The sequence below is a fragment of the Caretta caretta genome, chromosome 28 (assembly GCF_965140235.1).
Source record: "Caretta caretta isolate rCarCar2 chromosome 28, rCarCar1.hap1, whole genome shotgun sequence".
NCBI classification, from domain to species: domain Eukaryota; kingdom Metazoa; phylum Chordata; order Testudines; family Cheloniidae; genus Caretta; species Caretta caretta.
Window position 1 is genome coordinate 8597194 of NC_134233.1, and position 143791 is coordinate 8740984.

Genomic DNA, 143791 nt, shown 5'->3' on the forward strand with positions numbered 1-143791 from the left:
CCATTGTTTCCATAGCAGAAGAGAAAGGTTCCTTGGAATTTGACACTCTGCTTTCCACAAGGGACAGAGAAAGATCTTGATGTTCCTGCGTCTGCACAAAGAAAATTGTCCTTCTGTGTGAAAGAGAGGCAGGAAATGGCTGTTTCTACCCAAATGATCAACGAGACCGAAAGTGACGCTGTGCAATTAACGATCTGGTACTACACTAACTCTGCGGTTACTTAGATGCAGCCACAACCGGCTCTGTGGTTGGTAACCTTACAGAGACGCTGCGGGTGATCATGAACTCGAAGCACAATCCCTTTAAACAGCTGCCATTGGAATGTAACACAGACTAGTCCATTCCTCCCAAGGGGATGGGGTTCTTGTTCTTCTGCACATTGTAGCCCATGGAGACCAAGGATCTGCAAATGTGCCTTCATGTGTCTTTGTTTCATTGATGAAAACATAAACTAGACACTCAGAGGATTGGAACTGATTTCAGATGAGGGACCTGTTTGCTAGGTTTCTATGGATTTGCACAGGAAAACACTGAGTGTTTCCATTCATCCCTATTCAGTGGAGCTCCCGAACATAATGGAAATGTGCTTATTTTTGTTAAGGGAACAGGCTTGTAAGGGGGCACTTGGATTTGAACCAAGGACTACTTAAGCTGCAATCAAACACTCAACCACTGAGCTACACCCCCCATGGCATTGGCATAGGCAAGTCAGTGATCTTAAGGATTTTGAAGGACAGGCCCTGCTCAGAGAGCTCCTTTTCCATTCCCAGACCACGGGTGGTTTTAAAAATGGGGTTTGATTAAACTTTATCTATACATGTAGACACCACAGCTTGCCCACCGACCGACACAGCTTCTCCCACTGACACAGCTCCCATCTCTTGGGGAGGTGGATTAACTACACGGACGGGACAGCTCTCTCCCATCCCCTTAGAGCATCTTCATTAGTTATGAATAAGTAGGAAATAACCGACTGAATGGACAGCAACCAATTTATCAAATATTGCTGAGCCTGCATTCAATATGGGTAACTGGTCATATTGGGCTGCATTAGGAGGAGCATTGCCAGCAGATTGAGGGAAGTGATTATTCCCCTCTATTCGGCACTGATGAGGCCACATCTGGAGCATTGCGCCCAGTTTTCAGAGCCCCCTCCCACTACAGAAACAAATTGGAGAGAGTCCAGGGAAGGGCAACAAAAATGATTAGGGGACTGGAACACATGACTTACGAGGAGAGGCTGAGGGAACTGGGATTATTTCGTCTGCAGAAGAGAAGAGTGAGAAGGATTTGATAGCTGCTTTCAACTACCTGAAAGGAGGTTCCAAAGAGGATGGATCTAGCCTGTTCTCAGGGGTACCAGATGACAGAAAAAGGAGTAATGGTCTCAAGATGCAGTGGGAGAGGTCTAGGTTGGATATTAGGAAACACTATTTCCCTAGGAGGGTGGTGAAGACTGGAAAGGGTTACCTAGGGAGGTGAGGAATCTCTATCCTTAGAGATTTATATGGCCTGGCTTGACAAAGCCCTGGCTGGGATGATTTAGTTGGGGTTGGTCCTGCTTTGAGCAGGGGGTTGGACTGTATACCTCCTGAGGTCCCTTTCAACCCTGATCGAGGGTTAGAATACTATTTCCCAACCAACCATCAGTTGAGCTAAGCGCAAATCAAGAAGGGTTTCTTCAGGTATGCTGGCAATAAGAAGAAAGCCAAGGAAAGTGTGGGCCCCTTACTAAATGAGGGAGGCAACCTGGTGACAGAGGATGTGGAAAAAGCTAATGTACTCAATGCTTTTTTTGCCTCTGTCTTCACAAACAAGGTCAGCTCCCAGACTGCTGCACTGGGCAGCACAGCATGGGGAGGAGGTGACCACCCCTCTGTGGAGAAAGAAGTGGTTCGGGACTATTTAGAAAAGCTGGACATGCACAAGTCCATGAGGCCAGATGCGTTGCATCCGAGAGTGCTAAAGGAGTTGGCGGATGTGATTGCGGAGCCATTGGCCATTATCTTGGAAAACTCATGGTGATCGGGCGAAGTCCCGGAAGATTGGAAAAAGGCTAATGTAGTACCCATCTTTAAAAAAGGGAAGAAGGAGGATCCTGGGAACTACAGGCCAGTCAGCCTCACCTCAGTCCCCGGAAAAATCATGGAGCATGTCCTCAAGAAATCAATTCTGAAGCACTTAGAGGAGAGGAAAGTGATCAGGAACAGTCAGCATGGATTCACCAAGGGAAAGTCATGCCTGACTAATTGCCTTCTATGATGAGATAACTGGTTCTGTGGACGAAGGGAAAGCAGTGGACGTGTTATTCCTTGACTTTAGCAAAGCTTTTGACACGGTCTCCCACAGTATTCTTGTCAGCAAGTTAAAGAAGTATGGGCTGGATGGATGCACTACAAGGTGGGTAGAAAGTTGGCTAGATTGTCGGGCTCAATGGGTAGTGATCAATGGCTCCATGTCTAGTTGGCAGCCGGTATCAAGTGGAGTGCCCCAAGGGTCGGTCCTGGGGCTGGTTTTGTTCAATATCTTCATTAATGATCTGGAGGATGGTGTGGATTGCACCTTCAGCAAGTTTGCGGATAACACTAAACTGGGAGGAGTGGTAGATACGCTGGAGGGTAGGGATCGGAAAGAGAGGGACCTAGACAAATGAGAGGATTGGGCCAAAAGAAATCTGATGAGGTTCAACAAGGACAAGTGCAGAGTCCTGCACTTAGGACAGAAAAATCCAATGCACCGCTACAGACTACGGACTGAATGGGTTGGCAGCAGTTCTGCAGAAAAGGACCTAGGGGTCACAGTGGATGAGAAGCTGGATATGAGTCAACAGTGTGCCCTTGTTGCCAAGAAAGCCAATGGCATTTTGGGCTGTATAAGTAGGGGCATTGCCAGCAGATCAAGGGACGTGATCATTCCCCTCTATTCGACATTGGTGAGGCCTCTTCTGGAGTACTGTGTCCAGTTTTGGGCCCCACGCTACAAGAAAGATGTGGAAAAATTGGAGAGAGTCCAGCGAAGGGCAACAAAAATGATTAGGGGACTGGAACACATGAGTTATGAGGAGAGGCTGCGGGAACTGGGATTGTTTAGTCTACGGAAGAGAAGAATGAGGGGGGATTTGATAGCTGCTTTTAATTACCTGAAAGGTGGACCCAAAGAGGATGGATCTAGACTGTTCTCAGTGGTAGCAGATGACAGGACAAGGAGGAATGGTCTCAAGTTGCAGTGGGGGAGGTTTAGGTTGGATATTAGGAAAAACTTTTTTACTAAGAGGGTGGTGAAACACTGGAATGCGTTACTTAGGGAGGTGGTGGAATCCCCTTCCTTAGAAGTTTTTAAGGTCAGGCTTGACAAAGCCCTGGCTGGGATGATATAGTGGGGATTGGTCCTGCTCTGGGCAGGGGGTTGGACTAGATGGCATCCAGAGGTCCCTTCCAACTCTGTTATGCTATGATTCTATGAGTCTATGATTCAAATCCCTGACGTAATCCCACTCCGTCCAGTAGCCCCAGGCACATTCCAAGCGTTGGATTTGAGACACTGAGTCAGCTTCCTGCAGTGAGTTTCAGCCTTCCCAGAGGTAATTTGTGGGGGCTCGCCATTTTCGGATGTTCTTGTTTATTTCCCCTCCATCCAATTCAAATGAGTTTGAAATTACTCACAGCAACATTCTTTCACCTACTTTGGTAAACAGAACAGTTATCAAATGTTGTACTGAGAGACCAGTCAGTGGGGAACAGAGCGATAGTCATTTGTAAACCAGTTGCATTAAGAACCACAGGTCTCTGGATGGGGGTAGGCCACCGTGGGGATGGGGGTGTCACAGAGAATTTGGAGGGAGGTGGCGGAGTAGAGGGTGGAAGAGGTTGAATTAGGGTACATTTTCCCTTGGCCCCGAAAGGGGCAGCACGACATGCCCAATTAAAAGGGGGTGTCACGCCTGAAGAATTTACAATATCCACCAAAATAACAGGAACAACAAGACAAACACAGAACACAATGTTTTGTTGCGACAGGGGACCCACGGCGTTCTGGGTTTTCTTCCACTGGCACCAGCTTGCCCAGAAAGTGTCTGAAAAAGAAAATAAGCATTCCCCAGCCCCTCTGGGGACAGATGATTGCTTAAAAATGCCCCTTTCTTTTCACATTTTTTTTGGCTGACTGCAGGAAAACCAAAAAATTACCTTTATATTTTGTTTGTTTGTTATTTTATTCAAAGAATACTTGCTGCATACCTAGGCAGAGGAGGCCTGTCTATGTAAACACGGTCTGTTCCTGAAGTCTTTCCCCCAGCTCATCACTAGATGTGAGGGGGGAGGTCATTCAGGCCTTCCTTACACTTCGTATTTAAAAACTCCTTATTGTTCCTACCTCTGCTGGCCTTAGATTTCTCCTCCTGTCCCTTCTTTGGCAGCTCACATGAGGTGGCCAAGTGGTGAAAGTGGTGGGCTGCTAATCATTGTGCTTTGCATGCATGGGTTTGAATCCCATCCTCATTGTGTGCATTTTGTCTTCTCCCCTCCTTCACAAACAACCATCTCCCCTTTGGTACAAGCCACATTACTTCCTGTAAACAAAAACCTTCTCAGGAACTCAGACCTCCCTTGCTGTCAATAAAACATGTCTAAATCCCAGATTTCTCAAAGAGTTCTTTGTTTCTTAGTATTTATCTCAAAAGGTAACAGCCTCATAATGTCCCCCAAACACCCTGGGACCAGCCCAAATAATTAAAATGCCCCCACCTCAGCCACGACAGTGACCCACAGCTAGCGTGTCTAGGTCAAGGTGCTCTGGAGGAAGCAACTCAAACATTTTCTCTCTGCTTCCCTTGGCGAGGTCTGACTGGGAAAACAAAATTGAAAATTTTCTGCTGGGAAACCAATTCTAGTCTGTTTGGGGACTTTCATTTGAATGGATTATTATTATTCTCTTCTGATCTCTGAATTATTTCAGTTCAGTCTTTGTCCTCCAGATGTGTTGCCAGGTGTTGAGCAGAGTGGGAGTGAGGCCAAGTCATGACGTCTCTTCCCCTCTTCCAACTTGCTAGGAAGTTCCGCTGCCTTGATGTGAGTCAAGCAGTGTCCATTGTCTCTGGGCTGTCTCGAAGGAGTCTGCATTGTACACGGTTCCTGGGAGAGTCCTTGGGAGCGTGGATACCTTTACTGGGCCATCTGTCTCCACTGTCATTTTATAGCCCTGCAGCCCCAGCCCCAGAAGCCTGAGTCAACTGCCCCGGGCTCTGGGACAGGTGCCCTGGGTGTTTTAATGGCAGTATAGACATAACATTAGGATACGTCTACAGTTCAATGAATCACCCACGGCTGGCCCGTGTCACATTAATCCAGGACAGCGGCTTGGGCTGTAAAGTTGCAGGGTACGTGTCTCGGCTCAGGCTCAGGACCCTGCTCTAGGATCCCAGAAGGTTGGGCGGGAGTTTGGAAGTGAAAAAGGTAAAACCGCAGTGAAGTATTCCCCTGGACTCAATGGCATTTCTCCATTTCTCTGTCTGTTTCGGGGCAGTGACAAAACAGGTCCTGCTGTATTCGTTATTTCAAAGGGAGGTTTAGGATTTTCATTCTCAGACACGGTGCACAAAGCAGGACTCAACCCTCGCCATAAACTGAATGAGCTGCCCACAGATTCTGGCAGCCCCAATGAGCCACTTGGTGTGAGAGCTCGGACCTGCCCCTGTCCCAGAGGGAGGGGGTCATCTGCGAGGGGACTGGAACACTGACCTATCAGCCCTTCACACCCAAACTTTCAGTCACTCTATAATCAGTGCCTATGAGTGTAATTTAAACAACAAGAACGGCTACACTGGGCTAGACCAAAGGTTCATCTAACTCTGTTATTTGTCTTCTGATAGGAGCCAGTATCAGGTGCCTTAAAAGCCACTACTGGGAGTTGAAGCCAGGATCTCCTGTTTAAAAGACAGGTGCCTTAAACCAGCTAATCCATGGTGCCTTCCTCTGGCTAACGTATGGTGTCTGCCCACACCTGACTCCCTGCCAACCCGCACTGGGCCCTGACAAGCGTTTCTTGTGTTTCGATTCTGTAAAGCAGAGAAGTGGGTGAAGTTTTACTCCCAAGGTGTGTGTGTGATTCTTTGGACAGGTCTATCCTACAAAATTAAGTCAGTAACAACATTACCTTGGGGTGTTAAAAATTTTACCTTCCCTGAGCAATGCAGTTATATCAGCCTAATCCCGGTGTAGATAGCACTGGGTTAACAGGAGGACTTCTTCCCACCCCACTCTGCCTCTTCGGCTGAGGCCTGCTGGTCCACCTTTCACTCGCTCCTCTCTCCCCGAGGCCTCCTTGCCGGCTGCTCATTCCTCTCCGCCCCCTACCCCAAGGTCTGCCCGCCACCCACACCTCTCTGACCCCTCCCCTGAGACCCACCCTGGCCGCCGCTCCCACCTCTCAGCCCCACCCATGAGACCCACCCAGCCTGCCACCCATGCCTCTCCGTCCTGCCCTGCCCACCACTTGCACCTCTGTGCCCCTCCCCTGAGGCCCACCCTGCCCACCTCTTTCTTCATGCTGCTGTTGTTATTCCATGACACATTAAAGATGGAACGAAAAGCTGAGTTTCCTCCAGGGTGAGGAAAGGAAGGAGACACCAACCCCCTGGCAAAGCTCTGTGCCCCACAGAAAACCTGCCCCCTGCTATTACAGTCACTGATGTACTGGGGATATGACGGGAAAGGGACTGTCTGAATTATCGAGGCAGGAATTTTACAACAATCTACAGCAACATCACTGGCCACAAACACACTCTCCTCATGCTCCAGCCAGAAGGGAAACGAGCAGGAATTCTTGTTCAGCCCTGGGCACACTTACACAACAGCACAGCAGTGAGTGTGTTGTGGACGCTGGTCTGAGGAAACAATTGGAAACGATCACTCAGTGAGAACAGAACTAGAGTGTCGTGAGAGCGCTCTATAAAGCAAGTAGTTGTGACTGAGTGGTTAAGGTGGTGGACTCGAAACCCCTTGGGGGGGTCTCCCTGTGCAGGTTTGAATCCTGCCAACTACGGAGGAAGTTGTGGCTCTTCAGTTTCAGTGCCTGAGCATCCTTGGCCCCAGTGGGAGCCAGGCTACGTCTACACGACAGAGTTATGCTGCTTTAGTTAAAGCGTTTTAATTAAGCCGCTGTTGCATGTCCACACTAGGCTGCTTGTGTCACCGGAGCGCATCCAGGCTAGCAGCTCTTGGATCACCACAGAGAGCAGTGCATTGTGGGACGCTATCCCACTGTGCAACTGGCCGCAGGGTGCTTTGGGAAGGGTTTGCAATGCCTCGTGGGCAGCCACACGAGGCAGGTTTCTCTATCCCATTGTTCCATGGGCATCCGACTCGATTGCCAGCTGCTTTTCAGCTGCCGTGGGCGTGGTGGGCAGAGAGTGTGTGTGTGTTGGGGACAGACAGTGTGTGTGTTCGGGGAGCGTGTGTGTTGTGGAAGAGTGAGTGTGTTGGCACGCTGTCCCTAAGTTCAGACAGCTGCTGGAAGCAACCAGTCCTGAGTCGGGGGAGCGGGATACCCCAGTCCTGAGTCAGGGGGACTGGGACACCCCAGTCCTGAGTCAGGGGGAGGGGGACAGCCCCGACATCAGCCCCCACTTCCCGCACTGGCTCAGCACAGCCCAGCAGTCTCTGTCACATACACACACTCACACACACTGCTGCCTGCCTGGCTGTGTGTCAGGGTGCAGGACGAGGGGGGTTTAGAGGGCCATGGGCCCAGCACTTTTTAGCAGCTCTAAGAACGGACGACGGAGGGGGGAACAAGGTGGAGCCTTGGGGGAAGGGGCGTTCTGTGGGTGTGGCCTCGGAGGGAGGGGTGGCATCAGGGAGAAGGGGCGGTGTGAGATTGGGGCCTCAGGGAGAAGGGGCGGAGTGAGTGAGGGCTGGGGGGAAAGGGGTGTCATGGGGGCGTCACAGTTCGGACGCCGGTGGCCCCCCCACTGTAAGGAAGATTCCACCACCGCTGCTCTGGGTCCTAGGTGTGGTGAATTTGTCAGGTCTGAGACAGCAGTTGCTTGTGAATGACAGTGACCCCTTTGCCAATTGGCACAAATAAGCTTTTGTCACACATTGCAACGGGGCAAGGCAAGACGGCTATAGTAAAGTAGTGAGGAACAGGTATGTTAGCCCCAGGCTAAACAAATCCTTGGTACCATGGTAACCAAACGGCAGTTGTTTCAGGTTAATCAAGACACCTTGGGCCAATTAAGATCCTTCTAGAAAGCAGTGGAGATAGCTAGGTTGATTGGAACACGTGAAGCCCATCAAGGCCTGGCTGGAACTAGTGGAAAGCCTCCCAGTTCATCAGTGAGGCGCATGTGTCAGGATCTGTAGGAGGAAGCCGTGCTGTTGGAGGAACCAAGCAGTACAAATCCACATCAGGTGCAAGGAAGGAGGCCCTGAGGTAACAGCGAAGGAGATACTGAGTGGGGGCTGCTGTGGGGAAGCGGCCCAGGGAATTGTACACGTCCTATTTCCCAAAAGTCAGCTACCATAGCTGCTACTTTTAGGGTCCCTGGGCTGGAGCCCAGAGTAGAGGGCGGGCCCGGGCTCCCCCCTCCCCTCCCCTTCCTGATTTATCATGGATACTGGGAAACAGAGATTGTGCGAGGGAGGGTTGCTTCTCCTCACCTCCCTTGCTAGCTTATGATGGCTCAGTAAGCTGTGGCCCTTGCCTCTAGAGAGAGAGAAGGGCTACGTGGAGGGTCACAGTGAGCCTCTGAGGCTAGCAAAATCCACCAGGAAACGTGCGACCCATAGAGACAAGGACAGAGCTTTGTCACAACATGAACAGAGCTCTACCATTACACCCTGATATAATAGAAAGGCCAGCACAAAAAACAGAGAAAGGAACAATAAGATACTAAAATAACAACAGTTGGAACTCTCCGTTTCTCTCAGTCTTTGGGTGGATGGGTACTAAGAGCTGTAGCTACAGTTGAGGAACCAGGCGATCGGACAGCTGGCTTAGCCCTCCATACTAGTACCTCTCTCACATATAGGGAAATGGGTCAAAATTGGAATTCATGTCATGACTCACTTCCCATAGGGGATCAGTCTGTCTCAGGCTCTGTCTACACTTCAAACACTGGAAGTATTCTTCTGACAACCTAACACTGTCTACGCTGGGGCTCAGGTCACATTAACTACTTCTCTCAGTGGAGTGGACTTTTCACACCCCTGAGAGAGGTGGCTACGTCAACATCGCCTTTCAGCATAGACCAGACTTTAGATGGCTTATTGACCTAAAAGGTAATGGACTTCAGCCCTTTCCTTGGTGGTTGAGGACTGCAACTTTCCTACCTGCTGAACACATCCTATGACAGATGACTTTCCTTTGCAAATTAGAGAAGTGGGGAAGTCAGCGACCCTTACAGTCTAAGTGTAAGAACTTGTAAAAACTTCTACAAATTGTCTCTTTGAATAATTTTGCTTTCACTAGAAATAGACTTTGAAACTAAGCAAAGTAAGTTCTATTTGAAACACAAAAATTTAAAATCTATACTGGGCCAATATTCACTTATACACTCTCACACACATTCTTCCACCCCAACCATTGGAGTGAGGTTTTCTACCAGAACTCCTTACACTACAGGGGGTAAATTAAAGCAAATTAACTTTTCAAGATCAGCTGTCACTTCCTGTATGACTAACAAAACAAAAAACAAGACACTTTGTTTTACAAAGTGATTCAGATTATCACACAATTAGTCTCCTACTCTTTAACCAATCAATTCATTTTCATTGGAAACAATAACATATTCAAAGAGCTCAAATTCTTGTCATATGAGTTCATTTTCTTTTAATCCCCGTAGCCAACAACTGAACCTTTCCTCTAGTTCTGGTTTGTCCCAACGTAGGTCCCAACCAATTCTCTGAGTTCATATATCGCTGGTTCTTCTGCCATGTGTGTTGGTGGAAGGGGTCTCCGATGTGGGAATGTTTGCACCACGAGGAAAAAAAAATCTCTCTTTTCACACTTTTTAATCTTTCAAAGTAGGAGGAGGTAGAGGAGAAGGGATGTAAATGCATAAAACACAAGAGAAAGCTGTCCTACACTAAAGGCATTTATCGGTATAACTATATTGCTCAGGGGTGTGAAAAATCCAGAGTTGAGCAATGTAGTTACACAGCCCTAACGCCCTGTGTAGATAGCGCTACGTCAGCAGGACATATAGCTTGAGGGGGCTGGACTAATGAAGTCCGACGGGAGCTGATCTCTCCCATTGGCTTAGAGCATCTGTAATAGCATGCTACACCAGTGCAGCTACATTGGGGCAGCTGTGCCAACATCAGCTTTATTGTGAAGCCGGAGCATCAGACACAAAACCAGAGAATCAGGACTCAACATGCGAGTATCTGGAAGTCTGAAATTGGAACCGGACACGTTCCTTGCCTCATTGGTTACCATCATTTCCACAGCCTGAAAGTCCTGGTTTCTGTGAAAATAGAATGAATTATATTGAAATTAGAATTCATTAAAGAAATGCTACTTGAAGGGTTTGTTGAAATATAGTTGTCAAGAAGAGAAACATTAAGGAGTGTGAGACAATGGGTCCTCAAACTAATTAACTTAGAGCTCCTACTGAGCTGGGAGATTGGTAAACATTCGTATGCAAGTAAGATATGTATGTATATTTGTCAGTTTCTGCTTCCTTTTGTCTCTTATGTTAAATTGGCTTATCTGTATAAATAAGTTAGCTTGAGCCTTTGCAGGGGGCTCACATATCTGGGTGCATTGGCAAAGTGCTTTGCTAATAAACAGAATGGTCTGACAAATTATGTGAGTCCTGAATCTGACTTTGACATTACCCAATCAGGCTCCCAGTTTGGAATCCACGAGGAGGGAATGTCCTATGAAGCACTCTCTCTCTTTGGATCCAAATGGTGAAGGATGATTGTTCTCAATCTAACCCTGGCATGCTTTGGATCTGTAATCAGTGAGTTGTACAAACAAACAGTTTTCCTTGGGTCTTTGGTCACCAGAGCTTCTTTTACTGGGATGGAAACCAAGAACGGAGCGTGTACTCATTCAACCCCAGTTCTTTCCAAATCCTTGGCCTTGGTTAGGGTAAATGTACACTTCTCTGAAATAGAATCCTTTACAAAAGCACTCAAAATCTCAGCAGTGTTAGTGAGGAATGGCTTCCTGAAACATACCCAGCTTTTCTTTAATTTGGTGGCACAATTCCAGGCAAGGGACTGGATACAGCCCTGTTAGTTATCAGAGCTGGAGTTTCTATTCAAAACTAGCTATTTTTCTGCAGCTATTAGATTTCCAACACTGATTTCATTTCATACACTTTTTTTTAGCACCTACAAAGGATAAATTCAATAAAAAACCCACTTCTATTTCCTCAACATCTGCATCATGAAGGGGACCATTCCCCATGCCATAGAATTAGTTAGGTTATTTAAAAAATTTTTAAATGTCCCATAATGGGGGACAAAACAGCCCCCTTGCCAGAAGTGGCTTGACCAATTGATGGAACCTGGGATTTAAACTCCAAATGATCACACGGTGCTTGGGATCCATCTGAATTCCCCTTCCAGGTTTCTGACACTTTCATCTCCAGGCATAGCGACTCTGATATAGGATTAAAGAAGTCAAAGCATCGTCTCCAAGCACAGACAGCTGAGAACACTTGTCATAAATATAAAGGGAAGGGTAAACCCCTTTGAAATCCCTCCTGGCCAGGGGAAAGCTCCTCTCACCTGTAAAGGGTTAAGAAGCTAAAGGTAACCTCGCTGGCACCTGACCAAAATGACCAATGAGGAGACAAGATACTTTCAAAAGCTGGGAGGAGGGAGAGAAACAAAGGGTCTGTGTCTGTCTGTATGCTGCTTTTGCCAGGGACAGAACAGGAATGGAGTCTTAGAACGTTTAGTAAGTAATCTAGCTAGGTATGTGTTAGATTATGATTTCTTTAAATGGCTGAGAAAAGAATTGTGCTGAATAGAATAACTATTTCTGTCTATCTATCTTTTTTGTAACTTAAGGTTTTGCCTAGAGGAGTTCTTTATGTTTTTGAATCTAATTACCCTGTAAGATATCTACCATCCTGATTTTACAGGGGGGATTTTTTTATTTCTATTTACTTCTATTTTTTATTAAAAGTCTTCTTGTAAAAAACTGAATGCTTTTTCATTGTTCTCAGATCCAAGGGTTTGGGTCTGTGGTAACCTATGCAAATTGGTGAAGCTTTTTATCCAACATTTCCCAGGAAAGGTGGGGTGCAAGTGTTGGGAGGATTGTTCATTGTTCTTAAGATCCAAGGGTCTGGGTCTGTAGTCACCTAAGCAAATTGGTGAGGCTTTTTACCAAACCTTGTCCAGGAAGTGGGGTGCAAGGTTTTGGGAAGTATTTTGGGGGGAAGGACGCGTCCAAACAGCTCTTCCCCAGTAACCAGTATTAGTTTGGTGGTGGTAGCGGCCAGTCCAAGGACAACGGGTGGAATATTTTGTACCTTGGGGAAGTTTTGACCTAAGCTGGTAAAGATAAGCTTAGGAGGTTTTCATGCAGGTCCCCACATCTGTACCCTAGAGTTCAGAGTGGGGGAGGAACCTTGACAACGCTTCATCACGTGACACTTTGAGAAGTGGAGGGATAGAATGTGATGAAGATCCCTCCTGTCTGAGCCATGCAGAGTTAACAGGTCTGGAGTGATGGGGAAGGAGGGAATCTCTGAGTCACCCCATCTCCTTCCAGTGTCACAGAGGCTGAAATGACACGTCTTTTCCTGCCCCTGCTCCTCTTCCTTTAAATATAATTGGGAAAGTTCCCAATATAACTGCTCTTCAGCACAACCCAGAGCAACGTGAGAACAACTGGCAATGATATAATCTGAATCATTGGTGATTCCGAACAATAATTTTGCAATAGGAGGAATGGTATAGATGTGATGCTCCCTGGTTCCTGATAGGAAGAGCACACTCAAATTATTCATGAGACAATGGAGTAGATAGGAAGGACAAATGGGTCCACCTCAAAACAGGGTGAACTGCAAAAGGCAAAAATGGGCCACTCATTTGGACACACTGAGGGATAACGGTGCTGCAAACAGTTCAAACAACTTTAAAAGTTACTATGTGGGAATCAGGAAAAGTATTAAAGAAAAAAAAGTACGGATAGCCCTAGAGGTTTTTATGGTGTTGATCTCCTGTGCAGATTCTTGGATGGATAACATGGGCTGAGTGCCAAGAGAAGGTTTTCCCACACTCACAGCATTCATAGGGCCTCTCCCCTGTGTGGTTCTCTGATGAGTAACAAGGTTTGAGCTGCGATTGAAGGTTCTCACACTCACGGCATTCATAGGCCCTCTCATGACTCCTGGACACGTTCCTTTTCGATCTCTGTGATAATGCTCTGTGTTTATCCACTTGCCCAGCATCTTCCTGCTGAGAATTCTGCTCCTCTTTCTCACATGCCATCGCATCACCTGCTGCGGTAGAGACAGAAACCTCAAACAGGGATGGAAAGGGGAAGGCCAACGAAAAAAAGTGCTGGAGAGAGGTCAAATAAAAACAGGAACTGAACTCCTCCAAACACTTCCGCTAAATGGGAGAGAGGAGGGGATCAATTCAGCCTTCACATCCCATCCAAATTCATGGGGGGAAGGGAGGAAGCTACTGCCTGATGTCTGCTAGGATCTACAGGAAGCCATGAGCTATAGTTACCCTGAGGTTATGACCCCTGCTAGAGACAATAATGAACTGAGTGACCTCCCAAGGGCTTTGTAGGGCATCCCATATGTTTCCTTCAGGCACTTACAGATTCTGAGTTGGTTTCATGTTTCCTCACCTTTGCAGGGAGCTCTCAGGGTCTGTCTTTCCTCTGAACCCTGGAGCTCTGAGACCCATGGCTCTTCCCCTTGTTCCAGCTGGGAAAACACATCAGGTTTGGAAATGGGAAAGCCTGCTCAGATGAAAGAAAACAAAGGAGTTCAGGTGATTGCATAAGACTCTGTCATAAAAAAAACAAAACATTCAGTGCTTAGTGTGACCTGGTGTGCCTTGGGGAGTCCTGACTGAAAACGCTAAGGTCAGGGCAGGCTAAAAAAGGGAGAGAAGATGCTCCCAGAACTGATGGCTAACACTGAAGTTAAAATCACCGACCACTCACAAACTATGCTTCTGATCCCCCACACTGGTTATTGAGAAGCTGAAAAAGATCACACAGCCCCCTTTATTGCATTCCAGTTCTCTGACTCCCAATCAGCACCTATGTTCGGTACAGTGAGAGCTTATTTAAAAATTCTGGTCACAGAAACACAATGTTCTGACCCCAAAGGGTCAGCCATATTACCAGGTCAGCACAGGTTTGAATCATAGAATCTCAGGGTTGGAAAGGACCTCAGGAGGTCATCTAGTCCAACCCCCTGCTCAAAGCAGGACCAATCCCCAATTAAATCATCCCAGCCAGGGCTTTGTCAAGCCTGACCTTAAAAAAAAGGTTTGGATCTTACCCAAAATACCAGGCTGCCAGCCAATCCTTTAGCCTCTAAACTAAAGGAAAGAAGGAAAGGTCAGATACATTCAGAAATCTATATATCGGGTTCTTCACAGTATTGGTGAGTTCCTGGCTTGAAAGTCCGTCTGGAACACATCCACAGTCCTTTGTTCAAGGCTTCAGTTTGCAGAGAAGTTGCTCCAGAGGTAGGAAGAGGGATTGAAGAGAAAATGAAGATGATGCAGCTGCCCTTTCTATTCCCTTTGCATTGTGGCTTGTACTTCCTGTGTCCCAAACACAAGCTTCACAGCACATGGCATGGAAAAGCCCTGGAGGTCTCAGTACACAGGCATACCCCTGCATGTCTTGCTGACTCAATAGGCGTATCCCCTTGGTTCTTTTCATGGGCTCATTGTACAGCTGATGACCCTTGACAGGCCAGTGAAGAGGCTCGGCAGTGCTGATGCCAGTCTGTCCGGGGGTGTCACCCAGAAACACTGCACAAGTCTGGAAATACAGATATACCCTACATGTCTATAACTCAACACAAAGGGGGTACAAAACATAGAAACAAAATGATCATACTTGGAAAATCATAGCATTTTCACTGACACCTTACATGGCATATCTAGCATGATTCACTGCAATTTCATCATATTGGTATTTTATTATTAATTATTATGATTAAAGTCTCTCACAATTCCCTACAGCGTCACACCTAGTAAACCAGTGAATTCCCAGGACCAGCTCCCTGGGTCCCTGAAGATGCTGAGCACTCTGCTTATGAGGGATTGAAATACCCACATATCCGCTGGGAACACACACAGACAGGCACAGTCTGTACCCTGTGACAAAGTTCCTGCCCTACCTTGGTGGGTCTTGCGCTTATGGGCGGATTTGCTCGCCTTGGAGCTTCACGGCAGCCCTCAGCTTGGCCGTTTTTCTGAACCCACAGTGCAGGTTGACGACTCCTGGGTCTGACCAGGAGTTGGGAGGATTTGGGGGGAACCCGGGCCCGCCCTCTACTCCGGGCTCCAGCCCAGGGCCCTGTGGAATGCACCTGTCTAGAGTGCATCCTGGAACAGCTGTGCGACAGCGACAACTCCCTGGGCTACTTCCCCATGGCCTCCACCCAACCCCTTCTTTATCCTCACCATAGGACCTTCCTCCCGGTGTCTGACAATGCTTGTACTCCTCAGTCCTCCAACAGTCCATGGTCTCACTCTCAGCTCCTCGCGCCCCTTGCTCCCAGCTCCTCACACGCACCTCACTAACTGAGGTGAGCTCCTTTTTAAAACCCAGGTGCCCTGATTAGCCTGCCTCAATTGATTCAAGTAGCTTCTTGATTGGTTGCAGGTGTTCTAATCAGCCTGTCTTACTGGTCTCCAGAAGGTTCCTGATTGTTCTGTTACTTTACCCAAGGAAAAGGGACCTACTTAGCCATCTGGCCTGACCCTGTCACAACCCCTACGTTCACTCTTCTAGAAAACTATGATCAATTATTTACCTAGTATGATTGTTTGAGGTATCATTTGAAAATGCATAATCTATAGAATATTATCCTCCTGTTAAAATATGTGTAGCAACACTATGTAAAATTATGAGATTTTACTGTATCATATTGGTGAAAAAGTTACAATTCTGGGGAACACCCTCAGACCAGTTCCTCAGAGACAGCAAGGCAAGCAGCTGGTCAAATTGCCATTCTCCAGGAGGGGGAAGGTGTGAAGAAGACATTTACATTCCTTCACAGGGACCACTTGAAGCTCATATCTACAACAGACAGCCGGTCACCATGACTCAGCTGAGAACTGAAGTTGTTTGTCCTACAAAGGACTGAATTATAAAAAGAGGGGAGGAAAATGCTTGAGACTCTCTCTCTCCCCCTTTTCCTCTGCTCATGACAGCTCCTGAAGAAACTGAACTTGGCAGCAGGGGCGAATTAGGGGGACTTCTGGCTGAAAGGACAGCCAGCCTGCCTCAGGATATGGTGAGAGAAACATTTGCTTTGTATCCGTTTTAGCTTGTTAACTTAGATGTTAGTTTGGGTTTTATCTTGCATTTCTTTGTAAACAATTCTGGCTTTTATACCTCATTACCTGTAGTCAATGAATATGTTTTTTTTGCCGGTAGTTAGCCATCTCATTTTATTGTTTCATCTAACCAGTGTGTTGGGATTAAAGTGTGTTGGAAAATCCATTTGGGATAACAAGGCTGGCACGTGTCATTTTCCACTGATGAAATGACAGACTTCATATGACCTTGCGTCGTTCAGTAGTGTGCTGGACAGTGAAAGATGCACAAAAGTCCGGGACCAGAGAATTTTCTGGGGTTCTCCTGTGGTGCACTGTAATTCGTGAGTCGCTGACTAACAGCGCTCAATACTGTGTAGCTGGCAGCGAGTTACATGCTGGAGACTGGGTGTTAACTGCCCAGGAGTGGCTGTTCTCACAGTAAAGCAGTGTAAAACCACCCCAGCTTGGGCAACTGAGGGGAAACAGCTGTTCAAGCAGTCAAGATTGCACTGTGGTTAATGTCACAGACACTCAATTTCAAAGCATCTCCTAAAACACAGAGAAAGTAAATCCAAGTCCCAGAAGTTGAAGACTCCAGACAGAGGACAAGTCTCCCTGGAACTGCTTCTTGCAGAGAGAGAGAGAGAGAGAGAGAGGTCCCGACACAATGAGAGAGTCCTGGGGAAGCTGGGAACACTAAGAATGGGCTGGTGGGGTTCAGTGGAGAAAGGGAACAGGAAGGGCAGGGATATCACTGAATGCAGGATCTCAGCAGTCCTAGATGTCAGGATAGCACCTAGTGCAGCCCATTGGAAAGCATAATCCCAACTATACATATAAAATGATGGGGTCTACATTAGCTGTTTCCACTCAAGAGAGGGATCTTGGAGTCATTGTTGATAGTTCTCTGAAAACATCCACTCAGGGTGCAGAGCCAGTCAAAAAGCGAACAGGGTGTTGGGAATCATTAAGAAAGGGATAGATAATAAGACAGTACATAACTTGCCTCTATATAAATCCATGGTACGCCCACATCTTGAATATTGTGTGCAGATGTGGTCGGCCCATCTCAAGAAAGATACATTGCAATTGGAAAAGGTTCAGGAAAGGGCAAAAAAACCCGGACTAGGAGTATGAAACAGCTTCTGTATGAGGAGAGATATGTAAGACTGGGACTTTTCAGCTTAGAAAAGAGACAAGAGGGCATATGAGAGAGGTCTATAAAAGCATGTCTGCTGTGGAGAAAGTAAAGAAGGAAGTGTTATTTACTCCTTCTCAGAACACAAGGACTAGGAATCACCTAATCAAATTAATAGGCAGCAGGTTTATAAGAAACAAAAGGAAGTATTTCTTCACACAACGCACAGTCAACCTGGGGAACTCCTTGCCAGAGGACGTTGTGAAGGCCAAGATTATAATAGGGTTACAAAAAAAAAAACACACACCATGAGAAATCTATTGAGGACAGGTCCATGACTGGTTATTAGCCAGGATGGGCAGGGATGGTGTCCCTAACTCCTGTTTGTCATAAGCTGTGAATGGGTGACAGGAGATGAATCACTTCATGATTCCCTGGTCTGTTCATTCCCTCTGGGACACCCGGTGCTGGTCACTGTCGGAAGACAGGACACTGGGCTAGATGGACCTTTGGTCTGTCCCAGTGTGGCCGTTCTTAAATACCAGGGAACCTAGTGAGTCCAGTGCAATGGGAGGGAGTAGGAAAATCCCTGGGTGTGGAGAACACTGGGAAATTAGAAACTATCATTCAGAAGCAACAGACTCTAAATAGTCTAGAAAAGCAGAATGTGAAAAATAAGAATAAGAATCGGGGTCATGTGACTTCAGAAATGAGGGACTCAAAAAACCAAGTCTGCAGAGAAGAGAGATTGTGGCTAGTGCACATGGGGATGGGGGGAGCAACTCTCCAGGTCTCAAGGATTTTCACCAGCAACCGAGGCCATTGTCCCATGCACGGGGCAATCCGGAGCAGTGAGGAGTTGTGTCATCTGTAATCCTGGCTGAGTTTCAATGTTCTGCTGCTGGAGCTCCCTTGTCTGGATTCCCCCAGCCACCATTCAAGGTCTGTGTGATCAGTAACCCTGGACCAGCCGCTCTGACCCCAGCAGCCTGCTTCTTACACCCCAAGCACATTCTGGTCTGGGTGGAGAAGGCTCAGGGTTTGAGAGAAGGCCAGGGGTAGGAAGCTTCTGTTCGTTATGCTGGATCTTACCCCCCGTTTTACTTGTGCAAACAGGAGATATTTGACACTGTGCGATTCTGCTCCTGTGCTCTCTTCCCACAGCGTTCAGCAGCAGGGGAGGGTCTCTGGACCGCAGCCAACAGAGTCCCACCCCCACCCCGCTCAGAGCACCCAGGAAACACCAGGGTGAGGGGGCGAAGAGACACCCCTCCTCTCTCCCAGCAGATCCATCACACACCTACTAGCCACAGACTGATACCGGAGATGCTGCCCCGAGCAAGGTCTAGGGAGAGATCTCTTGTAGGAAGCCCAACACCCTCCTCCTTGTGAGGAGCTGGATATGAGGCAGGAGAATCTCCCCTAAGCCTGACTGGTGGCTTCCCCCTTCATATTTAAAGGCACCTACTGGTTAGTTGGGTCAGGCTCCAGCACTAGGAGTCTGGTCCTTTTTCCCAGCCCCATCTACGTGGGTTATTTTCTGTTCACCAAATTGGAGCATTTCCACCTCCGAACCTCATGGGTCTGTTCCAAGAATCTAGGCCACTTATTAAACAACTCCCAGCAGGTCTGCCACCCCCTGGCCTCCTCCCTTTCTCCACCCTGTGCATTTCCTGCCCCGCTCCAACCTCCAAACCAGATGGTGCAAACCTTCCCCTCTCCCGTGTATTTGCTGTCCCTCTCCCTCCTGCAGGAACAGATCAGAACCCCCCACAATAATCCCTACCTGAGCTGGCTCCTCTGCAGCCATGTCGCTCCCCTGTCCCATGGGAGGACGGGATGAACCGGAACGAAACGTGAGCGTCGTTCTGCAGCCTGGCCGGGCGAGAAGGGCTGTTGTGGAAGTTTAGGAACGGGCATTAGTTCATTTCACATCACGCTTCCCCCAGGCTCTTTCCCTGCAGAGCGAGATCTGAGTTTCTGCCGTGCTGAGAAAATGCTCAGTCTCTGGATTACAGCAGAGACCTGGCCCCTCCCGCCAGGCTAAGCCCACAGACACACTTTTAACCTCCTTTCTCCCTCCCGCATCCCAAAACAAAGTCTCTGAATGCAATCCTAGAAAAAAGCAGAACCAAAGGAGTCCCTTTCGAGGATTCCCTCGGACACTGACCCCACGGCAGCCACACCCCAGCAGGAGGGACATGGAGTCAGGAACTGGGTTTTCCTCTCTCTCATCCTCATCTTGTCCACAGGAAAGTGATTCTCCCCACAGTGCAGTAATACATCTGTCTGGGCAGATTAAAGAGCTGGAAATCTCTTTCAAAACTCTTTTATCCCACGGACCCTGTCAGTCTCTCTATCTCCTTTTCCCTGTGCCCTCTCCATGCCTGTTTGCTAGGAAACTCTCATTCCTGGGTTGTTTGCTCCCCCATGGCTGGATTTGCTCCTGCAAATGGCAGGAGAAATGGGGTGGGGGGCTGTTTGTGTAGAGTCATTTTATAGTCCTTCACTGCCTGCCTGGGATTTCCCCATTGCCTGCCTAGGACCCCCACCTGCCCTCCACCAGGATCTGCCAGCCCATTTGCCTGGGACCCCCTCCTCCTCCCAGCACGACCCCCTGACGCTTTACAGGAGGACCCCTCACTCTGCGCCAGGGACCGCCCCACCACAGCTCTGTGCACTGGGCATGGCAATGGTCCCAGGAGCCAGCTGGGCAATCCCAGACAGAGCCCCTGGCACAGCACCAGGCAGCGTCTAATCCCCTGCCCCACCTGCCCAAGAGACACCCACCCCCACTGGTCTGCAGCCAACAGGCCCCCAGCGGTACCCACCTCCAGGACCCATCGCCTTAGGGCTGGGCACATCAGAACTACCCCCCGAAACCCCAAACCCTCCAAAACCCACCAACCTGACTAGGGTCCCCCCTGCCCAGCCACCCAGAGGCCTCCCCCTACCATAGTGCCCCTTCAGCTCCCGCTGCAATCTCCCCACACAGACATGCATCCCCCCAGCAACAGTGTTCCCTCACAGTGTCTGACAAGTGGACAGAAAGTTATCACCACCCCCTGCTGGCCAGTCACACAGGCAGAGGGAGCCCGGGGGGACGCCTCTTTAACAGGAGAAAGGAAGCCATGGAGGGCCAAAATAACTAAGAAATTTCCATACTCTGTCACTAGCAAATAATGGCCACCGTGGATCCACCCCAGAGTTGGCTACATCTTTGCACTGCGGGAAGCCCCCCCTCACGGAGACCCTTTGTCATGGGGTTTGGGATACTTCTGGACCACGCTGCACTCAGAGGGACCTCCTCATCCCGTGCCAGCTGGAGAAAAGAAAAGGGTCCAGCCAACTCTCCTGTTACCAACTGGGAACCACCCATCCCCCAAACAGGGGGAGGCCCCTGGCTTTGATGGGTATTGAATATATGGCTTGTCTCTTATCAGCAAACATTTTTAACAGAGAGAAAGGAGGGAACAAATGATTCTCAAAGGAGAGGGAGTTAATTTCCCAACCAGGATGGAGAAGGACTCAGGGCGACGTTCTGGTTAAACTTGGATTTATGCTGGAAATGGCCCACCTTGATTATCATGCACATTGTAAGGAGAGTGGTCGCTTTGGATGAGCTATTGCCAGCAGGAGAGTGAGTTTCTGTGGGAGGGCGGAGGGTGAGAAAACCTGGATTTGTGCTGGAAGTGGCCCAACTTGATGATCACTTTGGATAAGCTATTACCAGCAGGAGAGTGGGGTGGAGGGGGTATTGTTTCATGGTCTCTGTGTATATAATGTCTGCTGCAGTTTCCACAGTTTGCATCCGATGAAGTGGGCTGTAGCTCACGAAAGCTCATGCTCAAATAAATTGGTTCGTCTCTAAGGTGCCACAAGTCCCCTGAAACTTTTTTATCAATCTTTGAGACGTACAGAGAAAACGTGTCACAAACTAGGCAACTGAGAACATGGGATAAACGCCAAGACCGGGGGGGATTTTATGTGGCTATTAAAGAACTAGCTGGAAAAGGGGGACCCTTTGTGATATAAAATCCAGCCTGTCGAATACATAAACAGAAAGTGATGGTCCCCCCCCACTGCCCCCGTTCCCCTGGGCAGCAGGGAGCCCTCTGAGGGGCTGACTGGAGGGGGCGGGGGAGGGAGCTGGAGGGCTCCCTGGGGGAGGGGAGAGGGCAGTAGTGTGGGATGGGCAGGTGGGGGGCAGGTGGGGGCTGGGGGCAACGGTGCTGCAGTTGGGGGGCAGCAAGTGGGGATTGGGGGCAGCCCCATGGGGGACACGGCCCCTCCCTTCCCCGCCCCAGCAGAGACCTGGCGTCTCCTCCCACCCCCACGCCGGGGCAGCCAGGTTGGGGGATGGCTCCGGGCTCCAACTTCCCACCGACACCGGGACAAATCGCTGCGGATAAAACGGGGGGGGGGGAGGAAATCCCGCCCCCCCACGGGATGGGAGTTTTAATGGACATGTGAGGAGGAGGGAGAGACGGGGGGGGGGATCAGGGGAGACGAGAGAGCGGATCAATGGGGGGGGTGAGGGGGAATTTACAACCACGTGGGAGCTACCCAGAGGGAAAAGGGGAAAACTGGGGGGCATTTGTGCCCGTGGGGGGGGAAGGGGATCCAATGAACTCCCCCGCCGCCCCCCACTTCCCCCCCGGGAATTTCCTGGCTGCACAGAGACAGTTCAACCCCCACCCCCCGCAACTCCGGCTTCTCCCCCCAACACCCCCCAAGGGACCCCGCCCGCCGGGCCCCAGTCTCTGCCCCCCCCCAATCCCCTGGTGGGGGGGCAGAGAGTCACTTTCCTGCCCCCCCACCAGCGCTCCCCCCCCCGCGGGGTCTCCCACTCACCGGGTCGGGGGCCGGCAGAGCCAGGGGCTGGTCCCAGCTGGAGAAAGCCCCCCCCGGCCGGGCACGGGGGGGTTAATGACGGGCCCCCCCAGCACAGACCCCGGAGGAGCCGCAGCTGCTCCTCCGAGAGACCCGAGACGAGGCAGCGCCGGGGGGCGGAGCCTGGAGCAGAACGGAGGCGGGGCAGGGCCAGGGGGCGGGGCCTGGAGCAGAGCAGCGTCTGGGGGCGGGGCCTGGAGCAGACCGGGGGCGGGGCAGCGCTGGGGGCGGAGCCCGGAGCAGACCAGGCGCTGCCTCGTGTCGCATCTGTCGCAGGAGCAGCTGCGGATCCCCTCCGGGGTCTGTGCGGGGTGGGGCCCGTCATTAACCCTCCCGTGCCCGGCCGGGGGGGGGGCTTTGTCCAGCTGGGACCCGCCCCGGTGAGTGGGAGACCCCGGGGGGGGGAGCGCTGGCGGGGGGGGCAAGAAAGTGACTCTCTGCCCCCCACCTGCCCATCCCCCACTGCCGCCCCCTCCCCGCCCCCAGGGAGCCCTCCAGCTCCCCCCCCCGCCCCCTCCAGTCAGCCCCTCAGAGGGCTCCCTGCTGCCCAGGTGAACGTGGGGGGGGCATCACTTTCTGTTTATGTATTGGACAGGCTGGATTTTATATGACAAACGGTCCCCCTTTTCCAGCTCGTTCTTTAATAGCCACATAAAATCCCCCCCGGTCTTGGCGTTTATCCCATGTTCTCAGTTGCGTAGTTTGTGACACGTTTTCTCTGTACCTGTCAAAGATTCCTAAAAAATACCCTCAACGTTTGCCCCACTTTTACTCGAGTTGTCTACTTCTAATTGAATATGCCCCTGAGAGCTTTCCCTGTCTCTGTAATTATAAATTACGACGAAAATCTCAGATTTACACCTTTTCTCAGGTTCCTGAATATGGATCTAAAACGTTTGCCAATGTTGCCCATTTCCGCTCTATTCATTGACCAAATAGTGGTGGGAAATACACTCAGCTTTTACCTCCTATCAACAACTGCTATAAAATCCCAGTCATTTTCCACTTTCCTCTCTATAATTTGCATAAATGGATCCAAAATCCCTCAGATTTCCACCCTTTCTCTTTCATTTCTGAACACTGATCTCAAATCTCAGGTTTCCCTCTTACGATGTCATCATCAAATGTCAATTAAAAATCCTCCTGGGTTTGGGGCTGTTCCCCATGTCTCTAAATCCTAGCAACTTGTCCTTCCTTGGGGGGAACCTATCGCCCTCCATGGGTCTCCGTGAGGGGGGGCTTCCCGCAGTGCAAAGATGTAGCCAACTCTGGGGTGGATCCACGGTGGCCATTATTTGCTAGTAACAGAGTATGGAAATGTCTTACTTATTTTGGCCCTCCATGGCTTCCTTTCTCTTGTTAAAGAGGCGTCCCCCCGGGCTCCCTCTGCCTGTGTGACTGGCCAGCAGGGGGTGGTGATAACTTTCTATCCACTTACCAGACACTGTGAGGGAACATTGTTGCTGGGGGGGGGGCAGGTGTCTGTGTGGGGAGATTGCAGCGGGAGCTGAAGGGGCACTATGGTAGGGAGAGGCCTCAGGGTGGCTGGGCAGGGGGGAGCCCTAGTCAGGTTGGTGGGTTCTGGAGGGTTTGGGGTTTCGGGAGTTAGTTCTGAAGTGCCCAGCCCTAAGGCTATGGGTCCTGGAGGTGGGTATCGCTGGGGGCCTGTTGGCTGCAGACCAGTGGGGTGGGGGTCTCTTGGGCAGGTGGGGCAGGGGATTAGACGCTGCCTGGTGCTGTGCCAGGGGCTCTGTCTGGGATTGCCCAGCTGGCTCCTGGGACCATTGCCATGCCCAGTGCACAGCACTGTGGTGGGGCGGTCCCTGGCGCAGAGTGAGGGGTCCTCCTGTAAAGTGTCAGGGGGTCCTGCTGGGAGGAGGAGGGGGTCCCAGGCAAATGGGCTGGCAGATCCTGGTGGAGGGCAGGTGGGGGTCCTAGGCAGGCAATGGGGAAATCCCAGGCAGGCAGTGAAGGACTATAAAATGACTCTCCACAAACAGCCCCCCCCCCATTTCTCCTGCCATTTGCAGGAGCAAATCCAGCCATGGGGGAGCAAACAACCCAGGAATGAGAGTTTGCTAGCAGACAGGCGTTGAGAGGGCACAGGGAAAAGGAGATAGAGAGACTGACAGGGTCCGTGGGATAAAAGAGTTTTGAAAGAGATTTCCAGCTCTCTCATCTGCCCAGACAGATGTCTTACTGCACTGTGGGGAGAATCACTTTCCTGTGGACAAGAGGAGGATGAGAGAGAGGAAAACCCAGTTCCTGACTCCATGTCCCTCCTGCTGGGGTGTGGCTGCCGTGGGGTCAGTGTCCGAGGGAATCCTCGAAAGGGACTCCTTTGGTTCTGCTTTTTTCTAGGATTGCGTTCAGAGACTTTGTTTTGGGATGCGGGAGGGAGAAAGGAGGTTAAAAGTGTGTCTGTGGGCCTAGCCTGGCAGGAGGGGCCAGGTCTTTGCTGTAATCCAGAGATTGAGCATTTTCTCAGCATGGCAGAATCTCGGATCTCGCTCTGCAAGGAAAGAGCCTGGGGGAAGCGTGATGTGAAATGAACTAATGCCTGTTCCTAAACTTCCACAACAGCCCTTCTTGCCTGGCCAGGTTGCAGAACGACGCTCATGTTTCTTTCCGGTTCATCCCGTCCTCCCATGGGACAAGGGAGCGACATGGCTGCAGAGGAGCCAGCTCAGGTAGGGGTTATTGTGGGGGGTTCTGATTTGTTCCTGCAGGAGAGAGAGGGACAGCAAATACACGGGAGAGGGGAAGGTTTGCACCGTCTGGTTTGGAGGTTGGAGCGGGGCAGGAAATGCACAGGGTGGAGAAAGGGAGGAGGCCAGGGGGTGGCAGACCTGCTGGGAGTTGTTTAATAAGTGGCCTAGATTCTAGGAAGAGACCCATGAGGTTCGGAGGTGGAAATGCTCCAATCTGGTGAACAGAAAATAACCTACCTAGATGGGGCTGGGAAAAAGGACCAGACTCGTAGTGCTGGAGCCTGACCCAACTAACCAGCAGGTGCCTTGAAATACGAAGGGGGAAGCCACCAGTCAGGCTTAGGGGAGATTCCCCTGCTTCATATCCAGCTCTAGGAGTGGCTAAGTCATTATGCAAGGTAACCTATTTCCCCTTGTTTTTTCCTGCCCCCCCCCACCCCCCGACGTTCTTGTTAAACCCTGGATTTGTGCTGGAAATGGGCCACCTTCATTGTCATACACATTGTAAGGAGAGTGATCACTTTAGATAAGCTATTACCAGCAGGAGAGTGGGGTGGGAGGAGGTATTTTTTTCATGATTTGTGTGTATATAAAAAGCTCTTCTACACTTTCCTCAGTTTGCATCCGATGAAGTGAGCTGTAGCTCACGAAAGCTTATCCTCAAATAAATTGGATAGTCTCTAAGGTGCCACAAGTCCTCCTTTTCTTTTCACAAGGAGGAGGGTGTTGGGCTTCCTACAAGAGATCTCTCCCTAGACCCTGCTCGGGGCAGCATCTCCAGTATCAGTCTGTGGCTAGTAGGTGTGTGATGGATCTGCTGGGAGAGAGGAGGGGTGTCTCTTCGCCCCCTCACCCTGGTGTTTCCTGGATGCTCTGAGCGGGGTGGGGGTGGGACTCTGTTGGCTGCGGTCCACCCAGAGTTTCCGTTTGATTGGCTCCTCTCCCCCACAAATAGTGGGGCTGTGAGTGGGGCAGCAGGTCCTGAGTGTGGGGCTCTTGCTCTTTCAGGGGCCGGTGACCTTCGAGGAGGTGGCTGTGTATTTCACCAGGGAAGAGGGGGCTCTGCTGGACCCCACTCAGAGAGCCCTCTCCAGAGACATCATGCAGGAGACCTGTGAGAGTGTGACCTCGCTGGGTAAGGGTTCCTGTCCCCTCGGTTCTTGGAAGGGGAACGGAAGAGATGAGGTTCATGCCACCCCCACAATGTCACCTCTCCTCTGTCCTGTTCCAGCATCACCCCAGCATGCCCGTGACACACACACGACCAGAGACCCTCCCCTGCTGCTGAACGCTGTGGGAAGAGAGCACAGGAGCAGAATCGCACAGTGTCAAATATCTCCTGTTTGCACAAGTAAAACGGGGGGTTAGGTCCAGCATAACGAACAGAAGCTTCCTACCCCTGGCCTTCTCTCAAACCCTGAGCCTTCTCCACCCAGACCAGAATGTGCTTGGGGTGTAAGAAGCAGGCTGCTGGGGTCAGAGCGGCTGGTCCAGGGTTACTGATCACACAGACTTTGAATGCTGGCTGGGGGAATCCAGACAAGGTAGCTCCAGCAGCAGAGCATTGAAACTCAGCCAGGATTACAGATGACACAACTCCTCACTGCTCCGGATTGCCCCGTGCATGGGACAATGGCCTCGGTTGCTGGTGAAAATCCTTGAGACCTGGAGAGTTGCTCCCCCCATCCCCATGTGCACTAGCCACAATCTCTCTTCTCTGCAGACTTGGTTTTTTGAGTCCCTCATTCCTGAAGTCACATGACCCTGATTCTTATTTTTCACATTCTGCTTTTCTAGACTATTTAGAGTCTGTTGCTTCTGAATGATAGTTTCTAATTTCCCAGTGTTCTCCACACCCAGGGATTTTCCTACTCCCTCCCATTGCACTGGACTCATTAGATTTCCTAGTATTTCAGAATGGCCACACTGGGACAGACCAAAGGTCCATCTAGCCCAGTGTCCTGTCTTCCGACAGTGACCAGCGCCAGGTGTCCCAGAGGGAATGAACAGAACAGGGAATCATGAAGTGATTCATCTCCTGTCACCCATTCACAGCTTATGACAAACAGAAGTTAGGGACACCATCCCTGCCCATCCTGGCTAATAACCATTCACGGACCTGTCCTCAATAGATTTCTCATGGTGTTTTTTGTTTTTTTTTGTAACCCTATTATAATCTTGGCCTTCACAACGTCCTCTGGCAAGGAGTTCCCCAGGTTGACTGTGCATTGTGTGAAGAAATACTTCCTTTTGTTTCTTATAAACCTGCTGCCTATTAATTTGATTGGGTGATTCCTAGTCCTTGTGTTATGAGAAGGAGTAAATGACACGTCCTTATTTACTTTCTCCTCGGCAGTTTTGATTTTATAGACCTCTCTCATATCCCCCCTTTGTCTCTTTTCCAAGCTGAATAGTCCCGGTCTTTTTCATCTTTCCCCGTACAGAAGAGTTTCATACCTGTAATCATTTGGGTTGCCCTTTTCTGAACCTTTTCCAATTCCAATATATCTTTTTTTGAGATGGGGCAACCACATTTGCAGGCAGTATTCGAGATGTGGGTGTACCATGGTTTTATATAGAGGCGATAAGATATTTTCTGTCTTCTTATCTATCCATTTCAGAATGATTCCCAACATTCTCTTTGCTTTTTGACTGCCGTGGCACACTGAGTTGATGTTTTCAGAGAACTGTGCCCAGTGACTCCAAGATCCCTCTGTTGAGTGGAAACAGCTCATTTAGAGCCCATCATTTTATATGTGTAGTTGGGATTATGTTTTCCAATGGGCTGCAATATGGTGCTATCCTGACACCTTGTACTGCTGAGATCCTGCATTCATTGATATCCCTGCCCTTCCTGTTCCCGTTCTCATAAAACAAGAAGAGCATCCAAATGCGTGTTTACCTTCATTCCCTCAGCGGTCCTCATGGGAATCCCTGATTGGTTCCAAAGTGTATTAAAACCTTTCTTAAAGGGTTACCTCTTGCTGGTTATCAGGTCCTGTGAGTTTGTAGCCCAGAAAGACCCCCCTCAGTCAGCTCAAACTCAGCTGTTTATCCCCCAAAAGTCTGTCGTCTTCAGTCTCCTGAATGAGGGGAAATCCGTCACTACCCCTTTCTGCGTTGGGTAAAGCTTCAAAAGGTGGAGCTCTGCATAACCAGCCTTGAGATCTGGCATTCATCACCCTGTAGTGATACCAGCTTGCACAGGAAACCCATCCCGCAGCCCTTCCTGGTATCATGTGGCGCATCTTGGCATCATAGTCTGTGAAGAATTCATGCTTTCAAGGGCTGGCTTAGATATACAGATAACAGTCATAATTAGGGCAAGAGTTTGCAGGCAATGAAAAGAGAGTAATTGACAAACGTGAGCAATATCTAATCCTTTAAAGCCTGAAAGTGCCTTGGGGGGAGGGGACAGGAGCCGGCTGTGTGGGAGCGGTGGGGCTCAGATACTGGGCATTGAGAGCCTAGAGCCAGCTGTGCGCAGGAGAGACGGGGCATGAACCAGCTGTGTGCAGGGGAGATGAGCAGGGGAGAGGTGCTGTGGACACGGCCGCGAGCAGCTGTGAGTGCCGTCCTCTCTGCAGCATGATGAGAGAGCCTGGCGTCCCACTGCCGATCCCAGACTTGTATGAGGAGGGAAGAAATTGGCATCAAGTCTCAGCCGCAGCCAGCCTGTGCCCTGGGGAGGAGACGGGTGTCTCCAGGGAGAAATCTGGGGGATTGTGACCCTGCGTGTCCCACCCTCCCTCTGATCAGCAGTTCCGGATATTAACGGTGATTCCAGAAACAAAGAGTAATTTTGGGAAAAAATGCAGTCCTAGCGACAATTTCCAGAAAACACTGGCCCTGGTTGTAACATTAAATCCGATAGTCTCAAGACCTAGGCCTGTGTTGATCAGATCTGTCACTCTGCCTTCACGGAGTTCACTCTGCTGGTGGGTTGTACCCCTTCCCCCATTCTGTGTCTGCCTTGTCTATTTAGATTGTAACTTCTTCAGGGCACGGGCCATCAATGCTTCTCGGTTTGTACTGTGCCTAGCAAAATGAGGACCCACTGTTAGTTGGCCCTTAGGCACTAAGGTAATGAATATGATTTATAATAATCATCTCCTGGCACTTTGAGCCAAGGAAGCCGGCCTTCGGATGTTACTACTTAAAAGTGAGCTGGGCTTAAAAGCATGGAATATTCTTTGTGACAAGTATCCCACAAATTCCACTGACCTCCCTTGTTTTCTTTGCCTTGAGCAGGGTTTCCAGTTTCCAGAACTGATGTGATCTCGCAGCTGGAACGAGGGGAGGAGTCGTGGGTCCCAGACCTTCATGGCTCTAAGAAAAGAGTGCTCCCGAGAGCTGCCTTCATAGGTGAGGCATTGGTTAAACCAACCCCAAAACTGTCGGTGAATACAGGAAACATTTGGGATGCCCTACAAAGACCTTGTGAGCTCTCCAAGTTCAGGATTGTTCCCTGCAGATGTGGAATCGTTAGGCAGAGGTCACTCATGGCTTCCCACCTATCCTGACTGACAACTGGCAGCAGGTCCCTCCCCAATCTTGCTGTCCCCTGAGATTTCTTCTGAGATACGGACCCAGAACTGATCCCTTCCTTTCTCTCCTCTGGGGAAGGTTTAAGGGAAAATCAGCTCCTGATAGGTTTGATCTGTCCTGTACACGTTTTCGTTCCTTCATCCCTTTTTCCATTCTTCTCTCTGAGATTTCCTTTCTCTCTGGCGCAGGCAGAGACTTACGTCTGGATTCTCTCGGTCTCCCGTCAGGTGTTGGGATGGTGAGTGAAAATGAGGAGGAACCCCAGCAGGAAGATGCTGAGCGAGTAGAAGCCCATGGGATGTTGTCAGGAAGGTCCAAAGGGAATGATTCTGGGAGCTGTGCACGCCCAGAAAAAACAAAAGCCTGTGAGAGTCAGCAGAGGCCAGAGGAAAACTTCGGTAGCCAGTCAGACCTTATTACACGTGAGAGAATGAACTTGGAAGGAACACGCTACACATGCCTCGAGTGTGGGAAAAGCTTCAAAGGGAGCTCGGACCTTCTCACACATCAGAGAATCCACACGGGTGAGAAACCTTATGGATGCCCTGAGTGTGGCAAACACTTCAATCAAAGCTCAGCCCTTATCACACATCAGCGAATCCACACAGGTGAGAAACCTTATGGCTGCCCTGAGTGTGGGAAACACTTCAAGCGGAGCTCACACCTTATTACACATCAGAAAATCCACACGGGTGAGAAACCTTATGGCTGCCCTGAGTGTGGGAAACACTTCAAGCGGAGCTCACACCTTATTACACATCAGAAAATCCACACGGGTGAGAAACCTTATGGCTGCCCTGAGTGTGGGAAACACTTCAAGCGGAGCTCACACCTTATTACACATCGGCGAATCCATACGGGTGAGAAACCTTATGGATGTCGTGAGTGTGGCAAACACTTCAATCAAAGCTCAGCCCTTATCACACATCAGCGAATCCACACAGGAGAGAGGCCCTACACGTGCTCTGAGTGTGGGAGAAGCTTCAATCAGCGCTCAACCCTTATTAGACATCAGAAAATCCACATAGGAGTCATCTGTAACAAATGCCTTAACTAGGGCTGGCCAAAGGTATTTTTTTCTTTTAAATCACATTTGCTAATTCCCACTTAGTGATCTGTGCCCCATCTTCACCGTGGTTACTCAGCTCCCCCAGATGAGTTGCCTGCTCCTGCCTTTTGCAGCTCACCCTTCTTTGGGGTCAGTCCTGTGATGTTTTCTATCAACTCCTTTCCTTTTGGGTCAAAGGAGCGTGTGTCCCTCCAGCCAGGAATGTTCATCAGCTCCAGGTGGGGGAGAGAGGTTTGTTCCCAACAAGCTACACTGAGGCAAAAACTACCCGTGCCTTACATCCACTAGGACTGTACATGGCGTTGGCTGCTCAAGTTAGTGATCTTGGTGTTAAAAGACAATTACAGTTGTCGTGCAGATGCAGCCGAGGTGCAGTGGTTGGCATTAGCTTTCCCCCCCTTGACCTGACCTAAACTCCATCACATGTCCTAGTCTAAACAAAGCCTGAGCATCACAGTTATACTGTTCCCCCATTTAAAAACCATTGTTAGTCATCAAGTTCCCCCACCAGGATCATATTGTTTCATTCCCAGTTGTCACAGTTCATCAGAGCGCTGTTGCTTCAGGTTTTCCTGAAGGCAGATATTTTTACTCCCGTTTTCCTCCCTTAAAATATATTGAAGTATAACAAAGAGCAGGAATAGGGAAGGGATAGGGAAAAATGTCTTTTCCCCTCTGTAACAACAGAAGAACATAGGGTAAATCAGAGGGATTCTCCATCACCATCTCTATCCCCCTGTTCTTCAATTGGTAAGGTCAATATTTCCCGAAGGGGCTGGGAAGAGGATTCTCTAGTAAATGATTTGGAACTAAGCAAAAGACCCATTCATTTGCCTCCCAAAGCAGTTGTGGCCCATGCCCTGCAGGAGGTTGCTCCTGAAGATCTTCCCTTCCTAATCAGGTGCATGTTGCCTCTTATTTGGGAAATGCAATCCCTTCCTAGGTAGAGATGGGAAAAATGGAAGTGACATTTCTGTTCAGCTCACTCCTGGGAGATGCTGTAAATGTGTAGGAAATGACATCCATGAGTAATGTGATAGAGCTGCAGAAAGACACCCATTTTGAGTAGATACCTGACATTTGGTGTCTTAGAGGGATTCTAAGCCGCACCTGAATTTAGTCCCTTATTTAAATCTGTGCCACCAGATTAAAGAAACAAAAGGGCATATTTGGGGGAGTTCTACCTCAGTATCGCTACTGGTATGTTGTGTGGTTGGTGAAGAATTCTACGCCAGAGCCGTGTAAAATTGCTACAACTAAGGTCAAAGATTTGACAAGAACTCAGGTAGAAATGAGAGGTTTGAGTGGTTGATTTTCACCCCAGAGATGGACGCTATGGTGACCTGTGGCCAAGGTAAACTGTTTTTAGAATTGCTCACACTTCTAAAGGATGCCATGATGAAACTGGGAACAACTGTCTTTTACCATTTGGATCCCAAGTTTCCTGAAGCACAGAGAGAAACAGCTGATTCCTTCAGAGCCATGCCATGCCTATGAGTCCCAAACTGGCTGCCTTGCTGGACAAGAAGCACTTCCGTGTTGGTTAAATGATGGTAGCCAATGAGGGAATGTAACAGATTCCAAGTTCAGACTGCAGGATACATGAATGCTGAGTCCAGAGTCTGTGGTTTGGTCTCTTAGTTTTGCTCTTGAGTCTAATGCATGTGTCTCACTTTTCCGCCGCCTGCTACTCTGAAAGATTAGAAAGTGTGAAAGTAGAGCACAGGTGGTTTTTCTCGTGATGCAGCCTTCCCACGTAGTGTGAGACCCCTTCCACCCACACAGGTGAGCCAGAGAGTTCCCCAGGGCTCTTGTTCGCAAAGCAAAGATGTCACATTAGGCAGGAGATGTCAAGATCTACAATGGTGATGGGCGAGTGATGGGAGCTTTTCTGGGTGGTTGTTGTTTAGTTGTTTTTTTTCCATGTAATTTTTGTTTTGTTTTTGCAACTAGTTCTTTTTATAGCTGCTGAGACCCTTGTCCTTTTGAGCACAGCTCCTTAACCCTCAGGCCTGGCTCTGGAAACCTCAGAACCGGCTTTGCGTTTTTTTTTTCATGTTTGCTATCTTTGGAGTTCGCAGGAGTTCCCCAGGGCTCTTGTTCGCAAAGCAAAGATGTCACATTAGGCAGGAGATGTCAAGATCTACAATGGTGATTGGCGAGTGATAGGAGTTTTTCTGGGTGGTTGTTGTTTGGTTGTTTTTTTTCCATGTAATTTTTGTTTTGTTTTTGCAACTAGTTCTTTTTATAGCTGCTGAGACCCTTGTCCTTTTGAGCACAGCTCTTTAACCCTCAGGCCTGGCTCTGGAAACCTCAGAACCGGGTTTGCATTTTTTTTTTCATGTTTGCTATCTTTGGAGTTCGCACATCCAGACGACATGCGGTTCACAGCAGCGGATACTTTGAGAAACCTGCTGGGTGAAGCAGGCCTTTTCCAAACTGACATTGGCCCAAATTCTGCCTCAGTTCAGCTGGATTGGGACACGCGTGTGTCAAAGGAGTGGTTCACACCTGATTTGCCCAGAGACCTCAGAGGAGGGGTAGTTAGATATAGGATAAGTAGGTATTGACAACAATGAAGTTAAATATAAAGGTGAAAGACCCTCACCTTGCAGGTCAACAAGCCTGTTCTGTTCTTTCCCTCCAATGCATCTGGCACTGGTCGCTCTCAGGTAGCACACTGGGCTTGACGGACCATTGGTCTGACCCAGTCTATGACCTGTCGTGCGTTCTTATGTAAGCCCTCTGCAGCCTTGTCTACACGGGCAAGTTTCTGCACAGGAAAGCAGCTTTCTGCGGTGTAACTCCCGAGGTGCGCACGCAGATTTCGTGATGCATGATAGAAAGGGGCCATGAAAGGGACACACTGCCGTGCGGGGTGAAAGTGAAGGAGCTGTGACACGCCTACCACAAGGTGCAGGAGGCAAACTGCTGCTCCATATTGGGGGCTAACTAACCCCAGCATCACGGCAAGAATCTACCTAGCAGCTGGAGAAAAAATATATATGAGAGTGAAAGACACCCCCACGTGGCCTGTCTCTTCCCCAATCTCAACACCTGGAAGATTGTCTGGAAGACTCAGAATTTGAACTGCGGAGATTGGTCCCAGGCTGAGAGGGAATTCAGTCTGTGTATTAAGATCTCAACATTGCCTGGAGCAACCAGTGAGTGAGAAAAGCTGTTTGATCCAATTCTTGCTTAGTATATTCAAATTAGAGTTTAGACTGGGAGTCTATTTTCATTTGTGATGTAACCACTTTTGACCCCTGTGACCAACAGTTAGACTCAGTTAAAATCTAACTTTCTGTAGTTAATAAACTTATTTTACTATTTTATACTTACTCCTGAGTTTGTCCAAAGTGCTTGGGAAAGTTGCTCACATGACAAAGGCTGGTGCATGTCCCCTTTATTTTTGATGAAGTGGCGAACTAATTAATGAGCTTACACTTTTCAAGAGAAGGCCGTGAGCCGTGTAAGATGGTACATTTCTGAGGTGCAAGGCTGAGAGCTGGGGAGATATGCTGGTGTCTCTGTATAATTGAGGAGTGGTTTATAGAGCATTCATGCAACTGAGTTGGGTGCTTTGATGTAAGTTGTTGGCCAAATGATCATAGAATCCTAGGATATCAGGGTTGGAAGGGACCTCAGGAGGTATCTAGTCCAACCCCCTGCCCAGAGGAGGACCAATCCCCAACTAAATCATCCCAGCCAGGGCTTTCTCAAGCCTGATCTTAAAAACTTCTAAGGAAGCAGATTCCACCACCTCCCAAGGTAACCCATTCCAGTATTTCACCACCCTCCTAGTGAAAAAGTTTTTCCTAATATCCAACCTAAATCTCCCCCACTGCAACTTGACCATTACTCCTTGTCCTGTCATCTGCTGTCACTGAGAATAGTCTAGATCCGTCCTCTTTGGATCCACCTTCATTTAGTTCAAAGCAGCTATGACATCCCCCCTCATTCTTCTCTTCTGTAGAGTAAACAATCCCAGTTCCTCTGGCCAGGAGGGATTTAAAGGTGGTTAGCCTTCCCTTTCTATTTATGACTCTATCCTACCGCAGGAAGTCGTCCTAAGTTACGCTGCTCCCGCTGCGTGAATAACAGAGCTGGATTTGACGTCGCTTCGGTCGACTTACTGCTCTGTCTACACTGGGCTGGGTCGATGGGAGACGCTCTTTGGTCAATTTACCTTTTTCCTGCCGTTCCTGGCGCAGTCCCAACGGCGACTGGAGAGCGCTCTGCTGTCAATTTAGTGGGTTTTCACTCAACCCCCATGACATCAACCCCCAGTGGATCCACCGCAGCAAACAGAGCCTACCAACCATGGATGTGTGTGTTAGTAGAGATCAAAGCGACTGTTAAATGTTCAAATGTATTGGGTGTTTAAACCTCCTGAAAACTCGTGGAATGTTGTTTGCACTGTTTTCACTTCTCTGTGTCCTGTTACGCTGTAATAGCAAAGAGTTGCCTTGTGTAGACCCCGTCACTAAATAAGCCCTCAAAGGAGAATGAAGGTGTGTGGGATGCAAGTGAAGAAAAGGTTCATTTCCAAAGAAGGGGTGGTAAGAAGCAGGATCCCTGGGCGGGGGGCAGGAGGGTGTGGTTTGCACTGTTGTTGCCCAGGGTGGGAATGGGGAAGTGGGCTCTGGCTTAAAGCGGTGTCAGGCTTCGGGGGGCTGGGTTCAGAGCTGGAGGTTCGGGTTGGGGTGAGGGTTGGGCTACAGTTTTGGTTCAGGGGTTTCGAGTTGGGGGGCAGGTTATGGGGTCAGGGTTCCAGTTGGGTTCCGGGTAGGGGGTGGGGTTTAGATTTTGGGGGAGGGTTTGGCCAGCAGCAGCATAGAAGTGCGGGTGGCAATGGGGTGCAGCCAATAGTGATAAGTCGGGGGTCTTTTAGGTCGTTTCAGTGTCAGTAGCACCCTGGGGTGGGGGTAGGGTCATGTTTACGACAGGGGGCTAAAGTGTTGGGGAAGGGGGTGGCAAGTTGACCCATCCCACTTCGCACTTCCCACACGGACACGCACAATACGTCGAAGGCGTGGACGCACACACGTCACACACACACGATGACACAAAACGGCACACAACAAGACAAACAAAAATACACACGATGCAAACACACACACAAGACGACACAGAAAGCATCACACACAAAACATCACACACACGACCCACAACATGTCACACACACACACTCAACACAACACGACCCACAACGTCACACTCAACACAACACGACCCACAACATGTCACAAAAACACACTCAACACAACACAACCCACAACACATCACACACACTCACACACTCAACACGACCCATAACATGTCTCACAGTCAACATGACCCACAACACATCTCACAACACGTCTCACACACACTCAAAGACACACAGCATGTTGCACGTACGTCGCATACACACAACTTCGCACACACAGTTTGTCGCATGTCGCACATATCACGTCACGCACTTGTCCGACCATGCACATGCACAACACGTCGCACGCACACACACGACATGTCACAGACACGACGCACACAACATGACATGTGACACAAAATGGCACATGACACAAAATGGCACACGATATTGAGACACACATATGACACTGACACGTTGCACGTGGAACACACAGCATGTTGCACGTCACACTTTACATGTCACATGCACAACACATCACACACAGCCTGTTGCACGTTGTAGACAGCACGTCACATGTTGCACACACAACACAGTGCACATCGCAGGCACGTTGCGCGTTGCACGTATACAGCATGTCACGGCTACACTGCACGTCGCACGCGCACATGCACAACATGACACACAACCTGTCACACACACAAAAATCACAGCAACACGGACACACAACACATCACACACTCAACAAAACACTCAAGAAAACACAGAACCATGTCTCACACACACACGACACCACATGACAAACAACGTCTCACACACACAATCACGTCTCTCACACACGCCGACACACGCACACACGCACAGCACACGGCGGCTCTCACACACGGCACTGACACACACGACGTCTCACACACCCACGACACGACATACAACACGTCACACGACACACAAGACGGCAGAGGACACGACACCGAAATCCCACCCCGGAGACGACCCCCCGGGCGAGAGCGGAGCGGGGACGGTCAGGGGAACTCGGTCTCTGGGCGGCGCGTGGGGCTGGTGTGGGCGGGAGGGAAGAGGGCGGCAGGGCCGAGGGCGAGATTCCCAGCCCCCGGCGAGCGCTGGGGAGCGAGGGCTCCGGCTCGGCTCTTGCAGCGGCTCTGGCGAGGAATGGTGCCGGAGCTCTCGCCGGAGGGGAACGCGGCCGGAGGGGCCTGAGCCGCTTGGGCCTCTTTCCAAGGAGGCGGAACCAGGCCTCCGCTCTCCCCGCTGCAGACCCGGCTGCCAGGTCGGCGCTTCCAGTTCCTCGTCCGCACTCGCCGTCTTCTCGTGTGTTCGCCAACTCGCTCTCTCTCCTCTGCTCTCCTGGTGCCGTCTCCCTTTGTAGGACCCGGGTAGGTGTGCATTCCCACAGGTGAGGTCTCGGGAGCCATGGAGAAGTCGGAGCGGACGAAAATCATGCAGGCAGTAGAAAGGCTGCTGAAAGTACCTGAAGAGACAAAGGGAATGAGAAGGGGGGAGTCCAGACTAAGACAGGAGTCTAGTCTGTAAAGAGAAACAACGGGAAGTCTAAGCTACAGAAACTCTTCAAGTTGCCAAAAGACATTTAGGATGGGAAATGACTTCTTGAATCCAGTCTCTTTAAGATCTTAGGCTTAGTATGTGTGTGTATTTGTATTTGCTTCGTAATCTGCCTTCTTCTGTTTGCTATCCCTTATAATCACTGAAAATCTACCTTTTCTGGTGAAACTATTTTTTCTTTATTATTATTATTATTATTAAACTCAGTTTGTGCAACGGGTGCTCCGTGAGGAAATGATTTGTGTGTTACTCCAAGGGGCCGCCCGGTGTCACTCTTGCTCCATGAGGGAAATGAGCATGACCTGAATTGGCCACGCAGTGTCACCATTGCTCCGTGAGGAAATGCTTTCTGCATGACTCCAAGTGGCCACCCGGTGTCACTGTTGGTCCAGGAGGGAAATGATTTGTGCATTACACTGACTGGCCACCCGGTGTCACTGTTGCTCCGTTAAGGAAATTATTTGTGCACTACCGTGAGTGGCCACCGAGTGTCACTGTTGCTCCATGAGGGAAATGCTTTGTGCAATACCTGGATTAGCCACCCGGTGTCACTGTTGCTCTGTGAGGGAAATGGTTTGTGCATTATCTGGATTGGCCACCTGGTGTCACTCTTTCTCCATGATGGAAATGGTTTGGGCATGACCTGAATTGGCCACACACATCACTGTTGCTCCGGGGAGGGAGGGATTGTTTGTGTGTTACTCCTGAGTGGCCACGTTGTGTCACTCTTCCTCCATGAGGGGAATGCTTTGTGCATTACCCTGTGTGGACACCCAAGACAACATACACATCACACACAAAACATCACACACACAAAACACGACACCGACACACACAGAGAGAACACGTCACACATACAGAAACACGTCTCTCACACACACACAACACAGGACACCGACACACAAACAACATGACACACAAATAAAATGACACACAAAACAGCACACAACACGACACACAAAAATCACACACAATACACGACACCGACACATACACACACACACACGAGACGCACAAAACGGCAGACAACGTGACACAGAAATCACACACGACACCGACACCCACACACAATACGACACACAACCCCTCACATGATACACAAAACGGCACACGTGACACACACACACAACACGATGCACAAAACATCGCACACAAAATATCACTCACACACACACATCACGACACACACACAGTCAACATGACACACGACACACAACACGAGACACAAATATCTCACACAACACATGACACCGACACACACAACATGCACACAAAACGGCACACAACACAGCACACACCGTCACATGCACACAACACGGCACACACCGTCACATGCACACAACACGGCATACAACATGGCACACACACACTCAACATGGACCACAACACGCACACATAAACACGTCACACACACACAAAACGACACACAAGTCACACACACAACACGTCACACGACACATGCAACACGACACGCACAACACGTCTTCAGCCTCCTTCAGCCTTCAGCCTCCTCTGCCCCTCCCTGCGCTTCCCACAGCCAGTCCGCCCAGGCGGGGTCCTGGGGAAGCCAGAGGGTCCTGCCCCCCAACTCCGCAGTCAGACGGGACTCTCAGCCAGCCAGGAAAACAGAGGTTTATTAGACGACAGGGACATGGTCTAACACAGAGCCTGTAGGTGCAGAGAACCAGACCCCTCAGCCGGGTCCATTTTGGGGGGCAGTGAGCCAGACAACCCCGTCTGCCCTTCACTCCATGTCTCCAGCCAGCCCCCAACTGAAACTCCCCCCAGCCCCTCCTCCTCTGGGCTTTGTCCCTGTCCCCGGCCAGGAGGGCACCCGATTCCTTTGTTCTCCAACCCTTTAGCTCTCACCTTGCAGGGGGGAAGGGCCCAGGGCATCAGGTGCCAGGAAAGAGGGTGTCGGCCATTCTCTGTGTCCAGACCCCTGCACACACCTGCCCTCCAGAGCTCTGCAATGATCATACACCCTTACCCCACCCCCTAGATCCTTAAGAACTGCATAGGGGAAACTGAGGCACCCCCACACAATTCAGAGGAAACATGAAGTCCCGCTTCATGACAGATGACTCCAGGAGGTGAGTTGCTTGCTATCCTACCATGTTTTTCTCTGTCTCTCCTCTAGTATGTTGGCCATCACACACACTCTGTCTCTGTCTCTGTCTCCTCTCCTCTCCTGGTGCCAACGATGACCAGGCCCCGGGTGCCTGGGCCCCATTTCCCCCCTGTGCTCCATCTCTTCCTGTATCTGCCTCGCGCCTTCTTCCAGCCCACACTGCCCACCGCTGCCTGGATGATTTCCCCCTCTCCTCCACTGCACCCCCCTCTGTAGGGTCCCTGTCACTCACCGTCTGCCTCCTCTCCTCCACCCCCTCCCCCGCTTCCCCACGGGTCACTCTGGGGGCCGGTTTTCTTCACCATCTTTGTGCGTGATCTGGAGGATGGGATGGATTGCACCCTCAGCAAGTTCGCAGATGACACTAAGCTGGGCGGAGAGGGAGATACGCTGGAGGGTCGGGATAGGGTTCAGAGTGACCCAGACCAATTAGAGGATTGGGCCAAAAGAAATCTGATGAGGTTCAGCAAGGACAAGTGCTGAGCCCTGCACTTAGGAGAGAAGAATCCCATGCACTGCCCCAAGTATGCCATGTCCCCGCCCCGAACCGACCCTCCCGGAGCATCCTCAATTCCACGAAACAGCTGTTCTGTGGTGGGCAGGAAGTGCTGGGAAGGAGAGTGGGGAGTTGCTCAGTGGGGGTGTGTCTCTCTGGGTGGGGTCTGTGTGTGTTTATGCACAAGCTGATTGTGATGTCACGGAGGCCAACAGCAAAGAGTGTTCGGCGTCAGCATTCTTGCCCTGCCGTCAGTCTGCCAACTGGCTTGGTTGACAACGGCTGGTGACCCAAGGAGCTGCTGAGAGACGTGGACCATCCCTCTGTCAGCAACTTCTTGAATCAGCTATTTCCACAGGTGTTTGAGGAACAAAAGGATGAGTTTTTACAGAAGGTAATTCCCAGATTCTTTCCCTGCTCATTAGATCGCACACGACAGGTCGGCGCCTCCTTCTCCTCGGGACGGGTGGGGGCGGGTGTGGCAAGAGGCAGGTCTCAGCGTTCCCTTTTGATTTGAAAGTGGCCATCTCTCAGGTCTCCTCCTGCTTCAGCCGGTCAGGTTCTTTGGAGGCAGATTTAGATGATTTTATCTTTCAGCAGACTAGTCGGGGGCAATTTCCAGGGATAGAACCAAAAGGGAAGATAACAAAACCAAAAAAGATAATAAAAACCAACAACCTTCAGTCTGACCCTGGGCAATTCGCTTCAGGGCTCTGGGCCCAACTTCCATCCTCTGTAAACAAAATGTTAAGAATGTTTCTTTCTGCTGCAGGGACGAAGAAGGAGCCGTCTGACACGAAGGGGAAGTGGGAAAAAGGAAGCCCAGAAGAGCAGGAAGAAGAGCGCACTCCCAGCCCCTCATTAACAAGCAGCTCCCATATGACGATGGTAATGATGCTGGTTGGCCGTGCTCATGGAAAGCATCCCTTGCTGTGTGTAGGAATATCTCCCAGGGGCTGAAAAGAAACACTCGTCAAGGGTGATCAACTCCAGCCAGCCTTTATCTGGGTCGCTTGAATGAGGCCCGCTTTGACAAAGGGGTTTAGGCACCTAAAGAATTCCAGAGGTGCTTTGTGGGACTGGCAGAAGTGCCTGACTCAGGTGCCCGATTCTGATGCACTTTCCATGGCACACAGGCACGGCTGAAAACCAGACCAGGCCCATCCCTGCCCTGGTCGGGGGAACCCACATATGTCCTGGCTGTGGGGTTCTGGCCCATCTCGTGGCACCAGGACCACTTGGAGACACAGAGAAAAGGAGTCTGCTCGAGAGCCTTAGCTAACAGCCTCTTGGCTTTTCGCTCCTGTGGTCGAGGCTCCTGCACTAAGCTCCAGAGGTCCCAGGTTCCCTCTCACCTGCCAACATCTGGGCTCTGTCCGAGTTACAAAAGCCTCTAGACACCTTTGTAACTCTTCCTCTTCGGGACAGAGCACCCTGCAGCGCATACAAAAGGCTGCAATTCTGGGAGCTTCTGACCCGCCGGGGGTCTGGAGTATGGAGGCGAGTGTGCCACTCCGCCGTGCTCCACTGCATCCTAGGATATCAGGGTTGGAAGGGACCTCAAGAGGTCATCCAGTCCACCCCCTTGCTCAAAGCAGGACCAAACCCCAATTTTTACCCGAGATCTCGAAATGGTCCCCTCAAGGATTGAACTCACAACCCTGGGTTTAGCGAATGCTCAAACCACTGAGCTACCCCTCAGCTGTTGGCAACCAGGACAGACGGTGCTAATCCAGCGCCATGCAGGCCAGCTGCAATAATCCCCAGGGGTTGCCCTGAGACACCAGGGCAAAGGCCTCCAGCACCCCAAGCCCTGGGTTTAGGTGATCCTGGAACCAGGCCCCCTGGAGTAACATTGTGCCCAGTGAGTTCTCACCCCCAGGGCTCTGGCCCCAGAGGCCCACGCTTTGGACTTCTCCTCAGCCAGGCAAACTTGCTTCTTCAGTCTCAGTTAGTTTCTGTCCTGACGGCGATTCCTGCCTGTTTTCTGGCAGCCCCACAAGCTGTGAGGTGGGGAAGGAAGAGGGCGTTTCCGTTTGAGCCCTATTCTCAGTCCCTTCCTCGCAGACACTGTGGGCTGCCAGAGTTGCTGAGCCAATCTCCTCAGGCGCTCGGGGTGGGATGGGACATGGGGCAGGTTCTCCAGTGACCCCTCGGCGACACTCAAGGAGCAACTCGAATGGGCTTTGCAGGACATTGAGGCTTTCTCAGCAAAAGCGGGGTTTCCTGCAAGGAGGGGCTAGCGAGGGAGGAAACGGGGTGGCCCTTGGGGCCCCAGCACTGCCCGAGAGGCTCCCGTCTCTTCTCAGGAGAGGGGGCCAGAGAGGGGACAAAGGCTGAGGAAACCTTAGCACCTGGGGAGGCTTTTGAAGAAAAGGGCTCAGCCGGAGTCTCCACGCTCCCTCGGCACTGCCAGCCTCCCCCGGGGACAGACTGTTCCAGGGCAGCTGCCTGAGGGAAATACTCAATCCCAACAGGCTTTGTCCCTGTTCTTTGCAGACCCCCAGGGAGCACCCTTCCTCAGCCCCGCTCCATGCCCTGCTGATGGCAGCCGTAAAGGGTCTGACAACACCCACCCTGCAGAGATTTAGGGCCGCAGAGGAAGAGCTGAGGGCCATCGTAGCTCTCCACGGAGACAAGATGGAGAGAGTAAGAGACGCCCGCAATGGGGCAGGGGGATGCTGCGCAGAGAGGGGGATGGGAGAAGTTCCTCTCCTCGGAAACCATTCCTGGGACACTGGCATGGGAGTGGAAGATTGGCTCAGCCCGTTGCCATTCATCGCTTGGCCACGGGGATAGGTGACATTCAAGCCCTTCTCCAAAGACCGCCTGCATGTGGCGCGGAAGTGCAGACTTATTCCCTTCCTGGGCTTTGGCTTTCCTGAAACTCTGAGACTAATCAATGAACAGAATCCTCAGCCTGAACTTCCTCCCCAACCTGCCTGTTCCTAGGGTTTCCTGCAGGTCATCCCTGTCTCTGCCCGAGTTCCTTCTTTCCAACAGCTCCCAGCGGGAAGTTAACAAATGGCCCCTCAATCAGCAGATTGATTTGTGCAGGGCTCTAACTCCTGCTAGCAGAACAGGTCAACAGAATCCAGCCACCCGCCTTGGAGCTCCTGCTCCTTGTTCGAGAGGGGAAAGAGCAATGAGCAATTCCTCACGGAAGAGTCCTAGGAGGTGGCTTGTCCCTTTAGGGTCTGTCTCCCTGTGTTGCAAACTCTGCAGCAGGAGCCTGAAAGCCTGGCTCTATGGACTTGGGCTCCCAGGGCTGGCACTGAGGGGCCAAAACAGCAATGCAGACTCTTCTGGGCTGGGGCTGGAACTTGATCTCTGAAGCCTGGGGAGGACGGTGGCTTCAGAGCCTGGGCTCCAGCCCAAGTCACCTTGTCTGCACTGCTCTTCTAAGTGCTATAGCATGAACCCGAGGTTAGAGACTGGGGACTTAGGAGACTGGGGCCGGGAGCTGGCTAGCCCCACCCAACTAGCCCTGCCTCCTGTCTCTGCCATGGGCTCTGGGATACATCGGTAGAACCAGCTGGGTCTGGAGCAGTGCTTCTCAACCTGTGGCCCGGTCAGCACAGAGCTGCGCCCCTTTGGGACATCCTCAGGGACAAACAGGTCGGATTGGATGTGCCCCACAATGGAACCTAGGTTGAGAACCACTGGTCTGGAGGAACGGATTGTGCAAGAAAGAGCTAAAAGGAAGTTGCAGAGATGGAGGAAAGGCTCCTGGAGGGAAGCCCTTGAGAGCGGGACTGAGAGCCGTTTGCTATGGCAGGGAAGGCCCTGGGACATCAGGGGAGTTAGGACTGTGCCCACTCTAAGGTTTTGTGCGTGTTTTTGAGCTTGAAGGTGCTAACCCAGACCTCAGGAAGACTGGGGTTCCTGGACTTGTCAAAGCCTCTTAGGGAGCAGCCAAGATGGGCAACCGAGGTCAGAGGAGGCTTTCAGGGCTGCCAGGAGGGCTTCCCTGGGAGGAGGCCACTCATTGATAAATCCATCCCTCAACTTTCTGGCATTCTTCCAGGTTGGAGACATCGTGGGAGGGATCTTAATCTGGCTCGACAACAGCTGTGATCCCAGAGCCAGAAGAGCAGTGCTCAGGGCCATGGCCTTGCTGGCTCGCTCCCACCCCCAGGACGTGGTTCTAACCTGTGTGGCTCACACGCTCTCATCGCACAGGTAGGGAGCTGCTTTGTTATCTCCTCAGTCCAGTAGTTCTCCTCCTGCTCCTACTGACAGGCCACAGGCCGGGAGGGGTCCGTGGGGCTCACACAGTTGGAGGGAGTTTCCTGCTGTGCAGAGAGCTGTCCACGCTTCCTAAGAGGAGATGGCCAGGCCCAGCCACTGAGGAGCCAACCCCTCCTCCTACACTCCCCGGGATGGAGACATGCCACATTTCTGGAGAATTCCAGCATTCTCCTGATTTCTATGGGTCACCCCACTTCCTCTCAGATCCAGTACAGGGCCAATCAATGATTTGGGGGCTCACTCAACATCCCTGGCTCATGAGGTCTGGCTGCTTCTTACTGCAGGAGAGAAGGCAGAGACGGAAAAGGGACATGAGGCCCATCTGTCTATCCCCTGGAGACCAGTGCAGGATTCTTACCTGTCCTAAGACCCCCCAGTTATTCCATGGCTGAGGAATTGGTGACAAAATGCACTCATCCTTATGGAACGGTGGGGCAGAGGTCAATCTCTTAAAACAGACATTTCCAGCCCTTTTTGATGCAAAAGAAAAGAAAATAAAATCAACAGAAAAATCATCCCCACATGACCAGAGCCTAAATGCAGTGCAGCGAGCAGACAGCTAGCATTAATAGCTCTGAGAGGGGGGAGTGCCTCTTTCCACCTCAACTCTTTGCTATCACAGCGTAACAGGACACAGAGACGTGAAAACAGTGCAAACAACATTCCACGAGTTTTCAGGAGGTTTAAACACCCAATACATTTGAACATTTAACAGTCGCTTTGATCTCTACTAACACACACATCCATGGTTGGTAGGCTCTGTTTGCTGCGGTGGATCCACTGGGGGTTGATGTCATGGCGGTTGAGTGAAAACCAAATCATGCAGGTCCCCACATCTGTGTGAGGCCTGAGTTTCCCCTGCAGTCTGGATGCTCAAACACCGGCTTGGCAACACAAGTCAGCAAGCCCAGGCCACATAGAGTCAGGCTCAGTGTGCAGTGTGGACAGACCCTCAGACAGCCCCAGTATTGTCAAATGAGGAAATCCTTCCTGTCTTTTGACTTGCTGGTTGAAGAGCCGAGTGACATTGGAGCTCACCGAGCGTCACTGACCAACGCAGCGCTCCAGCACCTGAGCTCTCGGGCTCCCTGCTGAAAGAAAAGCTGAATGAGCGACCAAGGTCAAAGAGAGGTGCTCGTCTTTGGCCAAGGGCAGGGAGTCCCACCCTCAAAGCGAGAACATTTCTCTCTTTGTCCGTCTGAGTTGGGGCAGGAGTGATAACACGTCCTCCTGCATTGGCTATTTCAGAGAGTAGTTTCTGACTGTCTTCTCAAAGACAGGGTGCGAAACAGGCCTCAAACCTGACTGAGTGGAAACAAGAACGATGCAGCTCGACTGAGCCAGCTGAGAATTGAGATGTGCCCCTTTGCTCAAGTGAGGGAATGACCTGTGAGGGGACTGGAAACCTGACCGGCCAATTCTTAACTTGCACTCTCTCGGCATCTTTCCTCTGAGTGCAGTCACGGTAGCTTCAATACTCCAGCACCGGGCGCCCTGCCAGCTCTGGGCCCGACAAGCTTTCCTTGGGATTGGATTCTGGAGAGCAGGGGGGCAGGGAAGCAACAGGTGCATGTGGCTCCATGGTGAGGTTTTCCTTGCAAGATGTGTGTGTGAGTCTGTGTGTGTCGGAAGCACTGAGGGTGGCTCTCTCCCTGAACCCACAGAGGGCGAGGGTGGCGGGAGCGAGACAGTAGAAGTATAAAGGGGCAAGGACGGGCGTAACGATGATGACTGTGTTGTGTTTCATTCCTCAGATGTGGGGCCACCACCTTTCTCTTGAGCCTTGTCGTATCCCAGGGGTGAAACTCGCCATCTGTCCAGCTACAAGGGCGTGTTTGTGTTCATTCCTGCGAGCCACACAGGGGTCTGATGTTGCTGCTTCCAATCCTCTGGCTCTGCCGGGAGAAGGGGCAATTCAGGCCATCCCTGAGCTGAGGGAGAGAGATGATTCTCTGACAGGGAGGGACGCCTCCTCCTAAAGGTGCTTGGCAGGCAGCCCTCCTTCCCAGGTGCGTCCCGACAACACCCAGTTGAAAAGGGGCCCTCCCCATCCCTCCTCAGCGCGGTGACGATGAGCGAGTGAGGGAGCATGGGGGAGAGGGAGCGACGGAGGGGAGGGAGATGGCGTGAGCGGGCCGGGACCTCGGCGAAGGGGGGCACAAGGGTGTTCAGTTTTGTTGGGTGTGAAAGTTGGCAACCCGAGATCCAGGAGCAACAACTCCAACCTCCAAAAAGGCTGGGCAGGGGCAAGTCATCAGCTTGGAGGGGAGGGGTGGGTGGGGCAGTGACATCACCAAGGCCTTTTGGAGGAACTCAGCCCATTGGGCAAAGGTGGTGGGGAGGGGGTGACCTCGCAGAGAGACCCCGACATCAGCCGGGCAGGGCCGAGGTGCAGGGCCAGGGCAGTCACTGAGACCCCCCCCCCCCGGCTTTGCAGCCGCACGTCTCCTTCTCCAGGTCTCCCCTCGAGGACGGGGAGAGAATTAGGATTCCCGTCTATGAGCGTGAGGAGGATCCTCTGTGGAGTTTTCTCCTTTCCTACCCCTGGTTGTGCCAGTAAACGAACGTCCCTTGGACAAGGTCAGAGGCTCCGAGAGGTTTGGAACCTGTTGGGTCTGATGCACCTGCTGCAGGCAGAATTCTCGGCACAGAAAACACTGGCTTAAGGGGGCAGAATTTGATTTCCTACCTCGGACTGTGACCCTTGGAATCACTGGGGACCTTGGGGTTTATCCTTTTTGGTTTCCCTTTTCCTCTTTCCTCCCTCCTTTCTCCTCTTCTCTTGCTTCTTTTTTCCCTTTTCCCTGCTTCCCTCCCTCTACCAAGGAGGGGTGTGTGTGGAGTGTGGGTGGGGGGGGGCGTTGCTCACAATGCGGGAGGTCCTCCCAAAGCGGTGGGTGTGGATCTGAGAGTGATCCCCTCTGATGGTGACCAGGGCCATCCTTTGAGACATCTGGTGAGACCTGTCAGCCTCCCACCCCTCAGCATCTCAATGCTGACTGGCCGAGCAGGGGGCTATCGACAGCGAGGAGACTCAGGTCCTCTTGGTCTCTTTCAAATCAGGGAAATAAGACACAACCAATCCAAAGTATGGGATTCCTCTTGCTGCTTCTCTCCATTAATTGTCTCTTAGCAGTTGATGATTTCCTCCAATGTTCCAGGTCATCTAAAATACTTGCTGAATAATTCCGATGAACAACTGTTGGTCTGTAGGTCACCTGAGAGCCGTTTATTCTCATCGGTCAATGTATGAAATTCAAGATGTGACAGACAGGTTGAAAGTCAGGAGCAGTGTTTCCTCTAATTTGTTATGTCCGTGTGCTGTAAGGCGATTTTGGTACATGGTCATATTCTGTTTTGAATGTTGCTGAAATTGAAAATGGAGTTTAGAAATTCAAGATGGTGCACACGATTGGAAGGGTTTGAACTCCATCTTGGTACCCTTTCTTCCTGGCATTTTCCCGCCAAAACTCTGTGTCCCTGACGGAACCGGAGGGGCAGAGAACTGGCTGGGCCCGGTGGGGCAGGGCCCGTCGGCGTGCGCCTCAGGAATGTGCGCCACGGCGAGCGTACGAGGGAGGGTCGGGGGTGACCCAGGCGCTGTCCACCATGGAGGCAGCCACGGCCAGGTTCTTTGCGCGGCATCGGATCAAGACTCCGGCTACTCACATCTGTCAAGGACTCGGATACTTACCTGACTCCCATCATCCACCAAACGCCCCAGTGGAGGCTTTGCTGTCGGCCCAGATCTGTTGATCTCCTGCTTCGGCAGTAGAGAGCCAGATCCTCCGATGCTCCAGAGATCCTGAGATGGACCATCCATTGTCGGTGTACTTCTTCTGCAGCTTGGAGAGAGAGAGTCATTATTTTTGGGGCATTTATTAGTTTAACCAAAGGACAGTTTAAGGGTCTGGGCTTTATGCCCCTTGCTGGAATCTATGGGGAGGTATTTGTAGTGTTCCCCATAGTGAATCTTCCCCCAGTTGTATCTATCCCTTAATAAATCTTCTTTCTGTTTAAGGTTATATTCTTTCTATCCTTTATTTCAGTGCAACATGGGTGGGAGGCACAGAGATTTCTAATGCTCCCAGTTGATAGATGCTGGTAGGAGTCGGACCTGTTGAAAATGTCACCTCCTTATTATTCCTGACAGAGATTTGGGGGTAACAGTGCAGAATGAATGTTGTTCTGTGCACCAATATGGAGATGAGGGGTGACCCCTCCCCTGTACATTGCTGCTCAATCCAAAATTCATTCTGCACATGGACGGTGTGTGGTAGGCTGAAGGGTTCGGCGTGTGGGAGGGGGCTCAGGTGGGGCAGAGGGTTGGGGTGTGGGCTGTTGGGTGGGGCCAGGGATGAGGGGCTCAGGGCTAGGGCAGAGGGTTGGGGTGCAAGAGTGTGAGGGGTCCGGCTGGGGGTGCGGGCTCTGGGGTGGGGTTGAGGATGAGGGGTTTGGGGTGCAGGTTCCTCTGTCTAATCTCCAAGATGCTCTGGAAATAAGACGCCGTGTCCTGTGGTGAGCTCACACCCAAGAGCAGAGGGTGTGAGAACTCCAGCAACTGAGAGGGCAAGGGATTTACCATCACACAGGGCGTGTGCTCAGAACAACCCCTCCTCAGCCAAACACACACAAACCCAGCACAAAGCAAGGGAGGGGCTTGCTTGGATTGTTTTACTTTTTACTTTTACAAAAGGTTTTTTCAAAAGCATTTCCTGTTCCCCATGGGAAGGAAGTGGATGGTCGTGGGGAAGGGAACCTCAGCGTGGTGGGGCTGGGAATTTGGGGCGAGGCAGAGGGAGGGGAGTGGGTGAGGGGGTGAAGGGGCAGTTGCGGGGGAGGGAAGCTAAAGGGGGAATGTGGGGCAGCTAGATGAGGGGTTTGGGGGTAAGGCTGAAGGAGGGCAGTTGGTTGTAGGGGGGGGAGACTGAAAGGGCAGCTGGGGAGGAGCCTGGGAGGGGGGGAAGGCTGAGGGGGGCGATGAGGGGAAGGGGACCAGGGCAGTTGGGGGAGGCTGAAGGGGGGCTGAAGAGGTGATAGGGGGAAGGGAACATTTGGAGGGAGGCTGAAGGGGTGATGAGGTATAGGGGCCGGGGCAGAGAGACAGCTGGGGGGCCTGCTCATCCCCCCGGGAGGGGAGGAGGAAGAGGAGCTCCCCGGTGTCAGAAGCTGCTTCTTTATTAGAACTTTCTACGTTCCTGAGCAGGGTCCTGGGATCAGAAGGTTCGACAGGGAACTAGAGAGATTCCTGGTGGCTCGGTCCATCGATGGCGATTAGCCAGGATGGGCAGGATGGTGTCCCTAACCTCTGTTTGTCAGAAGCTGGGGAAGGGGCGACAAGGGATGGATCCCGGCATGATTCCTGTCTGTTCATTCCCTCTGGGCCACTGTCGGCAGACGGACACTGGGCTAGATGGACCTTTGGTCTGACCCCGTCTGGCCGTTCTTTGCTCTTCTGTTCTTATCACCTGCTCAGTGACATCTGCAAGTTGCTGCCCTCACTCACCACCAGCATCTGCTCCCTGCAACCAAAGGCAGGGAAAATCTCCCTGAAGGGGGGAAATTGGAGGGGAGGGATGGGCAGAGGGACAAAACTGGGAGCGGATCAGGGGTTCAGACAGGGGGGCTGCCCTGCCAGATAGGTGCAGAAGAGAAAACCCCCAGATAGAGGGTGGCAGAGGGGATAACAGTTCCCACAGATGGGGTGAGCCATCAGCAGCCGTTCCAAAAGAGGGTGTGGTGGACGGTAGAAGGACTTGTGTTCCTCACTGGATGGTCCCTCTCAGCACCACCTCCCCAGGGCTGTGGTGTTAAAGGCCCCGGGGGGCCCAATGCCCAGGGACCATAGCTCTTCTCTTGCTGACATGGTGGACTGAGCTGCCAGTGGAAACTTGATTCAGGGAAATAGTTTACACCCACCCCCATACCCCCTCATCATAAAGCAAATGGATACTTTTATAAGTGTTTACACAGTTTCCAAGAATTCCTGGCCAGTTTCCTTCTCTATAACATGTCTGCCTGGAGCCTCAAAGGAGCTCAAAATGTGTCCTATCTGCTGTTCTGATTGCCTGAATTGGTCTCCCTGTCCTGAAACCCCTGAATTTCTGTTGTTCCGCATCTTTTCAGGACGGATTTCTAACAATGTTATTTGGATGACACTGTCCAGGGGAGCAGGAACCCACCGGAGAGGTGGGAATTAGGAAACCCCGGTGATCCAATCCCCCGGCCCGAGCTCTTTCATTATTTAGCCGCGGGGAACCAACTTCCACAGGAGCGCGGGAGAGAGCCGCACCACAGCACCGTGCTTCACACACTGACCTGAAACATGGGGACCCTGGTTCAATCCTTCCTCCCTTGCAGACAGTGCGGGGTGATGCTGGCAGCACCAGCTCCTGCTCAGGCCTCCCTGAGCCACAGATCGAGCCCAAAGGCAGGCTTGCCTCGGTGGCAGGACAGAGCAGAGGGCCCAAGGGGAGTGTCTGGGACTCCCTCTTCATGCTCTTGCCGTGCCTGGGGAGTTGGCTCCTGGTGGGTGAAAGCAAACTATCGAGCTCCCAGTCCCCATGGGGTGTGTGCCCTGGTGTGTAACACTCTGCCCTGAGGTTGGTACTCACGCCCCGAGCTACGCGAGGCAGCTGGACACAGCCCAGGTGAGTGCTGTGAGAGAAGGGTGGGGCTAGGACACCTCCCCCTCCTCAGTCTCTCCCATTCAAGGGCTTGGCTGCCTCCCTGCCCAGTGAGCTGGTTTCGTGTGTTGTATTGTACGGTGCCTGTGTGGCCCATGCACTGTACGGGGAGTTTTGGCACCTAACTCCGCTTGGTGGATCCGTGTTGTTCCTGTGATTTTCTAGCTGTCTAAACCCATGGCCTGTGACGCTCAGCATTGCCACACCTCCGTCCCATCCCGGGCTGCGCCCTGTGTCACCAGTCAGCTCTCTGCAGAGCACAGCTGAGCGATTCCTGATTGACAGGGGTGTGTCCAGGAGAAGAGACAGAGCACAGACTGGAAAGGGACACCTCTCAGCAAAGCCCAAACGCTGCTCCTAGAGGCTCGCTATTCCCTGTGGGTGCTGGAGGGGGACAATGTGATGGGATCCCCCTGAGGTGCAGCCTGGGACCAAGGGACCGCTGTGCCCCCTGAACCCTCGCCAGCCTGGGCTGTCTCTCCCAATGCCCTGCTAGTGACCAGCAGCACCCCCGCCAGGTGCTGTTATCACCCAGCTTGATCGCATGAATGCTCCCCGAGCCACTCCTGAGTCACACAGGGAGGCACCAGCCGGATCCCCCCAGCTCCCAGCCCTGTATCTCAGGAGTAGGCTCTCTATCGTATGAATTGTTTCCCCACTTCGTCAGTGAAAAGTGGCTCGACACCAGCCTTTGATAACTGAGGAATTTACCATCCACTTCAGGGAAACTCACTGGTCAAATTGAACAGGTCAACACGTTTATTGGCGACAAAATAGAGATTTTAAGTGGTATGAAGTGAACGGCAAAAAATCCAAGTAAGTTACCAAAGGAAATAAACACCTAAGCGCACAGTCTGAACTCTCAACCCTCCTAGACTGGGCAACAACGAGACGAAGCCGTTTTTCTCCCCCTCCTGGATTTTGCAGTCCCTAGCACCCAGATTTCTCCCTTGAAATCTGGGCCAGTCCCCTCAGTTGGAGTCTCAAGTCTTCAGTGTCTTTCTTGCTTGCAGTGTAGGTGGGGGAAGGAGAAAGGACAAGCATGTGCCCCTGGGTTTGAGTTTGGTTTTTGTACCCTCCATCCCTGTGCTTGGGAAGCCCCAGGCCAGGCATGTCTGGGGTGGGGGTGGGGCATTGCTCAATCTCCCAGCAAGGTGGAGCAATTCCCTTGCTGTGGCCTCATGCAGGTGAATCATTGAATGGGAGCTTCCTTGCTGGGCAATGGCTCCTGATGGGTTGTATCACACCCCCCCGGGGGGTGCTGACCTTCCTTGCTGGTACCTCTGGGGAAGCTCATTTTGGGCTGATTCCACAACTTACAGCATGTTTCAGTGAAAACCGTCCAATTCTTCTCATTTCATAGCCATTGAGGAGACACAGATCTAGACAGAGAGAAGAGTGACTTTTGGCAGCTCCTCACCTTTCCCCTGATCCCTTGCATGGCATGGTTTACGTGTAACATCACAATTAAATCCAAGGTGAGGAATATGGGGATTACAGGGCACTTAGAGGAGTAGGATTCGATGTTTGCATTTTGCATAATGAAAGACAAGGGATAATCATGTATTAAATGGATTGATGTATGATAGGATTTGACCATATTCTGCCCGCCACCCTTTCTGAGAGCAGGAAGGAACGGCCTCGTGTGCCATTGGTAAAGAGGCATCAGCCAGATTGTGATGTCTGAAGCTGATTTCAGGCAGGAATAGACCAGAACAGTCCTGGTCACCTTTTGTTTCAGGATAAGGTTTCATTACGGTATTTGCTCCAAGGTGTTGTTTCTTCTCTGCATTACAAATTAAGTTGTGTTTCTTCTCTGCATTGCAAACTAAGTTGCCTAAGGTTCTTTTGTAATCCCTTTAGAAACCATATCATCCTTTCTAAAATATTATCCTGTTTGAAAGTCTCCATCAAATTGTTTGGTATGAGTGAGAAATGTGTGCATAGTTCAAAATAAAGGTGAAAAGCCATCACAAATGTCCAGATGGTCAAGAAGAAGTGAGAGACTTGGAAACAGCAGGAGACAATCAGAAAACATCCATTGTATCCGACGCTAAACATGTTAGCAGCATTGATGACCTCAAAGGTGAGGCAGGCACCCTGAATGCAAGACAACAAAGAAGAGCTAAGGATGGGACGCCAACAAAACCATCAAATGATCATAGCGGAAAACCCGGAGATTAACCCCACTTAAGGACTAACGATTACAGAATGACATTGCAAAATCCATCGACGAAAGTGGGAATTTACAAGTCTAAAACTGGGGTGTTTTGCCATCAGACTCTGGGTTCAGTCCTGCAAAGCCTCGGAGCATGGGATCGCGACCGACAGAGCCCAGCTCCTCGCTTGTGTTCAATCTAACCGGCCATTATATTGACAAGAGCTACAGCAAACTGGTAACTGTAAGACCATCTGCAGGACACGTGTGTGTGTGTGTGTGTGTGTGATTAAATGCGTATGCTAAGAGTTGTATTTTCAAGAAATGCGGCGTATTGCCTTTTCCCCTGAAAAGATCCCGTGTGCTTCTTCTAAGCATAAGACGCTCCCCCAAGGTGTAGAGTGTCACAAACACATCTCATGACTCTGCCCACAACAACTGGAACTAAGACAAGAATGTGGAAGAAACAAGAAGAATTGTGTTCATGGTTTATTTACAGTAACTGGAAAGCAGGAAAGTAAAAGGAGCTGAGAAGGAGCTTTCATAACCACAGCGTAGGGCAAGGGGACCCAGAGATTTTGAGAACAGTTTTCATAATGGCACTAAAGTCACAGAAGTGGCCAGGAAGTAACCCAGGGAATTAAGGAATTACCATCTCACTTGAAGAAAAGGAGTACTTGTGGCACCTTAGAGACTAGCAAATTTCTTTGAGCATAAGCTTTCGAGAGCTACAGCTCACTTCATTGGATGCATTCAGTGGAAAATACAGTGGGGAGATTTCTATACATAGAGAACATGAAACAATGGGTGTTACCATACACACGGTAACAAGAGTGATCACTTAAGGTGAGCTATTACCAGCCGGAGAATGGGGGGCGAGGGGGGGAACCTTTTGTAGTGATAATCAAGGTGGGCCATTTCCAGCAGTTGACAAGAAAGTCTGAGGAACAGTGGGGGGTGGGGGTGGGGATAAACATGGGGAAATAGTTTTACTTTGTGTAACGACCCTTCCACTCCCAGTCTTTATTCAAACCTCATTTAATTGTACCCAGTTTGCAAATTAATTCCAATTCAGCAGTCTCTGGTTGGAGTCTGTTTTTGAAGTTTTTTAGTTAAAGATTTGCAACTTTTAGGTCTGTAATCGAGTGACCAAAGAGATTGAAGTGTTCTCCGACTGGTTTTTGAATGTTATAATTCTTGACATCTGATTTGTGTCCATTGATTCTTTTACGTAGAGACTGTCCAGTTTGACCAATGTACATGGCAGAGGGGCATTGCTGGCACATGATGGCATATATCACATTGGTGGATGTGCAGGTGAACGAGCCTCTGATAGTGTGGCTGATGTTATTAGAACCTGTGATGGTGTCCCCTGAATAGATATGTGGGCACAGTTGGCAACGGGCTTTGTTGCAAGGATAGGTTCCTGGGTTAGTGGTTCTGTTGTGTGGTGTGTGGTTGCTGGTGAGTATTTGCTTCAGGTTGGGGGGCTGTCTGTAAGCAAGGGCTGGCCTGTCTCTCAAGATCTGTGCGAGTGATGGGTCGTCCTTCAGGATAGGTTGTAGATCCTTGATGATGCATGGGAGAGGTTTTAGTTGGGTGCTGAAGGTGACGGCTAGTGGCGTTCTGTTATTTTCTTTGTTGGGCCTGTCCTGTAGTAGGTGACTTCTGGGTACTCTTCTGGCTCTGTCAATCTGTTTCTTCACTTCAGCAGGTGGGTATTGTAGTTGTAAGAATGCTTGATAGAGATCCTGTAGGTGTTTGTCTGTGTCTGAGGGGTTGGAGCAAATGCGGTTGTATCGTAGAGTATGGCTGAAGACAAGGGATCGTGTGGTGAGCCTCCAGCTTTCATCCAGACACACCACACGATCCCTTGTCTACAGCCGAGCTCTACGGTACAACCACATTTGCTCCAACCCCTCGGACAGAGACAAACACCTACAGGATCTCTATCAAGCGATCTTAAAACTACCTGCTGAAGGGAAGAATACCCAGAAGTCACCTACTCCAGGACAGGCCCAACAAAGAAAGGAACAGAACGCCACCAGCCGTCACCTTCAGCCCCCAACTGAAACCTCTCCAGCGCAGCATCAAGGATCTGCAACCTATTCTGAAGGATGATCCCTCACTCTCACAGATCTTGGGAGACAGGCTAGTCCTCGCTTACCGACAGCCCCCCAACCTGAAGCAAATACTCACCAGCAACCACACAACAAAAACACTAACCCACGAACCGATCCTTCCAACAAACCCATTGCCAACTCTGTCCACATATCTATTCTGGAGATCTGGAGTACTGTGTCCAGTTTGGGGCCCCACACTACAAGAAGGAGGTGGAAAAATTGGAAAGAGTCCAGCAGAGGGCAACAAAAATGATTAGGGGACTGGAACACATGACTTATGAGGAGAGGCTGAGGGAACTGGGATTGTTTAGTCTGCAGAAGAGAAGACTGAGGGGGATTTGATAGCTGCTTTCAACTACCTGAAAGGGGGTTCCAAAGAGGATGGATCTAGACTGTTCTCAGTGGTAGCTGATGACAGAACAAGGAGTAATGGTCTCATATTGCAGTGGGGGAGGTTTAGGTTGGATATTAGGAAAAACTTTTTCACTAGGAGGGTGGTGAAACACTGGAATGCGTTCCCTAGGGAGGTGGTGGAATCTCCTTCCTTAGAAGTTTTTAAGGTCAGGCTTGACAAAGCCCTGGCTGGGATGATTTAGTTGGGGATTGGTCCTGCTTTGAGCAGGGGAGTTGTTGGGGACACTGGGGCATGGTCACTAGGTAACTCGAGGGGATGGAAGACCACGAGTGTCAATGAAGCCCCCTCGCACTAGGCCCAGGTGTCCTTGCCCGCCCCCCCCCGCCTGGAGGCACTCGCAGCAGCTCTGCATACTAGGTCCAAGTGTCCTTGCCCCCCCCCCCCCCCCGGCCTGGAGGCACTCGCAGCAGTTATGCTGAGGATCTGCAACAATATGTTGCAGAGTCAGACTGCCTGAAACTAAACAAGGACGAACAGGGCAGATATGGAAGAACAATGCTGAATAAAGCAGCTTTATGTATAGGTTAACAAATGATACAGAGAACAAGGGAACTAGCTGGGAACTGGATTGGCTGGCTACATGGATACTTAGGGCAGCTTGCTATTGGATAGGTATGCTGGGGAAAAGGATGTATAAAAGCCTGTGTAACTTCCTGCTCTGTGTGCAGGATCTGAGATCTTATTCTCCCTGTACCTTTTTGCAGCTGCAAATAAACTTTTCTGCTTCTCCACCCCGTTGTGATTATTGGGTGTAGCACACCGGGTAGCGAACCAACCTCAGCTGTTGTTTAGCCTCTTGGCACTGGGTGCCAGTAACAGGTTGGACTAGATGACCTCCTGAGGTCCCTTCCAACCCTGATATTCTATGAATCTATGATTCTATGATTCTAGACACACCATCCTAGGACCTAATCACATCAGCCACACCATCATGGGCTCATTCTCCTGCACGTCTACCAATGTGATGTTTGCCATCATTTGCCAGCAATGCCCCTCTGCCATGTACATTGGCCAAACCGGATAATCTCTATGCAAAAGAATAAATGGACACAAATCAGACGTCAAGAATTATAACATTCATAAACCAGTCGGAGAACGCTTCAACCTCCCTGGTCACTCAATTTCAGATCTAAAATTCGCAATTCTCCAATAAAAATACTTCAAAAACAGACTCCAGCCAGAAACTGCAGAATTGGAATTAATTTGCAAACTGGACACTGTTAAATTAGGCTTGAATAAAGATTGGGAGTGGGTGGGTTATTACACAAAGTAAAAACTATTTCCCCATGCTAAGTTCCCCACTACTGTTACTCACATCTTCCTCTCAACTCTTTGAAATGGGCCATCCTGATTTTCACTACAAAAGGTTTTTTTCCTCCTGCTGAGAATAGCCCACCTTAATTGATTTGTCTGTTAGAGTTGGTATGGCAACCCCCATTTTTTCACGTTCTCTGTGTATATATATCTTCCGACTGTATTTTCCAGTGGATGCATCCGATGAAGTGGGTTTTAGCCCACGAAAGCTTATGCCCAAATACATTTGTTAGTCTCTAAGGTGCCACAAATACTCCTCGTTTTCTTTTGTTTTTTGCTGATACAGACTAACACGGCTCCCACTCTAAACTAAATCATTACATCTCTCCCCATAATCAATCTGTAAGCACAAAGAACACCCTGGAGACCAGGCCTGTAAACGTTAGGAAACATCAGAGTTAAGGTGACGTGTACATACTTCGCGCAGTGCTGTTGTGCATGTGTGTTATGATACAGACTCACAGGTGTGGCCTTGAGGTCAATTCCCTGCCCCCCACAGCATCAATTTCTTCCACACTCCCAAGGGAAGTGGTGCTTCCTCCATCCCTTGATGAGATGCCTTTCTGGAGTCTGCTTTGGTCCAAAACTCGCTACTGTGCCATACAGGAGGCCTGTGATGTGTAGGGGGGCCAGATGAGATGATCTAAGAGTCTCTTCTGGCCTTCAAGTCTCCAAATCTCTGCAAAACCGCGTGTGGCACATGGAGCATCCTCTGATGGTTCCACGTGTGGCGTGCTTGAACCCTTGCACGACCACTGAGTGTGTGGGGGTGACCCAGGGGGAGCAGCTCAAACACGCACAGGAGCCGGCTCGGGGCAGGACATGAGCCCTGCAGGGCAGGGGTGGGGGTGGCAGTGACATCACAAGGGCCTTTTGCAGCACTCAGCTGATTGGTGAAAGGCGGTTGGGAGGCGGTGACCTCACAGAGAGTCCACGACAACGGCCAGGGAGGACAGGCTGCAGGGCAGGGGGATCTCAGAGACCCCCGGGGCTTTGCTGCAGGGAGTCTCCTTCTTGAGGTGTCTCCTTGAGGACTGAGAGAGAATTCAGGGTCTCGTATGTGAGTGCGAGGTGGAGCCTCTCTGGAGTTTTCTCCTTTCCCACGGCTCACTGAGCGAGAAGACAGACGTCCCTGTGGAGAAGGGAAGAGCCCCGGAGAGGTTTGGTACCGAGGCAGGCTGATCCGCCCGGTGCTGGCCAAATTCTCGGCACGGAAAACAGGAGGTTAAGGTGGGACAATTTTCCCCCAGCTAGGCCTTTGTCCCTTGGAGTCCTTGGGGTTTGTCTTTTTTGGTTTTCCTTTTCCTGCTTCCCTCCGTCCACTGGCGAGGAGGGGGCTGCTCTATAGCCCTCATGGTGGGAGGCCTCCCAAAGAGATGGGACAGGAAGCGTGCTCTGAGAGTGATCCTCACCGGTGACCTGAGCCATCCCTCGGCCATCTGGGGAACCCTCAGCCCACCGCCAGAGTCTCCATGCTGATTGGCTGAGTAGGGGGTCTCGTGGCAGGGAGGAGATTCAGGACTTTGTTGTTCTCCTTTAAGGCCCAGTAAATAAGCCAGAACCAACCATCTGTTTGGTGAATTGTTCTCCCCCTTGCTGCTGATTGCCTCTGAGCCGTTTCTGGTTCTCGCTGGTGTTCTCGTGCTTCTAAAACACTCGCTGAAGAATCAGTGTGAATGGTTGTTGGTCTGTAGCTCATTGCAGGTCCCTTTATTCTGATCCTTCAGTGTGTGAAACTCCAGACTGATGGTTCATTTGAAAGTCAGGACACCCGGGTCCTGTTCCCAACTCTATCCCGACAAGTTGTATGATGGAAGACGAGACCCTTCGCCTTTCTCAGCCTTCGTTTCTCCCTCTGTCAGTTGGGGAGAACAATCCTCTCACCCCTGCCTCCCGGAGGGGGGAGACTGGGGAGCTGTGGGGACCTATTTGAGAGCGTCACTCGGAGCAGTGTATCGTAGGAGGTGTCCTATCGGGTTGAGTCATTCCAGAGGATGATGGCGGGCAGCAGAACCCCGTTTTCCCAACCTGGCGTGACACAGCTTTCCATGTGAACCGAACCAAGGGCGCACACAGGTCCAGAAGCCGGCAATTTCTCCTTTGGCTGCTAGATGGCGCTGCAGGCTCCCACTTCCCCCTTCTCCTGGTCAGCGCAACGCGGGTTAGTCTCCCCAAAAAGAACGCCCGTCTCGCTTTGAACTTTCCTTGACGTGCCCCCTGTGGGCTGTCGGGATACGTGTCCAAAAGTTGCAGGGCTTGTTTCATGGTCTCCACAACGACAACCTTTCTTCCTTTTTAGACGTGACGACCTTTTTGGTCAAGATCCTTGATTATTCGGGGACTTATCCCGGAAGACCCAAAGTATTTGGGACATAAGACCTGTCTGGAAGGGCGCACAGGGCTAAATTGTTTTTGGCCATAGCAGGTGCCTTGTCACAAGAATGACGTCCATCCCCCTTCCAAAGAAGCCCCAAATGAGCTGTTACCAGGATTGCCCTTTACCTTGGGGTACGCCCATTTGTTAGGATTCCTCTTCTGGTGAGGGGAGATTCTGCAATTCTGTCAATGTGCTGCTTTTGTCACTTGAGTTTTCCTATGGATCGCTACTCCTTCCTTCTGTAAGTTCCCTCCCAATGGAGCTACTGTCAAGGTTCCTCCCCCACTCTGAACTCTAGGGTACAGATGTGGGGACCTGCATGAAAAACCTCCTAAGCTTATCTTTACCAGCTTAGGTCAAAACTTCCCCAAGGTACAAAATATTCCCCCCGTTGTCCTTGGCCTGGCCGCTACCACCACCAAACTAATACTGGTTACTGGGGAAGAGCTGTTTGGACGCGTCTTTCCCCCCAAAATACTTCCCAAAACCCTGCACCCCACTTCCTGGACAAGGTTTGGTAAAAAGCCTCACCAATTTGCCTAGGTGACTACAGACCCAGACCCTTGGATCTGAGAACAATGAACAATCCTCCCAACACTTGCACCCCCCCTTTCCTGGGAAATGTTGGATAAAAAGCCTCACCAATTTGCATAGGTGACCACAGACCCAAACCCTTGGATCTGAGAACAATGAAAAAGCATTCAGTTTTTTACAAGAAGACTTTTAATAAAAAATAGAAGTAAATAGAAATAAAGAAATCCCCCCTGTAAAATCAGGATGGTAGATATCTTACAGGGTAATTAGATTCAAAAACATAGAGAACCCCTGTAGGCAAAACCTTAAGTTACAAAAAAGATACATAGACAGAAATAGTTATTCTATTCAGCACAATTCTTTTCTCAGCCATTTAAAGAAATCATAATCTAACGCATACCTAGCTAGATTACTTACTAAAAGTTCCAAGACTCCATTCCTGTTCTGTCCCTGGCAAGAGCAGCATACAGACAGACACAGACCCTTTGTTTCTCTCCCTCCTCCCAGCTTTTGAAAGTATCTTGTCTCCTCATTGGTCATTTTGGTCAGGTGCCAGCGAGGTTACCTTTAGCTTCTTAACCCTTTACAGGTGAGAGGAGCTTTCCCCTGGCCAGGAGGGATTTCAAAGGGGTTTACCCTTCCCTTTATATTTATGACAGGGGGAGTCCAAAGCGAGGAATGATCTCCTTAACAAACTTGAGGGCCACTGTTCTGGCAGTGCAATTACGGCATGGGAAGGCTTCTGGCCATCCGCTGAACCGATCCACTATGACAAGGAGATATTTGAACCCTGGGGTCCGGGGAAACTCAGTAAAGTCTATTTGCCACACTTGTCCGGGGCCCGGAGTGGGTTCCAGGGCAGCTGGTGGCACAGGATGTCCCGGTCGGGGATTATTCTTTTGGCAGACTAAGCAGTCCGCTTGTACCTGGGCAGCCAGGGGTTGGAGTCCGGAAGTGATAAAGTATTTTCCCATTAGCTGGATAAGTGCTTCCCTGCCAGCATGAGTGGTTTGATGTAGTTTCTGCAGCACCGGCCGGATCAGGCCCTTTGGTAAGAGGACCTTCCCTTCTGGGGAATGGAGCCATCCCTCCTTTTCCCGGAGACCGAGTTTGTCAGTTAGCTGTCTCTCCTCCCCAGAGTACTGAGGGGTTGGAAGCTCCCCTCCTGATGGGCTAAGGGCATGCATATGGGCGTTCTCAGCCTGAGGGGATGGCAGGGTGGCAGCATGCTTAGCCTCTCTATCTGCCCGGGCGTTACCTCTGGCCACATCTTGATCCTCCCTTTGATGGGCTTTACAGTGTACCACCGCCACTTCCGAGGGAAGTTGTACGGCTTCTAGGAGCCGGAGGATTTGGGGCCCATACTTGACTGGGGAGCCTTGGGCTGTCAGCATTCCCCTTTGCTTCCATAGGCCAGCATGAGCATGCAGCACACCAAAAGCATACTTTGAATCAGTAAAAATGTTGACCCGCTTTCCTTTTGACAGTTCAAGTGCACGGGTCAGGGCTATTAGTTCGGCCAGCTGGGCAGAGGTCCCAGCAGGCAAACCTTCAGCTTCCACAGTGTCATGGAGGGTCACAACAGCATAACCCGCCCTCCTTTGCCCATCTATTACAGTACTGCTACCATCAGTGTACCACTCATAATCTGCATTTGGGACGGGTGCATCCTTTAAATCCGGACGGCTGGAGTACTGGGCGTCTATGATCTCTAAACAGTCATGTTCCTGTTCCTCTGTTTCTGGCAAGAGGGTGGCTGGGTTAAGGGAGGGGCAAGGCTGTAAGGTGACTTCAGAGTTCTCTAACAGCTTAGCCTGGTACCGAGCAATGGAGCCTGGGTGAGCCAAAGCCCTGCCTTTGCAGCCAATAAGGCTCGGACCATATGAGGAGTATAGATTTGCATAACCCCTCCCAATGTTAGCTTCTCCGCTTCCTCAAGCACTAGGGCAAGTAGCTGCGACCGCCCATAAACATGCCGGCCAACCCTTTGCAACCTGATCCAGTTGCTTAGAAAAATAAGCCACGGGACGTCTCCATGCTCCTAACAGCTGTGTGAACACTCCTAGGGCCACCCCCTTTCGTTCATGTACATACAACTGAAACGGCTTCGAGAGATCCGGCAGGTCCAGTACCAGAGCTTCCATCAATTTTCTTTTCAGGATTTTAAATGCCCTGTCAGCCTCTGGGGTCCAATAGAAGGGGTCATGATCTGCTCCTTTTACACTGTCCTACAGGGGTTTAGCCCACAGTCCAAACTCTGGGATCCATATCCTGCAAAAGCCTGCCATACCCAGAAATGCCCTGAGCCACTTACGATTACTTGGGGTAGGAACTTGACAGCTAGCTTCCTTTCTTTTTTTTTTTTTTTCGCTTGAAAGCTGTCGCTCCCCTTGCCTTAGCTGTAACCTGATTCCTCTTCACCTCAGACAACAGGGTTCTCAGGAGGATATTACAGTCATCTCAATCCGGCTTGTGACTACCGAGGCACCCCTCAAAGACTGAAATAAACCAGCTTGGGTTCATGGAGAATTCCCCAGCCTGTGTTTTAAAAGCTGCTAGGTCTATTGGATTGAATGGCACATGGGTGTAAACTTGCATAGTGGTAGCCTGACGTCCGTCTGCCCCTGGGCAAGCCACAACAGTCTTGGTAAGCAAAGGATAGAGTCCCACTGAGGGGGCAATCTCTGTAACCCGAGGCATCCTACCCTTATAAGGTGGGGGTTGGGGGCCGAAGGGGACATCGGCTCTGCCATTACAGTGGGGGTGGGGGTCTGGGGACTAACATTAGCTACTACCGAACCAGTCGGAGTCAAATTACAGCTCTGCAGAATTACAGCTCTGTTCTGTTTCTTCAAGCCATAAACGTTTGTGCATACAAATGTTCATTCCATTTACCCATTCACTGACAAAACAAAACTAATTGGAGGATCATGTTGTAATTAATTGACCCTCCTGGTGGCCACCACTCCTGGTCCTCTAGTTGATATTGAGGCCAGTCAACTGTACAGAATCGTTTTAATTGGCTCTTAGTCATCGGATCTGCACCAAATACCTTCCAGATTGCTAGAATGCATTCTAGGAGCGTACACCGTGCCCTAACCCCCGAGCTCTGTCCCTGTCCCACACCTACAGGGTAACTCTGGGCATCCCCAGGTTCCAACAGAGCATAGAATCCGGATTTCAAAAGGTTCCTACCTTATCCAAGGGACCGGTTCCTCACCGTCGTCCGCAGCTGCTCCTCCCCCATGTCCAAGGGACCGGTTCCTCACCATCATCCACAACTACTTCTCCACTATATGAGTGCGTTGCACCGTCGTGCCCTCTGGGGTCGATCAAATCGCGTCTCCTCCGAGGCCCCCGATGAACTCACCAGTGCACGCTGGGCGTCGGTTCTCGCCGCAATCCTCGACCTCCAGGAGGGGTCCGGGCAAGGCTAAATAGCAGCCTCATCGCCCACCCAGGGATGCCAAAAGCTGTTGCCAGCACCCAGTGCCGAGAGGTTAAACAACAGCTGGGGTTGGTTCGTTACCCGGTGTGCTTCACCCAATAATCACAACGGGGTGGAGAAGGAGAAAAGTTTATTTGCAGCTGCAAAAAGGTACAGGGAGAATAAGATCTCAGATCCTGCACACAGAGCAGGAAGTTACACAGGCTTTTATACATCCTTTTTCCCAGCATACCTATCCAATAGGAAGCTGCCCTAAGTATCCATATAGCCAGCCAATCCAGTTCCCAGCTAGTTCCCTTGTTCTCTGTATCATTTGTTAACCTATACATAAAGCTGCTTTATTCAGCATTGTTCTTCCATATCTGCCCTGTTTGGCTTTGTTTAGTTTCAGGCGGTCTGACTCTGCAACATATTGTTGCAGATCCTCAACATAACTGCTGCGAGTGCCTCCAGGCCGGGGGGGGGCAAGGACACTTGGACCTAGTATGCAGAGCTGCTGCGAGTGCCTCCAGGCGGGGGGGGGGGCGGGCAAGGACACCTGGGCCTAGTGCGAGGGGGCTTCATTGACACTCGTGGTCTTCCATCCCCTCGAGTTACCTAGTGGCCATGCCCCAGTGTCCCCAATAACTCCCCTGCTCAAAGCAGGACCAATCCCCAACTAAATCATCCCAGCCAGGGCTTTGTCAAGCCTGACCTTAAAAACTTCTAAGGAAGGAGATTCCACCACCTCCCTAGGGAACGTATTCCAGTGTTTCACCACCCTCCTAGTGAAAAAGTTTTTCCTAATATCCAACCTAAACCTCCCCCACTGCAATATGAGACCATTACTCCTTGTCCTGTCATCTGCTATCACTGAGAACAGTCTAGATCCATCCTCTTTGGAACCCCCTTTCAGGTAGTTGAAAGCAGCTATCAAATCCCCCCTCAGTCTTCTCTTCTGCAGACTAAACAATCCCAGTTCCCTCAGCCTCTCCTCATAAGTCATGTGTTCCTGTCCCCTACTCATTTTTGTTGCCCTCCACTGGACTCTTTCCAATTTTTCCACCTTCTTCTTGTAGTGTGGGGCTCCAAACTGGACACAGTACTCCAGATCTCCAGAGTAGATATGTGGACAGAGTTGGCAATGGGTTTGTTGGAAGGATCGGTTCGTGGGTTAGTGTTTTTGTTGTGTGGTTGCTGGTGAGTATTTGCTTCAGGTTGGGGGGGCTGTCTGTAAGCGAGGACTGGCCTGTCTCCCAAGATCTGTGAGAGTGATGGGTCGTCCTTCAGAATAGGTTGCAGATCCTTGATGCTGCGCTGGAGAGGTTTCAGTTGGGGGCTGAAGGTGACGGCTGGGGGCGTTCTGTTCCTTTCTTTGTTGGGCCTGTCCTGGAGTAGGTGACCTCTGGGTATTCTTCCGTTCAGCAGGTAGTTTTAAGATCACTTGATAGAGATCCTGTAGGTGTTTGTCTCTGTCCGAGGGGTTGGAGCAAATGAGGTTGTACCGTCGAGCTTGGCTGTAGACAAGGGATCGTGTGGTGTGGTCTGGATGAAAGCTGGAGGCTCACCACACGATCCCTTGTCTGCAGCCGAGCTCTGTGATACAACCACATTTGCTTCAACCCCTCAGACACGGACAAACACCTCCAGGATCTCTATCAAGCATTCTTACAACTACAATACCCACCTGCGGAAGTGAAGAAACAGATTGACAGAGCCAGAAGAGTACCCAAATATTAGTCACCTACTACAGGACAGGCCCAACAAAGAAAATAACAGAACGCCACTAGCCATCACCTTCAGCCCCCAACTAAAACCTCTCCAACACATCATCAAGGATCTACAACCTATCCTGAACGACGGCCCATCACTCTCACAGATCTTGCGAGACAGGCCAGCCCTTGCTTACAGACCGCCCCCCAACCTGAAGCAAATACTCACCAGCAACCACACACCACACAACAGAACCACTAACCCAGGAACCTATCCTTGCAACAAAGCCCGTTGCCAACTGTGCCCACATATCTGTTCAGGGGACACCATCATAGAGCCTAATCACATCAGCCACACTATCAGAGGCTCGTTCACCTGCACATCTACCGATGTGATATATGCCATCATGTGCCAGCAATGCCTCTCTGCCATGTACATTGGTCAAACTGGACAGTCTCTACGTAAAAGAATCAATGGACACAAATCAGATGTCAAGAATTATAACATTCAAAAACCAGTCGGAGAACACTTCAATCTCTTTGGTCACTCGATTACAGACCTAAAAGTTGCAATTCTTCAACTAAAAAACTTCAAAAACAGACTCCAACCAGAGACTGCTGAATTGGAATTAATTTGCAAACTGGATACAATTAACTGAGGCTTGAATAGAGGCTGGGAGTGGAAGGGTCATTTCACAAAGTAAAATTATTTCCCCATGTTTATTTCTCCTCACCCCCACCCCCCACTGTTCCTCAGACTTTCTTGTCAGCTGCTGGAAATGGCCCACCTTGATTATCACTATAAAAGGTTCCCCCCCCCCCCCGTTCTCCTGCTGGTAATAGCTCACCTTAAGTGATCACTCTCGTTACCGTGTGTATGGTAACACCCATTGTTTCATGTCCTCTCTGTATATAAATCTCCCCACTGTATTTTCCACTGAATGCATCCAATGAAGTGAGCTGTAGCTCACGAAAGCTTATGCTCAAAGAAATTTGCTAGTCTCTAAGGTGCCACAAGTACTCCTTTTCTTCAAGTGAGATGGTAATTCCTTAATTCCCTGGGTTACTTCCTGGCCACTTCTGTGACTTTAGTGCCATTATGAAAACTGTTCTCAAAATCTCTGGGTCCCCTTGCCCTACGCTGTGGTTATGAAAGCTCCTTCTCAGCTCCTTTTACTTTCCTGCTTTCCAGTTACTGTAAATAAACCATTAACACAATTCTTCTTGTTTCTTCCACATTCTTGTCTTAGTTCCAGTTGTTGTGGGCAGAGTCATGAGATGTGTTTGTGACACTCTACACCTTGGGGGAGCGTCTTATGCTTAGAAGAAGCACACGGGATCTTTTCAGGGGAAAAGGCAATACGCTGCATTTCTTGAAAATACAACTCTTAGCATACGCATTTAATCACACACACACACACACACGTCCTGCAGATGGTCTTACAGTTACCAGTTTGCTGTAGCTCTTGTCAATCTAACGGCCAGTTAGACTGAACACAAGCGAGGAGCTGAGCTCCGTCGGTCGCAAACCCATGGTCTGAGGCTTTGCAGGACTGAACCCAGAGTCTGATGGCAAAACACCCCAGTTTTAGACTTGTAAATTCCAACTTTCGTCTATGGATTTTGCAATGTCATTCTGTAATCGTTAGTCCTCAAGTGGGATTAATCTCCAGGTTTTCCGCTGTTATTGTTTGATGGTTTTGTTGGCTTCCCATCCTTAGATCTTCTTTGTCTTGCATTCAGGGTGCCTGCCTCGCCGTTGAGGTCATAAATGCTGCTAACATGTTTAGCGTCGGATACGGTGGATGTTTTCTGATTGTCTCCTGCTGTTTCCAAGTCTCTCACCTCTTCTTGACCATCTGGACATTTGTGAGGCCTTTTCACAGACATCAGAATCTGGCTGATGCACCTTTACCAATGGCCCATGAGGCCGTTCCTTCCTGCTCTCAGAAAGGGTGGCGGGCAGAACATGGTCAAATCCTATCCTACATCAATCCATTTAATACATGGTTATCCCTTGTCTTTCATTATGCAAAATGGAAACATAAAACCCTACTCCTCTAGGTGCCCTGTAACCCCCATATTCCTCATCTTGTATTGAATTGTGTTGTTACCTTGCACGGCATGGTTTCCATGTATCTGGGGAAAGATTAGGAGATACCAGCAAGGAAGGTCAGCAACCCCCGGGTGGGGTGTGAAACAGCCCATCCACAGCCGTTGCCCAGCAAGGAAGCTCCCACTCAGTGATTCCCCTGCCTGAGGCCACAGCAAGGGAATTGCTGCACCGTGCTGGGAGATTGAGCAATGCCCCCCCACGCTTCCGCCCCCCCCAGACACGCCTGGACTGGGGCTTCCCAAGCACACGGGCTGAGGGGGCAAAAACCAAACCCAAACCCGGGGCCCACGCTTGGCCTTTCTCCTCCCCCCACCGACACTGCCAGCAAGAAGGACACTGAAGACTTGAGACTGCAACTGAGGGGACTGACCCGGACACACAACACGTCGCACTTCACACACACAAAATGTCGAATCTCGCACCCACAACTCCTCGCACGTCACACCCACAGAACATATTGCACGTCGCGCACACAGCACGTCGCACGTCAGACACACAAACACGTCTCACACACACACAAAACACGACACACAACCCGTCTCACAGACAGAAAACACCACACACACCACATCACACAAAACACGTCACATGACACCACAGACACAACACCACACACACACTTAACACGACACACAAAATGGCACACAACACACACAAGACGACAGACAACAGATCACACAACACACCACACAGACACACACACAGAACATGTCACACATCGCACCTCACATACAAAGGTCACATGTCGCACACAACACGACGCACGATGCATGTCGTACACCGCATATCACAATTCGCATGCACACACAGCATGTCGCATGTCGCACGTCACAGTCACGCACACCACACAGCTCACGTCACACGTCTCACACACACAACACGTCGCACGTCGCACATCACACACACAAAGTGCTGTGCATCACACACAACGTCGTTCGTTACATGTCACATGTCGCACGCCCACACGGCACATCGCATATCGCAAATCAAACACACAGCATGTCGCGTTTCGCATATCTCACACACACAACACGTCCCACACACACAGCATGACACACAACACTTGTGTGTGTGAGACGTGTTTGTGTGCGTGTGATGTGTTGTGCATGTGTTGTCTGTCGTCTAGAGTGTTGTATTCAGTGTGTGTGGGACGTGTTGTGTGTTGTGTTGTGTGCGTGTGTCTGTGTGGTGTGTTGTGTGTGTGATGTGTTGTGTGCAATGTTGTGTGTTTGTTTTGTGTTGTGTGCCGTTGGTGTGGTGTGTGTCGCACGCACAGAGACAACACATCTCACCTCACACACACAGCACGTCGCATGCTCACATAGCACGTCACACACACAGTACATTGCGCATCGCACATCTCACACACACAACATCACACAAACACACAGCATGACACACAACATGTGTGTGTGAGACGCGTTTGTGTGTGTGCGACGTGTTGTGTGTGTGCTGTGTTTCGTCCAGAGTGTTGTGTTCCGTGTGTGTGTGATGTGTTGTGTTTCGTGTTGTGTGTGGTGTGGTGTGTGTGTGGTGTTTTGTGACGTGATGTGTGTGTCATCTAGAGTGTTGTGTGACGTGTTGTGTGTGTGTCTGTGTGGTGAGTGGTGTGTTGTGTGTGGTGATGGGTTGTGTGTCGCGTTGTGTGTCATGAGACATTTTGTGTGTGACATGGTGTGTGTCGCACGTACAGAAACAACACATCGTACGCCGCACGCCACACGCCGCACACACAACACGTCGCACATCGCTTGTCACACATTGGACATAGACACACAACACGTCGCACATCAGACACACACAACACGTTGCACGTTGCACACATACACACAAAACGTCGAACGTGGCACACACAACACGTCGCAAGTCACGTCACTCCCAGCAAGTCGCACTTCACACATGTCCCACGCGTGTCACACGCGCACACACAGCACGTCGTATGTCATGCACAACACGTCGCGTGTAGCACGGACACATAACACGTCGCACGTAACACACACAAGATGTCACGTGTTGCACATCACACACAAAACATCGCATGTCACAGGCACATACACAACACGTCGCATGTCGCATGATGCACATTGCACATAGCACGGACACACACAACACGCTGCCCGTTGCACGCACGCACAGCACGTTGCACGTCACACTCAAAAACACATCTCACACCACACAACACGACACACGCCATGTCACACAGACACAAAACACTACACACGTCACACACACAACACAGAATACGTCACACAGACAGACACAAACACACACATGACACACACCACGTCACGCACAACACATCACATGACACCAAAAACACAACACCACACACACACTCAACGTGGCACACAACATGTCACACAGACAGACACAAACACGACACACAATGTCACACACACAACACACGTCTCACGCACATACCACATCACATGTCACCACAAACACAATACCACACACACAATCCACACAACACTCTAGTCGACACACAACACCACACACAAGACATCACACACACACACACAACCCGTCACACACACACATATCACGACACACACAACATGACACAGAAAACGACTCACACAGAAACACACACAACACGACACACACAGAAACATCACACGTCCCACAAAACATTTTGCACATTGTCACACACACTCATGTAAGCATGTTGCACATTGCACGCCACACGACACACACAAAAACCTGTCACACACACAAACACACACACAACACATCACCCACACTTCTCATGCACACACACACAAGACACACAACCCGTCTCACACATACAGACACATAAAACAACACGTCACACACACACAAACAGACACAACACGACACACAACACGTCACACAGACAGACACAAACACACACGACACATAACTTGTCACGCACACAGAACACTACACAAAACACATCTCACACACACACACCATTTCATATGACACTACAAACACAATACCACACACACAATCTACACAACTCTAGATGACACACAAAATGACACACATGTCACACACACACACAAAACCACACACACACAAAACGTCTCACACACACACAAAACACGACACACAACCCGTCTCACACACAAACATAACATGACAAACAGAACACGACACACACCACGACACACACAGAAACACATTTAATGTCCCACACAACACGTCACGCACACACCACGTCACACACAACACATCACATGACACCACAAACACCTCACCACACACACACACACACACTCAACACGTTGCACAACACGACACACAACACGTCTCACACGCACACACAAACACACACAACACGACACACAACACGTCACACAGACAGACACAAACACACATAACATGACACACAACACATCACACACACAACATTACACAAAACATGTTTGGAAGGGGGATGGACGTCATTCTTGCGACAAGGCACCTGCTATGGCCAAAAACACTTTCGCCCTGTGCGCCCTTCCAGACAAGTCTTATGTCCCAAATACTTTGGGTCTTCCGGGATAAGTCCCCGAATAATCAAGGATCTTGACCAAAAAGGTCGTCACGTCTAAAAAGGAAGAAAGATTGTCGTTGTGGAGACCATGAAACAAGCCCTGCAACTTTTGGACACGTATCCCGACAGCCCACAGGGGGCACGTCAAGGGACGTTCAAAGCGAGACGGGCGTTCTTTTTGGGGAGACTAACCCCCATTGCGCTGACCAGGAGAAGGGGGAAGTGGGAGCCTGCAGCGCCATCTAGCGGCCAAAGGAGAAATCGCCGGCTTCTGGACCTGTATGCGCCCTTGGTTCGGTTCCCATGCAAAGCTGTGTCACGCCAGGTTGGGAAAACGGGGTTCTGCTGCCCGCCATCATCCTCTGGAATGACTCAACCCGATAGGACACCTCCTACGATACACTGCTCCGAGTGACGCTCTCAAACAGGTCCCCACAGCTCCCCAGCCGCCCCCCACCGGGAGGCAGGTGTGAGAGGATTGTTCTCCCCAGCTGACAGAGAAAGAAACAAAGGCTGAGAAAGGCGAAGGGTCTCGTCTTCCATCATACAACTTGTCGGGATAGAGTTGGGAACAGGACCCGGGTGTCCTGACTTTCAAATGAACCATCAGTCTGGAGTTTCACACACTGAAGGATCAGAATAAAGGGACCTGCAATGAGCTACAGACCAACAACCATTCACACTGATTCTTCAGCGAGTGTTTTAGAAGCACGAGAACACCAGCGAGAACCAGGAACGGCTCAGAGACAATCAGCAGCAAGGGGGAGAACAATTCACCAAACAGATGGTTGGTTCTGGCTTATTTACTGGGCCCTAAAGGAGAACAACAAAGTCCTGAATCTCCTCCCTGCCACGAGACCCCCTGCTCAGCCAATCAGCATGGAGACTCTGGCGGTGGGCTGAGGGTTCCCCAGATGGCCGAGGGATGGCTCAGGTCACCGGTGAGGATCACTCTCAGAGCACGCTTCCTGTCCCATCTCTTTGGGAGGCCTCCCACCATGAGGGCTAAAGAGCAGCCCCCTCCTCGCCAGTGGACGGAGGGAAGCAGGAAAAGGAAAACCAAAAAAGACAAACCCCAAGGACTCCAAGGGACAAAGGCCGAGCTGGGGGAAAATTGTCCCACCTTAACCTTCTGTTTTCCCTGCCGAGAATTTGGCCAGCACCGGGTGGATCAGGCTGCGTCGGTACCAAACCTCTCCGGGGCTCTTCCCTTCTCCACAGGGACATCTGTCTTCTCGCTCAATGAGCAGCGGGAAAGGAGAAAACTCCAGAGAGGCTCCACCTCGCACTCACATACGAGACCCTGAATTCTCTCTCAGTCCTCAAGGAGACACCTCAAGAAGGAGACTCCCTGCAGCAAAGCCCCGGGGGTCTCTGAGATCCCCCTGCCCTGCAGCCTGTCCTCCCTGGCCGTTGTCGTGGACTCTCTGTGAGGTCACCGCCTCCCAACCGCCTTTCACCAATCAGCTGAGTGCTGCAAAAGGCCCTTGTGATGTCACTGCCACCCCCACCCCTGCCCTGCAGGGCTCATGTCCTGCCCCGAGCCGGCTCCTGTGCGTGTTTGAGCTGCTCCCCCGGGTCACCCCCACACACTCAGTGGTCATGCAAGGGTTCAAGCACGCCACACGTGGAACCATCAGAGGATGCTCCATGTGCCACACGCGGTTTTGCAGAGATTTGGAGACTTGAAGGCCAGAAGAGACTCTTAGATCATCTCATCTGGCCCCCCTACACATCACAGGCCTCCTGTATGGCACAGTAGCGAGTTTTGGACCAAAGCAGACTCCAGAAAGGCATCTCATCAAGGGATGGAGGAAGCACCACTTCCCTTGGGAGTGTGGAGGAAATTGATGCTGTGGGGGGCAGGGAATTGACCTCAAGGCCACACCTGTGAGTCTGTATCATAACACACATGCACAACAGCACTGCGCGAAGTATGTACACGTCACCTTAACTCTGATGTTTCCTAACGTTTACAGGCCTGGTCTCCAGGGTGTTCTTTGTGCTTACAGATTGATTCTGGGGAGAGATGTAATGATTTAGTTCAGAGTGGGAGCCGTGTTAGTCTGTAGCAGCAAAAAACAAAAGAAAACGAGGAGTACTTGTGGCACCTTAGAGACTAACAAATGTATTTGGGCATAAGCTTTCGTGGGCTAAAACCCACTTCATCAGATGCATCCACTGGAAAATACAGTCGGAAGATATATATACACAGAGACCGTGAAAAAATGGGGGTTGCCATACCAACACTAACAGACAAATCAATTAAGGTGGGCTATTCTCAGCAGGAGGAAAAAAACCTTTTGTAGTGAAAATCAGGATGGCCCATTTCAAAGAGTTGAGAGGAAGATGTGAGTAACAGTAGTGGGGAACTTAGCATGGGGAAATAGTTTTTACTTTGTGTAATAACCCACCCACTCCCAATCTTTATTCAAGCCTAATTTAACAGTGTCCAGTTTGCAAATTAATTCCAATTCTGCAGTTTCTGGCTGGAGTCTGTTTTTGAAGTATTTTTATTGGAGAATTGCGAATTTTAGATCTGAAATTGAGTGACCAGGGAGGTTGAAGCGTTCTCCGACTGGTTTATGAATGTTATAATTCTTGACGTCTGATTTGTGTCCATTTATTCTTTTGCATAGAGATTATCCGGTTTGGCCAATGTACATGGCAGAGGGGCATTGCTGGCAAATGATGGCAAACATCACATTGGTAGACGTGCAGGAGAATGAGCCCATGATGGTGTGGCTGATGTGATTAGGTCCTAGGATGGTGTGCCTAGAATCATAGAATCTTAGATTCATAGAATATCAGGGTTGGAAGGGACCTCAGGAGGTCATCTAGTCCAACCTGTTACCGGCACCCAGTGGCAAGAGGCTAAACAACAGCTGAGGTTGGTTCGCTACCCGGTGTGCTACACCCAATAATCACAACGGGGTGGAGAAGCAGAAAAGTTTATTTGCAGCTGCAAAAAGGTACAGGGAGAATAAGATCTCATATTCTGCACCCACAGCAGGAAGTTACCCAGGCTTTTATACATCCTTTTTCCCAGCATACCTATCCAATAGCAAGCTGCCCTAAGTATCCATGTAGCCAGCCAATCCAGTTCCCAGCTAGTTCCCTTGTTCTCTGTATCATTTGTTAACCTATACATAAAGCTGCTTTATTCAGCATTGTTCTTCCATATCTGCCCTGTTCGTCCTTGTTTAGTTTCAGGCAGTCTGACTCTGCAACATATTGTTGCAGATCCTCAGCATAACTGCTGTGAGTGCCTCCAGGCCGGGGGGGGGCAAGGACACTTGGACCTAGTATGCAGAGCTGCTGCGAGTGCCTCCAGGCGGGGGGGGGGGGGCGGGCAAGGACACCTGGGCCTAGTGCGAGGGGGCTTCATTGACACTCGTGGTCTTCCATCCCCTCGAGTTACCTAGTGGCCATGCCCCAGTGTCCCCAACAACTCCCCTGCTCAAAGCAGGACCAATCCCCAACTAAATCATCCCAGCCAGGGCTTTGTCAAGCCTGACCTTAAAAACTTCTAAGGAAGGAGATTCCACCACCTCCCTAGGTAACACATTCCAGTGTTTCACCACCCTCCTAGTGAAAAAGTTTTTCCTAATATCCAACCTAAACCTCCCCCACTGCAATATGAGACCATTACTCCTTGTTCTGTCATCAGCTACCACTGAGAACAGTCTAGATCCATCCTCTTTGGAACCACCTTTCAGGTAGTTGAAAGCAGCTATCAAATCCCCCTCAGTCTTCTCTTCTGCAGACTAAAGAATCCCAGTTCCCTCAGCCTCTCCTCATAAGTCATGTGTTCCAGTCCCCTAATCATTTTTGTTGCCCTCTGCTGGACTCTTTCCAATTTTTCCACCTCCTTCTTGTAGTGTGGGGCCCCAAACTGGACACAGTACTCCAGATCTCCAGAATAGATATGTGGACAGAGTTGGCAATAGGGTTTGTTGGAAGGATCGGTTCGTGGGTTAGTGTTTTTGTTGTGTGGTTGCTGGTGAGTATTTGCTTCAGGTTGGGGGGCTGTCGGTAAGCGAGGACTAGCCTGTCTCCCAAGATCTGTGAGAGTGAGGGATCATCCTTCAGAATAGGTTGCAGATCCTTGATGCTGCGCTGGAGAGGTTTCAGTTGGGGGCTGAAGGTGACGGCTGGTGGCGTTCTGTTCCTTTCTTTGTTGGGCCTGTCCTGGAGTAGGTGACTTCTGGGTATTCTTCCCTTCAGCAGGTAGTTTTAAGATCGCTTGATAGAGATCCTGTAGGTGTTTGTCTCTGTCCGAGGGGTTGGAGCAAATGTGGTTGTACCGTAGAGCTCGGCTGTAGACAAGGGATCGTGTGGTGTGGTCTGGATGAAAGCTGGAGGCTCACCACACGATCCCTTGTCTACAGCCAAGCTCTACGATACAACCGCATTTGCTCCAACCCCTCAGACACAGACAAACACCTACAGGATCTCTATCAAGCATTCTTACAACTACAATACCCACCTGCTGAAGTGAAGAAACAGATTGACAGAGCCAGAAGAGTACCCAGAAGTCACCTACTACAGGACAGGCCCAACAAAGAAAATAACAGAACGCCACTAGCCGTCACCTTCAGCACCCAACTAAAACCTCTCCCATGCATCATCAAGGATCTACAACCTATCCTGAAGGACGACCCATCACTCGCACAGATCTTGAGAGACAGGCCAGCCCTTGCTTACAGACAGCCCCCCAACCTGAAGCAAATACTCACCAGCAACCACACACCACACAACAGAACCACTAACCCAGGAACCTATCCTTGCAACAAAGCCCGTTGCCAACTGTGCCCACATATCTATTCAGGGGACACCATCATAGAGCCTAATCACATCAGCCACACTATCAGAGGCTCGTTCACCTGCACATCTACCGATGTGATATATGCCATCATGTGCCAGCAATGCCTCTCTGCCATGTACATTGGTCAAACTGGACAGTCTCTACGTAAAAGAATCAATGGACACAAATCAGATGTCAAGAATTATAACATTCAAAAACCAGTCGGAGAACACTTCAATCTCTTTGGTCACTCGATTACAGACCTAAAAGTTGCAATTCTTCAACTAAAAAACTTCAAAAACAGACTCCAACCAGAGACTGCTGAATTGGAATTAATTTGCAAACTGGATACAATTAACTGAGGCTTGAATAGAGGCTGGGAGTGGAAGGGTCATTTCACAAAGTAAAATTATTTCCCTATGTTTATCCCCACCCCCACCCCCACCCCCCACTGTTCCTCAGACTTTTTTGTCAGCTGCTGGAAATGGCCCACCTTGATTATCACTATAAAAGGTTCCCCCCTCCCCCCCCTTTCTCCTGCTGGTAATAGCTCACCTTAAGTGATCACTCTCGTTACCGTGTGTATGGTAACACCCATTGTTTCATGTCCTCTCTGTATATAAATCTCCCCACTGTATTTTCCACTGAATGCATCCAATGAAGTGAGCTGTAGCTCACGAAAGCTTATGCTCAAAGAAATTTGCTAGTCTCTAAGGTGCCACAAGTACTCCTTTTCTTCAAGTGAGATGGTAATTCCTTAATTCCCTGGGTTACTTCCAGGCCACTTCTGTGACTTTAGTGCCATTATGAAAACTGTTCTCAAAATCTCTGGGTCCCCTTGCCCTACGCTGTGGTTATGAAAGCTCCTTCTCAGCTCCTTTTACTTTCCTGCTTTCCAGTTACTGTAAATAAACCATGAACACAATTCTTCTTGTTTCTTCCACATTCTTGTCTTAGTTCCAGTTGTTGTGGGCAGAGTCATGAGATGTGTTTGTGACACTCTACACCTTGGGGGAGCGTCTTATGCTTAGAAGAAGCACACGGGATCTTTTCAGGGGAAAAGGCAATACGCCGCATTTCTTGAAAATACAACTCTTAGCATACGCATTTAATCACACACACACACACACACGTGTCCTGCAGATGGTCTTACAGTTACCAGTTTGCTGTAGCTCTTGTCAATATAATGGCCGGTTAGATTGAACACAAGCGAGGAGCTGGGCTCTGTCGGTCGCGATCCCATGCTCCGAGGCTTTGCAGGACTGAACCCAGAGTCTGATGGCAAAACACCCCAGTTTTAGACTTGTAAATTCCCACTTTCGTCGATGGATTTTGCAATGTCATTCTGTAATCGTTAGTCCTTAAGTGGGGTTAATCTCCGGGTTTTCCGCTATGATCATTTGATGGTTTTGTTGGCGTCCCATCCTTAGCTCTTCTTTGTTGTCTTGCATTCAGGGTGCCTGCCTCACCTTTGAGGTCATCAATGCTGCTAACATGTTTAGCGTCGGATACAATGGATGTTTTCTGATTGTCTCCTGCTGTTTCCAAGTCTCTCACTTCTTCTTGACCATCTGGACATTTGTGATGGCTTTTCACCTTTATTTTGAACTATGCACACATTTCTCACTCATACCAAACAATTTGATGGAGACTTTCAAACAGGATAATATTTTAGAAAGGATGATATGGTTTCTAAAGGGATTACAAAAGAACCTTAGGCAACTTAGTTTGCAATGCAGAGAAGAAACACAACTTAATTTGTAATGCAGAGAAGAAACAACACCTTGGAGCAAATACCATAATGAAACCTTATCCTGAAACAAAAGGTGACCAGGACTGTTCTGGTCTATTCCTGCCTGAAATCAGCTTCAGACATCACAATCTGGCTGATGCCTCTTTACCAATGGCACACGAGGCCGTTCCTTCCTGCTCTCAGAAAGGGTGGCGGGCAGAATATGGTCAAATCCTATCATACATCAATCCATTTAATACATGATTATCCCTTGTCTTTCATTATGCAAAATGCAAACATCGAATCCTACTCCTCTAAGTGCCCTGTAACCCCCATATTCCTCACCTTGGATTTAATTGTGACGTTACACGTAAACCATGCCATGCAAGGGATCAGGGGAAAGGTGAGGAGCTGCCAAAAGTCACTCTTCTCTCTGTCTAGATCTGTGTCTCCTCAATGCCTATGAAATGAGAAGAATTGGACAGTTTTCACTGAAACATGCTGTAAGTTGTGGAATCAGCCCAAAATGAGCTTCCCCAGAGGTACCAGCAAGGAAGGTCAGCACCCCCCGGGTGGGGTGTGATACAACCCATCAGGAGCCATTGCCCAGCAAGGAAGCTCCCATTCAATGATTCACCTGCATGAGGCCACAGCAAGGGAATTGCTCCACCTTGCTGGGAGATTGAGCAATGCCCCACCCCCACCCCAGACATGCCTGGCCTGGGGCTTCCCAAGCACAGGGATGGAGGGTACAAAAACCAAACTCAAACCCAGGGGCACATGCTTGTCCTTTCTCCTTCCCCCACCTACACTGCAAGCAAGAAAGACACTGAAGACTTGAGACTCCAACTGAGGGGACTGGCCCAGATTTCAAGGGAGAAATCTGGGTGCTAGGGACTGCAAAATCCAGGAGGGGGAGAAAAACGGCTTTGTCTCGTTGTTGCCCAGTCTAGGAGGGTTGAGAGTTCAGACTGTGCGCTTAGGTGTTTATTTCCTTTGGTAACTTACTTGGATTTTTTGCCGTTCACTTCATACCACTTAAAATCTCTATTTTGTCGCCAATAAACGTGTTGACCTGTTCAATTTGACCAGTGAGTTTCCCTGAAGTGGATGGTAAATTCCTCAGTTATCAAAGGCTGGTGTCGAGCCACTTTTCACTGACGAGGTGGGGAAAGAATTCATACGCTAGAGAGCCTACTCCTGAGATACAGGGCTGGGAGCTGGGGGGATCCGGCTGGTGCCTCTCTGTGTGACTCAGGAGTGGCTCGGGGAGCATTCATGCGATCAAGCTGGGTGATAACAGCACCTGGCGGGGGTGCTGCTGGTCACTAGCAGGGCATTGGGAGAGACAGCCCAGGCTGGCGAGGGTTCAGGGGGCACAGCGGTCCCTTGGTCCCAGGCTGCATCTCAGGGGGATCCCATCACATTGTCCCCCTCCAGCACCCACAGGGAATAGCGAGCCTCTAGGAGGAGCATTTGGGCTTTGCTGAGAGGTGTCACTTTCCAGTCTGTGCTCTGTCTCTTCTCCTGGACACACCCCTGTCAATCAGGAATCGCTCAGCTGTGCTCTGCAGAGAGCTGACTGGTGACACAGGGCGCAGCCCGGGACGGGACAGAGGTGTGGCAATGCTGAGCGTCACAGGCCATGGGTTTAGACAGCTAGAAAATCACAGGAACAACACGGATCCACACAGCGGAGTTAGGTGCCGAAACTCCCCGTACAGCGCATGGGCCGCACAGGCACCGTACAATACAACACACGAAACCAGCTCACTGGGCAGGGAGGCAGCCAAGCCCTTGAATGGGAGAGACTGAGGAGTGGGAGGTGTCCGAGCCCCACCCTTCTCTCACAGCACTCACCTGGGCTGTGTCCAGCTGCCTCGCGTAGCTCGGGGCGTGAGTACCAACCTCAGGGCAGAGTGTTACACACCAGGGCACACACCCCATGGGGACTGGGAGCTCGATAGTTTGCTTTCACCCACCAAGAGCCAACTCCCCAGGCACGGCAAGAGCATGAAGAGGGAGTCCCAGACACTCCCCTTGGGCCCTCTGCTCTGTCCTGCCACCGAGGCAAGCCTGCCTTTGGGCTCGATCTGTGGCTCAGGGAGGCCTGAGCAGGAGCTGGTGCTGCCAGCATCACCCCCCACTGCCTGCAAGGGAGGAAGGATTGAACCAGGGTCCCCATGTTTCAGGTCAGGGTGTGAAGCACGGTGCTATGGTGGGGCTCTCTCCCGCGCTCCTGTGGAAGTTGGTTCCCCGCGGCTAAATAATGAAAGAGCTCGGGCCGGGGGATTGGATCACCGGGGTTTCCTAATTCCGACCTCGCCGGTGGGTTCCTGCTCCACTGGACAGTGTCATCCAAATAACATTGTTAGAAATCAGTTTTGTCCCTCTGCCCATCCCTCCCCTCCAATTTCCCCCCTTTAGGGAGATTTTCCCTGCCTTTGGTTGCAGGGAGCAGATGCTGGTGGTGAGTGAGGGCAGCAACTTGCAGATGTCACTGAGCAGGTGATAAGAACAGAAGAGCAAAGAACGGCCAGACGGGGTCAGACCAAAGGTCCATCTAGCCCAGTGTCCGTCTGCCGACAGTGGCCCAGAGGGAATGAACAGACAGGAATCATGCCGGGATCCATCCCTTGTCGCCCCTTCCCCAGCTTCTGACAAACAGAGGTTAGGGACACCATCCTGCCCATCCTGGCTAATCGCCATCGATGGACCGAGCCACCAGGAATCTCTCTAGTTCCCTGTCGAACCTTTTGATCCCAGGACCCTGCTCAGGAACGTAGAAAGTTCTAATAAAGAAGCAGCTTCTGACACCGGGGAGCTCCTCGTCCTCCTCCCCTCCCGGGGGGATGAGCAGGCCCCCCAGCTGTCTCTCTGCCCCGGCCCCTATACCTCATCACCCCTTCAGCCTCCCTCCAAATGTTCCCTTCCCCCTATCACCTCTTCAGCCCCCCTTCAGCCTCCCCCAACTGCCCTGGTCCCCTTCCCCTCATCGCCCCCCTCAGCCTTCCCCCCCTCCCAGGCTCCTCCCCAGCTGCCCTTTCAGTCTTCCCCCCCTACAACCAACTGCCCTCCTTCAGCCTTACCCCCAAACCCCTCATCTAGCTGCCCCACATTCCCCCTTTAGCTTCCCTCCCCCGCAACTGCCCCTTCACCCCCTCACCCACTCCCCTCCCTCTGCCTCTCCCCAAATTCCCAGCCCCACCACGCTGAGGTTCCCTTCCCCATGACCATCCACTTCCTTCCCATGGGGAACAGGAAATGCTTTTGAAAAAACCTTTTGTAAAAGTAAAAAGTAAAACAATCCAAGCAAGCCCCTCCCTTGCTTTGTGCTGGGTTTGTGTGTGTTTGGCTGAGGAGGGGTTGTTCTGAGCACACGCCCTGTGTGACGGTAAATCCCTTGCCCTCTCAGTTGCTGGAGTTCTCACACCCTCTGCTCTTGGGTGTGAGCTCACCACAGGACACGGCGTCTTATTTCCAGAGCATCTTGGAGATTAGACAGAGGAACCTGCACCCCAAACCCCTCATCCTCAACCCCACCCCAGAGCCCGCACCCCCAGCCGGACCCCTCACACTCTTGCACCCCAACCCTCTGCCCTAGCCCTGAGCCCCTCATCCCTGGCCCCACCCAACAGCCCACACCCCAACCCTCTGCCCCACCTGAGCCCCCTCCCACACGCCGAACCCTTCAGCCTACCACACACCGTCCATGTGCAGAATGAATTTTGGATTGAGCAGCAATGTACAGGGGAGGGGTCACCCCTCATCTCCATATTGGTGGACAGAACAACATTCATTCTGCACTGTTACCCCCAAATCTCTGTCAGGAATAATAAGGAGGTGACTTTTTCAACAGGTCCGACTCCTACCAGCATCTATCAACTGGGAGCATTAGAAATCTCTGTGCCTCCCACCCATGTTGCACTGAAATAAAGGATAGAAAGAATATAACCTTAAACAGAAAGAAGATTTATTAAGGGATAGATACAACTGGGGGAAGATTCACTATGGGGAACACTACAAATACCTCCCCATAGATTCCAGCAAGGGGCATAAAGCCCAGACCCTTAAACTGTCCTTTGGTTAAACTAATAAATGCCCCAAAAATAATGACTCTCTCTCTCCAAGCTGCAGAAGAAGTACACCGACAATGGATGGTCCATCTCAGGATCTCTGGAGCATCGGAGGATCTGGCTCTCTACTGCCGAAGCAGGAGATCAACAGATCTGGGCCGACAGCAAAGCCTCCACTGGGGCGTTTGGTGGATGATGGGAGTCAGGTAAGTATCCGAGTCCTTGACAGATGTGAGTAGCCAGAGTCTTGATCCGATGCCGCGCAAAGAACCTGGCCGTGGCTGCCTCCATGGTGGACAGCGCCTGGGTCACCCCCGACCCTCCCTCGTACGCTCGCCGTGGCGCACATTCCTGCGGCGCACGCCGACGGGCCCTGCCCCACCGGGCCCAGCCAGTTCTCTGCCCCTCCGGTTCCGTCAGGGACACAGAGTTTTGGCGGGAAAATGCCAGGAAGAAAGGGTACCAAGATGGAGTTCAAACCCTTCCAATCGTGTGCACCATCTTGAATTTCTAAACTCCATTTTCAATTTCAGCAACATTCAAAACAGAATATGACCATGTACCAAAATCGCCTTACAGCACACGGACATAACAAATTAGAGGAAACACTGCTCCTGACTTTCAACCTGTCTGTCACATCTTGAATTTCATACATTGACCGATGAGAATAAACGGCTCTCAGGTGACCTACAGACCAACAGTTGTTCATCGGAATTATTCAGCAAGTATTTTAGATGACCTGGAACATTGGAGGAAATCATCAACTGCTAAGAGACAATTAATGGAGAGAAGCAGCAAGAGGAATCCCATACTTTGGATTGGTTGTGTCTTATTTCCCTGATTTGAAAGAGACCAAAAGGACCTGAGTCTCCTCGCTGTCGATAGCCCCCTGCTCGGCCAGTCAGCATTGAGATGCTGAGGGGTGGGAGGCTGACAGGTCTCACCAGATGTCTCAAAGGATGGCCCTGGTCACCATCAGAGGGGATCACTCTCAGATCCACACCCACCGCTTTGGGAGGACCTCCCGCATTGTGAGCAACCCCCCCCCCCCACCCACACTCCACACACACCCCTCCTTGGTAGAGGGAGGGAAGCAGGGAAAAGGGAAAAAAGAAGCAAGAGAAGAGGAGAAAGGAGGGAGGAAAGAGGAAAAGGGAAACCAAAAAGGATAAACCCCAAGGTCCCCAGTGATTCCAAGGGTCACAGTCCGAGGTAGGAAATCAAATTCTGCCCCCTTAAGCCAGTGTTTTCTGTGCCGAGAATTCTGCCTGCAGCAGGTGCATCAGACCCAACAGGTTCCAAACCTCTCGGAGCCTCTGACCTTGTCCAAGGGAAGTTCGTTTTCTGGCACAACCAGGGGTAGGAAAGGAGAAAACTCCACAGAGGATCCTCCTCACGCTCACAGACGGGAATCCTAATTCTCTCCCCGTCCTTGAGGGGAGACCTGGAGAAGGAGACGTGTGGCAGCAAAGCCGGGGGGGTCTCCGAGACTGCCCTGGCCCTGCACCTCGGCCCTGCCCGGCTGATGTCGGGGTCTCTCTGCGAGGTCATCCCCTCCCCACCACCTTTGCCCAATGGGCTGAGTTCCTGCAAAAGGCCTTGGTGATGTCACTGCCCCACCCACCCCTCCCCTCCAAGCTGATGACTTGCCCCTGCCCAGCCTCTTTGGAGGTTGGAGTTGTTGCTCCTGGATCTCGGGTTGCCAACTTTCACACCCAACAAAACTGAACACCCTTGTGCCCCCCTTCGCCGAGGTCCCGGCCCGCTCACGCCATCTCCCTCCCCTCCGTCGCTCCCTCTCCCCCATGCTCCCTCACTCGCTCATCGTCACCACGCTGAGGAGGGATGGGGAGGGCCCCTTTTCAACTGGGTGTTGTCGGGACGCACCTGGGAAGGAGGGCTGCCTGCCAAGCACCTTTAGGAGGAGGCATCCCTCCCTGTCAGAGAATCATCTCCCTCCCTCAGCTCAGGGATGGCCTGAATTGCCCCTTCTCCCGGCAGAGCCAGAGGATTGGAAGCAGCAACATCAGACCCCTGTGTGGCTCGCAGGAATGAACACAAACACGCCCTTGTAGCTGGACAGATGGCGAGTTTTACCCCTGGGATACGACAAGGCTCAAGAGAAAGGTGGTGGCCCCACATCTGAGGAATGAAACACAACACAGTCATCATCGTTACGCCCGTCCTTGCCCCTTTATACTTCTACTGTCTCGCTCCCGCCACCCTCGCCCTCTGTGGGTTCAGGGAGAGAGCCACCCTCAGTGCTTCCGACACACACAGACTCACACACACATCTTGCAAGGAAAACCTCACCATGGAGCCACATGCACCTGTTGCTTCCCTGCCCCCCTGCTCTCCAGAATCCCCCCGTGGCCAAGCGATGAATGGCAACAGGCTGAGCCAATCTTCCAATCCCATGCCAGTGTCCCAGGAATGGTTTCCGAGGAGAGGAACTTCTCCCATCCCCCTCTCTGCGCAGCATCCCCCTGCCCCATTGCGGGCGTCTCTTACTCTCTCCATCTTGTCTCCGTGGAGAGCTACGATGGCCCTCAGCTCTTCCTCTGCGGCTCTAAATCTCTGCAGGGTGGGTGTTGTCAGACCCTTCATGGCTGCCATCAGCAGGGCATGGAGCGGGGCTGAGGAAGGGTGCTTCCTGGGGGTCTGCAAAGAACATGGACAAAGCCTGTTGGGATTGAGTATTTCCCTCGGGCAGCTGCCCTGGAACAGTCTGTCCCCGGGGGAGGCTGGCAGTGCTGAGGGAGCGTGGAGACTCCGGCTGAGCCCTTTTCTTCAAAAGCCTCCCCAGGTGCTAAGGTTTCCTTAGCCTTTGTCCCCTCTCTGGCCCCCTCTCCTGAGAAGAGACAGGAGCCTCTCGGGCAGTGCTGGGACCCCAAGGGCCACCCCGTTTCCTCCCTCGCTAGCCCCTCCTTGCAGGAAACCCCGCTTTTGCTGAGAAAGCCTCAATGTCCTGCAAAGCCCATTCAAGTTGCTCCTTGAGTGTCGCCGAGGGGTCACTGGAGAACCTGCCCCATGTCCCATCCCACCCCGAGCGCCTGAGGAGATTGGCTCAGCAACTCTGGCAGCCCACAGTGTCTGCGAGGAAGGGACTGAGAATAGGGCTCAAACGGAAACGCCCTCTTCCTTCCCCACCTAGCAGCCTGTGGGGCTGCCAGAAAACAGGCAGGAATCGCCGTCAGGACAGAAAGTAACTGAGACTTAAGAAGCAAGTTTGCCTGGCTGAGGAGAAGCCCAAAGCGTGGGCCTCTGGGGCCAGAGCCCTGGGGGTGAGAACTCACTGGGCACAATGTTACTCCAGGGGGCCTGGTTCCAGGATCACCTAAACCCAGGGCTTGGGGTGCTGGAGGCCTTTGCCCTGGTGTTTCAGGGCAACCCCTGGGGATTACTGCAGCTGGCCTGCATGGCGCTGGATTAGCACCGTCTGTCCTGGTTGCCAACAGCTGAGGGGTAGCTCAGTGGTTTGAGCATTCGCTAAACCCAGGGTTGTGAGTTCAATCCTTGAGGGGACCATTTCGAGATCTCGGGTAAAAATTGGGGTTTGGTCCTGCTTTGAGCAAGGGGGTGGACTGGATGACCTCTTGAGGTCCCTTCCAACCCTGATATCCTAGGATGCAGTAGAGCACAGCGGAGTGGCACACTCGCCTCCATACTCCAGACCCCTGGCGGGTCAGAAGCTCCCAGAATTGCAGCCTTTTGTATGCGCTGCAGGGTGCTCTGTCCCGAAGAGGAAGAGTTACAAAGGTGTCTAGAGGCTTTTGTAACTCGGACAGAGTCCAGATGTTGGCAGGCGAGAGGGAACCTGGGACCTCTGGAGCTTAGTGCAGGAGCCTCGACCACAGGAGCGAAAAGCCAAGAGGCTGTTAGCTAAGGCTCTCGAGCAGACTCCTTTTCTCTGTGTCTCCAAGTGGTCCTGGTGCCACGAGATGGGCCAGAACCCCACAGCCAGGACATATGTGGGTTCCCCCGACCAGGGCAGGGATGGGCCTGGTCTGGTTTTCAGCCGTGCCTGTGTGCCATGGAAAGTGCATCAGAATCGGGCACCTGAGTCAGGCACTTCTGCCAGTCCCACAAAGCACCTCTGGACTTCTTTAGGTGCCTAAACCCCTTTGTCAAAGCGGGCCTCATTCAAGCGACCCAGATAAAGGCTGGCTGGAGTCGATCACCCTTGACGAGTGTTTCTTTTCAGCCCCTGGGAGATATTCCTACACACAGCAAGGGATGCTTTCCATGAGCACGGCCAACCAGCATCATTACCATCGTCATATGGGAGCTGCTTGTTAATGAGGGGCTGGGAGTGCGCTCTTCTTCCTGCTCTTCTGGGCTTCCTTTTTCCCACTTCCCCTTCGTGTCAGACGGCTCCTTCTTCGTCCCTGCAGCAGAAAGAAACATTCTTAACATTTTGTTTACAGAGGATGGAAGTTGGGCCCAGAGCCCTGAAGCGAATTGCCCAGGGTCAGACTGAAGGTTGTTGGTTTTTATTATCTTTTTTGGTTTTGTTATCTTCCCTTTTGGTTCTATCCCTGGAAATTGCCCCCGACTAGTCTGCTGAAAGATAAAATCATCTAAATCTGCCTCCAAACAACCTGACCGGCTGAAGCAGGAGGAGACCTGAGAGATGGCCACTTTCAAATCAAAAGGGAACGCTGAGACCTGCCTGTTGCCACACCCGCCCCCACCCGTCCCGAGGAGAAGGAGGCGCCGACCTGTCGTGTGCGATCTAATGAGCAGGGAAAGAATCTGGGAATTACCTTCTGTAAAAACTCATCCTTTTGTTTCTCAAACACCTGTGGAAATAGCTGATTCAAGAAGTTGTTGACAGAGAGATGGTCCACGTCTCTCAGCAGCTCCTTGGGTCACCAGCCGTTGTCAACCAAGCCAGTTGGCAGACTGACGGCAGGGCAAGAATGCTGACGCCGAACACTCTTTGCTGTTGGCCTCCGTGACATCACAATCAGCTTGTGCATAAACACACACAGACCCCACCCAGAGAGACACACCCCCACTGAGCAACTCCCCACCCTCCTTCCCAGCACTTCCTGCCCACCGCAGAACAGCTGTTTCGTGGAATTGAGGATGCTCTGGGAGGGTCGGTTCGGGGCGGGGACATGGCATACTTGGGGCAGTGCATGGGATTCTTCTCTCCTAAGTGCAGGGCTCAGCACTTGTCCTTGCTGAACCTCATCAGATTTCTTTTGGCCCAATCCTCTAATTGGTCTGGGTCACTCTGAACCCTATCCCGACCCTCCAGCATATCTCCCTTTCCGCCCAGCTTAGTGTCATCTGCGAACTTGCTGAGGGTGGAATCCATCCCATCCTCCAGATCACGCACAAAGATGGTGAAGAAAACCGGCCCCAGAGTGACCCGTGGGGAAGCGGGGGAGGGGGTGGAGGAGAGGAGGCAGACGGTGAGTGGCAGGGACCCCACAGAGGGGGCTGCAGTGGAGGAGAGGGGGAAATCATCCAGGCAGCGGTGGGCAGTGTGGGCTGGGAGAAGGGGCGAGGCAGATACAGGAAGAGATGGAGCACAGGGGGGAAATGGGGCCCAGGCACCCGGGGCCTGGTCATCGTTGGCACCAGGAGAGGAGAGGAGACAGAGACAGAGACAGAGACAGAGACAGAGTGTGTGTGATGGCCAACATACTAGAGGAGAGACAGAGAAAAACATGGTAGGATAGCAAGCAACTCACCTCCTGGAGTCATCTGTCATGAAGCGGGACTTCATGTTTCCTCTGAATTGTGTGGGGGTGCCTCAGTTTCCCCTATGCAGTTCTTAAGGATCTAGGGGGTGGGGTAAGGGTGTATGATCATTGCAGAGCTCTGGAGGGCAGGTGTGTGCAGGGGTCTGGACACAGAGAATGGCCGACACCCTCTTTCCTGGCACCTGATGCCCTGGGCCCTTCCCCCCTGCAAGGTGAGAGCTAAAGGGTTGGAGAACAAAGGAATCGGGTGCCCTCCTGGCCGGGGACAGGGACAAAGCCCAGAGGAGGAGGGGCTGGGGGGAGTTTCAGTTGGGGGCTGGCTGGAGACATGGAGTGAAGGGCAGACGGGGTTGTCTGGCTCACTGCCCCCCAAAATGGACCCGGCTGAGGGGTCCGGTTCTCTGCACCTACAGGCTCTGTGTTAGACCATGTCCCTGTCGTCTAATAAACCTCTGTTTTCCTGGCTGGCTGAGAGTCCCGTCTGACTGCGGAGTTGGGGGGCAGGACCCGCTGCCTTCCCCAGGACCCCGCCTGGGCGGACTGGCTGTGGGAAGCGCAGGGAGGGGCAGAGGAGGCTGAAGGCTGAAGGAGGCTGAAGACGTGTTGTGCGTGTCGTGTTGCATGTGTCGTGTGACGTGTTGTGTGTGTGACTTGTGTGTCGTTTTGTGTGTGTGACGTGTTTATGTGTGCGTGTTGTGGTCCATGTTGAGTGTGTGTGTGCCATGTTGTATGCCGTGTTGTGTGCATGTGACGCTGTGTGACGTGTTGTGTGCATGTGACGGTGTGTGCTGTGTTGTGTGCCGTTTTGTGTGCATGTTGTGTGTGTCGGTGTCATGTGTTGTGTGAGATATTTGTGTCTCGTGTTGTGTGTCGTGTATCATGTTGTCTGTGTGTGTGTCGTGTTGTGTGTGTGTGAGTGATATTTTGTGTGCGATGTTTTGTGCATCGTGTTGTGTGTGTGTGTCACGTGTGCCATTTTGTGTGTCATGTGAGGGGTTGTGTGTCATATTGTGTGTGGGTGTCGAGGTCGTGTGTGATTTCTGTGTCACGTTGTCTGCCGTTTTGTGCGTCTCGTGTGTGTTTGTGTATGTGTCGGTGTCGTGTATTGTGTGTGATTTTTGTGTGTCGTGTTGTGTGCTGTTTTGTGTGTCATTTTATTTGTGTGTCATGTTGTTTGTGTGTCGGTGTCCTGTGTTGTGTGTGTGTGAGAGACGTGTTTCTGTATGTGTGACGTGTTCTCTCTGTGTGTGTCGGTGTCGTGTTTTGTGTGTGTGATGTTTTGTGTGTGATGTGTATGTTGTCTTGGGTGTCCACACAGGGTAATGCACAAAGCATTCCCCTCATGGAGGAAGAGTGACACAACGGGGCCACTCAGGAGTAACACACAAACAATCCCCCCACTCCTTCCCCGGAGCAACAGTGATGTGTGTGCCAATTCAGGTCATGCCCAAACCATTTCCCTCACAGAGCAACAGTGACACCGGGTGGCTAATCCAGGTATTGCACAAAGCATTTCCCTCATGGAGCAACAGTGACACACGGTGGCCACTCACGGTAGTGCACAAATAATTTCCTTAACGGAGCAACAGTGACACCGGGTGGCCAGTCAGTGTAATGCACAAATCATTTCCCTCCTGGCCCAACAGTGAGACCGGGTGGCCACTTGGAGTCATGCAGAAAGCATTTCCTCACGGAGCAATGGTGACACTGCGTGGCCAATTCAGGTAGTGCTCAAATCATTTCCCTCCTGGCCCAACAGTGACACTGGGTGGCCAATTCAGGTCATGCTCATTTCCCTCATGGAGCAAGAGTGACACCGGGCGGCCCCTTGGAGTGACACACAAATCATTTCCTCACGGAGCACCCGTTGCACAAACTGAGTTTAATAATAATAATAATAATAAAGAAAAAATAGTTTCACTAGAAAAGGTAGATTTTCAGTGATTATAAGGGATAGCAAACAGAAGAAGGCAGATTACGAAGCAAATACAAATACACACACATACTAAGCCTAAGATCTTAAAGAGACTGGATTCAAGAAGTCATTTCCCATCCTAAATGTCTTTTGGCAACTTGAAGAGTTTCTGTACCTTAGACTTCCCGTTGTTTCTCTTTACAGACTAGACTCCTGTCTTAGTCTGGACTTCCCCCTTCTCATTCCCTTTGTCTCTTCAGGTACTTTCAGCAGCCTTTCTACTGCCCTGCATGATTTCCGTCCGCTCCGACTTCTCCATGGCTCCCGAGACCTCACCTGTGGGAATGCACACCTACCCGGGTCCTACAAAGGGAGACGGCACCAGGAGAGCAGAGGAGAGAGCGAGTTGGCGAACACACGAGAAGACGGCGAGTGCGGACGAGGAACTGGAAGCGCCGACCTGGCAGCCGGGTCTGCAGCGGGCAGAGAGCGGAGGCCTGGTTCCGCCTCCTTGGAAAGAGGCCCAAGCGGCTCAGGCCCATCCTGCCGCGTTCCCCTCCGGCGAGAGCTCCGGCACCATTCCTCGCCAGAGCCGCTGTGAGAGCCGAGCCGGAGCCCTCGCTCCCCAGCGCTCGACGGGGGCTGGGAATCTCGCCCTCGGCCCTGCCGCCCTCTTCCCTCCCGCCCACACCGGCCCCACGCGCCGCCCAGAGACCGAGTTCCCCCGACCGTCCCCGCTCCGCTCTCGCCCCCGCGGGGGGTCGTCTCCGGGGTGGGATTTCGGTGTCGTGTCCTCTGCTGTCTTGTGTGTCGTGTGACGTGTCGTATGTCGTGTCGTGGGTGTGTGAGACGTCGTGTGTGTCAGTGTCGTGTGTGAGAGCCGCCGTGTGCTGTGCGTGTGTGCGTGAGTGTGTGTCAGCGTGTGTGAGAGACGTGATTGTGTGTGTGAGACGTTGTTTGTCATGTGGTGTCATGTGTGTGTGAGACGTGGTTGTGTGTTTTCTTGAATGTTTTGTTGAGTGTGTGATGTGTTGTGTGTCCGTGTTGCTGTGATTTTTGTGTGTGTGACAGGTTGTGTGTCATGTTGTGCATGTGCGCGTGTGACGTGCAGTGTAGCCGTGACATGCTGTATACGTGCAACGCGCAACGTGCCTGCGATGCGGACTGTGTTGTGTGTGCAACATGTGACGTGCTGTCTACAACGTGCAACAGGCTGTGTGTGATGTGTTGTGCATGTGACATGTAAAGTGTGACGTGCAACATGCTGTGTGTTCCACGTGCAACGTGTCAGTGTCATATGTGTGTCTCAATGTCGTGTGCCATTTTGTGTCGTGTGCCATTTTGTGTGCGTCGTGTCTGTGACATGTCGTGTGTGTGCGTGCGACGTGTTGTGCATGTGCATGTGCATAGTCAGACAAGTGCGTGACGTGATATGTGCGACATGTGACAAACTGTGTGTGCAAAGTTGTGTGTATGCAACGTACGTGCAACATGCTGTGTGTCTTTGAGTGTGTGTGAGACGTGTTGTGAGATGTGTTGTGGGTCATGTTGAGTGTGAGACGTGTTATGGGTTGTGTTGAGTGTGTGAGTGTGACGTGTTGTGGGTTGTGTTGTGTTGAGTGTGTTTTTGTGACATGTTGTGGGTCATGTTGTGTTGAGTGTGACGTTGTGGGTCGTGTTGTGTTGAGTGTGTGTGTGTGACATGTTGTGGGTCGTGTGTGTGATGTTTTGTGTGTGATGCTTTCTGTGTCGTGTTGTGTGTGTGTTTGCATCGTGTGTATTTTTGTTTGTCTTGTTGTGTGCCATTTTGTGTCATCGTGTGTGTGTGACGTGTGTGCGTCCACGCCTTCGACGTATTGTGCGTGTCCCTGTGGGAAGTGCGAAGTGGGATGGGTCAACTTGCCACCCCCTTCCCCAACACTTTAGCCCCCTGTCGTAAACATGACCCTACCCCCACCCCAGGGTGCTACTGACACTGAAACGACCTAAAAGACCCCCGACTGATCACTATTGGCTGCACCCCATTGCCACCCGCACTTCTATGCTGCTGCTGGCCAAACCCTCCCCCCAAAATCTAAACCCCAACCCCTACCTGGAACCCAACTGGAACCCTGACCCCATAACCTGCCCCCCAACTCGAAACCCCTGAACCAAAACTGTAGCCCAACCCTCACCCCAACCCGAACCTCCAGCTCTGAACCCAGCCCCCCGAAGCCTGACACCGCTTTAAGCCAGAGCCCACTTCCCCATTCCCACCCTGGGCAACAACAGTGCAAACCACACCCTCCTGCCCCCCGCCCAGGGATCCTGCTTCTTACCACCCCTTCTTTGGAAATGAACCTTTTCTTCACTTGCATCCCACACACCTTCATTCTCCTTTGAGGGCTTATTTAGTGACAGGGGTCTACACAAGGCAACTCTTTGCTATCACAGCGTAACAGGACACAGAGACGTGAAAACAGTGCAAACAACATTCCACGAGTTTTCAGGAGGTTTAAACACCCAATACATTTGAACATTTAACATTCGCTTTGATCTCTACTAACACACACATCCATGGTTGGTAGGCTCTGTTTGCTGCGGTGGATCCACTGGGGGTTGATGTCATGGGGGTTGAGTGAAAACCCACTAAATTGACAGCAGAGCGCTCTCCAGTCGCCATTGGGACTGCGCCAGGAACGGCAGGAAAAAGGTAAATTGACCGAAGAGCGTCTCCCATCGACCCAGCCCAGTGTAGACAGAGCAGTAAGTCGACCGAAGCGACGTCAAATCCAGCTCTGTTATTCACGCAGCGGGAGCAGCGTAACTTAGACGACTTCCTGCGGTAGGATAGAGTCATAAACAGAAAGGGAAGGCTAACCACCTTTAAATCCCTCCTGGCCAGAGGAACTGGGATTGTTTACTCTACAGAAGAGAAGAATGAGGGGGGATGTCATAGCTGCTTTGAACTAAATGAAGGTGGATCCAAAGAGGACGGATCTAGACTATTCTCAGTGACAGCAGATGACAGGACAAGGAGTAATGGTCAAGTTGCAGTGGGGGAGATTTAGGTTGGATATTAGGAAAAACTTTTTCACTAGGAGGGTGGTGAAATACTGGAATGGGTTACCTTGGGAGGTGGTGGAATCTGCTTCCTTAGAAGTTTTTAAGATCAGGCTTGACAAAGCCCTGGCTGGGATGATTTAGTTGGGGATTGGTCCTCCTCTGGGCAGGGGGTTGGACTAGATACCTCCTGAGGTCCCTTCCAACACCGATATCCTAGGATTCTATGATCATTTGGCCAACAACATGCAGCAAAGCACCCAACTCAGTTGCATGAATGCTCTATAAACCACTCCTCAATTATACAGAGACACCAGCATATCTCCCCAGCTCTCAGCCTTGCACTTCAGAAATGTACCATCTTACACGGCTCACGGCCTTCTCTTGAAAAGTGTAAGCTCATTAATTAGTTCGCCACTTCATCAAAAATAAAGGGGACATGCACCAGCCTTTGTCATGTGAGCAACTTTCCCAAGCACTTTGGACAAACTCAGGAGTAAGTATAAAATAGTAAAATAAGTTTATTAACTACAGAAAGTTAGATTTTAACTGAGTATAAGTATTGGTCACAGAGGTCAAAAGTGGTTACAAAACAAATGAAAATAGACTCCCAGTCTAAACTCTAATTTGAATATACTAAGCAAGAATTGGATCAAACAGCTTTTCTCACTCACTGGTTGCTCCAGGCAATGTTGAGTTCTTAATATACAGACTGAATTCCCTCTCAGCCTGGGACCAATCTCCGCAGTTCAAATTCTGAGTCTTCCAGACAATCTTCCAGGTGTTGAGATTGGGGAAGAGACAGGCCACGTGGGGGTGTCTTTCACTCTCATACATATTTTTTCTCCAGCTGCTAGGTAGATTCTTGCCGTGATGCTGGGGTTAGTTAGCCCCCAATATGGAGCAGCAGTTTGCCTCCTGCACCTTGTGGTAGGCATGTCACAGCTCCTTCACTTTGACCCCGCACGGCAGTGTGTCCCTGTCATGGCCCCTTTCTATCATGCATCACGAAATCTGCGTGCGCACCTCGGGAGTTACACCGCAGAAAGCTGCTTTCCTGTGCAGAAACTTGCCCGTGTAGACAAGGCCGCAGAGGGCTTCCATAAGAACGCACGACAGGTCATAGACTGGGTCAGACCAATGGTCCGTCAAGCCCAGTGTGCTACCTGAGAGCGACCAGTGCCGGATGCATTGGAGGGAAAGAACAGAACAGGCTTGTTGACCTGCAAGGTGAGGGTCTTTCACCTTTATATTTAACTTCATTGTTGTCAATTCCTACTTATCCTATATCTAACTACCCCTCCTCTGAGGTCTCTGGGCAAATCAGGTGTGAACCACTCCTTTGACACAGACGTGTCCCAATCCAGCTGAACTGAGGCAGAATTTGGGCCAATGTCAGTTTGGAAAAGGCCTGCTTCACCCAGCAGGTTTCTCAAAGTATCCGCTGCTGTGAACCGCATGTCGTCTGGATGTGCGAACTCCAAAGATAGCAAACATGAAAAAAAAAAACGCAAAGCCGGTTCTGAGGTTTCCAGAGCCAGGCCTGAGGGTTAAAGAGCTGTGCTCAAAAGGACAAGGGTCTCAGCAGCTATAAAAAGAACTAGTTGCAAAAACAAAACAAAAAATACATGGAAAAAAAACAACCAAACAACAACCACCCAGAAAAGCTCCTATCACTCGCCCATCACCATTGTAGATCTTGACATCTCCTGCCTAATGTGACATCTTTGCTTTGTGAACAAGAGCCCTGGGCAACTCTCTGGCTCACCTGTGTGGGTGGAAGGGGTCTCACACTACGTGGGAAGGCTGCATCATGAGAAAAACCACCTGTGCTCTACTATCACACTTTCTAATCTTTCAGAGTAGCAGGAGGCGGAAAAGTGAGACACATGCATTAGACTCAAGAGCAAAACTAAGAGACCAAACCACAGACTCTGGACTCAGCATTCATGTATCCTGCAGTCTGAACTTGGAATCTGTTACATTCCCTCATTGGCTACCATCATTTAACCAACACGGAAGTGCTTCTTGTCCAGCAAGGCAGCCAGTTTGGGACCCATAGGCATGGCATGGCTCTGAAGGAATCAGCTGTTTCTGTCTTTGCTTCAGGAAACTTGGGATCCAAATGGTAAAAGACAGTTGTTCCCAGTTTCATCATGGCATCCTTTAGAAGTGTGAGCAATTCTAAAAACAGTTTACCTTGGCCAAAGGTCACCATAGCGTCCATCTCTGGGGTGAAAATCAACCACTCGTACCTCTCATTTCTACCTGAGTTCTTGTCAAATCTTTGACCTTAGTTGTAGCAATTTTACACGGCTCTGGCGTAGAATTCTTCACCAACCACACAACATACCAGTAGCGATACTGAGGTAGAACTCCCCCAAATATGCCCTTTTGTTTCTTTAATCTGGTGGCACAGATTTAAATAAGGGACTAAATTCAGGTGCGGCTTAGAATCCCTCTAAGACACCAAATGTCAGGTATCTACTCAAAATGGGTGTCTTTCTGCAGCTCTATCACATTACTCATGGATGTCATTTCCTACACATTTACAGCATCTCCCAGGAGTGAGCTGAACAGAAATGTCACTTCCATTTTTCCCATCTCTACCTAGGAAGGGATTGCATTTCCCAAATAAGAGGCAACATGCACCTGATTAGGAAGGGAAGATCTTCAGGAGCAACCTCCTGCAGGGCATGGGCCACAACTGCTTTGGGAGGCAAATGAATGGGTCTTTTGCTTAGTTCCAAATCATTTACTGGAGAATCCTCTTCCCAGCCCCTTCGGGAAATATTGACCTTACCAATTGAAGAACAGGGGGATAGAGATGGTGATGGAGAATCCCTCTGATTTACCCTATGTTCTTCTGTTGTTACAGAGGGGAAAAGACATTTTTCCCTATCCCTTCCCTATTCCTGCTCTTTGTTATACTTCAATATATTTTAAGGGAGGAAAACGGGAGTAAAAATATCTGCCTTCAGGAAAACCTGAAGCAACAGCGCTCTGATGAACTGTGACAACTGGGAATGAAACAATATGATCCTGGTGGGGGAACTTGATGACTAACAATGGTTTTTAAATGGGGGGACAGTATAACTGTGATGCTCAGGCTTTGTTTAGACTAGGACATGTGATGGAGTTTAGGTCAGGTCAAGGGGAAAGCTAATGCCAACCACTGCACCTCGGCTGCATCTGCACAACAACTGTAATTGTCTTTTAACACCAAGATCACTAACTTGAGCAGCCAACGCCATGTACAGTCCTAGTGGATGTAAGGCACGGGTAGTTTTTGCCTCAGTGTAGCTTGTTGGGAACAAACCTCTCTCCCCCACCTGGAGCTGATGAACATTCCTGGCTGGAGGGACACACGCTCCTTTGACCCAAAAGGAAAGGAGTTGATAGAAAACATCACAGGACTGACCCCAAAGAAGGGTGAGCTGCAAAAGGCAGGAGCAGGCAACTCATCTGGGGGAGCTGAGTAACCACGGTGAAGATGGGGCACAGATCCCTAAGTGGGAATTAGCAAATGTGATTTAAAAGAAAAAAATACCTTTGGCCAGCCCTAGTCAAGGCATTTGTTACAGATCACTCCCATGTGGATTTTCTGATGTCTAATAAGGGTTGAGCGCTGATTGAAGCTTCTCCCACACTCAGAGCACGTGTAGGGCCTCTCTCCTGTGTGGATTCGCTGATGTGTGGTAAGGGCTGAGCTTTGATTGAAGTGTTTGCCACACTCAAGGCATCCATAAGGTTTCTCACCCGTATGGATTCGCCGATGTATGATAAAGTATGAGCTCTGATTGAAGCGTTTCCCACACTCAGGGCATCCATAAGGTTTCTCACCCGTGTGGATTTTCCGATGTGTAATTAGGTGTGAGCTCTGCTTGAAGTGTTTCCCACACTCAGGGCATCCATAAGGTTTCTCACCTGTGTGGATTCTCTGATGTGTGATAAGGGCTGAGCTTTGATTGAAGTGTTTGCCACACTCAGGGCATCCATAAGGTTTCTCACCCGTGTGGATTCTCTGATGTCTGAGAAGGTCCGAGCTCCCTTTGAAGCTTTTCCCACACTCGAGGCATGTGTAGCGTGTTCCTTCCAAGTTCATTCTCTCACGTGTAATAAGGTCTGACTGGCTACTGAAGTTTTCCTCTGGCCTCTGCTGACTCTCACAGGCTTTTGTTTTTTCTGGGCGTGCACAGCTCCCAGAATCATTCCCTTTGGACCTTCCTGACAACATCCCATGGGCTTCTACTCGCTCAGCATCTTCCTGCTGGGGTTCCTCCTCATTTTCACTCACCATCCCAACACCTGACGGGAGACCGAGAGAATCCAGACGTAAGTCTCTGCCTGCGCCAGAGAGAAAGGAAATCTCAGAGAGAAGAACGGAAAAAGGGATGAAGGAACGAAAACGTGTACAGGACAGATCAAACCTATCAGGAGCTGATTTTCCCTTCAACCTTCCCCAGAGGAGAGAAAGGAAGGGATCAGTTCTGGGTCCGTATCTCAGAAGAAATCTCAGGGGACAGCAAGATTGGGGAGGGACCTGCTGCCAGTTGTCAGTCAGGATAGGTGGGAAGCCATGAGTGACCTCTGCCTAACGATTCCACATCTGCAGGGAACAATCCTGAACTTGGAGAGCTCACAAGGTCTTTGTAGGGCATCCCAAATGTTTCCTGTATTCACCGACAGTTTTGGGGTTGGTTTAACCAATGCCTCACCTATGAAGGCAGCTCTCGGGAGCACTTTTTTCTTAGAGCCATGAAGGTCTGGGACCCACGACTCCTCCCCTCGTTCCAGCTGCGAGATCACATCAGTTCTGGAAACTGGAAACCCTGCTCAAGGCAAAGAAAACAAGGGAGGTCAGTGGAATTTGTGGGATACTTGTCACAAAGAATATTCCATGCTTTTAAGCCCAGCTCACTTTTAAGTAGTAACATCCGAAGGCCGGCTTCCTTGGCTCAAAGTGCCAGGAGATGATTATTATAAATCATATTCATTACCTTAGTGCCTAAGGGCCAACTAACAGTGGGTCCTCATTTTGCTAGGCACAGTACAAACCGAGAAGCATTGATGGCCCGTGTCCTGAAGAAGTTACAATCTAAATAGACAAGGCAGACACAGAATGGGGGAAGGGGTCCAACCCACCAGCAGAGTGAACTCCGTGAAGGCAGAGTGACAGATCTGATCAACACAGGCCTAGGTCTTGAGACTATCAGATTTAATGTTACAACCAGGGCCAGTGTTTTCTGGAAATTGTCGCTAGGACTGCATTTTTTCCCAAAATTACTCTTTGTTTCTGGAATCACCGTTAATATCCGGAATTGCAGATCAGAGGGTGGGTGGGACACGCAGGGTCACAATCCCCCAGATTTCTCCCTGGAGACACCCGTCTCCTCCCCAGGACACAGGCTGGCTGCGGCTGAGACTTGATGCCAATTTCTTCCCTCTTCATACAAGTCTGGGATCGGCAGTGGGACGCCAGGCTCTCTCATCATGCTGCAGAGAGGACGGCACTCACAGCTGCTCGCGGCCGTGTCCACAGAACCTCTCCCCTGCTCATCTCCCCTGCACACAGCTGGTTCATGCCCCGTCTCTCCTGCGCACAGCTGGCTCTCGGCTCTCAATGCCCAGTATCTGAGCCCCACCGCCCCCACACAGCCGGCTCCTGTCCCCTCCCCCGAAGGCACTTTCAGGCTTTAAAGGATTAGATATTGCTCACGTTTGTCAATTACTCTCTTTTCATTGCCTGCAAACTCTTGCCCTAATTATGACTGTTATCTGTATATCTAAGCCAGCCCTTGAAAGCATGAATTCTTCACAGACTATGATGCCGAGATGCGCCACATGATACCAGGAAGGGCTGCGGGTCGGGTTTCCTGTGCAAGCTGGTATCACTACAGGGTGATGAATGCCAGATCTCAAGGCTGGTTATGCAGAGCTCCACCTTTTGAAGCTTTACCCAACGCAGAAAGGGGTAGTGACGGATTTCCCCTCATTCAGGAGACTGAAGACGACAGACTTTTGGGGGATAAACAGCTGAGTTTGAGCTGACTGAGGGGGGTCTTTCTGGGCTACAAACTCACAGGACCTGATAACCAGCAAGAGGTAACCCTTTAAGAAAGGTTTTAATACACTTTGGAACCAATCAGGGATTCCCATGAGGACCGCTGAGGGAATGAAGGTAAACACGCATTTGGATGCTCTTCTTGTTTTATGAGAACGGGAACAGGAAGGGCAGGGATATCACTGAATGCAGGATCTCAGCAGTACAAGGTGTCAGGATAGCACCATATTGCAGCCCATTGGAAAACATAATCCCAACTACACATATAAAATGATGGGCTCTAAATGAGCTGTTTCCACTCAACAGAGGGATCTTGGAGTCACTGGGCACAGTTCTCTGAAAACATCAACTCAGTGTGCCACGGCAGTCCAAAAGCAAAGAGAATGTTGGGAATCATTCTGAAATGGATAGATAAGAAGACAGAAAATATCATATCGCCTCTATATAAAACACCCACATCTCAAATACTGCCTGCAGATGTGGTTGCCCCATCTCAAAAAAAGATATATTGGAATTGGAAAAGGTTCAGAAAAGGGCAACCCAAATGATTACAGGTATGAAACTCTTCTGTACGGGGAAAGATGAAAAAGACCGGGACTATTCAGCTAGGAAAAGAGACAAAGGGGGGATATGAGAGAGGTCTATAAAATCAAAACTGCCGAGGAGAAAGTAAAAAAGGATGTGTCATTTACTCCTTCTCATAACACAAGGACTAGGAATCACCCAATCAAATTAATAGGCAGCAGGTTTATAAGAAACAAAAGGAAGTATTTCTTCACACAATGCACAGTCAACCTGGGGAACTCCTTGCCAGAGGACGTTGTGAAGGCCAAGATTATAATAGGGTTACAAAAAAAAAAAACAAACACACACCATGAGAAATCTATTGAGGACAGGTCCGTGAATGGTTATTAGCCAGGATGGGCAGGGATGGTGTCCCTAACTTCTGTTTGTCATAAGCTGTGAATGGGTGACAGGAGATGAATCACTTCATGATTCCCTGTTCTGTTCATTCCCTCTGGGACACCTGGCGCTGGTCACTGTCGGAAGACAGGACACTGGGCTAGATGGACCTTTGGTCTGTCCCAGTGTGGCCATTCTGAAATACTAGGGAATCTAATGAGTCCAGTGCAATGGGAGGGAGTAGGAAAATCCCTGGGTGTGGAGAACACAGGGAAATTAGAAACTATCATTCAGAAGCAACAGACTCTAAATAGTCTAGAAAAGCAGAATGTGAAAAATAAGAATCGGGGTCATGTGACTTCAGGAATGAGGGACTCAAAAAACCAAGTCTGCAGAGAAGAGAGATTGTGGCTAGTGAACATGGGGATGGGGGGAGCAACTCTCCAGGTCTCAAGGATTTTCACCAGCAACCGAGGCCATTGTTCCATGCACGGGGCAATCCGGAGCAGTGAGGAGTTGTGTCATCTGTAATCCTGGCTGAGTTTCAATGCTCTGCTGCTGGAGCTCCCTTGTCTGGATTCCCCCAGCCACCATTCAAGGTCTGTGTGATTAGTAACCCTGGACCAGCCGCTCTGACCCCAGCAGCCTGCTTCTTACACCCCAAGCACATTCTGGTCTGGGTGGAGAAGGCTCAGGGTTTGAGAGAAGGCCAGGGGTAGGAAGCTTCTGTTCGTTATGCTGGACCTAACCCCCCGTTTTACTTGTGCAAACAGGAGATATTTGACACTGTGCGATTCTGCTCCTGTGCTCTCTTCCCACAGCATTCAGCAGCAGGGGAGGGTCTCTGGTCGTGTGTGTGTCATGGGCATGCTGGGGTGATGCTGGAACAGGACAGAGCAGAGGTGGCATTGTGGGGGTGGCATGAACCTCATCTCTTCCGTTCCCCTTCCAAGAACCGAGGGGACAGGAACCCTTACCCAGCGAGGTCACACTCTCACAGTTCTCCTGCATGATGTCTCTGGAGAGGGCTCTCTGAGCGGGGTCCAGCAGAGCCCCCTCTTCCCTGGTGAAAAACACAGCCACCTCCTCGAAGGTCACCGGCCCCTGAAAGAGCAAGAGCCCCACACTCAGGACCTGCTGCCCTACTCACAGCCCCACTATTTGTGGGGGAGAGGAGCCAATCAAACGGAAACTCTGGGTGGACCGCAGCCAACAGAGTCCCACCCCCACCCCGCTCAGAGCACCCAGGAAACACCAGGGTGAGGGGGCGAAGAGACACCCCTCCTCTCTCCCAGCAGATCCATCACACACCTACTAGCCACAGACTGATACTGGAGATGCTGCCCCGAGCAGGGTCTAGGGAGAGATCTCTTGTAGGAAGCCCAACACCCTCCTCCTTGTGAAAAGAAAAGGAGGACTTGTGGCACCTTAGAGACTATCCAATTTATTTGAGCATAAGCTTTCGTGAGCTACAGCTCACTTCATCGGATGCAAACTGTGGAAAGTGTAGAAGAGCTTTTTATATACACACAAATCATGAAAAAAATACCTCCTCCCACCCCACTCTCCTGCTGGTAATAGCTTATCTAAAGTGATCACTCTCCTTACAATGTGTATGATAATCAAGGTGGCCCATTTCCAGCACAAATCCAGGGTTTAACAAGAACGTCGGGGGGGTGGGGGGGCAGGAAAAAAGAAGGGGAAATAGGTTACCTTGCATAATGACTTAGCCACTCCTAGAGCTGGATATGAAGCAGGGGAATCTCCCCTAAGCCTGACTGGTGGCTTCCCCCTTCGTATTTCAAGACACCCGCTGGTTAGTTGGGTCAGGCTCCAGCACTACGAGTCTGGTCCTTTTTCCCAGCCCCATCTAGGTAGGTTATTTTCTGTTCACCAGATTGGAGCATTTCCACCTCCGAACCTCATGGGTCTCTTCCTAGAATCTAGGCCACTTATTAAACAACTCCCAGCAGGTCTGCCACCCCCTGGCCTCCTCCCTTTCTCCACCCTGTGCATTTCCTGCCCCGCTCCAACCTCCAAACCAGACGGTGCAAACCTTCCCCTCTCCCGTGTATTTGCTGTCCCTCTCTCTTCTGCAGGAACAAATCAGAACCCCCCACAATAACCCCTACCTGAGCTGGCTCCTCTGCAGCCATGTCGCTCCCTTGTCCCATGGGAGGACGGGATGAACCGGAAAGAAACATGAGCGTCGTTCTGCAACCTGGCCGGGCAAGAAGGGCTGTTGTGGAAGTTTAGGAACGGGCATTAGTTCATTTCACATCACGCTTCCCCCAGGCTCTTTCCTTGCAGAGCGAGATCCGAGATTCTGCCGTGCTGAGAAAATGCTCAATCTCTGGATTACAGCAAAGACCTGGCCCCTCCTGCCAGGCTAGGCCCACAGACACACTTTTAACCTCCTTTCTCCCTCCCGCATCCCAAAACAAAGTCTCTGAACGCAATCCTAGAAAAAAGCAGAACCAAAGGAGTCCCTTTCGAGGATTCCCTCGGACACTGACCCCACGGCAGCCACACCCCAGCAGGAGGGACATGGAGTCAGGAACTGGGTTTTCCTCTCTCTCATCCTCGTCTTGTCCACAGGAAAGTGATTCTCCCCACAGTGCAGTAATACATCTGTCTGGGCAGATTAAAGAGCTGGAAATCTCTTTCAAAACTCTTTTATCCCACGGACCCTGTCAGTCTCTCTATCTCCTTTTCCCTGTGCCCTCTCCATGCCTGTCTGCTAGGAAACTCTCATTCCTGGATTGTTTGCTCCCCCATGGCTGGATTTGCTCCTGCAAATGGCAGGAGAAATGGGGTGGAGGGCTGTTTGTGTAGAGTCATTTTATAGTCCTTCACTGCCTGCCTGGGATTTCCCCATTGCCTGCCTAGGACCCCCACCTGCCGTCCACCAGGATCTGCCAGCCCATTTGCCTGGGACCCCCTCCTCCTCCCAGCAGGACCCCCTCACACTTTACAGGAGGACCCCTCACTCTACGCCAGGGACCGCCCCACCACAGCTCTGTGCACTGGGCATGGCAATGGTCCCAGGAGCCAGCTGGGCAATCCCAGACAGAGCCCCTGGCACAGCACCAGGCAGCGTCTAATCCCCTGCCCCACCTGCCCAAGAGACACCCACCGGTCTGCAGCCAACAGGCCCCCAGCGATACCCACCTCCAGGACCCATAGCCTTAGGGCTGGGCACTTCAGAACTACCCCACGAAACCCCAAACCCTCCAGAACCCACCAACCTGACTAGGGTCCCCCCTGCCCAGCCACCCAGAGGCCTCCCCCTACCACAATGTCCCTTCAGCTCCCGCTGCAATCTCCCCACACAGACACCTGCCCCCCCAGCAACAATGTTCCCTCACAGTGTCTGGTAAGTGGATAGAAAGTTATCACCACCCCCTGCTGGCCAGTCACACAGGCAGAGGGAGCCCGGGGGGACGCCTCTTTAACAGGAGAAGGGAAGCCATGGAGGGCCAAAATAAGTATGAAATTTCCATACTCTGTCACTAGCAAATAATGGCCACCATGGATCCACCCCAGAGTTGGCTACATCTTTGCACTGCGGGAAGCCCCCCCCCTCACGGAGACCCATGGAGGGCGATAGGTTCCCCCCAAGGAAGGACAAGTTGCTAGGATTTACAGACATGGGGAACAGCCCCAAACCCAAGAGGATTTTTAATTGACATTTGATCATGACATCGTAAGAGGGAAACCTGAGATTTGAGATCAGTGTTCAGAAATGAAAGAGAAAGGGTGGAAATCTGAGGGATTTTGGATCCATTTATGCAAATTATAGAGAGGAAAGTGGAAAATGACTGGGATTTTATAGCAGTTGTTGATAGGAGGTAAAAGCTGAGTGTATTTCCCACCACTATTTGGTCAATGAATAGAGCGGTAATGGGCAAGATTGGCAAATGTTTCAGATCCATATTCAGGAATCTGAGAAAAGGTGTAAATCTGAGATTTTCGTCGTAATTTATAATTACAGAGACAGGGAAAGCTCTTAGGGGCATATTCAATTAGAAGTAGACAACTCGAGTAAAAGTGGGGCAAACGTTGAGGGTATTTTTTAGAAATCTTTGAGACGTACAGAGAAAACGTGTCACAAACTACGCAACTGAGAACATGGGATAAACGCCAAGACCGGGGGGGATTTTATGTGGCTATTAAAGAACGAGCTGGAAAAGGGTTCACCTGGGCAGCAGGGAGCCCTCTGAGGGGCTGACTGAATGGGGCGAGGGCGGGGAGCTGGAGGGCTCCCTGGGGGCGGGGAGGGGGCGGCAGTGGGGGATGGGCAGGTGGGGGGCAGAGAGTCACTTTCCTGCCCCCCCCGCCAGCGCTCCCCCCCCCGGGGTCTCCCACTCACCGGGGCGGGTCCCAGCTGGACAAAGTCCCGCCCCCGGCCGGGCACGGGGGGGTTAATGACGGGCCCCACCCCGCACAGACCCCGGAGGGGATCCGCAGCTGCTCCTGCGACAGATGCGACACGAGGCAGCGCCTGGTCTGCTCCAGGCTCCGCCCCCAGACGCTGCCCCGCCCCCGGTCTGCTCCAGGCTCCGCCCCCAGACGCTGCCCCGCCCCCGGTCTGCTTCAGGCTCCGCCCCCAGACGCTGCCCCGCCCCCGGTCTGCTTCAGGCTCCGCCCCCAGACGCTGCCCCGCCCCCGGTCTGCCCCGAGCTCCGCCCCCAGACGCTGCCCCGCCCCCGGTCTGCTCCAGGCCCCGCCCCCAGACGCTGCCCCGCCCCCGGTCTGCTCCAGGCCCCGCCCCCCGGCGCTGTCTCGTCTCGGGTCTCTCGGAGGAGCAGCTGCGGCTCCGCTCCGGGGTCTGTGCTGGGGGGGCCCCGTCATTAACCCCCCCGTGCCCGGCCGGGGGGGGCTTTCTCCAGCTGGGACCAGCCCCTGGCTCTGCCCGCCCCCGACCCGGTGAGTGGGAGACCCCGCGGGGGGGGGAGCGCTGGTGGGGGGGCAGGAAAGTGACTCTCTGCCCCCGGCACGGCTGGGATTGGGGGGGGCAGAGACTGGGGCCCGGCGGGCGGGGTCCCTTGGGGGGTGTTGGGGGGAGAAGCCGGAGTTGCTGGGGGGGGGGGGGTTGAACTGTCTCTGTGCAGCCAGGAAATTCCCGGGGGGGAAGTGGGGGGCGGCGGGGTAGTTCATTGGATCCCCTTCCCCCCCCACGGGCACAAATGCCCCCCAGTTTTCCCCTTTTCCCTCTCGGTAGCTCCCATGTGGTTGTAAACTCCCCCCCACCCCCCCCCATTGATCCGCTCTCTCATCTCCCCTGATCCCCCCCCCCCCCGTCTCTCCCTCCTCACATGTCCATTGAAACTCCCCTCCCGTCGGGGGGGGCGGGATTTCCCTCCCCCCCCCTCCGTTTTATCCGCAGCGATTTGTCCCGGTGTCGGTGGGAAGTTGGAGCCCGGAGCCATCCCCCAACCTGGCTGCCCCGGCGTGGGGGTGGGAGGAGACGCCGGGTCTCTGCCGGGGCGGGGAAGGGAGGGGCCGTGTCCCCCATGGGGCTGCCCCCGATCCCGGCTTCCCAGTCCCACTTGCTGCCCCCCAACTGCAGCACCGTTGTCCCCAGCCCCCACCTGCCCCCCACCTTCCCATCCCCCACTACCGCCCCCTCCCCTCCCCCAGGGAGCCCTCCAGCTCCCCCCCCCCACTCCAGTCAGCGCCTCAGAGGGCTCCCTGCTGCCCAGGTGAACGTGGGGGGGGGCCATCACTTTCTGTTTATGTATTGGACAGGCTGGATTTTATATGACAAACGGTCCCCCTTTTCCAGCTCGTTCTTTAATAGCCACATAAAATCCCCCCCAGTCTTGGCGTTTATCCCATGTTCTCAGTTGCGTAGTTTGTGACACGTTTTCTCTGTACGTCTCAAAGATTGATAAAAAAGTGTCGGGGGACTTGTGGCACCTTAGAGACGAACCAATTTATTTGAGCATGAGCTTTCGTGAGCTACAGCCCACTTCATCGGATGCATACCGTGGAAACTGCAGCAGACATTATATACACAGAGACCATGAAACAATACCCCCTCCACCCCACTCTCCTGCTGGTAATAGCTTGTCCAAAGTGATCATCAAGTTGGGCCACTTCCAGCACATATCCAGGTTTTCTCACCCCCCCCCCCCCCCCACACACACACAAACTCACTCTCCTGCTGGCAATAGCTCATCCAAAGCGACCACTCTCCTTACAATGTGCATGATAATCAAGGTGGGCCATTTCCAGCATAAATCCAAGTTTAACCAGAACGTCGCCCTGAGACCTTCTCCATCCTAGTTGGGAAATTAACCCCCCTGCAACAATGATCATCTTTCCCTCTCCTTTGAGAATCATTTGTTCCCTCCTTTCTCTCTGTTAAAAATGTTTGCTGATAAAAGAGACTAGCCATATATTCAATACCCATCAAAGCCAGGGGCCTCCCCCTGTTTGGGGGATGGGTGGTTCCCAGTTGGTAACAGGAGAGTTGGCTGGACCCTTTTCTTTTCTCCAGCTGGCACGGGATGAGGAGGTCCCTCTGAGTGCAGCGTGGTCCAGAAGTATCCCAAACCCCATGACAAAGGGTCTCTGTGAGGGGGGGCTTCCCGCAGTGCAAAGATGTAGCCAACTCTGGGGTGGATCCACGGTGGCCATTATTTGCTAGTGACAGAGTATGGAAATGTCTTACTTATTTTGGCCCTCCATGGCTTCCCTTCTCCTGTTAAAGAGGCGTCCCCCCGGGCTCCCCCTGCCCGGGCTGAGGTGGGGGCGTTTTAATTATTTGGGCTGGTCCCAGGGTGTTTGGGGGACATTATGAGGCTGTTACCTTTTGAGATAAATACTAAGAAACAAAGAACTCTTTGAGAAATCTGGGATTTAGACATGTTTTATTGACAGCAAGGGAGGTCTGAGTTCCTGAGAAGGTTTTTGTTTACAGGAAGCAATGTGGCTTGTACCAAAGGGGAGATGGTTGTTTGTGAAGGAGGGGAGAAGACAAAATGCACACAATGAGGATGGGATTCAAACCCATGCATGCAAAGCACAATGATTAGCAGCCCACCACTTTAACCACTTGGCCACCTCATATGAGCTGCCAAAGAAGGGACAGGAGGAGAAATCTAAGGCCAGCAGAGGTAGGAACAATAAGGAGTTTTTAAATACGAAGTGTAAGGAAGGCCTGAATGACCTCCCCCCTCACATCTAGTGATGAGCTGGGGGAAAGACTTCAGGAACAGACCGTCTTTACATAGACAGGCCTCCTCTGCCTAGGTATGCAGCAAGTATCCTTTGAATAAAAAAACAAACAAACAAAATATAAAGGTAATTTTTTGGTTTTCCTGCAGTCAGCCAAAAAAAATGTGAAAAGAAAGGGGCATTTTTAAGCAATCATCTGTCCCCACCCAGGGGCTGGGGAATGCTTATTTTCTTTTTCAGACACTTTCTGGGCAAGCTGGTGCCAGTGGAAGAAAACCCAGAACGCCGTGGGTCCCCTGTCGCAACAAAACATTGTGTTCTGTGTTTGTCTTGTTGTTACTGTTATTTTGGTGGATATTGTAAATTCTTCAGGCGTGACACCCCCTTTTAATTGGGCATGTCGTGCTGCCCCTTTCGGGGCCAAGGGAAAATGTACCCTAATTCAACCTCTTCCACCCTCTACTCCGCCACCTCCCTCCAAATTCTCTGTGACACCCCCATCCCCACGGTGGCCTACCCCCATCCAGAGACCTGTGGTTCTTAATGCAACTGGTTTACAAATGACTATCGCTCTGTTCCCCACTGACTGGTCTCTCAGTACAACATTTGATAACTGTTCTGTTTTCCAAAGTAGGTGAAAGAATGTTGCTGTGAGTAATTTCAAACTCATTTGAATTGGATGGAGGGGAAATAAACAAGAACATCCGAAAATGGCGAGCCCCCACAAATTACCTCTGGGAAGGCTGAAACTCACTGCAGGAAGCTGACTCAGTGTCTCGAATCCAACGCTTGGAATGTGCCTGGGGCTACTGGACGGAGTGGGATTACGTCAGGAATTTGAATCATAGACTCAAAGAATCATAGAATAACAGAGTTGGAAGGGACCTCTGGAGGCCATCTAGTCCAACCCCCTGCCCAGAGCAGGACCAATCCCCACTAAATCATCCCAGCCAGGGCTTTGTCAAGCCTGACCTTAAAAACTTCTAAGGAAGGGGATTCCACCACCTCCCTAAGTAACGCATTCCAGTGTTTCACCACCCTCTTAGTAAAAAAGTTTTTCTTTATATCCAACCTAAACCTCCCCCACTGCAACTTGAGACCATTCCTCCTTGTCCTGTCATCTGCTATCACTGAGAATAGTCTAGATCCATCCTCTTTGGGTCCACCTTTCAGGTAGTTAAAAGCAGCTATCAAATCCCCCCTCATTCTTCTCTTCCGTAGACTAAACAATCCCAGTTCCCGCAGCCTCTCCTCATAACTCATGTGTTCCAGCCCCCTAATCATTTTTGTTGCCCTTCGCTGGACTCTCTCCAATTTTTCCACATCTTTCTTGTAGCGTGGGGCCCAAAACTGGACACAGTACTCCATAAGAGGCCTCACCAATGTCGAATAGAGGGGAACGATCACGTCCCTTGATCTGCTGGCAATGCCCCTACTTATACAGCCCAAAATGCCATTGGCTTTCTTGGCAACAAGGGCACACTGTTGACTCATATCCAGCTTCTCATCCACTGTCACCCCTAGGTCCTTTTCCGCAGAACTGCTGCCAAGCCATTCGGTCCCTAGTCTGTAGCGGTGCATGGGATTTTTCTGTCCTAAGTGCAGGACTCTGCACTTGTCCTTGTTGAACCTCATCAGATTTCTTTTGGCCCAATCCTCCAATTTGTCTAGGTCCCTCTCTTTCCTATCCCTACCCTCCAGCGTATCTACCACTCCTCCCAGTTTAGTGTCATCCGCAAACTTGCTGAGGGTGCAATCCACACCATCCTCCAGATCATTAATGAACATATTGAACAAAACCGGCCCCAGGACCGACCCTTGGGGCACTCCGCTAGATACCGGCTGCCAACTAGACATGGAGCCATTGATCACTACCCATTGAGCCCGACAATCTAGCCAACTTTCTACCCACCTTGTAGTGCATCCATCCAGCCCATACTTCTTTAACTTGCTGACAAGAATGGTGTGGGAGACAGTGTCAAAAGCTTTACTAAAGTCAAGGAACAACACGTCCACTGCTTTCCCTTCATCCACAGAACCAGTTATCTCATCATAGAAGGCAATTAGATAAGTCAGGCATGACTTGCCCTTGGTGAATCCATGCTGACTGTTTCTGATCACTTTCCTCTCCTCTAAGTGCTTCAGATTGATTCCTTGAGGACATGCTCCATGATTTTTCCGGGGACTGAGGTGAGGCTGACTGGCCTGTAGTTCCCAGGATCCTCCTTCTTCCCTTTTTTAAAGATGGGTACTACATTAGCCTTTTTCCAGTCTTCCGGGACTTCGCCCGATCACCATGAGTTTTCAAAGATAATGGCCAATGGCTCCGCAATCACATCCGCCAACTCCTTTAGCCCTCTCGGATGCAACGCATCCGGCCTCATGGACTTGTGCACGTCCAGCTTTTCTAAATAGTCCCGAACCACTTCTTTCTCCACAGAGGGCTGGTCACCTCCTCCCCATGCTGTGCTGCCCAGTGCAGCAGTCTGGGAGCTGACCTTGTTTGTGAAGACAGAGGCAAAAAAAGCATTGAGTACATTAGCTTTTTCCACATGCTCTGTCACCAGGTTGCCTCCCTCATTAGTAAGGGGCCCACACTTTCCATGGCTTTCTTCTTATTGCCAGCATACCTGAAGAAACCCTTCTTGATTTGCGCTTAGCTCAACTGATGGTTGGTTGGGAAATGTTATTCTAACCCGCGATCAGGGTTGGAAGGGACCTCAGGAGGTATCTAGTCCAACCTCCTTCTCAAAGCAGGACCAACCCCAACTAAATCATCCCAGCCAGGGCTTTGTCAAGCCAGGCCATATAAACCTCGAAGGATGGAGATTCCTCACCTCCCTAGGTAACCCATTCCAGTCTTCACCACCCTCCTAGGGAAATAGTGTTTCCTAATATCCAACCTAGACCTCTCCCACAGCAACTTGAGACCATTACTCCTTATTCTGTCATCTGGTACCCCTGAGAACAGTCGAGATCCATCCTCTTTGGAACCCCCTTTCAGGTAGTTGAAAGCAGCTATCAAATCCTTCTCACTCTTCTCTTCTGCAGACAAAATAATCCCAGTTCCCTCGGCCTCTCCTCGTAAGTCATGTGTTCCAGTCCCCTGATCATTTTTGTTGCCCTCCCCTGGACTCTCTCCAATTTGTTTCTGTAGTGGGAGGGGGCTCTGAAAACTGGGCGCAATGCTCCAGATGTGGCCTCATCAGTGCCGAATAGAGGGGAATAATCACTTCCCTCAATCTGCTGGCAATGCTCCTCCTAATGCAGCCCAATATGACCAGTTACCCATATTGAATGCAGGCTCAGCAATATTTGATGAATTGGTTGCTGTCCATTCAGTCGGTTATTTCCTACTTATTCATAACTAATGAAGATGCTCTAAGGGGATGGGAGAGAGCTGTCCCATCCATGTAGTTAATCCACCTCCCCAAGAGATGGGAGCTGTGTCAGTGGGAGAAGCTGTGTTGGTGGGTGGGCAAGCTGTGGGGTCTACATGTATAGATAAAGTTTAATCAAACCCCATTTTTAAAACCACCCATCGTCTGGGAATGGAAAAGGAGCTCTCTGAGCAGGGCCTGTCCTTCAAAATCCTTAAGATCACTGACTTGCCTATGCCAATGCCATGGGGGGTGTAGCTCAGTGGTTGAGTGTTTGACTGCAGCTTAAGTGATCCTTGGTTCAAATCCAAGTGCCCCCTTACAAGCCTGTTCCCTTAACAAAAATAAGCACATATCCATTTCCATTATGTTCGGGAGCTCCACTGAATAGGGATGAATGGAAACACTCAGTGTTTTCCTGTGCAAATCCATAGAAACCTAGCAAACAGGTCCCTCATCTGAAATCAGTTCCAATCCTCTGAGTGTCTAGTTTATGTTTTCATCAATGAAACAAAGACACAGGAAGGCACATTTGCAGATCCTTGGTCTCCGTGGGCTACAATGTGCAGAGAACAAGAACCCCATCCCCTTGGGAGGAATGGACGAGTCTGTGTTACATTCCAATGGCAGCTGTTTAAAGGGAACGTGCTTCGAGTTCATGATCACCCGCAGCGTCTCTGTAAGGTTACCAACCACAGAGCTGGTTGTGGCTGCATCTAAGTAACCGCAGAGTTAGTGTAGTACCAGATCGTTAATTGCACAGCGTCACTTTCTGGTCTCGTTGATCATTTGGGTAGAAACAGCCATTTCCTGCCTCTCTTTCACACAGAAGGACAATTTTCTATGTGCAGACGCAGGAACATCAAGATCTTTCTCTGTCCCTTGTGCAAAGTAGGGTGTCAAATTCCAAGGAACCTTCCTCTTCTGCGATGGAAACAATGGAGAAGCAGGGGGCCCTGGGCACCTCCAGCCCTGGCCGGGAGATGTTCCCTCCCCGCTTTCTTTACACTGCTCGTTGTTATTTCATGGAGTGTCTGGGATGGGGAAAAAGATGAGTTCACTACAGGTGGAGGGAAAAACGGACCCTGAGAATCTCAGGGCCTCAGGGAAAACCTAATCCCTGCTACTGGGATCACTGAGGTGCTGGGGATTTGAGCAGGAAAGGGACTGTGTGAATTGTCCAGGTGGGGAATGAATAACCACCGACAACTAGTTCCACCTCATTAATCACCGACACAGGCTAATCGTGCTGCAGATAGAAGGGAAACTGGGAGCGATTCTTTGCTGTCAGCCATGGAAACAGTGACCCGAGTGCACTGCAGTGAATGTGCTGGGGAAAGCTGGACTTTACAGGCAGGTGGAAATAGCAGATCCGAGAAAAGCCCCCCCCCCCAACTTCTTCCACCGGGGTGAGGTGTTGAGCGACTCACAACGCCCCCCAGCGCCGTTACCTTTCAGCAGGGGCTGGCAGCTCCAGCCAGTCAATGCAGGGGAGAGGGCCGAGTGTATCTCTGCACCCTGAGTCCAGGGCAGGCCCTCTCTCTCCCCCACATAGAGAAACTGGCCCTGCTGCAAAGTGACCCCTGAGAACCAGCAACCTCCAGGACAGAGGGTTTGGCCCTCAGAGCAGGGAATGTGTCCCCCAGGCTGCCGTTAGGCCCCTGGAGGCTCTGCAAACAGGAGGGCTCTGAGCGTAACCCATCCCAAACAGCCCCCGTCTGGGGATGTAGCTCAGTGGTAGAGCGCATGCTTTGCATGTATGAGGCCCCGGGTTTGATCCCCAGCATCTCCAAGTCTCTTTTCACCCTGCTGCTTTGCTCAGGCCCAGAGGGGATGTGGCCCAGCAGTCTCCCTGCAGGAGTTTCAGTCCTGCTCAGTGCGTGGCAGGTGCCCATTGCACGGAAGGTCTGTGGGGGTTTCTGCTCCTAAGTCACCTTGGTACATTTAAGATTCCCACCCAAGGGGTGGTTTGGGACAGTAGCGGATGAGAAGGGGGAATCCTCCAGCCCTGGAGGGAAAGGTCCCGTCTGCCCAGACTGAGGGGCAAGGAGACGGAGGGGCAGTCAGTGCTCAGAGAGGAGAGAGCTCAGTGATTTACACCCATCAGGGGACACTGTCTTTTTGAGGCGGGTGCAGCTGGCTTGGGATGGTGCTGACGATGGATAGAAAACAGGCTGGAGTCAATGACAGATGGGACCACAGAAGGGGAAGGAGAAGGGCATCTCCATAGAAGGTCCTGGGTGCTCAGATACCCCAGTTCTAGGTACCCTGGCCTGTCCCAGAGAGAAAAGACAAAGAGGGGCCCAGCCCCCCGACAGTCATCCCATGGACAAGAATCTGGTTGGGAGTGGGGTGAAGGTTCCCGCTGGACAAAGGGGAGCTGAAGTCCCCCAGCGTCCTGGAATTTAAGCAATGCAAGCTTCAAACCCTGCACGGGTGGGGCCTGAGGGGCACCCGCAGAAGGTTGGGCTGGACAGGGGCGGCAGGTTTCTACAATTTTTGGTGGTTTCCAGAATGGGACCAAGTCCTGCCTCCCCGTCCACCTCCCCCCACATCTGCCTAAGGCTCTGGGAGGGAGTTTGGGTATGGGAGGGAGAGGGAAAGGGGTTGGGCTCTGGGAGGGAGTTTGGGTGTGGGCTGTGGGTTGCGGCAGGGGGTTGGGGTGCAGGAGGGAATGCAGGGTGCGGGGTCTGGGCTGGGGCAGGGGGTTGGGGTGCAGGAGCAGGTGTGGGGGCAGGCTCTGGGAAGGAATTGTGTGTGTGGTGTGGGCTCTGGGCTGGGGCAGGGGGTTAGGGTGTGGGAGGGGGTGAGGGGTACAGGCTCTGGGAGGCAGTTTGGGTGCAGGTGTGGGCTCTGGGCTGGGGGTTGGGGTGCAGGAGAGGGTGCAGATTGGGCTCTGGGAGGGAGTTTGGGTGTGGGGTGTGGGCTCTGGGCTGGGGGAGGGGGTTGGGGTGCAGGAGAGGGTGCAGGTCGGGCTCTGGGAGGGAGTTTGGGTGTGGGCTCTGGGCTGGGGAAGAGGGTTGGGGTGCGAGAGCAGGTGTGGGGGGAGGCCTGTGGGAGGAAGTTTGGGTGCGGGATCTGGGTTGGGGTTGGGGGTTGGGGTGCAGGAGGGGGTGCGGGCGCAGGCTCTGGGAGGAAGTTTGGGTGTGGGGTGTGGGCTCTGGGCTGGGGCATGGGGGTAGGGTGCAGGAGGGAGTGCAGGGGGTGGACTCTGGGAGGGAGTTTGGGTGCAGGGGGTTGGGGTCTGGGCTGGGGCTTGGGGTGCGGGAGAGAGTGAGGGTGCAGCTCTTACCTCAGGCATCTCCCAAAAGCGACCCACACCCCCCTCTGGCAGCAGCTCCTAGGTGGGGGGTCTCTGCCCATCGCTGCCCACGGACACCACCCCAGCAGCTCCCATTGCCACAGATGGCAGAGTTGGCCCTCGGGGCGGGGGCAGCGTGTGGAGATCCCCCCACTCCCGGGGCTGCAGGGACGCGCCAGCCGCTTCCGAGACTGGCAGGCCACACGGAGTGTAAGCAGTGTCAGGGTGAGCCTCACCCTGACATCTGGTGGTGAAGTCTGGCAAGTTGTGGAAAAGAACTTCAGGGGCCGATCTCATCTGCATAGGCACACCCACCCCGCCTAGAACGAGGCCATAGCTGCCCAAATGGTCACTTTGGCTGCTGTGGGATCCCCAGTGTCTCTGTTATTGGGGCAGGAAGAATAAATTGTTATTACCCTGATTATGGGAACTGTGCTGGGAACTGTACTTGGCCTTTTATTATGATGGAGGGACTCACCATCAACTAAGTAGCAATTGCAAGGCAAGGGTCATGGGTTCCAAAACTCTGTGAATTGAGAGAGGTTGGGGACAAGTATTAATACTTGGTGGTATGGGCCCCTTGGTGATGGTCTTATATGCTAATTGACCTTCCTTTTCTCTTCACTGTGGAATCTCAGAGCTAATTTTGATTTCGTTCGAAGTCTAGTTACAGGCTGCTGAGCTCGCTTTGGGCTAATGGTGTACCATCACTGAGGCTCCTATACTACAAGCTGACTTCACCAAAGAGCTGAACTGACTAAGAGCCAAAATCACTGAGCGTTGTGTTAAGTAGTGGGGGAGCCTGAAGATCTATTGTGGAGAAGTTTGCGGGACGGCTGGAGTGCCTTGTGGACCGGCTGGTGGAGCAGTTCATGGGACGGCGGGAGCTGCTGGTGGGACGCGGAGCAGTTCGTGGGACGGTGGGAGCTGCTGGTGGGATGTGGAGCAGTTCGTGGACTGGCAGGTGGAGCAGTTCATGGGACGGCGGGAGCTGCTGCTGGGCCGCGGAGAGGAGCTGAGCGAAGCAGTTCGTGGGGCGGCTGGTGGAGCGGAGGCCTATGGAGCTGTGGGGCGGTCAGCTTCAGATCATGTAAGGTGCCTTTTACCCCCGCCCCCATCTCCACCCAGGTTGGGAGGTAAAGCTCTGCAGATAAACTTTTGAACTTTGGGGCTGCCCTGACCAGGGACAGAGACTTTTGGGTCATTGGACTTTTGGGACGTTGGATGATTTGGGGTTGCTGGACTCAAGAACCAAAGGGAAAGGGCATGCCCCAATTTGCTTGGGGTAGGTTTTTTTTTTTGCTCGTGGGTTGTGTTATGAATCCTGTTGGTGGTGTTTCCCCAACATAATGCCACATTGTTTCTCTCTGTTATTAAAAGGCTTTTTGCTACACTCAGACTAGGTGCTTGCAAGAGGGGAAGTATTGCCTCTGGGAGGCGCCCAGCGGGGGTGGTACATATTTGTCCCAGGTCACTGGGTGGGGGCTCGAGCCGGTTTGCATTGTGTTATTGGAATGGATCCCCTAGATATTGAACCCGGCCCTTGTGGCTGCACCAGGGGCCCAGATGAGGCGCCTCCCCTGCGGCTGGAGGAGCATGGGTGCTAATCCACCTTTCGGCGAGTTGGTTTTTGGAGGGTTAAATGAAGGCAGCCTCTGCTCTGGGCTCGCCCAGTTTCAGGGCCTGACGCTGCTTTGCACAACGATGAATCTCGGAACAGGCCAGCACTGAAATGACGGCAGAACCTGAGGAACGAAAAGCCTCCGGGTTCGTCTGTGGGCCTTGACGCCGAACGGGAGCCGTAATTTGACTCGCTTTGTGGCTGCGGCCGGTAAAATGTCAGGACAAAGTCGTCCCAGTGATTGTGACATTGGGTTTGAGGCGGCTTTGGTCTTATTACAATGTAACTAGCATGGAACACTTGTGTTTTTAAAGGTGGCTTCCCCAAGCAATCCCAAGTTGTTCTTCCCAGAGCTGAGTGATGGTGGGCAGCAGGGGATCTCCCCAGTCTGCGGGGAAATCTCTCTGGGCCCCACTGTTAGTTCTCCAGCCTTTCTCCCTCTAACCACGCACACCTCTCCCCACCCATTATCAATGCTTTACAGCAACCCCTCCCTCCCCTTATGGGATACAGCCTCTCGGTGACAGAGACTGACTGGGGCTCCCCTCTGCATGGCCCCGATGGGGAAGGAAAGGGACTGATGGGGGAGGAAGAAGACGGGCAGAAGGAGTCAAATGCGGCTAAACCAGAATAGAGAATAGAGGAGATTTTCTTCCTGTTAAAATGGACTGGAGTCTCATTGCTGGAAAGCCACACCTTGAGTGAGGTTTGAACCGGCAGCCTTTCAATTGCCAGGCAAAGGTGCGAACCACAGAGACGGATCACGGCCGACTTCCCAGCGCTGTCCAAGGAGCCCCTGCAGGGGTGCAAGTGGTTAGTGCAAAGGGCAATGTTGCTGGGGTTGTGAATTCAAGCCTTCCCTGCAGCCCTGGTTTCTATGACCCCATGGAGCTTCCCCAGCTTGCTTGTCCTAATTCACATGGAAAGTGCCATGAGAGGAAGGTCTGAAATGTGGACGTTGGTGCAAAGCTTGGGACCCCCCACCAATGTTGGCCCTAGCTCCGGGTGGGTTGCTCAGGGGCAGGGAGAATTGATTTCTTTGCTGCTGAGAAAGCTGCCAGGACAGGTCTGTGGGCACCAGAGCTCCCCGCTTCTTCCAGCACATGCCAGGCTCTGTCTCTCCTGGAGGAGGGTCCTATAAGCATTGAGCCTAAAGCTCTTCCAAGCCTTCTTAGCGCAGCAGGGAGCGCCTCAGTCTCATAATCTGAAGGTCCTGAGTTCAAGCCTCAGAGAGGGCAACTCTTCTTGCTCCCTGCTTCAGATTTTCTAACAGAAACGTGGAAAAGGGACTAGAGCTGAGTGGTTTCTAGACACCTCCCCATCCATCTAACACACGCCCAGAGACTTTTCTAAGGGTACGTCTACAGTACGAAATTAGTTCAAAATTATTCGATTCGAAATTTCGGGAGCTATTTTAGACATTCAGGCTTCGGTGTCCCCACTGAAGCGCGTGAATTCGGCAGAGTGCGTCCACGGTACCGAGGCTAGCATCGAACGTCGGAGCGGGTGCACCGTGGGTCGCTATCCCGCAGTTCCCGCCGCCCACTGGAATTCGGGGTTACGCTCCCAGTGCACAATGGGGCAAAAACATTCTTGCGGGTGTTTCTGGTGCGTGTCATCAGGAAGCTCTGGCAGACAATCATTTCACGCCTTTTTGGCATGCAGACGCCATACTGCTTTCAGCAGACGGTGCACCGCTTGCTCTCCTGCAACTATGAATCCGCTTCTCATTTCCTCTCCCCTTCCAATGTAATCTCTACTATCTGCTCTTTCTCTTCCTCATCGAACTCTTCTGCCTCCAACTCTGCTCTCCCGCTGGTGCCACGCTTTCGAGCTTCTCCAGGTTGTCTGTCCTGGGCTCCCGCCTCCGTGAAAGCCACAGAAGACCACCATTTCCCGCCTTTCTTCGGCTACCACGAACCAAACAGCACCTCTTCCCCTGCCACAGTTTTGACCATTGTAAATACCTCGCGCATTATCCAGCAGTATGTGCAGTCCCTGCAAAACGGGGTGAGGAAACGACGATGGTGCGATTACTATACTGATGAGGACATGGACAAAGATGGCACGGCGTGTGGCAATTGGGAGATCATGGTGGTGCTGGGCCAGGTTCATGCCGTGGCAGGCCAATTCTGGGCCCAGAAAACAAGCAGAGACTGCTGGGGCCTCATTGCGTTGCAGGTGTGGGATGATTCCCAGTGGCTGAGAAACTTTTGTATGCGTAAGGGCCACTTTCATGGAGCTTTGCGACTTGCTGTCCCCTGCCCTGAAGCGCAAAGACACCAAAATGAGAGCCACCCTCACAGTTGAGAAGTGAGTGGCCATAGCCCTGGGGAAGCTTGCAACGCCCGACAGCTACCAGTCAGTCGGGAATAAGTTTGGAGTGGGGAAATCTACTGTGGGGGCTGCTGTGATCTAAGTAGCCAACACAATCATTGACCAGCTGCTATCAAGGGTCATGACTTTGGGAAATGTGCGGACCATTGTGGATGGCTTTAATGCGCTGGGGTTCCCTGACTGCGGCGGGGCGATAGACATAACGCATATCCCTCTCTTGGCCCCGGAACAGCGGGGCGGCCACTACATAAACCGCAAGGGGTACTCTTCCATGGTGCTGCAAGCCCTGGTGGATCACAAGGGACGTGGCGAAAGGGATGCACAAACAATCCAGTTGGGCCATTGCCCACAAGCTCACCCCAAGCAGCTTGGACTCCTGATGACTGTGATGCTGCGGTTCCTTAGACCCCTGTTCATATTTCAGACCCCAGCCGGTGCACCATCCCTCCCCAACCACTCGCCATCTGCCCCAGGAGAACCAGCTGGTGGGCTGCATCCACAGGCAGGTAGTTTATGCCGCTCCCCTCAGAGCAGCAGCCACAGCTGTGCAGCTAATCCCCACATCTGGTTGCCGGGGATCCAGCTGGATTGTTTGTGCATCCCTTTCAAGACTTGCCCTCAACAACCTGGCAGCCCCCAGCTTTCTCATTGCTCTGTGGTTGTTTGCTCTGTGAAAGGGGCCTCTAGGAATTGGTATTTCCAGAGGCATTAAAGAATCATAAAGAAGAAGGAAAAGTTAATGCCTTAGAAAAGTCTGTGTGTCTGTGTTAGATGGATGGGAGGGTGTCGAGAGCAGAGTGGTTTCTAGTCTTTTTTCTCTGATTTCCAGTGGTAATCAAGGTCAGCCATTGCCAGCAGTTGACAAGAACATGTGAGAACAGTGGGGGCGGGAAATAAACATGGGGAAATAGTTTTACTTTGTGTAATGACCCATCCACTCCCAGTCTTTATTCAAGCCTAAGTTAACTGTATCCAGTTTGCAAATTAATTCCAATGATCACTACAAAAGGTTATCCCCACCCCACCCGGCTCTCCTCCTGGTAATAGCTCACCTTACCTGATCACTCTCGTTACAGTGTGTAGGGTAACCCCCATTGTTTCATGTTCTCTGTGTATAGGAGTCTCCCCACTGTATTTTCCACTGCATGCATCTGATGAAGTGAACTGTTGCTCACGAAAGCTTATGCTCCAATAAATTTGTTCGTCTCTAAGGTGCCACAAGTCCTCCTGTTCTTACTCATGGTGTTGTATCCCCATAGTGTGGCCATTTGCTGTCAGTCCTTTTAAATAAACAATGAGTTTTTTTTCATAGAAACCATATTTTCCTCATACAGACACAGGAGTAGATTAATCTACAAAGGGAAGGTGATTCCAAGGCAGTTCCGGAGGGAGAAGGGAACGTTTTCAGCATCACTAAATTATTGCTTCCCTTCTCTTTGCTTCCCTTGGCAAGGTCTGAGTGGGAAAACAAAATCCCCCACATGGAAAGTTTTCTGCTGAGAAACCAATACTAGTCTGTTTGGGGACTTTGATTTGAATGGATTATTATTATTCTCTTCTGATCTCTGAATTATTTCAGTTCAGTCTTTGTCCTCCAGATGTGTTGCAAGGTGTTGAATTGCGGGGGAGAGAGGCCAAGTCATGACGTCTCTTCCCCTCTTTCATAGTTTCTTCCAACTTGTTAGGAAGTTCCTCTGCTATGATGTGAGTCAAGCAGTGTCCATTGTCTCCGGGCTGTCTCGGAGGAGTCCGCATTGTACACGGTTCCTGGGAGAGTCCTTGGGAGCGTGGATACCTTCACTGAGCCAGCAGCGAGTCTGGCTCCTCCAGCGTCACACCGGAAAGGCTGGCGGTGGCCATTTCCCAGCCTCATCACATATTTCAGTGACGCACCCAGAGCAAAACTCCACCACTTCCCAGACAAGCCTAGCACACACCATCCACCCAGGTATTGGCCTTCAACAGATCACGACTTTTACAATGATAGCTCACCAGGCCGACTCTGTACAAATCGTACCTTAATTCGATGAGAGTTGTGACTATGGGGCTTCCAGGGTGCTGCTTTGAGCACAGCCTGCCACCCCTGGGCTGACACTGCAATGGAGACGTCCCCGTAGAGTCCCTCTCTCCCGGGATAAAGATGGCAGCAGGGCTGGCCTGGGTCACCTGATGTGGGCTTCTGGAGCTCAAGCTGTGGGGCTGAAAAGTGGGGTGCAGATACTGGTGTTCCTGCTGAAGCCTGGGTTTGGAAACCCTCACCCCTCATGGGACCTCAGAGATTGAGCTCAAGCCCATCTGTCTCCACTGTCATTTTATAGCCCTGCAGCTGCAGCCCCAGAAGCCTGAGTCAGCTGCCCCGGGATCTGAGACAGGTGCCCTGGGTGTTTTAATCGCTGTGGAGACATAACGTTGGGATATGTCTACAGTGCAATGAATCACCCATGGCTGGCTGGTGTCACATTAATCAGGGTCATGTGGCTTGGGCTGAAAAGTTGCAGTGTACAAATACAAAGAAACAAGAGCAAAAACCGGTTGCCTTTATAGCTAGATAGCTATAGATACATGGCAAATAGCAACAAGAATCAGCGTAGAGCTGGATCAAAAAAAATGAAAGATTAATCTTTGCTCTACAAATAATAACTACTGATAAATGGTAATATAAAAAAGGACCTGGAATTCCTTCATAATTTGACGGTTCTTGGAAGTTCCAGGCATATTGGCTAGAATTTTCGAGACACAGATTGCCAGAACAACGTTAACACGCTGAGTGCTCCCCCTGAAACAACAGCAAATACTGTTGCCTAGATAGATAGATACATTGCAAAGAGCAACAAGAATCAATGTAGAGCTGAATCTGCAAAACAGAAAGATTAATCTTGCAAGACAAATAATAATGTATTAATTATTATTATTAATTATTATTATGTCATAAAGGACCTTGAATTCCTTCATACTTTTATCATCCTCAGGATGTTGGGTGAATTCAGAGACATGATTGTTTTCTGGAGCAGCCGTTGCAGTTTCAAAAGGAAATGCAGGCAGAAAATGAAGCAGGGAGGGTTGTGATGGGGGCGCATGAAAGCAGAGGAGGCTTGTTCCTCTTGAGTTTTCTTTCCATTGCTCTCGTGATCCTGATGGAGGAAGCGGAAGCTTAATTTGAGTTTGTCCCCACTCCCCTCCTTCTGTCGTCAGAGTGTGTCTTCACCAGGAGTGCTTCCACCGAATGAAGAGGGGCAGTGTGGGGGGGCTGAGAAACGGGGCTCTTCACTCTGCGCAGCTGCCCACTGGGAGCCCAGCTGCCCCCTGGGCTCTTGACTCCCCACCTCCTCCCTGCAGTGGGAGCCGGCCACCTGGGCTTCTTGCCTGCCTGCTCCCAGCCAGGAGTGGGGGCGGGGGCCAAGGGCCCAGGCTTCTCGGCTCCCTGCGCTGGGAGCCGGGAGCTTTCGTGCAGCAGCCCCGAGAGGAGCCAGGCAGGTGCAGCCCCGCTGGGATCAGGGAGCGGAGGGCAGCCATGAAGGGAGCCAGCCAGAAGCCATGACATTGGCAAGACAGCCAGCAGCCCCTGTGAGTAAGGCAGTGTCTACACAGACACTGTGTTGTCCTAACGACCCCAACGTAATCCCCGTGCCTCTTGAGGAGCTGGAGTTACTATGTGGGTGTAGCAGGGCACTTACATGGATGGGACAAGGCTGTAGTGTGCACCGTGAGGTAATTAGGACAACGTAAAATGCTGTCGGCGGGCCTAACTGTGTAGTGTAGCCCAGGTTTTAATCTCCTGCTGATGGGTTATATGCTGGGTGCCTTGTTTCCTTTGCTTAGGAGTGCTTGTTCTCACACCTATCTCCTTGTTTTCCATTCCAGTTCAGGGAAGGAGAGAATAACCAAGTCTTCAGGTATGAAAAGGCAAAACATTTCTACATGACCCTTCGCAGTCAGTGAAACCTGTGGTGGGAAACGTGCCCTTGATTTTACTGCATTTTTGGTTTCTTGTCTTGTTGGTTGCTCCCGAGGAGCTGGCAGGGAAATGTCCATGGAGAAGTGGAGTGGATGTGAGGTTTCTTGCTTATGAGATTTGCCTGCGTTTTGGCCTCATTGTGAGAAGGGCAAATTGGATGAGACATTGCAGCTTTTCTGATGCCTGTCTGAGTTTGGAAAGTAAGTTCTTTGTTGTCCTGTTCTTCAAAGGAAACTGAGGGAGTGGATATACACTGGCAGCTGAGAAAGCCTTAGAAGGAGAAATCTGGGCACAATTGGTTTCTGTCATAAATTGTAGTGTAGTGTGGTGGTTATCATGTTTGCTTGACACGCAAAATATCCCTGGTTTAAAACTAGGCAGAAACAGTGCCTTTTCCCCCGACTGATCACTTTTGGTCTTCCTCCATTCCAAGCGCTTTGCTGAAATACACCCGTATTTCCCACACTTTTTGTTCCTTATTCTGTCCTTTTACGGTATTTTAGGGTTGTAATTTAATTGCTACACAATTTTGCTCACGAATTAAAGTTTAACACAACATTTGACAGCCTTTTCCGATGCCCTCCTTTCTGTCACTTACAGGAGTTTACTTATGGGAATATTCACTGATTTACTGCACCGAGCATTTCAAAGGAAAGGTCAGAATCATCTACCTTGGATTCACTTTCCTTACTTCTTTCTAATTCTTTCTCTCACATAGATGGGGAAATTTGTGTTGGAGCAATTTAGCTTACCACTCTCTCTTTCTAGACGGAAGCTGACACAATTTAAAACTTCCCAATTTGCAAATATCTATGTGAAAATATTTCTTAAACCAATGCAGAGATCCTGGGCAGGGCTAGGGGTAAGGCAGATTAATAATTGGCTGTTCTTTATTTTGGTGCTTGCTAATTGGCCATTTGGAATTTTAATACAGGATGGCATTACAGCCGAAAGATAATCTCAACATGTGGAGAAGAAACGGTTATACGGGATAATGAATAATTTCTTGGTGTCACACCAAAAGTGATGCATTCGAGTATGAAAGAAGAACTAATTAATATCTTATGAGCATTTGTTATTAGTTGTAGCCATGCAGGTCCCAGAAAAGCTTGTCTTTGTCCCCAACAGAAGCTGGCCCAGTCAAAGATATTATTTCACCCACCTGTGCGTTTGCTCACCACACTACCTGAGAAAAGCGGGAAGAGACTCAAAGCAGAGAAAATGGAACAAAGAAGTTGAATTCCTAGCTGAAAAATGGACCTCTTTGTCAGCTAGAGCCAATTTCAGATGATTCTGGGACCTCTTGTGGCTATTGCTGGTTTTGAAAAAAGCCAGGTATTATTTAGACAATATTGCTTCTAGTATATCCACTGAAGCAGATTTATGCTTCACGATTGCTGTGTATCCAAAGAGATTCATTCAATTCAGCACACAAGTGAATAGAGATAGGCAGCTGGAGTCAGCCAGTTCGACCCCTTCTCAAAGTCTTTGGTTTTTAAAAATGCCCCTTTTTGTGTTTATAAGGGACAGGGCACAAAATGGCCAGATAATAAGCTATTGGGGTGAAAGTTCTGAGGTTTTTTTAATTTGCAGTGAAGACTGAATGGAGAATTGTGTCGAGAAGTTTCTTTCCCTGACTGAGGGTGGAACCAAGGCAGCATCAATGAGACTCCTAACCAGTAGACCAAGGGTACTCAACAGGTGTACCACGGGCCAACTCTAGACAGCCAGAAATATTTAATGGACCCTGAAATCTTTTTATTTACTTATTATTATGATTTTTTTAAACTTATTTTCTCTGGAGTCTGGAGCTTGATTATATCTCGACCAAGGAATTTGGACCTTGACAAAAAATAGTTGACTACCCCTGCAGTAGACCATAATGGGGGGTAATGTAGGGTTTTTTGGTTCAGCTTCTCTATGCTTTCTAAGGCTACTTTCTCTCCAATTTAGGAAATGGTCCATTCCCCATTTCAGAGGGGACAAGAACAGAGAGTGAAGGAACCCCTGTGCTCATAACCTGAGCTCAAGCAGAAGCATTGAAACAAGCTCAAATTATGATTTAGGTTCCTCCATCAGACTCCCAAGAGCAACACAAAAGAGGAACAATCCTCCTCTGCTTTCATTTACCCCACCGCATCCCTCTCCGCTTCTTCTTCTGCCTACCTAGTGGCTTGTCCAGGGAAACCACTCCGCTGATTATAATTTTGGCATAGAAAGCCAGGGAGGGGATTTGCTTCCACTTGACATGAGCAGATAGCATTCTGACTCAGTGTCTAGAATCAGGTTTCTCAGTTTCGGCTGCCTCCAGTTTGTTACCTCTGTGCAGGCAGGATCTAGGCAACAGTATTTGCTGTTGTTTCAGGTGGAGCACTCAGCGTGTTATGTTTTTCTGACAATCGGTGTCTCGAAAATTCCAGCCAATATGCCTGGAAGTTCCAAGAACCGTCAAATTACGAAGGAATTTGAGGTCCTTTTTTATATTACCATTTATCAGCAGTTATTATTTGTAGAGCAAAGATTAATCTTTCCTTTTTTTAGATCCAGCTCTACGCTGATTCTTGTTGCTATTTGCCATGTATCTATAGCTATCTAGCTATAAAGGCAACCGGTTTTTGCTCTTGTTTCTTTGTATTTGTACACTGCAACTTTACAGCCCAAGCCGCATGATCCTGATTAATGTGACACTGGCCAGTCGTGGGTGATTCATTGCACTGTAGACGTATCCTAACGTTATGTCTGCACAGCGATTAAAACACCCACCTTCCCCCGTTCGCCACGAGTTTTCAAAGATAATGGCCAATGGCTCTGCGATCACAGCCGCCAGTTCCTTTAGCACTCTCGGATGCAACTCGTCCGGCCCCATGGACTTGTGCACGTCCAGCTTTTCTAAATAGTCCCTAACCACCTCTTTCTCCACAGAGGGCTGGTCACCTCCTCCCCATGCTGTGCTGCCCAGTGCAGTAGTCTGGGAGCTGACCTTGTTTGTGAAGACAGAGGCAAAAAAAGCATTGTGTACATTAGCTTTTTCCACATCCTCTGTCACTAGGTTGCCTCCCTCATTCAGTAAGGATTTTCATTCTCAGACACGGTGCACAAAGCAGGACTCAACCCTCGGCATAAACTGAATGAGCCGCCCACAGATTCTGGCAGCCCCAATGAGCCACTTGGTGTGAGAGCTCGGACCTGCCCCTGTCCCAGAGGGAGGGGGTCATCTGTGAGGGGACTGGAACACTTGCCTATCAGCTCTTAACACCCAAACTTTCAGTCACTCTATTATCAGTGCCTCTGAGTGTAATTTAAACAACAAGAACGGCTACACTGGGCTAGACCAAAGGTCCATCTAACTCTGTTATTTGTCTTCTGATAGCAGCCAGTACCAGGTGCCTCAAAAGCCACGACTGGGAGTTGAACCCAGGATCTCCTGTTTAGAAGACAGGTGCTTTAAACCAGCTAATCCATGGTGCCTTCCTCTGGCTAACGTATGGTGTCTGCCCACACCTGACTCCCTGCCAACCCGCACTGGGCCCTGACAAGCGTTTCTTGTGTTTCGATTCTGTAAAGCAGAGAAGCGGGTGAAGTTTTACTCCCAAGGTGTGTGTGTGATTCTTTGGACAGGTCTATCCTACAAAATTAAGTCAGTAACAACATTACTTTGGGGTGTTAAAAATTTTACCTTCCCTGAGCAATGCAGTTATATCAGCCTAATCCCAGTGTAGATAGCACTGGGTTAAGAGGAGGACTTCTTCCCACCCCACTCTGCCTCTTCGGCTGAGGCCTGCTGGTCCACCTTTCACTCGCTCCTCTCTCCCCGAGGCCTCCTTGCCGGCTGCTCATTCCTCTCCGCCCCCTACCCCAAGGTCTGCCCGCCACCCACACCTCTCTGACCCCTCCCCTGAGACCCACCATGGTCGCCGATCCCACCTCTCAGCCCCACCCATGAGACCCACCCAGCCTGCCACCCGTGCCTCTCCGTCCTGCCCTGCCCACCACTTGCACCTCTGTGCCCCTCCTCTGAGGCCCACCCTGCCCACCTCTTTCTTCATGCTGCTGTTGTTATTCCATGACACATTAAAGATGGAATGAAAAGCTGAGTTTCCTCCAGGGTGAGGAAAGGAAGGAGACACCAACCCCCTGGCAAAGCTCTGTGCCCCACAGAAAACCTGCCCCCTGCTATTACAGTCACTGATGTACTGGGGATATGACGGGAAAGGGACTGTCTGAATTATCGAGGCAGGAATTTTACAACAATCTACAGCAACATCACTGGCCACAAACACACTCTCCTCATGCTCCAGCCAGAAGGGAAACGAGCAGGAATTCTTGTTCAGCCCTGGGCACACTTACACAACAGCACAGCAGTGAGTGTGTTGTGGACGCTGGTCTGAGGAAACAATTGGAAACGATCACTCAGTGAGAAAAGAACTAGAGTGTCGTGAGAGCGCTCTATAAAGCAAGTAGTTGTGGCTGAGTTGTTAAGGTGGTGGACTCGAAACCCCTTGGGGGGGTCTCCCTGTGCAGGTTTGAATCCTGCCAACTACGGAGGAAGTTGTGGCTCTTCAGTTTCAGTGCCTGAGCATCCTTGGCCCCAGTGGGAGCCAGGCTACGTCTACACGACAGAGTTATGCTGCTTTAGTTAAAGCGTTTTAATTAAGCCGCTGTTGCATGTCCACACTAGGCTGCTTGTGTCACCGGAGCGCATCCAGGCTAGCAGCTCTTGGATCGCCACAGAGAGCAGTGCATTGTGGGACGCTATCCCACTGTGCAACTGGCCGCAGGGTGCTTTGGGAAGGGTTTGCAATGCTTCGTGGGCAGCCACACGAGGCAGGTTTCTCTATCCCATTGTTCCATGGGCATCCGACTCGATTGCCAGCTGCTTTTCAGCTGCCGTGGGCGTGGTGGGCAGAGAGTGTGTGTGTGTTGGGGACAGACAGTGTGTGTGTTCGGGGAGCGTGTGTGTTGTGGAAGAGTGAGTGTGTTGGCACGCTGTCCCTAAGTTCAGACAGCTGCTGGAAGCAACCAGTCCTGAGTCAGGGGGAGCGGGACACCCCAGTCCTGAGTCAGGGAGAGCGGGACACCCCAGTCCTGAGTCAGGGGGAGGGGGACAGCCCCGACATCAGCCCCCACTTCCCGCACTGGCTCAGCACAGCCCAGCAGTCTCTGTCACATACACACACTCACACACACTGCTGCCTGCCTGGCTGTGTGTCAGGGTGCAGGACGAGGGGGGTTTTGAGGGCCATGGGCCCAGCACTTTTTAGCAGCTCTAAGAACGGACGACGGAGGGGGGAACAAGGTGGAGCCTTGGGGGAAGAGGCGTTCTGTGGGTGTGGCCTCGGAGGGAGGGGTGGCATCAGGGAGAAGGGGCGGTGTGAGATTGGGGCCTCAGGGAGAAGGGGCGGAGTGAGTGAGGGCTGGGGGGAAAGGGGTGTCATGGGGGCGTCACAGTTCGGACACCGGTGGCCCCCCCACTGTAAGGAAGATTCCACCACCCCTGCTCTGGGTCCTAGGTGTAGTGAATTTGCAGGTCTGAGACAGGAGTTGCTTGTGAATGACAGTGACCCCTTTGCCAATTGGCACAAATAAGCTTTTGTCACACATTGCAACGGGGCAAGGCAAGACGGCTATAGTAAAGTAGTGAGGAACAGGTATGTTAGCCCCAGGCTAAACAAATCCTTGGTACCATGGTAACCAAACGGCAGTTGTTTCAGGTTAATCAAGACACCTTGGGCCAATTAAGATCCTTCTAGAAAGCAGTGGAGATAGCTAGGTTGATTGGAACACGTGAAGCCCATCAAGGCCTGGCTGGAACTCGTGAAAAGCCTCCCAGTTCGTCAGTGAGGCGCATGTGTCAGGATCTGTAGGAGGAAGCCGTGCTGTTGGAGGAACCAAGCAGTGCAAATCCACATCAGGTGCAAGGAAGGAGGCCCTGAGGTAACAGCGAAGGAGATACTGAGTGGGGGCTGCTGTGAGGAAGCGGCCCAGGGAATTGTACACGTCCTATTTCCCAAAAGTCAGCTACCATAGCTGCTACTATTAGGCTCCCTGGGCTGGAGCCCAGAGTAGAGGGTAGGCCCGGGCTCCCCCCTCCCCTTCCTTCCCCTTCTTGATTAATCATGAATACTGGGAAACAGAGATTGTGCGAGGGGGGGTTGCTTCTCCTCACCTCCCTTGCTGGCTTATGATGGCTCAGTAAGCTGTGGCCCTTGCCTCTAGAGAGAGAGAAGGGCTACGTGGAGGGTCACAGTGAGCCTCTGAGGCTAGCAAAATCCACCAGGAAACGTGGGACCCATAGAGACAAGGACAGAGCTTTGTCACAACATGAACAGAGCTATACCATTACACCCTGATATAATAGAAAGGCCAGCACAAAAAACAGAGAAAGGAACAATAAGATACTAAAATAACAATGGTTGGAACTCTCCATTTCTCTCAGTCTTTGGGTGGATGGGTACTAAGAGCTGTAGCTACAGTTGAGGAACCAGGCGATCGGACAGCTGGCCCAGCCCTCCATACTAGTACCTCTCTCACATATAGGGAAATGGGTCAAAATTGGAATTCATGTCATGACTCACTTCCCATAGGGGATCAGTCTGTCTCAGGCTCTGTCTATACTTCAAACACTGGAAGTATTCTTCTGACAACCTAACACTGTCTACGCTGGGGCTGAGGTCACATTAACTACTTCTCTCAGTGGAGTGGACTTTTCACACCCCTGAGAGAGGTGGCTACGTCAACATCGCTTTTCAGCATAGACCAGACTTTAGATGGCTTCTTGACCTAAAAGGTAATGGACTTCAGCCTTTTCCTTGGTGGTTGAGGACTGCAACTTTCCTACCTGCTGAACACATCCTATGACAGATGACTTTCCTTTGCAAATTAGAGAAGTGGGGAAGTCAGTGACCCTTACAGTCTAAGTGTAAGAACTTGTAAAAACTTCTGCAAATTGTCTCTTTGAATAATTTTGCTTTCACTAGAAATAGACTTTGAAACTAAGCAAAATAAGTTCTATTTGAAACACAAAAATTTAAAATCTATACTGGGCCAATATTCACTTATACACTCTCACACACATTCTTCCACCCCAACCATTGGAGTGAGGTTTTCTACCAGAACTCCTTACACTACAGGGGGTAAATTAAAGCAAATTAACTTTTCAAGATCAGCTGTCACTTCCTCTATGACTAACAAAACAAAAAACAAGACACTTTGTTTTACAAAGTGATTCAGATTATCACACAATTAGTCTCCTACTCTTTAACCAATAAATTCATTTTCATTGGAAACAGTAACATATTCAAAGAGCTCAAATTCTTGTCATATGAGTTCATTTTCTTTTAATCCCCGTTCCCAACAACTGAACCTTGGCTCTCGTTCTGGTTTGTCCCAACGTAGGTCCCAACCAATTCTGTGAGTTCATATATCGCTGGTTCTTCTGCCATGTGTGTTGGTGGAAGGGGTCTCCTATGTGGGAATGTTTGCATCACGAGGAAAAAAAAATCTCTCTTTTCACACTTTTTAATCTTTCAAAGTAGGAGGAGGTAGAGGAGAAGGGATGTAAATGCATAAAACACAAGAGAAAACTGTCCTACACTAAAGGCATTTATCGGTATAACTATATTGCTCAGGGGTGTGAAAAATCCAGAGTTGAGCAATGTAGTTACACAGCCCTAACGCCCTGTGTAGATAGCGCTACATCAGCAGGACATATAGCTTGAGGGGGCTGGACTAATGAAGTCCGACGGGAGAGATCTCTCTCATTGGCTTAGAGCATCTGTAATAGCATGCTACACCAGTGCAGCTACATGGGGGCAGCTGTGCCAACATCAGCTTTATTGTGAAGCCGGAGCATCAGACACAAAACCAGAGAATCAGGACTCAACATGCGAGTATCTGGAAGTCTGAAATTGGAACCGGACACGTTCGTTGCCTCATTGGTTACCATCATTTCCACAGCCTGAAAATCCTTGTTTCTGTGAAAATAGAATGAATTATATTGAAATTAGAATTCATTAAAGAAATGCTACTTGAAGGGTTTGTTGAAATATAGTTGTCAAGAAGAGAAATATTAAGGAGTGTGAGACAATGGGTCCTCAAACTAATTAACTTAGAGCTCCTACTGAGCTGGGAGATTGGTAAACATTAGTATGCAAGTAAGATATGTATGTATATTTGTCAGTTTCTGCTTCCTTTTGTCTCTTATGTTAAATTGGCTTATCTGTATAAACAAGTTAGCTTGAGCCTTTGCAGGGGGCTCACATATCTGGGTGCATTGGCAAAGTGCTTTGCTAATAAACAGAGTGGTCTGACAAATTATGTGAGTCCTGAATCTGACTTTGACATTACCCAATCAGGCACCCAGTTTGGAATCCACGAGGAGGGAATGTCCTATGAAGCACTCTCTCTCTTTGGATCCAAATGGTGAAGGATGATTGTTCTCAATCTAACCCTGGCATGCTTTGGATCTGTAATCAGTGAGTTGTACAAACAAACAATTTTCCTTGGGTCTTTGGTCACCATAGCTTCTTTTAGTGGGATGGAAACCAAGAACGGAGCGTGTACTCATTCAACCCCAGTTCTTTCCAAATCCTTGGCCTTGGTTAGGGTAAATGTACACTTCTCTGAAGTAGAATCCTTTACAAAAGCACTCAAAATCTCAGCAGTGTTAGTGAGGAATGGCTTCCTGAAACATGCCCGGCTTTTCTTTAATTTGGTGGCACAATTCCAGGCAAGGGACTGGATACAGGCCTGTTAGTTATCAGAGCTGGAGTTTCTATTCAAAACTAGCTATTTTTCTGCAGCTATTAGATTTCCAACACTGATTTCATTTCATACACTTTTTTTTAGCACCTACAAAGGATAAATTCAATAAAAAACCCACTTCTATTTCCTCAACATCTGCATCATGAAGGGGACCATTCCCCATGCCATAGAATTAGTTAGGTTATTTAAAATTTTTTAGTAACCTAGCATCCCCCATAATGGGGGACAAAACAGCCCCCTTGCCAGAAGTGGCTTTACCAATTGATGGAACCTGGGATTTAAACTCCAAATGATCACACTGTGCTTGGGATCCATTTGAATTCCCCTTCCAGGTTTTTGACACTTTCATCTCCAGTCATAGCAACTCTGATATAGGATTAAAGAAGTCAAAGCATCGTCTCCAAGCACAGACAGCTGAGAACGCTTCATCACGTGACACTTTGAGAAGTGGAGGGATAGAATGTGATGAAGATCCCTCCTGTCTGAGCCATGCAGAGTTAACAGGTCTGGAGTGATGGGGAAGGAGGGAATCTCTGAGTCACCCCATCTCCTTCCAGTGTCACAGAGGCTGAAATGACACTTCTTTTCCTGCCCCTGCTCCTCTTCCTTTAAATATAATTGGGAAAGTTCTCAATATAACTGCTCTTCAGCACAACCTAGAGCAACGTGAGAACAACTGGCAATGATATAATCTGAATCATTGGTGATTCCGAACAATAATTTTGCAATAGGAGGAATGGTATAGATGTGATGCTCCCTGGTTCCTGATAGGAAGGGCACACTCAAATTATTCATGAGACAATGGAGTAGATAGGAAGGACAAATGGGTCCACCTCAAAACAGGGTGAACTGCAAAAGGCAAAAATGGGCCACTCGTTTGGACACGCTGAGGGATAACGGTGCTGCAAACAGTTCAAACAACTTTAAAAGTTACTATGTGGGAATCAGGAAAAGTATTAAAGAAAAAAAAGTACAAAAAAGTGCTCTCTTCCCACAGCGCTCAGCAGCAGGGGAGGGTCTCTGGTCGTGTGTGTGTCACTGGCATGCTGGGGTGATGCTGGAACAGGACAGAGCAGAGGTGGCATTGTGGGGGTGGCGTGAACCTCATCTCTTCCGTTCCCCTTCCAAGAACTGAGGGGACAGGAACCCTTACCCAGCGAGGTCACAGTCTCATAGGTCTCCTGCATGACGTCTCTGGAGAGGGCTCTCTGAGCGGGGTCCAGCAGAGCCCCCTCTTCCCTGGTGAAATACACAGCCACCTCCTCGAAGGTCACCGGCCCCTGAAAGAGCCAGAGCCCCACACTCAGGACCTGCTGCCCCACTCACAGCCCCACTATTCGTGGGGGAGAGGAGCCAATCAAACGGAAACTCTGGGTGGACCGCAGCCAACAGAGTCCCACCCCCACCCCGCTCAGAGCACCCAGGAAACACCAGGGTGAGGGGGCGAAGAGACACCCCTCCTCTCTCCCAGCAGATCCATCACACACCTACTAGACAAAGACTGATACCGGAGATGCTGCCCCAAGCAGGGTCTAGGGAGAGATCTCTTGTAGGAAGCCCAACACCCTCCTCCTTGTGAGGAGCTGGATATGAAGCAGGGGAATCTCCCCTAAGCCTGACTGGTGGCTTCCCCCTTCATATTTCAAGGCACACACTGGTTATTTGGGTCAGGCTTCAGCACTAGGAGTCTGGTCCTTTTTCCCAGCCCCATCTACGTGGGTTATTTTCTGTTCACCAAATTGGAGCATTTCCACCTCCGAACCTCATGGGTCTCTTCCTAGAATCTAGGCCACTTATTAAACAACTCCCAGCACGTCTGCCACCCCCTGGCCTCCTCCCTTTCTCCACCCTGTGCATTTCCTGCCCCGCTCCAACCTCCAAACCAGACGGTGCAAACCTTCCCCTCTCCCGTGTATTTGCTGTCCCTCTCTCCTGCAGGAACAGATCAGAACCGCCCACAATAATCCCTACCTGAGCTGGCTCCTCTGCAGCCATGTCGCTCCCCTGTCCCATGGGAGGACGGGATGAACCGGAACGAAACGTGAGCGTCGTTCTGCAGCCTGGCCGGGCGAGAAGGGCCATTGTGGAGGTTTGGGAACGGGCATTAGTTCATTTCACATCACGCTTCCCCCAGGCTCTTTCCCTGCAGAGCGAGATCTGAGATTCTGCCGTGCTGAGAAAATGCTCAATCTCTGGATTACAGCAGAAACCTGGCCCCTCCTGCCAGGCTAGGCCCACAGACACACTTTTAACCTCCTTTCTCCCTCCCGCATCCCAAAACAGAGTCTCTGAACGCAATCCTAGAAAAAAGCAGAACCAAAGGAGTCCCTTTCGAGGATTCCCTCTGACACTGACCCCACGGCAGCCACACCCCAGCAGGAGGGACATGGAGTCAGGAACTGGGTTTTCCTCTCTCTCATCCTCATCCTGTCCACAGGAAAGTGATTCCCCCCACAGTGCAGTAATACATCTGTCTGGGCAGATTAAAGAGCTGGAAATCTCTTTCAAAACTCTTTTATCCCACGGACCCTGTCAGTCTCTCTATCTCCTTTTCCCTGTGCCCTCTCCATGCCTGTCTGCTAGGAAACTCTCATTCCTGGGTTGTTTGCTCCCCCATGGCTGGATTTGCTCCTGCAAATGGCAGGAGAAATGGGGTGGGGGGCTGTTTGTGTAGAGTCATTTTATAGTCCCTCACTGCCTGCCTGGAATTTCCCCATTGCCTGCCTAGGACCCCCACCTGCCCTCCACCAGGATCTGCCAGCCCATTTGCCTGGGACCCCCTCCTCCTCCCAGCAGGACCCCCTCACACTTTACAGGAGGACCCCTCACTCTGCGCCAGGGACCGCCCCACCACAGCTCTGTGCACTGGGCATGGCAATGGTCCCAGGAGCCAGCTGGGCAATCCCAGACAGAGCCCCTGGCACAGCACCAGGCAGCGTCTAATCCCCTGCCCCACCTGCCCAAGAGACACCCACCCCCACTGGTCTGCAGCCAACAGGCCCCCAGCAATACCCACCTCCAGGACCCATAGCCTTAGGGCTGGGCACTTCAGAACTACCCCCCGAAACCCCAAACCCTCCAGAACCCACCAACCTGACTAGGGTCCCCCCTGCCCAGCCACCCAAAGGCCTCCCCCTACCACAATGCCCCTTCAGCTCCCGCTGCAATCTCCCCACACAGACACCTGCCCCCCCCAGCAACAGTGTTCCCTCACAGTGTCTGACAAGTGGACAGAAAGTTATCACCACCCCCTGCTGGCCAGTCACACAGGCAGAGGGAGCCCGGGGGGACGCCTCTTTAACAGGAGAAGGGAAGCCATGGAGGGCCAAAATAAGTAAGACATTTCCATACTCTGTCACTAGCAAATAATGGCCACCGTGGATCCACCCCAGAGTTGACTACAGCTTTGCACTGCGGGAAGCCCCCCCTCACGGAGACCCTTTGTCATGGGGTTTGGGATACTTCTGGACCACGCTGCACTCAGAGGGACCTCCTCATCCCGTGCCAGCTGGAGAAAAGAAAAGGGTCCAGCCAACTCTCCTGTTACCAACTGGGAACCACCTATCCCCCAAACAGGGGGAGGCCCCTGGCTTTGATGGGTATTGAATATATGGCTAGTCTCTTTTATCAGCAAACATTTTTAACAGAGAGAAAGGAGGGAACAAATGATTCTCAAAGGAGAGGGAAAGATGATCATTGTTGCAGGGGGGTTAATTTCCCAACCAGGATGGAGAAGGACTCAGGGCGACGTTCTGGTTAAACTTGGATTTATGCTGGAAATGGCCCACCTTGATTATCATACACATTGTAGGGAGAGTGGTCGCTTTGGATGAGCTATTGCCAGCAGGAGAGTGAGTTTGTGTGTGGGGGGGTGGGGGGTGAGAAAACCTGGATTTGTGCTGGAAGTGGCCCAACTTGATGATCACTTTGGACAAGCTATTACCAGCAGGAGAGTGGGGTGGAGGGGGTATTGTTTCATGGTCTCTGGGTATATAATGTCTGCTGCAGTTTCCACGGTATGCATCCGATGAAGTGGGCTGTAGCTCACGAAAGCTCATGCTCAAATAAATTGGTTCGTCTCTAAGGTGCCACAAGTCCCCCGAAACTTTTTTTATCAATCTTTGAGACGTACAGAGAAAACGTGTCACAAACTAGGCAACTGAGAACATGGGATAAACGCCAAGACTGGGGGGGATTTTATGTGGCTATTAAAGAACGAGCTGGAAAAGGGAGACCGTTTGTGATATAAAATCCAGCCTGTCCAATCCATAAACAGAAAGTGATGGTCCCCCCCGACCCACTGCCCCCGTTCACCTGGGCAGCAGGGAGCCCTCTGAGGGGCTGACAGGAGGGGGCGGGAGGGGGAGCTGGAGGGCTCCCTTGGGGAGGGGAGGGGGCGGTACGGGGGGATCGGCAGGTGGGGGGTAGGTGGGGGCTGGGGGCAACGGTGCTGCAGTTGGGGGGCAGCAAGTGGGACTGGGAAGCCGGAATCGGGGGCAGCCCCATGGGGGACACGTCCCCTCCCTTCCCCGCCCCGGCAGAGACCCAGCGTCTCCTCCCACCCCCACGCCGGGGCAGCCAGGTTGGGGGATGGCTCCAGGCTCCAACTTCCCACCGACACCAGGACAAATCGCTGCGGATAAAACGGAGGGGGGGGAGGGAAATCCCGGCCCCCCCACGGGAGGGGAGTTTCAATGGACATGTGAGGAGGGAGAGACGGTGGGGGGGATCAGGGGAGACGAGAGAGCGGATCAATGGGGGGGGGGAGTTTACAACCACGTGGGAGCTACCGAGAGGGAAAAGGGGAGAACTGGGGGGCATTTGTGCCCGTGGGGGGGGAAGGGGATCCAATGAACTCCCCCGCCGCCCCGGGAATTTCCTGGCTGCACAGAGACAGTTCAACCCCCCCCCCAGCAACTCCGGCTTCTCCCCCCAACACCCCCCAAGGGACCCCGCGCGCCGGGCCCCGGTCTCTGCCCCCCCCAATCCCAGCCGTGCCGGGGGCAGAGAGTCACTTTCCTGCCCCCCCCCGCGGGGTCTCCCACTCACCGGGTCGGGGACGGGCAGAGCCAGGGGCTGGTCCCAGCTGGAGAAAGCCCCCCCCGGCCGGGCACGGGGGGGTTAATGACGGGCCCCCCCAGCACAGACCCCGGAGGAGCCGCAGCTGCTCCTCCGAGAGACCCGAGACGAGGCAGCGCCGGGGGGCGGGGCCTGGAGCAGACCGGGGGCGGGGCAGCGTCTGGGGGCGGGGCCTGGAGCAGACCGGGGGCGGGGCAGCGTCTGGGGGCGGAGCCCGGAGCAGACCAGGCGCTGCCTCGTGTCGGATCTGTCGCAGGAGCAGCTGCGGCTCCCCTCCGGGGTCTGTGCGGGGTGGGGCCCGTCATTAACCCCCCCGTGCCCGGCCGGGGGGGGGGGTTTGTCCAGCTGGGACCCGCCCCGGTGAGTGGGAGACCCCGGGGGGGGGGGAGCGCTGGCAGGAAAGTGACTCTCTGCCCCCCACCTGCCCATCCCCCACTGCCGCCCCCTCCCCGCCCCCAGGGAGCCCTCCAGATCCCCCCTCGCCCCCTTCAGTCAGCCCCTCAGAGGGCTCCCTGCTGCCCAGGTGAACGGGGGCCGTGGGGGGGGGACCATCACTCTCTGTTTATGTATTGGACAGGCTGGATTTTATTTGACAAACGGTCCCCCTTTTCCAGCTCGTTCTTTAATAGCCACATAAAATCCCCCCCAGTCTTGGCGTTTATCCCATGTTCTCAGTTGCCTAGTTTGTGACACGTTTTCTCTGTACGTCTCAAAGATTCCTAAAAAATACCCTCAACGTTTGCCCCACTTTTACTCGAGTTGTCTACTTCTAATTGAATATGCCCCTGAGAGCTTTCCCTGTCTCTGTAATTATAAATTACGACGAAAATCTCAGATTTACACATTTTCTCAGATTCCTGAATATGGATCTAAAACGTTTGCCAACGTTGCCCATTTCCGCTCTATTCATTGACCAAATCGTGGTGGGAAATACACTCAGCTTTTACCTCCTATCAACAACTGCTATAAAATCCCTCTCATTTTCCACTTTCCTCTCTGTAATTTGCATAAATGGATCCAAAATCCCTCAGATTTCCACCCTTTCTCTTTCATTTCTGAACACTGATCTCAAATCTCAGGTTTCCCTCTTACGATGTCATGATCAAATGTCAATTAAAAATCCTCTTGGGTTTGGGGCTGTTCCCCATGTCTGTAAATCCTAGCAACTTGTCCTTCCTTGGGGGGAACCTGTCGCCCTGAGTCCTTCTCCATCCTGGTTGGGAAATTAACCCCCCTGCAACAATGATCATCTTTCCCTCTCCTTTGAGAATCATTTGTTCCCTCCTTTCTCTCTGTTAAAAATGTTTGCTGATAAAAGAGACTAGCCATATATTCAATACCCATCAAAGCCAGGGGCCTCCCCCTGTTTGGGGGATGGGTGGTTCCCAGTTGGTAACAGGAGAGTTGGCTGGACCCTTTTCTCCAGCTGGCACGGGATGAGGAGGTCCCTCTGAGTGCAGCGTGGTCCAGAAGTATCCCAAACCCCATGACAAAGGGTCTCCGTGAGGGGGGGCTTCCCGCAGTGCAAAGCTGTAGCCAACTCTGGGGTGGATCCACGGTGGCCATTATTTGCTAGTGACAGAGTATGGAAATGTCTTACTTATTTTGGCCCTCCATGGCTTCCCTTCTCCTGTTAAAGAGGCGTCCCCCCGGGCTCCCTCTGCCTGTGTGACTGGCCAGCAGGGGGTGGTGATAACTTTCTGTCCACTTGTCAGACACTGTGAGGGAACATTGTTGCTGGGGGGGGCAGGTGTCTGTGTGGGGAGATTGCAGCGGGAGCTGAAGGGGCATTGTGGTAGGGGGAGGCCTTTGGGTGGCTGGGCAGGGGGGACCCTAGTCAGGTTGGTGGGTTCTGGAGGGTTTGGGGTTTCGGGGGGTAGTTCTGATGTGCCCAGCCCTAAGCCTATGGGTCCTGGAGGTGGGTATTGCTGGGGGCCTGTTGGCTGCAGACCAGTGGGGGTGGGTGTCTCTTGGGCAGGTGGGGCAGGGGATTAGACGCTGCCTGGTGCTGTGCCAGGGGCTCTCTCTGGGATTGCCCAGCTGGCTCCTGGGACCATTGCCATGCCCAGTGCACAGAGCTGTGGTGGGGCGGTCCCTGGCGCAGAGTGAGGGGTCCTCCTGTAAAGTGTGAGGGGGTCCTGCTGGGAGGAGGAGGGGGTCCCAGGCAAATGGGCTGGCAGATCCTGGTGGAGGGCAGGTGGGGGTCCTAGGCAGGCAATGGGGAAATTCCAGGCAGGCAGTGAGGGACTATAAAATGACTCTACACAAACAGCCCCCCACCCCATTTCTCCTGCCATTTGCAGGAGCAAATCCAGCCATGGGGGAGCAAACAACCCAGGAATGAGAGTTTCCTAGCAGACAGGCATGGAGAGGGCACAGGGAAAAGGAGATAGACTGACAGGGTCCGTGGGATAAAAGAGTTTTGAAAGAGATTTCCAGCTCTCTCATCTGCCCAGACAGATGTCTTACTGCACTGTGGGGAGAATCACTTTCCTGTGGACAAGACGAGGATGAGAGAGAGGAAAACCCAGTTCCTGACTCCATTTCCCTCCTGCTGGGGTGTGGCTGCCGTGGGGTCAGTGTCAGAGGGAATCCTCGAAAGGGACTCCTTTGGTTCTGCTTTTTTCTAGGATTGCGTTCAGAGACTCTGTTTTGGGATGCGGGAGGGAGAAAGGAGGTTAAAAGTGTGTCTGTGGGCCTAGCCTGGCAGGAGGGGCCAGGTTTCTGCTGTAATCCAGAGATTGAGCATTTTCTCAGCACGGCAGAATCTCGGATCTCGCTCTGCAAGGAAAGAGCCTGGGGGAAGCGTGATGTGAAATGAACTACTGCCCGTTCCTAAACTTCCACAACGGCCCTTCTTGCCCGGCCAGGTTGCAGAACGATGCTCATGTTTCTTTCCAGTTCATCCCGTCCTCCCATGGGACAAGGGAGTGACATGGCTGCAGAGGAGCCAGCTCAGGTAGGGATTATTGTGGGCGGTTCTGATCTGTTCCTGCAGGAGAGAGAGGGACAGCAAATACACGGGAGAGGGGAAGGTTTGCACCGTCTGGTTTGGAGGTTGGAGTGGGGCAGGAAATGCACAGGGTGGAGAAAGGGAGGAGGCCAGGGGGTGGCAGACCTCCTGGGAGTTGTTTAATAAGTGGCCTAGATTCTAGGAAGAGACCCATGAGGTTCGGAGGTGGAAATGCTCCAATCTGGTGAACAGAAAATAACCCACGTAGATGGGGCTGGGAAAAAGGACCAGACTCGTAGTGCTGGAGCCTGACCCAACTAACCAGCGGGTGCCTTGAAATACGAAGGGGGAAGCCACCAGTCAGGCTTAGGGGAGATTCCCCTGCTTCATATCCAGCTCTAGGAGTGGCTAAGTCATTATGCAAGGTCACCTATTTCCCCTTTTTTTTTCCTGCCCCCCCCACCCCCCGACGTTCTTGTTAAACCCTGGATTTGTGCTGGAAATGGGCCACCTTGATTATCATACACATTGTAAGGAGAGTGATCACTTTAGATAAGCTATTACCAGCAGGAGAGTGGGGTGGGAGGAGGTATTTTTTTCATGATTTGTGTGTATATAAAAAGCTCTTCTACACTTTCCTCAGTTTGCATCCGATGAAGTGAGCTGTAGCTCACGAAAGCTTATCCTCAAATAAATTGGATAGTCTCTAAGGTGCCACAAGTCCTCCTTTTCTTTTCACAAGGAGGAGGGTGTTGGGCTTCCGGAAAACACTGGCCCTGGTTGTAACATTAAATCCGATAGTCTCAAGATCTAGGCCTGTGTTGATCAGATCTGCCACTCTGCCTTCACGGAGTTCACTCTGCTGGTGGGTTGTACCCCTTCCCCCATTCTGTGTCTGCCTTGTCTATTTAGATTGTAACTTCTTCAGGACACGGGCCATCAACGCTTCTCGGTTTGTACTGTGCCTAGCAAAATGAGGACCCACTGTTAGTTGGCCCTTAGGCACTAAGGTAATGAATATGATTGATAATAATCATCTCCTGGCACTTTGAGCCAAGGAAGCCGGCCTTGGGACGTTACTACTTAAAAGTGAGCTGGGCTTAAAAGCATGGAATATTCTTTGTGACAAGTATCCCACAAATTCCACTGACCTCCCTTGTTTTCTTTGCCTTGAGCAGGGTTTCCAGTTTCCAGAACTGATGTGATCTCGCAGCTGGAACGAGGGGAGGAGTCATGCGTCCCAGACCTTCATGGCTCTAAGAAAAAAGTGCTCCCGAGAGCTGCCTGCATAGGTGAGGCATTGGTTAAACCAACCCCAAAACTGTCGGTGAATACAGGCAACATTTGGGATGCCCTACAAAGACCTTGTGAGCTCTCCAAGTTCAGGATTGTTCCCTGCAGATGTAGAATCGTTAGGCAGAGGTCACTCATGGCTTCCCACCTATCCTGACTGACAACTGGCAGCAGGTCCCTCCCCAATCTCGCTGTCCCCTGAGATTTCTTCTGAGATACGGACCCAGAACTGATCCCTTCCTTTCTCTCCTCTGGGGAAGGTTTAAGGGAAAATCAGCTCCTGATAGGTTTGATCTGTCCTGTACACATTTTGGTTCCTTCATCCCTTTTTCCATTCTTCTCTCTGAGATTTCCTTTCTCTCTGGCGCAGGCAGAGACTTACGTCTGGATTCTCTCGGTCTCCCGTCAGGTGTTGGGATGGTGAGTGAAAACGAGGAGGAACCCCAGCAGGAAGATGCTGAGCGAGTAGAAGCCCATGGGATGTTGTCAGGAAGGTCCAAAGGGAATGATTCTGGGAGCTGTGCACGCCCAGAAAAAACAAAAGCCTGTGAGAGTCAGCAGACACCAGAGGAAAACTTCGGTAGCCAGTCAGACCTCATTACACGTGAGAGAATGAACTTGGAAGGAACACGCTACACATGCCTCGAGTGTGGGAAAAGCTTCAAAGGGAGCTCGGACCTTCTCACACATCAGAGAATCCACACGGGTGAGAAACCTTATGGATGCCCTGAGTGTGGGAAACACTTCAAGCAGAGCTCACACCTCATTAGACATCGGCGAATCCATATGGGTGAGAAACCTTATGGATGCCGTGAGTGTGGCAAACACTTCAATCAAAGCTCAGCCCTTATCACACATCAGCGAATCCACACAGGTGAGAAACCTTATGGATGCCCTGAGTGTGGGAAACACTTCAAGCAGAGCTCACACCTTATTAGACATTGGCGAATCCATACGGGTGAGAAACCTTATGGATGCCGTGAGTGTGGCAAACACTTCAATCAAAGCTCAGCCCTTACCACACATCAGCGAATCCACACAGGAGAGAGGCCCTACACGTGCTCTGAGTGTGGGAGAAGCTTCAATCAGCGCTCAACCCTTATTAGACATCAGAAAATCCACATGGGAGTGATCTGTAACAAATGCCTTGACTAGGGCTGGCCAAAGGTATTTTTTTCTTTTAAATCACATTTGCTAATTCCCACTTCGTGATCTGTGCCCCATCTTCACCGTGGTTACTCAGCTCCCCCAGATGAGTTGCCTGCTCCTGCCTTTTGCAGCTCACCCTTCTTTGGGGTCAGTCCTGTGATGTTTTCTATCAACTCCTTTCCTTTTGGGTCAAAGGAGCGTGTGTCCCTCCAGCCAGGAATGTTCATCAGCTCCAGGTGGGGGAGAGAGGTTTGTTCCCAACAAGCTACACTGAGGCAAAAACTACCCGTGCCTTACATCCAGTAGGACTGTACATGGCGTTGGCTGCTTAAGTTAGTGATCTTGGTGTTAAAAGACAATTACAGTTGTCGTTCAGATGCAGCCGAGGTGCAGTGGTTGGCATTAGCTTTCCCCTTGACCTGACCTAAACTCCATCACATGTCCTAGTCTAAACAAAGCCTGAGCATCACAGTTATACTGTTCCCCCATTTAAAAACCATTGTTAGTCATCAAGTTCCCCCACCAGGATCATATTGTTTCATTCCCAGTTGTCACAGTTCATCAGAGCGCTGTTGCTTCAGGTTTTCCTGAAGGCAGATATTTTTACTCCCGTTTTCCTCCCTTAAAATATATTGAAGTATAACAAAGAGCAGGAATAGGGAAGGGATAGGGAAAAATGTCTTTTCCCCTCTGTAACAACAGAAGAACATAGGGTAAATCAGAGGGATTCTCCATCACCATCTCTATCCCCCTGTTCTTCAATTGGTAAGGTCAATATTTCCCGAAGGGGCTGGGAAGAGGATTCTCTAGTAAATGATTTGGAACTAAGCAAAAGACCCATTCATTTGCCTCCCAAAGCAGTTGTGGCCCATGCCCTGCAGGAGGTTGCTCCTGAAGATCTTCCCTTCCTAATCAGGTGCATGTTGCCTCTTATTTGGGAAATGCAATCCCTTCCTAGGTAGAGATGGGAAAAATGGAAGTGACATTTCTGTTCAGCTCACTCCTGGGAGATGCTGTAAATGTGTAGGAAATGACAGCCATGAGGAATGTGATAGAGCTGCAGAAAGACACCCATTTTGAGTAGATACCTGACATTTGGTGTCTTAGAGGGATTCTAAGCCGCACCTGAATTTAGTCCCTTATTTAAATCTGTACCACCAGATTAAAGAAACAAAAGGGCATATTTGGGGGAGTTCTACCTCAGTATCGCTACTGGTATGTTGTGTTGTTGGTGAAGAATTCTACGCCAGAGCCGTGTAAAATTGCTACAACTAAGGTCAAAGATTTGACAAGAACTCAGGTAGAAATGAGAGGTACGAGTGGTTGATTTTCACCCCAGAGATGGACGCTATGGTGACCTGTGGCCAAGGTAAACTGTTTTTAGAATTGCTCACACTTCTAAAGGATGCCATGATGAAACTGGGAACAACTGTCTTTTACCATTTGGATCCCAAGTTTCCTGAAGCACAGAGAGAAACAGCTGATTCCTTCAGAGCCATGCCATGCCTATGGGTCCCAAACTGGCTGCCTTGCTGGACAAGAAGCACTTCCGTGTTGGTTAAATGATGGTAGCCAATGAGGGAATGTAACAGATTCCAAGTTCAGACTGCAGGATACATGAATGCTGAGTCCAGAGTCTGTGGTTTGGTCTCTTAGTTTTGCTCTTGAGTCTAATGCATGTGTCTCACTTTTCCGCCTCCTGCTACTCTGAAAGATTAGAAAGTGTGAAAGTAGAGCACAGGTGGTTTTTCTCATGATGCAGCCTTCCCACGTAGTGTGAGACCCCTTCCACCCACACAGGTGAGCCAGAGAGTTCCCCAGGGCTCTTGTTCACAAAGCAAAGATGTCACATTAGGCAGGAGATGTCAAGATCTACAATGGTGATGGGCGAGTGATAGGAGCTTTTCTGGGTGGTTGTTGTTTGGTTGTTTTTTTTCCATGTAATTTTTGTTTTGTTTTTGCAACTAGTTCTTTTTATAGCTGCTGAGACCCTTGTCCTTTTGAGCACAGCTCTTTAACCCTCAGGCCTGGCTCTGGAAACCTCAGAACCGGCTTTGCGTTTTTTTTTTCATGTTTGCTATCTTTGGAGTTCGCACATCCAGACGACATGGGGTTCACAGCAGCGGATACTTTGAGAAACCTGCTGGGTGAAGCAGGCCTTTTCCAAACTGACATTGGCCCAAATTCTGCCTCAGTTCAGCTGGATTGGGACACGTCTGTGTCAAAGGAGTGGTTCACACCTGATTTGCCCAGAGACCTCAGAGGAGGGGTAGTTAGATACAGGATAAGTAGGAATTGACAACAATGAAGTTAAATATAAAGGTGAAAGACCCTCACCTTGCAGGTCAACAAGCCTGTTCTGTTCTTTCCCTCCAATGCATCCGGCACTGGTCGCTCTCAGGTAGCACACTGGGCTTGACGGACCATTGGTCTGACCCAGTCTATGACCTGTCGTGCGTTCTTATGGAAGCCCTCTGCGGCCTTGTCTACACGGGCAAGTTTCTGCACAGGAAAGCAGCTTTCTGCGGTGTAACTCCCGAGGTGCGCACGCAGATTTCGTGATGCATGATAGAAAGGGGCCATGACAGGGACACACTGCCGTGCGGGGTGAAAGTGAAGGAGCTGTGACATGCCTACCACAAGGTGCAGGAGGCAAACTGCTGCTCCATATTGGGGGCTAACTAACCCCAGCATCACGGCAAGAATCTACCTAGCAGCTGGAGAAAAAATATGTATGAGAGTCAAAGACACCCCCACGTGGCCTGTCTCTTCCCCAATCTCAACACCTGGAAGATTGTCTGGAAGACTCAGAATTTGAACTGCGGAGATTTGTCCCAGGCTGAGAGGGAATTCAGTCTGTGTATTAAGATCTCAACATTGCCTGGAGCAACCAGTGAGTGAGAAAAGCTGTTTGATCCAATTCTTGCTTAGTATATTCAAATTAGAGTTTAGACTGGGAGTCTGTTTTCATTTGTTATGTAAACACTTTTGACCTCTGTGACCAATACTTATACTAAGTTAAAATCTAACTTTCTGGAGTTAATAAAGTTATTTTACTATTTTATACTTACTCCTGAGTTTGTCCAAAGTGCTTGGGAAAGTTGCTCACATGACAAAGGCTGGTGCATGTCCCCTTTATTTTTGATGAAGTGGCGAACTAATTAATGAGCTTACACTTTTCAAGAGAAGGCCGTGAGCCGTGTAAGATGGTACATTTCTGAGGTGCAAGGCTGAGAGCTGGGGAGATATGCTGGTGTCTCTGTATAATTGAGGAGTGGTTTATAGAGCATTCATGCAACTGAGTTGGGTGCTTTGCTGCATGTTGTTGGCCAAATGATCATAGAATCCTAGGATATCGGGGTTGGAAGGGACCTCAGGAGGTATCTAGTCCAACCCCCTGCCCAGAGGAGGACCAATCCCCAACTAAATCATCCCAGCCAGGGCTTTGTCAAGCCTGATCTTAAAAACTTCTAAGGAAGCAGATTCCACCACCTCCCAAGGTAACCCATTCCAGTATTTCACCACCCTCCTAGTGAAAAAGTTTTTCCTAATATCCAACGTAAATCTCCCCCACTGCAACTTGACCATTACTCCTTGTCCTGTCATCTGCTGTCACTGAGAATAGTCTAGATCCGTCCTCTTTGGATCCACCTTCATTTAGTTCAAAGCAGCTATGACATCCCCCCTCATTCTTCTCTTCTGTAGAGTAAAC

General features: G+C 51.0%; 1 protein-coding gene and 2 non-coding genes across 3 annotated transcripts; 2 read left to right on the forward strand and 1 right to left on the reverse strand.

Annotated features, from left to right (window-relative positions):
* Positions 1–15002: 15002 nt before the first annotated feature.
* Positions 15003–100074, reverse strand: LOC142070234 (uncharacterized). The gene is made up of 4 exons (XM_075123789.1): positions 100041–100074; positions 96815–96928; positions 95856–96443; positions 15003–15010 (listed from the first exon to the last, which is right to left on the reverse strand). Exons 1-4 carry the CDS (start codon positions 100072–100074, stop codon positions 15003–15005), a joined length of 744 nt encoding a protein of 247 aa, XP_074979890.1.
* Positions 100075–109876: 9802 nt separating this feature from the next.
* TRNAC-GCA (transfer RNA cysteine (anticodon GCA)) lies at positions 109877–109948 on the forward strand. The gene has a single exon. It is a non-coding gene; the product is annotated as a tRNA-Cys (tRNA).
* Positions 109949–115715: 5767 nt separating this feature from the next.
* Positions 115716–115788, forward strand: TRNAM-CAU (transfer RNA methionine (anticodon CAU)). Its single transcript has one exon. It is a non-coding gene; the product is annotated as a tRNA-Met (tRNA).
* The last annotated feature ends 28003 nt before the right edge of the window (positions 115789–143791 follow it).

What these genes read in the sequence shown, in the direction of transcription:
- LOC142070234 (XM_075123789.1), bottom strand. Translation starts at nt 100,074, where the DNA reads ATGCAGGAGAACTGTGAGAGTGTGACCTCGCTGG. An exon ending in TGAGAGTGTGACCTCGCTGG is followed by an intron (nt 96,929 to 100,040) that starts GTAAGGGTTCCT and finishes TGCCTTGAGCAG; the next exon opens with GGTTTCCAGTTTCCAGAACT. An exon ending in CCCGAGAGCTGCCTTCATAG is followed by an intron (nt 96,444 to 96,814) that starts GTGAGGCATTGG and finishes TCTCTGGCGCAG; the next exon opens with GCAGAGACTTACGTCTGGAT.